This window comes from Coregonus lavaretus, assembly GCF_964263955.1.
Source record: "Coregonus lavaretus genome assembly, chromosome: 13".
Classification (NCBI taxonomy): domain Eukaryota; kingdom Metazoa; phylum Chordata; class Actinopteri; order Salmoniformes; family Salmonidae; genus Coregonus; species Coregonus lavaretus.
The window spans coordinates 18,738,667-18,882,845 of record NC_140000.1 but is presented as its reverse complement, the minus strand read 5'-3'; the positions used below and the strand labels follow the sequence as shown (position 1 = coordinate 18,882,845).

Genomic DNA, 144,179 nt, shown 5'->3' with positions numbered 1-144,179 from the left:
GCATCTGTTGGTCACAGATACCTTAAAAAAAAGTGTAGTTCTGTGCATTCGGATTGCCATCGATAAAATGCAATTGTGTTCATTGTCCGTAGCTTATGCCTGCCCATTCCATAACCCCACCGCCACCATGGGCACTCTGTTCACAACGTTGACGTCAGAAAACCGCTCGCCCATACGACGCCATTCACATGGTCTGCGGTTATGAAGCCAGTTGGACGTACTTCCAAATTCTGTAAAACGACGTTGGAGGCGGCTTATGGTAGAGAAATTAACATTAAATTCTCTGGCAACAACTCTGGTCGACATTCCTGCAATCAGCATGCCAATTGCATGCTCCCTCAAAACTTCTGTGGCATTATGTTGTGTGACAAAACGGTACGTTTTAGAGTGGCCTTTTATTGTCCCCAGCACAAGGTGCACCTGTGTAATGATCATGCTGTTTAATCAGCTTCTTGATATGCCACACCTGTCAGGTGGATGGATTATCTTGGCAGAGGAGAAATTCTCATTAACAGGGATATACATTTGAGAGAAATAAGCTTTTTGTGCATATGGAAAATATTTTATTTCAGATCATGAAACATGGGACAAACACTTTACATGTTGCGTTTATATATCTGTTCAGTGTACATATGTTAAAACTATTAAATAACGTACACAGAATTTGAAAGATATGGTAATTCTCTGGTGAGGAAAATTATTTTAAAAAACAAACATTTTTTTAAACATAGTATAAGCTAGGGCTGGGAATTGCCAGGGACCTCACGATAAGATATTATCACTATACTTAGGTGCCGATACGATATGTATTGCGTTTCTCACGATTCTATATGCATTTGCGATTCGATACTGCGATTTTATTGCGATTTGATGTTCCAAACATATTGCTCACTATATGTCTGCTGCAGAGAGAAAAGAGAGAGCATGAGAAAATGAGTTTTGATCAGTCATGGAAATAAATGTGCTGAAAACATGTTGGCTCACTATATAAAAAGAAGATGGAGAACAGGCAATAGGATGTTCAAAAAAAATAACAATTTCGATTTTTGGAGTCAAAGTATCGATATAATATCATATAATATCTTCCAAAATAATATGTACCTGTATACATTTCTTCCCATATCACTAATATAAATCACTACGATGACAACGTTAGCAATGTTAGCATTCCTATAGACTTCGCTAGCTAGCTATGTGGCACAACAGATTGCAAATATCCTAATGTTTTCTACATAAAAACATCTTGGCATTGTTTCTGTCCTTCGTCAATGGTATTCTGTTTGTAACAACATCGTCTTTCAAGTATTGATCTTTGATTGAAAAGGGAAATAGCCTGTGTGGACAACGACAATAAGATATAGTTTAAATACGCCAGCTAGCTAACCGTCCATGTTAAGTCTATGGGAATGCTAACATCGGCGTCATCGTGCTTATAGTACATTAATACAAACGCAAAAAATAAATCAATAATTTTCCTCAACAGATAATTAACACATCTATCAAATAATGTGCATGTTATTTAATAGTTTTGAAAAATGTAATTCATAGTTAACGACATCTCCACCCTGGGTTTGTTTGTGTGTCAATGCGCAGGAAATTGAAAGACAAATGTGTTCAAAATGGCTCGGGTCAAATAGGCGAGGCTACATAAGGTGAATACAGTATCACTACAGCAAGCAGACCATGCAGAAGGGAGGTTTTCAGTAAGGACAGTTACAAACTACCCTCTAATGGAACTAAACTGCAAAATAATTAAAACGTAGGCATATATGACAAAGTAAATACAACTTCATAAACAAGCATATAGACTCGCCAAGTACATTTACCCGAAATTTGATTTGGTGAAATAGTGCTGCCACAGTAAACAGACAGTATATAGACGATAAACATAATATACAGACAGAATACACTCAGTTGGCAGTTTATTAGGTACGCCAGAACAGCCTGAATTCTTCGGGGCATGGATTCTACACAAGGTGTCGGAAAACGTTCGTTGCTCAATTGGTATCAAGCAACCTGTACCAGGCAGGATGAGTCCATCATGCCAGGATTTTTGCTTACGCCAAATTCTGACTCTTACGCCAAATCTTGACACCGCTGTTGTACTGAGCCGTTATTTGCTTGTTTGTGGCCCGCCTGTTAGCTTGCCAATCTCCTTTGACCGCTCTCATCAACAAGCTTTTTTAATTTGCAAAAATTTATAAAAACCTTTTTTCACTTTGTCGTTATGGGGTATTGTGTGTAGATTGATGAGGAAAACAAGTAATTTAATCCATTTTAGAATAAGGCTGTAATGTAACAAAATGTGTAAAAGGTCAACGGGTCTGAATACTTTCCGAATGCACTAAATGTGCACATATAGTACAATGAGCAAAGTACAGTTCTAGGACGTTAGTGCAGGGTGTGTTGTCCGTGAATGTGTAGTGCCGGTTGGTGAGGGCCACAACGCGGGGGAAGAAGCTGTTCAGGTGGTGGGAGGTTTTTGTTGTGATTGACCTGAACCATTTGCCAGAAGGGAATGTCTTTCTAACAGGGGGTGTCCAGGGTGGGACGGATCGGCTATGATCTTTCCTGCACGCTTTGCCCTGGAGTCGAGCAGGTCCTCGATCGAGGGCAGTTAGCAGCCGATGACTCTCCCGGACAATCCACTGCAGTTTGCCCTTGAAGCAAGGCAGACGCATTCCCGAACCAGACAGTGATCGAGGAGGTGAGGATGGACTCGATGATGGCCATGTAGAACAGAATCAGTATGGTCGTTGAGAAGTTCAATTTCTTCAGCTGATGCAAGAAGTATATTTGCTGGTGAAGATGGCTGCCGTTTTACAGCCCTCTAACCAATTGTACTATTATGTGTGTTTTTCCGCGTTATTTGTAATTTATTTTGTACATAATGTTTCTGCCATCGTCTCTTATAACCAAAAAGAGCTTCTGGATATCAGGACAGCGATTACTCACCTCGTATTGGACAAAGATTTTTTCTTCAACGAGGCGGCCGCGAAGGATATCATACAGACACCCGACAAGGCCCAAATCCCCGTCATTCGCGTGAGGAAGAGACGGAGATATCGTGGACGTAGATCGGGGTGCCTTGTAAGGATCCGACGGCGAGCGAGTAAACTGCCTCTTCCATCAATCCTATTAGCCAACGTTCAATCTTTTGAAAATAAATTGGACGACTTAAGATTACGGTTATCCTACCAACGGGACATTAAAAACTGTAATATCTTGTGTTTCACCGAGTCGTGGCTGAACGACGACAATGATAACATTCAGCTAGCAGGCTATACGCTACATCGGCAGGACAGAACGGCTGACTCCGGTAAGACAAGGGGTGGCGGTCTGTGTATATTTGTAAACAACAGCTGGTGCACAAAATCAAATACTAAGGAAGTCTCGAGGTTTTGCTCGCCTGAGGTAGAGTATCTTATGATAAGCTGTAGACCACACTATTTACCAAGAGAGTTTTCATCTATATTTTTCATAGCTGTCTATTTACCACAACAAACCAATGCTGGCATTAAGATTGCACTGAATGAGTTGTACAAGGCCATTAATCAACAGGAAAACGCTCATCCAGATGCAGTGCTCCTAGTGGCCGGGGACTTTAATGCAGGGAAACTTAAATCCGTTCTACCTAATTTCTACCAGCATGTTAAATGTGCAACCAGAGGGAAAAAAACTCTAGACCACCTTTACTCCACACACAGAGACGCATACAAAGCTCTCCCTCGCCCTCCATTTGGCAAATCTGACCATAACTCTATCCTCCTGATTCCTGCTTATAAGCAAAAACTAAAGCAGGAAGCACCAGTGACTCGGTTAATAAAAAAGTGGTCAGATGACGCAGATGCTAAGCTACAGGACTGTTTTGCTAGCACAGACTGGAACATGTTCCGGGACTCTTCAGACAGCATTGAGGAGTACACCACATCAGTCACTTGCTTCATCAATAAGTGCATCGATGATGTCGTCCCCACAGTGACCGTACGTACATACCCCAACCAGAAGCCATGGATTACAGGAAACATCCGCACTGAGCTAAAGGGTAGAGCTGCCGCTTTCAAGGAACGGGACTCTAACCCGGACGCTTATAAGAAATCCCGCTATGACCTCCGACGAACCATCAAACAGGCAAAGAGTCAATACAGGACTAAGATTGAATCGTACTACACTGGCTCTGACGCTCGTCGGATGTGGCAGGGCTTGAAAACTATTACAGACTACAAAGGGAAGCACAGCCGCGAGCTGCCCAGTGACACAAGCCTACCAGACGAGCTAAACCACTTCTATGCTCGCTTCGAGGCAAGCAACACTGAAGCATGCATGAGAGCACCAGCTGTTCCGGATGACTATGTGATCACGCTCTCCGTAGCCGATGTGAGTAAGACTTTTAAGCAGGTCAACATTCACAAGGCCGCAGGGCCAGACGGATTACCAGGACGTGTACTCCGAGCATGTGCTGACCAACTGGCAAGTGTCTTCACTGACATTTTCAACATGTCCCTGACTGAGTCTGTAATACCAACATGTTTCAAGCAGACCACCATAGTCCCCGTGCCCAAGGACTCTAAGATAACCTGCCTAAATGACTACCGACCCGTAGCACTGACGTCTGTAGCCATGAAGTGCTTTGAAAGGCTGGTCATGGCTCACATCAACAGCATTATCCCAGAAACCCTAGATCCACTCCAATTTGCATACCGCCCCAACAGATCCACAGATGATGCAATCTCTATTGCACTCCACACTGCCCTTTCCCACCTGGACAAGAGGAACACCTACGTGAGAATGCTATTCATTGACTACAGCTCAGCATTCAACACCATAGTGCCCTCTAAGCTCATCACTAAGCTAAGGATCCTGGGACTAAACACCTCCCTCTGCAACTGGATCCTGGACTTCCTGACGGGCTGCCCCCAGGTGGTAAGGGTAGGTAACAACACATCTGCCACACTGATCCTCAACACGGGGGCCCCTCAGGGGTGCATGCTCAGTCCCCTCCTGTACTCTCTGTTCACCCATGACTGCATGGCCAGGCACGAGTCCAACACCATCATTAATTTTGCCGACGACACAACAGTGGTAGGCCTGATCACCGACAACGATGAGACAGCCTATAGGGAGGAGGTCAGAGATCTGGCCGTGTGGTGCCAGGACAACAACCTCTCCCTCAACGTGACCAAGACAAAGGAGATGATTGTGGACTACAGGAAAAAAAAGAGGACTGAGCACGCCCCCATTCTCATCGACGGGGCTGTAGTGGAACAGGTTGAGAGCTTCAAGTTCCTTGGTGTCCACATCACCAACAAACTATCATGGTCCAAACACACCAAGATAGTCGTGAAGAGGGCACGACAAAGCCTATTCCCCCTCAGGAGACTAAAAAGATTTGGCATGGGTCCTCAGATCCTCAAAAAATTCTACAGCTGCACCATCGAGAGCATCCTGACTGGTTGCATCACCGCCTGGTATGGCAACTGCTTGGCCTCTGACCGCAAGGCACTACAGAGGGTAGTGCGTACGGCCCAGTACATCACTGGGGCAAAGCTTTCTGCCATCCAGGACCTCTATACCAGGCGGTGTCAGAGGAAGGCCCTCAAAATTGTCAAAGACTCCAGCCACCCTAGTCATAGACTGTTCTCTCTGCTACCGCACGGCAAGCGGTACCGGAGTGCCAAGTCTAGGTCCAAAAGACTTCTCAACAGCTTCTACCCCCAAGCCATAAGACTCCTGAACAGCTAATCATGGCTACCCGGACTATTTGCACTGCCCCCCCACCCCATCCTTTTTACGCTGCTGCTACTCTGTTAAGTATTTATGCATAGTCACTTTAACTCTACCCACATGTACATATTACCTCAACTACCTCAACTAGCCGGTGCCCCCGCACATTGACTCTGCAACGGTACCCCCCTGTATATATAGCCTCCCTACTGTCACTTTATTTAATTTCTGCTCTTTTATTTTTAATTTTTTGTCTTTTTTTTTGTTTTGTTTTTTATGTTTTAAAAAATATATATATTTTTTTTTTTTTTCTCAACACTTTTTTTTGTTGTTGTTTTATTTTTACTTTTTTTGTTTAAAATAAATGCACTGTTGGTTAAGGGCTGTAAGTAAGCATTTCACTGTAATGTCTGCACCTGTTGTATTCGGCGCATGTGACCAATAAAATTTGATTTGATTTGATTGCTGTGATGTCTTCCCACTTGAGGTTCTGGGAGATGATGGTCCCGTGCTTACAGCTGAGCCATTGATTTCAAGGGGGAGAGGTGGTGAGGACTGTTTCCTGATGTCCATCTCCACGGTTTTGAGAGTGTTCAACTCCAGGCCATCATTCGGTCAACCTTTCTCCGGTACATGGACTCATCACCATTGGAGATAAGGCCCACCAGGGTGGTGTCATCTTCAAACTTGAGTAGCTTGACAGACGCATCGTTGGAGGTGCAGTCATTGGTGTAGAGTGAGTAAAGGAGACGCAACCATGCGATGGTCCCTTGCTGAGGGATAGAGAGTCCGAGAGGTGTTTCCCCAGGTTCACGTATTGTGTCCTGTTGGTCAGGAAATCGGTGATCCACCGACAGCTGGAGTCAGATACGTTCAGCTGTTGAGTTTGTCCTGCAACCACTCTGGGATGATGATGTTAAGGCCTCATAGAAGTGAGAGAAATCCAAATGAAGTGTTTTGGTGGTGGGGGGGTGGGACCTGGAGAAGAATGCCTTGCCGGGCCTAGCCCAACCCCTCCCTGGGCCTGCCATGTCTGGATCACAACAACCCTGCAGAAGAGGGGCCCCTGAGATTCAGCCTATAGCTATGTCCTCCAGATTCAGTCCCAAATGGCTCCCTATTCCCTTAATAGTGCACTACTTTTGACCAGAGCCCTATAGTGCATTACATTGGGAATAGTGTGTCATTTGGGACCCCAGCCTCCTCCAGTCCACCATGACTTATCTCCTTATGCAATAACTGAAGGCTGCATCGAGATTCTCCACACTTCTCCCAAAGTGTGAACATGCACAATCCTCGTCATGGATTTAAAAGCATTGCATTGGTGTAAAGAATGTCTGGAGAGGGAGTGCCCACCATTGTTCAATCCATGACGGGGAGTGGGGAGTGAGCAAGTTGGTGGAGAATGAGGATGAGATCCTGCTGCTCACAAACAGCCTAGCCAGGGGAGCAGCAGCAGTATATGCGTCCCAAATGACACCCTATCCTTATAGTGCACTACTTTTGACCAGAGCAGTGCCCATAAGGCTCCGGTCAAAAGAAGTGCACTAAATAGGAAATAGGTTCCATTTGGGATGCAGGCAGCAGTGTTTATCTGATCTCTCCTGCTAATCTCTCTCCCACCTGCCCAGCCCATCTCATGGGAATGTATGGGAGCAAGAGGAGGAACCAATCATTTTGAAGAAAGGGGAGCGTCCCATGGGGTTTCTTTAAGAATGGAGCCCAAACACATTATTCACTGCATACCACAGTCCTGTATGATAAACATCTCTTATTAACCCTTCACCGACCAGACCACACCTGGCCTTCAGTGTAGCATATGTATGAACATAGCAAATAGTAAGTCAATAGTTAAAGCAACAACACTGAACTAAAGGCAGACTTGCAAAGGCTGTGAAAGGCTGCAAAGGCGATGAATACTAGACTACTACTGGACTGGTAAATAGGACTTAAGAAATGATGGCAAAACTACCACACCAGAGACTTAAAACCTTTGGTCCCATTAACAGCACAACACAACACCATGCTCCCCATACACAGCAACAGCGCAAAACCCAAATAATCTTTCACCTCATTTCGGCCTAGTACTAATTCTCGCTACTGACGTACTTAATTATCTGAAAAATTATAATCTGCAACAGGATTTAGCCATGTCAACAAAACTGCACCTTGACAACAATACATTTCTTAACACAACAATGTTATAAAATCTTATAATAACATGTCATAACATACCCGGGTCAGTTTGTACAGTACATTTGTGTGTGTTGACAAATTATATCAGTCCTTTTCAAAGTAAACCTACAATAAACTGCTTCAATCCCCGATGTATCAAATTATTCAGGGTGCCGTTTCAACAAAAGCCTGTTGTTCTTTCTGCCTAAGCACCAATGAGGTTTATGACAAACACACAAAGTAGGTCTTAGCCCTCAGCTCTATTAAAATCCTATAAGCACAAGTGTGGGTTTTGGGGAAAAGGAGTTCCGAACTTCACAGAGGATTATAGCACTGCAACAATACCATAACACCAGAAATATGTTCCAGAAATATGTATGAGCTTCTGATATCATAAACATTGTGCTATGGATTTAGGGATGGCTATGAGTAATTGAGTACTCGAATACTCAAACTGATGTCAAAACTTGATCTTTAACCAGAGGCAAAAAAAAAATCAAATGCTGTGTGGCGACAAAGCGTCTTCTGCCAAGTTGTGCTATTTCATTGATTTCATGGTGTGAATTGTTTGTCAATGTCAATGAATTCCCTGCTATATATCAAAATTATAACCAGTAGTAAATGTAGGCTACCGTTAATCATTGCAGATTTCATTTTTTTGGGCCCGCGCTACAGATGACTTTATCAGTCCGCTAATAAAGGACTAATAAAGGCCCAGTGCACTACTATATATTTTTAAAAATTATATACATTATTAAAATTTTTCAGGGGGTGCTGCAGCACCTTCAGCACCCCTATATCCCGCGGCTACGCATGTCTGTCTGGTTTCTCCATCTTGTCACTATTGTGTGAACACCCACGCTTGAGTGCGCACAGATGTAGGCTATACCAGGATAGGCGTCGGCGTTAGAGTTCAGAAATCTGCATTTTCAAAATGCTGCGTTTTATGTTGAAAGTCAGTGTTTTTTTTATTCAGTAGTGATCAGGGGCGTGCAACTATAGTTTTCCTTCACAGAAATTCCATTAGTGCAACACATTCGTCAGAAAATAGCTTAATTTTCATCAATGACAACAGAAGTGCAACGCTAATTGGTTAGCAGCCACACAATTAAATGAGCTTACAATGAAAAAGAACAGTTTTTTTGGCAAAAAACGATGCATGGCCATCATACTGTATTTCTAATGTTTATCATAGAAAGAAAGTAGCCAGCCATTTCCTAATCTAATGTTTTGCTTGAAGTTAATCTTGCATTTTACCAGAGAAAAGGAGGCTACACCGAGTCCGTGTCAGAGCACTGTCTGCAGATAGAATCCCAGTTAGTGAATTCTCATCAGAGTGCAAAAGTGCAACTGAAGCACAAAATTAGTCTGACGCAGAGCAGAAATTACAATAATATACATTTTGGATCTGCGTTTAAAAAATGCAGCAAGATATTTCTTATGCGTTTTACCCTTTTTTAATTTTTTTCGTAAAAAAACGGGGGGAAAGCAGCAGCAGCAATCTCGCATCACATATTTTGCCGCAGCTGTGAGTGACCCCACCAGAGCCGAGCAGATAACACAGCTCTATGGTTTCAATGAATGATTCTCAAATGGCACTTGTTTTTTATTGACTGAATATACAGTGGGGAGAACAAGTATTTGATACACTGCTGATTTTGCAGGTTTTCCTACTTACAAAGCATGTAGAGGTCTGTAATTTTTATCATAGGTACACTTCAACAAAAATCCAGAAAATCACATTGTATGATTTTTAAGTAATTAATTTGCATTTTATTGTATGACATAAGTATTTGATACATCAGAAAAGCAGAACTTAATATTTGGTACAGAAACCTTTGTTTGCAATTACAGAGATCATACGTTTCCTGTAGGTCTTGACCAGGTTTGCACACACTGCAGCAGGGATTTTGGCCCACTCCTCCATACAGACCTTCTCCAGATCCTTCAGGTTTCGGGGCTGTCGCTGGGCAATACGGACTTTCAGCTCCCTCCAAAGATTTTCTATTGGGTTCAGGTCTGGAGACTGGCTAGGCCACTCCAGGACCTTGAGATGCTTCTTACGGAGCCACTCCTTAGTTACTCTGGCAGTGTGTTTCGGGTCGTTGTCATGCTGGAAGACCCAGCCACGACCCATCTTCAATGCTCTTACTGAGGGAAGGAGGTTGTTGGCCAAGATCTCGCGATACATGGCCCCATCCATCCTCCTCTCAATACGGTGCAGTCTTCCTGTCCCCTTTGCAGAAAAGCATCCCCAAAGAATGATGTTTCCACCTCCATGCTTCACGGTTGGGATGGTGTTCTTGGTGTTGAGCCCCAGACCGAGGGTGATTGACCGTCATCTTGAACTTCTTCCATTTTCTAATAATTGCGCCAACAGTTGTTGCCTTCTCACCAAGCTGCTTGCCTATTGTCCTGTAGCCCATCCCAGCCTTGTGCAGGTCTACAATTTTATCCCTGATGTCCTTAAACAGCTCTCTGGTCTTGGCCATTGTGGAGAGGTTGGAGTCTGTTTGATTGAGTGTGTGGACAGGTGTCTTTTATACAGGTAACGAGTTCAAACAGGTGCAGTTAATACAGGTAATGAGTGGAGAACAGGAGGGCTTCTTAAAGAAAAACTAACAGGTCTGTGAGAGCCGGAATTCTTACTGGTTGGTAGGTGATCAAATACTTATGTCATGCCATAAAATGCAAATTAATTACTTAGAAATCATACAATGTGATTTTCTGGATTTTTGTTTTAGATTCCGTCTCTCACAGTTGAAGTGTACCTATGATAAAAATTACAGACCTCTACATGCTTTGTAAGTAGGAAAACCTGCAAAATCGGCAGTGTATCAAATACTTGTTCTCCCCACTGTATATGGGGCAATTTAGCAATTAGAACTTATCTGTAATGGTTATGATAAATTAGACATTGTTGCATGCTGTTGGCATACAGATAAATGCGCACATATATTTTTTCCCAGTCTGGGCCTTGTGTACAAAAAATATTGTTAGTTTTTTATTTGAGTACTCGAACAGTAAAAAAATAAGTAAAATGCCCATCCCTACATGGATAACAGACAATGCGTTATCAAAGGGTCTATATTAATAATAATGACCAATGTTGAAATGTATAGTTTCAACGGTCTAAACAATGAACAGTTGCCTTTTATGGTATATTAAACATTTTTTGGCCATTCTTAATTTTTATTTTTTATTTTACAAAGCGTTCTCTCATATTACTATATATAATTTGTAATGGAACTATACAAACTTTCACTGTGAAAATTATTTTATATTTTTCCCCATTCATACGTTGTTCTTCATCCTAGATTCCAGTGCAGTGCTCTCCCTTGACAGTGAAAAATGTATAATGTAATTTCTGCTCCATTTATTTCCATGACAGCACCAAGCTTTCTCATCCACTACCAGACAGTTCAAAAACCTTCAAGCTTTACCTCCCATGCTGGGGCAATATTGTGCGTAAATCTCATGCTCCGATTATCATGGATGAAATTTGTATAGCACAATTAGATTGAAAGCTTAATTATAATGGCACCCCATGTCTTTACAAATCACCCTTTGAACTGCTGAAATGTTTACAGCGGAAGAGCCCCCGAATATATATCCTAATCTGAATTTAATGAGCGACGGAGCCCTCTGCAATAAAATGCATCAACAGTAACCCCCTAACCCATATCAAAGCGCGTGCATGCACACACAAACACTGAAAAGACACACACACACACCTTAAAAACCACAAACACAATTGTTGATTAAACTGGAATACAGAAAATTTGATTGCAAATCTCAGATCTGGGAATTAACAATGTGATACGGATTGTCTGATGCTGCAATTCCAATACAAATAGGCCAAATTTCAGAAAATAATATTGTTAGTGATGTTAGTATTCTCAGAGAAAAAAACAGTGATTATTATATATATATTAAACAGTTGTCTTTATTTTCTGAGGTCAATTATGCAGCCTAAAATATGTTGCATCCTACTCCTGGAAATGTACTGACAGACCATCAATACTTACACCATATACATATACCATCTACATCTGTCAAATAATTTGAGCAGTGACACAATAATCTAATGAATATTTCCATGCCAATTTCTAAGTACTGACATTCTAAGAACACCAACCTTGATGGTTAGGAGAGTTCCGATTGGTTGACTTCTGGAAACTCGGCCCAATTAGATCTGCTGGTCTGTGATTGGAGGCTCGGTCTACATTGTCCTGCTGAGAAAAAAGCCAACAGAGCAGTCATGCCAAAAGCGTTATTCACAACTTCAGCATCACATCATAACACTGGGTTTGTCCTTGTCTATCTAGTCTAACACTCAGAGGAACATTCATTTGGTTAAGACCTTACTGTATGTAGTATCAATCTGGGAAATCATGAGGTTGAGAAAACAACACAATCTCATTGTACAGTGCCTTGCAAAAGTATTCATCCACCTTGCCGTTATTCCTATTGTGTTGCATTACAACCTGTAATTTAAATTGATTTTTATTTGGATTTCATGTAATGGACATAGACAAAATAGTCCAAATTGGTGAAGTGAAATGAAAAAAATAACTTGTTTCGAAAAATTCTACAAAATAAATAACGGAAAAGTGGTGCGTGCATATGTATTCACCCCCTTTGCTATGATGCCCCTAAATAAGATCTGGTGCAGCCAATTACCTTCAGAAGTCACATAATTAGTTAAATAAAGTCCACCTGTGTGCAATCTAAGTGTCACATGATCTCAGTATATATACACCTGTTCTGAAAGGCCCCAGAGTCTGCAACACCACTAAGCAAGGGGCACCACCAAGCAAGTGGCACCATGAAGACCAAGGAGCTCTCCAAACAGGGCAGGGACAAAGTTGTGGAGTTACAGATCAGGGTTGGATTATAAAAAAATATCTGAAAATTTGAACCTCCCACGGAGCACCATAAAATCCATTATTAAAAAATGTAAAGAATATGGCACCACAACAAACCTGCCAAGAGAGGGCCGCCCACCAAAACTCACGGACCAGGCAAGGAGGGCATTAATCAGAGAGGCAACAAAGACACCAAAGATAACCCTGAAGGAGCTGCAAAGCTCCACAGCGGAGATTGGAGTATCTGTCTATAGGACCACTTTAAGCCGTACACTCCACAGAGCTGGGCTTTACGGAAGAGTGGCCAGAAAAAAGCCATTGCTTAATGAAAAAAATAATGGTGTTCGCCTAAAGGCATGTGGGAGACTCCCCAAACATATGGAAGAAGGTACTCTGGTCAGATGAGACTAAAATTGAGCTTTCTGGCCATCAAGGAAAACGCTATGTCTGGCGCAAATCCAACACCTCTCATCACCCCGAGATGTTTTTCATCAGCAGGGACTGGGAAACTGGTCAGAATTGAAGGAATGATGGATGGCGCTAAATACAGGGAAATTCTTGAGGGAAACCTGTTTCAGTCTTCCAGAGATTTGAGACTGGGACGGAGGTTCACCTTCCAGCAGGACAATGACCCTAAGTATACTGCTAAAACAACACTCGAGTGGTTTAAGGGGAAACATTTAAATGTCTTGGAATGGCCTAGTCAAAGCCCAGACCTCAATCCAATTGAGAATCTGTGGTATGACTTAAAGATTGCTGTACACCAGCGGAACCCATCCAACTTGAAGGAGCTGGAGCAGTTTTGCCTTGAAGAATGGGCAAAAATCCCAGTGGCTAGATGTGCCAAGCTTATAGAGACATACCCCAAGAGACTTGCAGCTGTAATTGCTGCAAAAGGTGGCTCTACAAAGTATCGACTTTGAGGGGGGGTGAATAGTTATGCACGCTCAAGTTTTCTGTTTTTTTTGGTCTTATTTCTTGTTTGTTTCACAATAAAAAATATTTTGCATCTTCAAAGTGGTAGGTATGTTGTGTAAATGAAATGATACAAACCCCCCAAAAAATCCATTTTAATTCCAGGTTGTAAGTCATCAAAATAGGAGAAATGCCAAGGGGGGGTGAATACCTTCGCAAGCCACTGTATGTAGTCCACAGCAGAAGGACTAGTTTTTCAGTCTATAGGATATTAATCCGGGCATAGATTGTGTTCAGAAGAACGGTGCCCAGAGGAGATAGTACAGGTGTGAAAAGCGATCCACAGGGAGAACCACAGTGTTGAGAGCCAATGTTCAGAGTTCTCCCCCGTGTTTATGCTCGTTGTTCGGTAGATAGGCTAGTTGTTTTCTTTAAAGCAACTTTGCTTTGTTCTGCCTCAGAGGTAGGCCTAAACAGCGAGTAGCGGAGAACTTAATACGATTACAGGGCTTCCCACAGAAACACATGCTCCCAGAGAACACTGTCTTCTTGTACAAAAAAAATCCATACAAAACAAGTGTGGGAGATCCATAATGTCAGCACTGATTGGAGTACTCACAGCATGCCCCAGGAACAGAATGTACTGTGGTCTACTATTGAGTTTGGCTTGCTAGGGTGCTCACACACACACACACACACGTCAACACTAAGACCTCTTTTGATATGGCAGAAAAAGCTGTAGCTCTTGTAATGCCTCAGTGAGAGAGGTAATATGATTTATGAAATGGTTTTGTTGTGAAATTGAAGAGGGTTGAACATTCTTTCGTAATTTTGTACACTGGTTTTCATGGTCGACCCTTGGTAAGTATGATTCACAACTTGAAGGAGCCCACTTCAATAAACAAACACTACACAATCTTAGTTAGGCCTCTGGCCACATAGCCTACTATCACAAAATGTGTAATAATAACTCTTCTAACCAAAAAAGTAGCATCTACGCCATCTAAATCCCAACATTTAAGTTCCGTTTTTAATATGATCTAAATCAACTCACTGAGAAAAAGCAGCAGCAGTATAGTGGCCCTCTACACTCTCGTCCTCCTGACTCCAAGCTAATCCCAGTGCAAAGTGTCTGGACATAGTCGACACCACCAGACTAGACAGGGCTAAAGGTCCAGCTACCAGAGTGTGACTGATCCCTCCAGCCCAGCCCCGACCGACTCCCCCCACCCAAACGGCTGCAGCCAGTGACATGCTTGCTGGGACGGGGCCAGCCATGTATGCCAGTCCCAGCGAGCCCAGGGTTCAGCTCCAGTGAGCCCCAGCCCCCCGGCACCAAACGCACCTCAGCCTTTAACGCTGGTGCTCTATACGGCTCTCTGGGACTGGGACTGGTCTGGTTAGAGCGCTAGACCCTCATCTGCTGGGGACTGAGGCATTGTCTTCCCCTTCCTCTGTTTAGAAAACATCCCCCTCCCTAACCCTTCCCGGGAATTAGCAGACCTTTAAAGCATACGTTGGGTTGGTCTGGACTGTCAACAAAAAGCCCAACGATCATACATCCTTTGACACCCTCTTGGCAATTGACTGAATGTTAACCTTGGAGATTTGGGAGCCAAAAAATAGGACTCTCTGTTTTTGCATAATTCTCAGCCATGTTTAGAGGGGTGGTATGCGCACATCCATGAAAAAACTTTTCCTAGGTGCTGGATCCGAGAAGACAACATAGAACAAAAAGTAAATCTGCACGCTGGTATAATGCTCCCAAAGATTTTAATAGGACTACGACAATGTTTTGTTCGCTTCGACAGGATAATTCTTCTCAGCCATGCCAACTCTTACAACAATATTACTACTCTATATTAACATGGGGTTGGAAATTAACTGCTCAATTCAGACACTCTGAGAAGAAGCTATTGACCTAACCACTACATGTTGGGTTTAGAGTGGTAAATAAAGTACAGCGACCAACCCACTACAACACTTTGTTCTGGTAATGCTATCTAAAAACATGGCAACCTACATTCCACTCCATAGAAATAGAATTAATAGAAGAATTCTATATTTTTCTATGATCTACTCTGCCACAAACTCAAACGTACGGTTAGTACGTAGAGAGGGGTCATAGTAAAGTTGGGGTAAGATTTATGAAAAGGGGCAGATATAAGGCAGATATGGGACCAGGACTAAGGTAGGGGCCAAGACAAGGTCAGGGTTAAGGGTTTAGAACAGGGACAGTGCAAAGGTTCAGGCTGAGGTTGGGGGTTTGAACAAGGTCAAGACAAGGCCAATGTTAGGTTTGTGGTGTTGAAAGGGGAGTGTCTGACACAATAATCACACATGGGTCCTTCATGGAGCTTTGCTAAGAAGAAGCACTATGCTTTGGGATTAAAAATTAACTTGTGTTGTGTGCGATAAGTGGAATTCAAAGACTATTGATTTGCTGACAGTCCTCGTAAGGGCTAGTCTGTTAGAATATAATATTCTTAAATCCCCTGAGAGCAATTTGAGTTCCTTATTAGCCTACATAATTAACTAAGAAGATCTAGTTCAATTTGGACTTTCTTCACTATGCTGTCTCTTTGGAGGATGAGAATGAGAGTAAGTGTGGCCTATTATTTGTTTCCACAGTAATGGGAGTATATAGGATAGCCTAACAGCTGTTAGGTACAGTAGGCTACTGTCATTCCTGTATTGCTATCGTCCGGCACTAACACACCCAGTACAATATAAAATAAACATAGCCCCTTTCCATATGCAGGGCTACCTCACTGAACAAGTAGGGACCTATTCATGTTTAGGCCTAGGTTCTATTATGGTAGGCATATTCATGATACTCAACACTGACTCACTTTCCTTAATAACTGACGTTATGGTTTTGCATAGTGCATTAATAACTTTTATGAGGCATTTCCTAAATGTTAGCTCTCTATAAAACCAGCATAAAGATAATTTACATTTCTCCCACCTTCAACTTCCATTGGTCATGCTATTATGTTCAAAAGTCACATTGTTTAACTCTCTTGAATAAAAACAATAACAACATGTGGTCCAATTGTCATAGTTACATTTCATTGCATGGTAACCTAACTACATGGAGATGTATTGTGGACTAGAGGCTAGGGTGAAATAGCCTACTCTACTGCTAGATGATGTCAAACTCCTAGTCTAGTAGCCTAATTCAGTAGGATACTTAGTCCTCCAACATCATGGTAAAGTCACATTTCAATTTAAATAGCAAATGTTATTGCAGTATGTTTATATAGATACGCCTACTGTTTCCTCTGAGATTTCTCTGGTAGAGAGAGAGAGGCTTTGAAACACTGAACTTGTTTTTTATTTTACAAGTCAGGGCACATTTGTAAAGTAACCCACTAGATGCCTAAAATTCATCCTGATTCAACAAACGCAGCTCAACCCAAACCTTTCCTGTCGGTCTGTGCCACAAAAATAAAGCAAAATAACCCGATTTTTGAATCTCCCAATTTGCTTCCAAGAAAAACCAAAACAAGAAAGCTTGACTTCCAGGAACAGGAAACCATATGTGTCTGCCAGAATAATCCCCACATCATTCACTCTAAAAACATCTATAAAACTCAAGGCAAAAAATTTACTGCTCTGCAAAGACCGATGTGTTTCAGAAAATAAGATCGGCTTTAACGGCTACAGCAGTGTGAAGCCAGAACCTCTGTCCCAAATGGCACGATATTTGCTACATAGTGCACTTATTTTAACCAGAGCCCTATGGACCTTGGTCAAAAGTAGTACACTACATGGGGGATAGGATGCCATTCGGGACACAAACAGAGTCAACATGGCAGCCGACCAGATGATAAACCTATAGCTAACCTATATATTTCTCTGCAGAACTTTGACTCATGCTTATATGAGAAATGTTAAAATGTGCTGCTTCACATTGCCAAATTTGCATTTCACCTCTGTCATTTCCATTGAGATTGTCCTTGTAATCGTATTCTTGTGAGTTCAATTCTTTGAATCGTTTAAAGCTGCAATACAGTGCATTCGGAAAGTATTCAGACCCCTTGAGTTTTTCCACATTTTGTTACGTTACAGCCTTATTCTAAAATGGATTAAATTGTTTTTCCCCCTCATCAATCTACACACAATACTCCATAATGACAAAGCAAAAACAGGTTTGCAGAATTATTTTGCAAATGTATTACAAATAAAAAACGGAAATATCACATTTACATAAGTAGTCAGACCCTTTACTCAGTACTTTGTAGAAGCACCTTTGGCAGTGATTACAGCCTTGAGTCTTCTTGGGTATGACGCTACAAGCTTGGCACACCTATATTTGGGGAGTTTCTGCAGATCCTCTCAAGCTGTCAGGTTTGATGGGGAATGTCGCTGCATTGTTATTTTCAGGTCTCTCCAGAGATGTTCGATTGGGTTCAAGTCTGGGCTCTGGCTGGACCACTCAAGGACATTCAGAGACTTGCCCTGAAGCCACTCCTACGTTATCTTGGCTGTGTGCTTAGGGTCTTTGTCCTGTTGTAAGGTGAACCTTCGCCCCAGTCTGAGGTCCTGAGCACTCTGGAGCAGGTTTTCATCAAGGATCTCTCTGTACTTTGTTTCGTTTATCTTTTCCTCGATCCTGACTAGTCTCCCAGTCCCTGCCGCTGAAAAACATCCCCACAGCATGATGCTGCCACCACCATGCTTCAACGTAGGAAGGGTGACAAGTTTCCTCCAGATGTGACGCTTGGCATTCAGGCCAAAGAGTTCAATCTTTGTTTCATCAGACCAGAGAATCTTGTTTCTCATGGTCTGAGAGTCTTTAGGTGTCTTTTGGCAAACTCCAAGCGGGCTGTCATGTTCCTTTTACTGAGGTGTGGCTTCCGTCTGGCCACTCAACCATAAAGGCCTGATTGGTGGAGTGCTGCAGAGTTGGTTGTCCTTCTGGAAGGTTCTCCCATCTCCACCGAGGAACTCTGGAGCTCTGTCAGAGTGACCTTCGGGTTCTTGGTCACCTCCCTGACCAATGCCCTTCTCCCCTGATTGCTCAGTTTGGCCAGGTGGCCAGCTCTAGGAAGAGTCTTGGTGGTTCCAAACTTCTTCCATTTAAGAATAATGGAGGCCACTGTGTTCTTGGGGATCTTCAATGCTGAATACGTATGTAAATAGGTTATTTCAGTTTGTATTTTTTTTTATACATATGCAAAAATGTCTAAAAACCTGTTTTCGCTTTGTCATTATGGGGTATTGTGTGTAGATTGCTGTAACATAACAAAATGTGGAAAAAGTCAAGGAGTCTGAATACTTTCCGTATGTCACTTTTTGGGCGACCCGACAAAATTCACATAGAAATGTGAGTTTTAGATCTATCATTCTCATTGAAAACAAGTCTAAGAAGCGGCAGATCTGTTCTATGTGCACTATTTCTATGCTTCCCTTGCTTTACTTTAGTTTTGTACACATTTTCCATTTTAGTCATTACCAGATGCTCTTATCCAGAGCGACTTACAGTCATACTGTGCATAATGTGGAAGTGCATACATTTTCATATTTTCGTGCACCAGCTTCAAATAGCTAAAAATACAATATGTTTGGTTATGGAAAATATATTTCACAGCAGTTTAGATGGTACAATGATTCTTTACACTATACTTGCTTGTTTTGTCACATAAACTGAAATTAGGCAAACTATTACCATTTTGGTAATACTTTACTTGACACCCAGTGTCATAGCCTGTCATAACACTGCCATGACCTATTTATTTACACCTGTTTTGACATATATTGCATTATTTTATGGCTGGTTATGACACCTACATAAGAATTCGTTTTTTCCCTGCCAAGAAGTTTCCTTTCGTTTGAGTTCTTAAGTTCTTAAATATTTTGTTGTTGTTGTAATGAATTCTTTACAGTCATGATTTTTGCATCATATTTTAAATAACACTGTCATGAAGCATTATGACCATCCTGTGTCTCTTTAGTTTGACTAAGAAAATACACTTTATGACACTGTCGGGAAGCATTATGACCGTCATAATGCCAGATAGGCCTATTACGTACAGTACATGCCCTTATATCCGTCATCAGTCAAAAAGAGGGTGGCTTGTCCTGCTCCTGCATTCATCCCAGTCAACTGCAACAGAGCATTGCGGTAGGTGCATGTCTGACATCAATGTGTGCGCAATTACCTGCTAATTTAACATGGTCAATAAAAATAAATATATATATAAACATACTGTTGACACGTAGGTTATGGTGTAATGGAATGTTTTGCCTTGTGTGGTATGTTTTTACACTCTTATGTAGGTATCATAACCAGCCATAAAATAACACAATATATATCACAACAAGTCTAAATATATGTGTCATGACAGTGTTATGACCATATTATAACAAGTTATGTCAGCTGTTATGACATATTATGACACGGTTATGACCGTGTCATAACATGTTATGATGCTGGGTGCCAAGTAAAGTGTTACCCTTTGTAGCAACCAGGAAATGGCTGAGCGATTTCTGCATAGTGCATCTTTAAATGTCACTTATTTTCTTTAGAGTTTAGGCCTTCACGGAATCATATTTATATTTTACAGTCAGTATAAATTGAAACAGTTAACCATCTTGACAAATAGAAACTACTTTAGCAAGTAGGCCAACCCCTATTTCCAAGAAATATGCCTAGTCTATTCAGTATACTAAAACATTAAACTAACCACAATACTATTTAACACAGACTCTTGAGCTCAATACTAAGTCCACATTATTACATATTTACGAACCTCATTGCATTGGCTGTTTTCGAGTTGCGAACATCCTGTATGTTACAATAGTCAGAGCGACTCTGTAGCACCATTAACGGTGAGAAGCACCATCAAAGCGCCTCATGCACAGGAGATGGTTTGAGTTTAGATTCCTGGAAGGCTGGATTAGGCTGTGACGGACCTATGATCTTGTTTCTACTATCATATTAAGCTCCTCAACCTGTAAAAGCATTGTAAAAGCATTTCACCTTTTGAGAGAGCAGGTAGGGCTGTTCACTAGGACAGAGGTTACAGGCGGACAAGAGCAGAGAGATTACCATGGAGAACTAATGACCAACAGACACAGACAGTTTCAAAATTGTTGCACTTGACTTGTTGCAAAATTGTAAAAATTAGCTAGTAGCTAGCAAGGCAGCCTTGCTACAATAATAGTAGGCTATGGAATGTATACCCTCATATGGAGGATGTTCTCAGGTAACATTATGAACGTTTTTGAGGATGTATTGAAGTCAAGTGTATTTTGCTTGTGTAACAGGGTTGGTTATGTTTCCACTTGACACTGCAGAAGTATGTATTCAATGTTTATGTATTCCTATTGGTTGGCTGAATGTACATATCAATAACGTGCTATACCATTGATTACGCTTGCAGATAGGGGGAGATTGCGAACGTCAATTCTTCCCAGTCTGATATTGACATGCAAGCGGTAGGTCACGTTCTGAAATACTGTATTCTATTTTCATATTTACAATGTGTACGAGTTCACTATGTCCATGTTTTGATGTATAAATATTTGTACGGTGCCTGTTAGATATTGGGGCATCCTGGGATGTGCTTTTGTATGTTATTGCTGTAAGAGCGAGTTAGCTAGCATGCTCTAATTGTAATGGTCGCATTATCTCCCTGCTAATTCAGTTATTTCCATGCTAACAGACGAATCACGAATCTACAGCCATCAACATACTGTTTTCCTGCACATCATGTGCTTCCTTGTGTTTATCGTCAGAATAAAGACCTATCAACTGGGATCGCTGGCTGGACAGTCCTTTCTTTAAAAAGCTACACCAGTGAAAAATGGCTTGCACCGCCAGTGAACCTTCACGTAACTGTCTCACAGTCTTTGTATGTCTGCCACTGGTGGCAAACCCAGTTACCCCTCTGGGGATCAATAAAGTTAATTCGACAGACACTGTGACCCAAAGACCCATTAGAAGCAAACCAAGAGCGAGAACGCAATCCATGTGTCCATTAACTACTAAAGATACAAATTAAACTTAACCCTACACGTAGGCCTACAACAATTACAGTGGGGTCTGAAATGATTGACACCCTTGATAAAGATGAGCAAAAATGACTGTATAAAATAAATAATTAAAATACTGAGCTACATTGTACGCTAAAACAAATGGGGACATTTTACTATTTTATACTAATTCAATTGCTCAGAGAAAGAGATTTTGTTTAAGAAGTAATCTATTTTTTTTTAAGGTAGGGGGCAAAATTATTGACACTGCTAAAGATTCTGAGAAATAATGTAGTCAAAAGTTTAGTATTTGGTCCCATATTCCAAGCACGCAATGACTACATCAAGCTTGTGATTTTTGACCCTCTGTAACTTTCTCACTCAATTCAGGGCACAATTCATTCAGGGCTATCCGTAATCATGGTAGCTCCACATTAATGTAGAAGTGTTTAGAAACATATTATATTCTTATTTACAATAAAAGTGACTCCAAAATGAAACAATACATTACTTATCATTAATTTGTATTGGCCACAAAATAATCTGAAACACAACCAAAACAAACTGCAAATGCATCCAACAAGTTTGTAAAGAGACAAGCTTGATGTAGTCATTGCACGCTAGGAATATGGGACCAAATAATAAACTTTTAACTACATTATTTATAAGAATATTTAGGGGTGTCAATAATTTTGACCCCTACCTATTTGAGAAAAAAATATTATTACTTGCTAAACAAAATCTCGTTATTTGAGCAATTGTATTAGTATAAAATAATTTCCCCATACAATATAGTTCAGTATTTGAATTATTTATTTTATACAGTCATTTTTGCTCATCTTTATCAAGGGTGTCAATCATTTCAGACCCCACTGTATGTACTGCACTATTATATACTGTACCATATTTGATGACAGAAGTCTATCGATCCATCACTGACTGACCCAACACGGAAACATGATGCGACCTTCCAGATCTACCAAACAAAGAAAAACCAGACTTCTATTCATTAGGGCACGCAACGTAAAATGCTTAAAAACCTTTTGAAACAAAACATTTAAAGTTTGTGTCAAGACCCTCCCTGTTTCAGACATTTTCTTCTGTTTGGTGACTAATGAACACGACTCAGAAGATACAATTCACCTTCACTGGCACCCCACCGGCATCCCAGACCATAAGCACAAACTCATAACAGGACTACAAACACCTGACCTTTCACACAGTGTTTAATTGAAAGTAGAGCTGGGACGATAAACCGAAAATTATCGATCACTTTTGCTGATATCGTTCATTACTATAAGTAGCCTAAAGTAGAGAAATGTAAAGTTTGAAATTAAATACATTTGCTAATATGGGTGATTGTTAATGGGACAACTGCCATCAAACTAGTAGTAGTAGTTTAAAGGATCATAAAACAATTTTTATAAACATATAGTTCTATTTATCATTATCGCATCAATTCAGGCAATTTATTGCGATATGGATTTTGGTCCATATCCCCCAGCTCTAATTGAAAGTACAAAGAAACTGAGACATTTCCATCCATATAAAATCCAGTTCAATAGTCCTACTCAATACAGTAATTAAGTTGGTAAGCTTTCCTTGGAGTGCTGTGGCAAAACTTCAGTCAGCTTACCCAGCTCTCTCTCACTCCCTCTCCAACACCGCCTTGGAGCTGAGCCCAGAATCCCATAACATTTACTAGTTATATAACCCCAGGATAAAGAGGCTGTTTCTGCCCATTATTTACCAATTAAAAAACGGACAATGTGAATGAGCCCGTCGAGGAAGAGATCAGATGCATAGGCTAGCTACTTCTAGGAACTGTTGAACTAGTTGAGATACTTTGTGTTCAGCAGTTTAGCTGCATGACTAAACGAGTGTGTCTTATACTAGAAAAGTGGACATAGCCTATTCATATCCTATTCTTTAGCCTTAACCACAGTGGAAGCCCAAGGGGGTGGTGGATGACATGCTAAAATCCCCACAGCACAGGCTTCCTAAATAGCCCTTTAGGGCTGGATGGGTCGAACTCTCCCCTACAGGGCGAGTGACCAGGCTGATTGATAGCCTATTTCCCACTGAACTGTTGCATGTGGAAACAAACAACGTAAAATAAAATAAAAAAAAGCCCCTCAAAACAATCCGGTTAATCCGTTGATTGAGGCCACCGCTGACGGTCTTACGTCGAGTCCAGATTCCCCATGCTGGGCCATGCACCATGTGAATCACCATCAATGTATTCAGCCCAACGGAATGTGCATCCATGCCACTGCCATTCATTGGCTCTTCTGTTTTCATTCATGCTCTGCCCCTAAATCTATTGGCCATGACAGGTACATTCACAGCAAGTTTTTTTTTGCTACAGCCCAGCTGAGAGAGTGGGGCTCTGGTTTTTACCTCTCTCTGCCCGTCTTCCCTCAGCTCTGGCTCTGGGGTGAGGGAGGGCTTATAGCAGGGGTACTGGGAGTGTTTAAACAGTATTTTCCTAACCACTCCATGTATAGTTTTATAAACAGTTCCATATGTTAGATGCATATAGAGTGTTTTCTTTTCTTTTTTTCACGTTTATGACCTGTGTAAATATGAGTTCCAAATCCCAAATGGTGCCGCTTCAGCAAACACTATAATATTACCACAGCTAATAAAGGGCTTATAAAACATGGCAGACCTGGGTTCAGATAGTATTTGAAATCCTTTTAACACTTTAGCTATGCTTGCTTGAACTTGCCTTGTGAAAAAGTACCAATGGAATACTCACAAAGGTGAAAACCCCGCCCAACTGGCACAGCAGCTAGGCTCAAGCAAACACTCAAAGTTACTGAAAGAAAGCAAATCATATTTGAAACTAGGTCTGATAGATGGTGAGGTTAGCTATGGTTTAAGCCAATAGTTTTAACATAAAACATCACCGTAGTAAATGAGAGTAATCGTAACATTCGTAATTGCTATTCCAAATTAATTGATATCTCTGACATATTAAAACATTTGAAATCTACAAATGAACACTCAAGACCAAAGAAAAAAAGGTCAATGTACTGAAATATAGATGGTACAAAACATCTAGTAAAAGATATGTATTATTTACCTGATAATTTGGATGGTGTAGAAAATAATCTGGACATCCGGCTACAGCCATGTTATGGAGCTATTTCTCAATCTCTGTTCTTTGGGTTTTCACATTCACTTTTGATAGATGATGCAATAACCTGTAGAAGAAAACAGGAGAGATTAATTAAACTAGATATGCAAAAATGTTGCTAACGGGTTCGCAATAAAACATTTGTTGCATAAAGCTTACTTCAGTTTTTGATAATTTTTTACAACTATTTTTACTGCATCAAGGATAGCATACACAGATGTTTCGGGTTAACATCCTTCTTCAGTGTGTATCTTCATGATGGACGTTAATTAAACTAAAATGCTTCAGAAGGAAAAGGAAGTCTCAAACAGTGGAGACTAATATAGCACAGAGCACATCTTAACCCACATAGATCTACAAGTCAGTAAACACTAGCCTAAACAGTAAACAGCTTCTAGCAGCTAACAACTCTCAGGTCTTAGTTAAAGGCTATGGTATGGTTGGTCAAAAGTTCTAAGTTGAAACCACTGTACTCATGTGGATAGAAATTAAACCTATAGTGAACGTACGCACTCCAAAATAAAGGTTTTATATGTTGCTTTTTTAATCATTCTTAAGAGGTTTATAGACTACAACTGACCACCTTTATCACCCGGCCTAGCTGGTGGTGTTGATCGTTCCAACCCAGTTGAAAACAGATACAAAAGGAAAAAGGAGGTGCAGATCAGATCATGTAGTATTTTGTTGCAACCACTCTGACAGTCAGACAAGGTCACATTTCAAAACTTATGAGAAACAGAAACAGCAACTGACACAACGATGCTGTTATTCCAAGCCCTTCAGCCAGTACTTTGCTGGTGCTTCCTGTGGGTGTTGACATGTAGCTAAAGCCTCATCCAATCCCTGGGTCAAGACAGGAGAAAGTTCAACAACAAGTTGGACCTTTGGTCTATTTGAACATCTTAAAGTCAGTATCCTATTAACCTCTTGGTAGCCTACACCTACAAATACAAACACTTGTAAACATTTCCCCCGAAATAAAGGCCCTATACATGACAGAGTCGTCTGCAGGCTTAGGCCTAGCACACTTTCTCACTGAATGAAGCTGAATGCCTTTTTGGAGTTTCCCCCCCCCCAACTCAAACCACAATTACCTTACAATACTTTTGTATACATGTACAGTAAGACCAGAACCATAGATTTAGCGAGTTTGGACATATACACTGAGTGGACAAAACATTAGGAACACCTTCCTAATATTGAGTTGCACCCCCTTTTGCCCTCAGAACAGCCTCAATTCGTCGGGGTATGGACTACAAGGTGTTGAAAGCATTCCACAGGGATGCTGGCCCATGTTGACGCCAATGCTTCCCACAGTTGTGTCAAGCTGGCTGGATGTCCTTTGGGTGGTGGGCCATTCTTGATACACAAAGGAAACTGTTGAGCATGAAAAACCCAACAGCATTGCATTTCTTGACACACTCCAACCTGTGCGCCTGGCACCAACTACCATACTGCCCTACCAAGCAAAAAGGCAGTAAGTGCTCATTTGGTCAAAAATGAGTTAATGTCATTTTTGCTACATTAAATACATGCTTAATCATGTGGACAAGTATCCTGCCTCTATTGTATTATGTTTTGGAGAACATGGGGGTAATGTTAGCAGTAACATAAGGTTACTGTGAAACCAAGGTAAATAAAAGCCATTTTTCTCAGTTCCACGCTATGAGCAGTTACTGCCTTTTTGCTTGGTAGGGCAGCATACCCCGGTCAAAGGCACTTAAATCTGTTAGCTGTTAAATCCATGTCTCAATTGTCGCAAGGCTTAAAAATCCTTCTTTAACCTGTCTCCTCCCCTTCATCTACACTGATTGAAGTGGATTTAACAAGTGACATCAATAAGGGATCATAGCTTTCACCTGGATTCTCCTGGTCAGTCTGTCTTGGAAAGAGCAGTGAATGTTTTGTACACTCAATGTAGATGGCGCTGACTGAGACCCTCTTGATGACATTTCAGAAATACAAGTCTTTGGAGTTGCAGTAAGTCTAGACTGTCCCATGCCATGTAGTCATGGACTATTTTCAGGAATTCTAAGGATTTTCAGGCTGCCTGGCACTTTTACAGTGCTATTTACCGTCCCCCTCACCCTGCCTGATTACATAAGAAAGTAGAAGCTGGCTGCAAGTGTCACAGGCAGCAGCAACACCACTCCTACTCTTTCCTGCTCCACAACAAAAGAAGAGGCAGCCCCCTGAATGATGTCATGGTGGCCATAGATCATGTGGACCATCGTCAGAGCCACGAGAGAGAGAGATAGAGAGAGAGAGCCCTCCTTTTGTTAGTAGGTATCTGCTGTCAATTTATCAACAGGGGAAATACAGTAGCACAGCATTTTCATTCAGCACCAGTGCTGCCTTCCACTCTCATCAGATAGAGAACTAGAGCCAGGCAGGCCCAGGCCTTGATGCTGAGTGGAACTGACTGAACAGTTTGAGTTCCTCTGAAAAGATGCCTGTTCCACTGGGTCGTGGAGGCCCTCGCCACTAGCTTCAACAGAAAAGTAGTGGGTAGATTCCATTAGCTTTTTTCCTCATGCTGCCTCTCTCTGTGATTGAAAAACAAAGGAAGCAAAATCTTCTCCTGGGGTTCTGACTTACATAGAAAAACCCTAGTGAAACAGACTTGGTAGGGTGAGGTGAGGTAGCAGAGATAAGGCCTGATGTGAGAAAGTACAGAGCGTTTTCTTGGACATTCTTCACCGCCATCTTGAGTAGTCAAGCAAACTTCAGCTAGGCAAACATTTCAATTAAAATATTGTTGTAGCCCAAACAATGATTTTATAGTTTACAACAGTTCCTCCAAGTTAAACAACTGTCTTTTCAGCATTACAGCCCGCCAGACCTGATAATAAAATATGAATTATCCCCAAAATAGAAACAGCTGATTGGACATAAATGACATTCAAAGTCCTGAGCAACTGTCATCGTTTCCAATTTGTTGAGAAAGCACAGCATAATGATCCACTCATGAATATATCTACAATAAAGAGCTTGGCACTTGGATCAATAGAACCACTGAATGGGCTCACTTGTAATTAGTGTGTGTGTGTGCGGTGTGTGTCCTCTGTGTGTACACACCGCGCTTTGTACTGCTATGTGTGTCTCAGTCCCGGTCTGTGTGTGTTGCCCCACCGATGTAAGAGCCAAGGTTAATATACTGTCACATTGTGAGTGCTTGTTATAAACAATTCATTCTGTACTGTACGGGTGATCTTGAGAACACAAGACACATTGAACTCTTGCCCCTCGCCTATGACACTTAACAGTAAAGCCCTCATTATAGAGCTGGTCTGAGAGGAGAGGCACAAAAGGCATACCTATGTGTGATAAACACTCTTTGCTGTGAGATATGGCTGGAAGGGCTTCCCTCCATGAATAAAATCAGAACATTCTAGTGTGGAACTCAAGTTCTTATGTTCTTATGTCACGTGCCTTGGGGGTGACTTGGCATAATTGGACATATTGACAAAAAACATATACCTATGTTTAACCATTCCTTTTCAGAATCAAAGTCATTCCATGAAGGGGGGGGGGGATTAAAAGGGCCTTTGATTTGACTCATTCCACTTGAACAGAATAGTGAAATATGATTACCTGTGACCTTAACGGAGCAATTAGCAAACCAAAGCATAGATCAACTAGAAAGGCTGGGGACTTCAGAACACTGTGTGCCACTGGTACTGTACCATCTGTACTAATTAGAGAGATTGTTGCTCAAGCTTGCATGAACGAAGAATGTAACTTCAAACAGAGCCTTAACAATAGACATCTTAATCACAGCTAGGCCTAATTATTACAGCCGTGTGAGAGCGGAGAGAGAGAGCATGCTAACTTTTAGCCTTAACTATTAAAGTAAGGGGTTCTCCTTCTCCGCTGGGCTCTTATTCAACAAGACAAATTCCCTCTGTCTGCTTGTGGGATTTCAAGTCTATATTTCTCCATGCCAGGGAGGGAGGGAGGGTTGCAGTCAGAGGTTTGAGGTCTAATCCTCGGGCTATGCTCAAGTTTCTCTTGCAGTTAACTCGTTCTGTTGTCTTTACTTGTCTAGTCACACTGAGCGAGAGAACAACGGTAGGTCTATACTGTACGTGACGGTCACACTGAGCGAGAGAACAACGGTAGGTCTATACTGTACGTGACGGTCACACTGAGCGAGAGAACAACGGTAGGTCTATACTGTACGTGACGGTCACACTGAGCGAGAGAACAACGGTAGGTCTATACTGTACGTGACGGTCACACTGAGCGAGAGAACAACGGTAGGTCTATACTGTACGTGACGGTCACACTGAGCGAGAGAACAACGGTAGGTCTATACTGTACGTGACGGTCACACTGAGCGAGAGAACAACGGTAGGTCTATACTGTACGTGACGGTCACACTGAGCGAGAGAACAACGGTAGGTCTATACTGTACGTGACGGTCACACTGAGCGAGAGAACAACGGTAGGTCTATACTGTACGTGACGGTCACACTGAGCGAGAGAACAACGGTAGGTCTATACTGTACGTGACGGTCACACTGAGCGAGAGAACAACGGTAGGTCTATACTGTACGTGACGGTCACACTGAGCGAGAGAACAACGGTAGGTCTATACTGTACGTGACGGTCACACTGAGCGAGAGAACAACGGTAGGTCTATACTGTACGTGACGGTCACACTGAGCTAGAGAACAACGGTAGGTCTATACTGTACGTGACGGTCACACTGAGCGAGAGAACAACGGTCTACTGTACGTGACGGTCACACTGAGCGAGAGAACAACGGTAGGTCTATACTGTACGTGACGGTCACACTGAGCGAGAGAACAACGGTAGGTCTATACTGTACGTGACGGTCACACTGAGCGAGAGAACAACGGTAGGTCTATACTGTACGTGACGGTCACACTGAGCGAGAGAACAACGGTAGGTCTATACTGTACGTGACGGTCACACTGAGCGAGAGAACAACGGTAGGTCTATACTGTACGTGACGGTCACACTGAGCGAGAGAACAACGGTAGGTCTATACTGTACGTGACGGTCACACTGAGCGAGAGAACAACGGTAGGTCTATACTGTACGTGACGGTCACACTGAGCGAGAGAACAACGGTAGGTCTATACTGTACGTGACGGTCACACTGAGCGAGAGAACAACGGTAGGTCTATACTGTACGTGACGGTCACACTGAGCGAGAGAACAACGGTAGGTCTATACTGTACGTGACGGTCACACTGAGCGAGAGAACAACGGTAGGTCTATACTGTACGTGACGGTCACACTGAGCGAGAGAACAACGGTAGGTCTATACTGTACGTGACGGTCACACTGAGCGAGAGAACAACGGTAGATCTATACTGTACGTGACGGTCACACTGAGCGAGAGAACAACGGTAGGTCTATACTGTACGTGACGGTCACACTGAGCTAGAGAACAACGGTAGGTCTATACTGTACGTGACGGTCACACTGAGCTAGAGAACAACGGTAGGTCTATACTGTACGTGACGGTCACACTGAGCGAGAGAACAACGGTAGGTCTATACTGTACGTGACGGTCACACTGAGCGAGAGAACAACGGTAGGTCTATACTGTACGTGACGGTCACACTGAGCGAGAGAACAACGGTAGGTCTATACTGTACGTGACGGTCACACTGAGCGAGAGAACAACGGTAGGTCTATACTGTACGTGACGGTCACACTGAGCGAGAGAACAACGGTAGGTCTATACTGTACGTGACGGTCACACTGAGCGAGAGAACAACGGTAGGTCTATACTGTACGTGACGGTCACACTGAGCGAGAGAACAACGGTAGGTCTATACTGTACGTGACGGTCACACTGAGCGAGAGAACAACGGTAGGTCTATACTGTACGTGACGGTCACACTGAGCGAGAGAACAACGGTAGGTCTATACTGTACGTGACGGTCACACTGAGCGAGAGAACAACGGTAGATCTATACTGTACGTGACGGTCACACTGAGCGAGAGAACAACGGTAGGTCTATACTGTACGTGACGGTCACACTGAGCTAGAGAACAACGGTAGGTCTATACTGTACGTGACGGTCACACTGAGCTAGAGAACAACGGTAGGTCTATACTGTACGTGACGGTCACACTGAGCGAGAGAACAACGGTAGGTCTATACTGTACGTGACGGTCACACTGAGCGAGAGAACAACGGTAGGTCTATACTGTACGTGACGGTCACACTGAGCGAGAGAACAACGGTAGGTCTATACTGTACGTGACGGTCACACTGAGCGAGAGAACAACGGTAGGTCTATACTGTACGTGACGGTCACACTGAGCGAGAGAACAACGGTAGGTCTATACTGTACGTGACGGTCACACTGAGCGAGAGAACAACGGTAGGTCTATACTGTACGTGACGGTCACACTGAGCGAGAGAACAACGGTAGGTCTATACTGTACGTGACGGTCACACTGAGCGAGAGAACAACGGTAGGTCTATACTGTACGTGACGGTCACACTGAGCGAGAGAACAACGGTAGGTCTATACTGTACGTGACGGTCACACTGAGCGAGAGAACAACGGTAGGTCTATACTGTACGTGACGGTCACACTGAGCGAGAGAACAACGGTAGGTCTATACTGTACGTGACGGTCACACTGAGCTAGAGAACAACGGTAGGTCTATACTGTACGTGACGGTCACACTGAGCGAGAGAACAACGGTAGGTCTATACTGTACGTGACGGTCACACTGAGCGAGAGAACAACGGTAGGTCTATACTGTACGTGACGGTCACACTGAGCGAGAGAACAACGGTAGGTCTATACTGTACGTGACGGTCACACTATGTTGTGACGGTATAACAATCAATGTCATCTTAACACATGGTGGAAATGGAGTGACTAACAACAACAAAGCTACTGGACTGTACTTGGTCCGTGACATTATGATGAGAGCTGACTGCGTGCATTTCATTGGGATTCATTCTTCACATGTTATATTGGAACTATGCAGTAGTCCTACTGTGGCAGGCTCTGGGATTGCTTGCTTGGTCATTGTGGTACAGTAACAAGTCCAAGTGTGCTGATTCTTTACGTTCTAGATTTCAACCACACATTGACAGTCATAATGTGGTGGGATGGCTTGCTTTGCTTGGTCATTGTCGTACAGTAAGAACTTCATGTATGCTTACACTGGGAGGGGAAAGTTTTAATATCCTGCAGTGATTAGCACCAGAACAGAGGCAAAGCCCAGGCTTGGGATCACCATGAGCACTGGCTATTTAAAGTAAAGCCTCATTGAAACTGAACCAACATTTCTTTTGCATGTCGCTGCCGGGTTTAAGGCCCAGGCTGGGACCAGAGTGTAAGGGTTGGGGTGAGGTGTGACCCAGGTGCGGTGCAGGATATACAGTAGGCAGTAGGCAGAGATGGATCTTTACTGGTGGTCCCGAAGCCAAAATACAAAATAACGGACTTATCACAATAAAAGAAAGGCGGAGCAAATAAGTCTCCAAAAACCGGCTGACAGCCAAAATACGAAATACTACCTAAGACTGAAACAAATAACAAAACAGGGAGAACACTTCTCAAGTACCTGTACATAGGTCTCCGATCAGACACTGAGTAGTACTGCTGGACATAGAGAAACTAGCAGAGAAAACTGAGCAAGGGAACACAGGGAAGTGAGGGCATAAATACATAGGTGAACCGATAGACACAGGATGATGATTAGTCCCGACTGTGAGTGAGGAGGTGCCTAAGGTTGTCGGAGGATGACACCTAGTGGGTCGCTCCGGAACTGCGACCCCCTCCTGTAACACCAGAGATGGGTGTTAAGGAGTACTTAGCAGACACACTGACTGCTTGGTCAGTGGCTGTGATTCCATTCAAGATCGAATCTCTCTTGGTTTACAAGCTTCTTAATCTAGCACAGATTTACAAACGGTGTCGTCAACTTCATTGCTTCCATTAACGCGGACTGAATGAAGGAATGGAACACCAAATAATTTCATTAAGGCCTACACTGATATCAAATGGCCTATAGGCCTCAAATCTCTTGGTCAAAAATCTATACAAATGCCTCCATCAACTACAAACACCCTAATGATATGCATAACATAAACAGAACAGTTTAAAATAGATACTTGAGCAAATTGAACGTTAAAAATAAAATGTGGTCCTAAACAAGTGCCTAAACTTCAGGGAAGTAGAAAACTGCTAACACGTTCTCTTGAATAGGCCTACATCCCAGTGTGAGTGGGAAATGGGGAAATATTCAACTTTTCACCTCATCTTTCTGGGCCAAGTAATTGAAGTAAAGCAGAAATCTATACTTTTCTTATGGCTCAGGTTGCCAAATATTGCCTTGTAAACAGAGTTGGTGGGTTGGGTTCTCTGGGACCTATCTGTGTTCCCTCCTCTCCTCACACTGCCCAACTGCATAGCATTCACAGGGCTATACATTCCCCTCCCTTCCAAATTGGGGCACACTTCAAAATAGTAGGGCTATTTATAGTTCTGGGCGTCCAGAATCATAATAGCAAGCTGTGCAGCAGACTGGTACACAAGTCAGTCTAGTCATTACTACCCAGTAAGTTTACAGCACTATGCTTTCAGGCCTGAGATCTGTGACGTAGGCCTGTGGGATGTTGGGGAAAACTTTGAAATGGGCATATAGCCTGGATGTGTAATCTTGAAATACAAGCAACTGACACCTCACAGGTGTCTCCTACAGTCTGAGCCTTCGGCCAAAAATAGTGTGACTAAGATCAAACTGAAGGTCAATTGAAGTTGAATTGCTTCCATGTCTTCTTTTTTAAAGAAACATATATACGAAATAGCCTAACTCTGTCCTTCCATCTTGGTTCTCAAATGCAAAGAATAATGGTGACCTCAAAGTCCATCAAAGATAAAGGATTAGTACTACCATGCATTGAAAGCCACTTGTTGGGTGGTAACCCTCAAGAGTGTGGCAATCTTCTAGTGGCATTGTTTCTCCAAGCAAAACAAAAAGCTTCACTGTATGTTGAACAAACAGTAAACTATGCGACCCTGCATTCTGGCCCACCTTAAAGCCACAATCTGTGTTTCAGCTCATTGAATGAACAGCAGGAAATATCCCAGATTGTGCCTTAAAGAGCATACGTAGGCCAGCTTCCATCTGAGCAGGTGAGGCCCGGCCTCGCAGCCTGTTACGTTGCCTGCATGCCTTACTGTCTTGCCTACCAACCTACTACACTGCCTGCCTGCTACACTGCCTGCCTGCGGATCATCCCCTCCATACCACACCACATGATTGCTGGACGAAGCTCACTGCAGTCCTCTTTGGAATGATGGGAGCAAATTCTTTCCACATAGGGTATTGGGTAAAAAAAAAAGGAGCAAGGCCCTGAATGGCATGCACTGATTTGAAGGCCAAAGAGTGGTGATGAGAGAAGGCCCTCTGGCAGTGTGCGGGCCGGGGCACTGGAATGTGCAGCCCTGGCCTGTTCAGCTGTGGTGCTGAGCTGCTTGGGCTATGAGGGAAACGGGAGCTGGAGCTGAGCTGGAGGGGAGCTGGGGCTGGGGAGCTGAGCTGCCTGGGAGGGGAACTGGGCTGAAGCTGCAGGGAAGCTGGGGCTTGAGAGGTTGGGCTGGGCTGGGACTGGGACTAGGCTGGAGACGCTGGGGCTGGGGAGGGGAGCTGGGACTGCTGCTGGAGGGGCTAGGAAGGAGGGGTTGGGGCTGGAAGGGGAGCTGGGGCAGCCAAGAAGTGAATAACAAGCATATTTATGGGCAGTTCCCTTCCCAGAGAGAGACTCCCTTGCCAGACACCACCACCGTCCGACTGTAAGCCTGCTAGCTACTGAATCAGAATGGGCCTTTCTTCTGTTTCTCACAGTCATGGATGAAGTCAGATGGGGACCTCTATGTGGTCACAGGGCAGAGACATCTACCTGGAGTAACTGATTTGACGCCACTTATTATGGTTATGTCAATTGCTCCAAGATAAGTAAATTAATCAATGTAAACAAAACAAGGATGTGTAATAGTAGGCCTATAGGAAGATCACAGAGTCGTTATGTGCTTTGTATTCAGTCAGTCTTTTGAAATAGACTGGCTAGTGTGACTGGATAGTCAGTGTAATCGCAATGGTCTATAAAAAGGCCAGTTGAATTAGGACTGGAAGGCCTAGTGGCATGACTTATGGCGTAGCGCTGCCTGACATGACAGCGATGGCCCTTCCCTAGTCCCTTGGAGAAGGGAGTAGCTTCCAGAAGGACAACCAACTTATGGCGTAGTGCTGCCTGACATGACAGCGATGGCCCTCCCCTAGTCCCTTGGAGAAGGGAGTAGCTTCCAGAAGGACAACCAACTTATGGCGTAGTGCTGCCTGACATGACAGCGATGGCCCTCCCCTAGTCCCTTTTCCCGTCCCCCAGCATCAACTGATGCTGCATTCATATGCTCCTTTGAGATAGGAGACCCGGAACTATCGAACTTGGAGTACAATGATGTTTCTAGAGTTTTCCACTCGCATTTCCCACTTGAAAGCTCATTATGAACCGTTTTGGACATTGGAAACTCTGGGCGTCACGGCGCTCTCCGGGAGTTTCTCAGTCCCAACTGGAGGTCAATTGTACACCTCTATGACTCGCAGGCAACCATTCTATGGAGCGATTTCAGTGCCAACAGAACTTTAATTCCATAATTTTCCATTTTTATTAGGTTATTGAATTTTAATTTAATATGTTTTAATTTGTAATGCATAAATTGAATCATTGAATTCATAACGTCAACTAAATCCTAAGATTTTGGATCTAATGTGGGGTGGCAGGTAGCTTAGTGGTTAAGAGCGTTGTGCCAGTAACCGAAAGGTCGCTGGTTGTAATCCCCGAGCCGACAAGGTGAAAAATCTGTCGATGTGCCCTTGAGCAAGGCACTTAACCCTAATTGCTCCTGTAAGTCGCTCTGGATAAGAGCGTCTGCTAAATTACTAAGAAAATAAATAATGTTTGAACCATTTTGGCTATAAGCTATTAGGGCACCTTAGAAATGAGTGTCACAAAAATTGCAATTTGGCACTGAAATCGCTCCATACCATTCATCCTGACAGTAACATACCAACACAGTCTGTGACACCGTAGAAGAAAGGTAGTGAAGGTCTCAGGCACTATGGTACTTCACAACACTCAACAAGAGTAGGTTATGAGCTGCATGGGAGGGGAGAAACAAGAAAGGGAGGGGAGAAACAAGAAAGACAAGTAGATCTAATTGAGTGACCTTTGAGGTTGGTTTCTCAAGCAATATTAGTCCCTCTCATTGCAGCCTCAGCCTGCATGGCTTACCAGCATTAGCATGAGAGGCTGAAGCTCTAGCTGCACAATGACCCCAGGAAGCTAAAGGACAGATAAGTAATTCATCAATGTAAACAAGCCAGGTAATTCTTCAAAGGTTCTGGAGAAAATCCAGACATGCCACAGGTGTTGTGTTGCTCATGTGAATCATTTCAGGTATTTGGTACAGGCTTACATTCACCAAAGACTGCCAGAAATGGAGAGCCTTTGTTGCTGCCCTACGCGCCAGCCGGCACAACAGGGAAGTATTTTTTTATTTATTATACAGTGCATTCGGAAAGTATTCAGACAGCTTGACTTTTTCCACATTTTATTACGTTACAGCCTTATTCTAAAATGGATACAATTATTGATTTTTCATCAATCTAAACACAATACTCCATAATGGCAAAGCGAAAACAGGTTTTTAGAAATTTCAGACACAGACCACTTTGCTATGAGACTCGAAATTGAGCTCAGGTGCATCCTGTTTCCATTGGTCAACCTTGAGATGTTTCTACAACTTGATTGGAGTCCACCTGTGGTCTATTCAATTGATTGGACATGATTTGGAAAGGCACACACCAGTCTATATAAAGGTTGACAATGCATGTCCGAGCAAAAACCAAGCCATGAGGTCAAAGGAATTGTCCGTAGAGCTCCAAGACAGGATTGTGTCGAGGCACAGATCTGGGGAAGGGTACCAAAACATTTCTGCAGCATTGAAGGTCCCCAAGAACAGTGGCCTCCATCATTCCCCTGCCAAACTAAGCAATCGGGGGAGATGGGCCTTGGTCAGGGAAGTGACCAAACCAAATGAAATAACATTTTATTTGTCACATGCGCCGAATACAACAGTGAAATGCTGTAAGAACCCGATGGTCACTCTGAAAGAGCTCTAGAGTTTCTATGTGGAGAAGGGAGTAGCTTCCAGAAGGACAACCATCTCTGCATTACTCCACCAATCACACCTTTTTGGTAGAGTGGCCAGACAGAAGCCACTCCTTAGTAAAAGGCACATGACAGCCCGCTTGGAGTTTGCCAAAAGGCACCTAAAGGACTCAGACCATGAGAAACAAGATTCTCTGGTCTGATGAAACCAAGATTTAACTCTTTGGCTTGAATGCCAAGCGTCACACCTGAAGGAAACCTGGCACCATCCCTACAGTGAAGCATGGTGGTGGCAGCATCATGCTGTGGGGATGTTTTTCAGCGGCAGGTACTGGGAGACTAGTCAGGATCGAAAGAAAGATGAAAGAAACAAAGTACAGAGAGAACCTTGATGAAAACCTGCTCCAGAGCACTCAGAACCTCAGACTGGGGCGAAGGTTCACCTTCCAATAGGAGAACGACCCTAATCACACACCCAAGACAACGCAGGAGTGGCTTTGGGACAAGTCTCAATGTCCTTGAGTGGCCCAGCCAGAGCCCAGACTTGAACCTGAAAATAGCTGTGCAGCGACACTCCCCATCCAACCTGACAGAGCTTGAGAGGATCTGCAGAGAAGAATGGGAGAAACTCCCCAAATTTAGTTGTGCCAAGCTTGTAGCGTCATACCCAGGAAGACTCAAGCCTGTAATCGCTGCCAAAGGTGCTTCAACAAAGTACTGAGTAAAGGGTCTGAATACTTATATAAATGTGATATTTCCGTTTTTTATTTTCAATACATTTGCATAAATGTCTAAAAACCTGTTTTTGCTTTGTCATTATGGGGTATTGTGTGTAGGTTGATGAGGGAAAAAAACAATTTAATCAATTTTAGAATAAGGCCATAACGTAACAAAATGTGGAAAAAGTAAAGGGGTCTGAATACTTTCCGAATGTACAGTAATAATAATAATAATAATAATAATGTAAACGGTTATGACGATTATTTTATTTCCGTGACGGTCTTCATCCATAACCGTCGGTTACACGATTATATGGTAATTGTGCCAGCCCTATTAAGGGCCACATTATGACCCACCCAAACGCCAACAAGAGCTCACACAGTTTTAAAAAATGTCCCGCCTCCAAGCAGTGACGGTTGCAAAAGCAGCGTGTGAAACTCAACTGAACATACCTCCTCCCTCCCAAGACCCCATTGTTTCATTCTTACACCTAAATGACATATGTAACATCCAACTGACACTCACATGCACAGACTACGGATTGAGGAGACTGCTGCAATGGTAGGAAGTGCCAGACAGTGTACAAGATGCTGTTCTTTAGGGTTCATGGGCATCTCTGTCTTATCACTAACCTACATCATCATGTCCACATTGATCAGGGCAAATGACAAGAGGTTTAGGCTCAAACAACTGAAGAGATGTAGCCTTGTATCTTCCAGCAGTATTTCAAGCTGTATGTGGAACACCATTTAAAAATCTGAAGTCAAGCAAGAACAGAGCAGCCCAATGTTGCTGAAAGATGCACCGTCATGCAAAATTCATCATTTAAGGAAGATTTTGGTTTGTGACTGCCTGCCTCTCTACAGTAAGGTGACAGTGTAACCTATTTTTAAGGTAGAAGCACTCAAAGGATATGTCAAATGAATCAAGAAAACAGTTTGCAGTTTGCTGAGAGACATGTCTTGAAGGGATGATAACTACTGGAATGCCAGAAGTTTTGCAACTATTTTTCTTTAAAGAAAAGAGGCAACGTTTCATTTGTTGTGCATGGTAGGCTAGATAAGAAAACCTAGCCAGATTCCACAACTTCATTAGATAAGGGTCCTGAGTGGAGTAAATCATCACTTTAAATCTGTGAAATTGCACAATACACAGTAATCTAATAGCAATTACACAGTAATCCATAGACAACACAAGCATTTAAGCATAGTTGAAGAATGTAACCTCAGTTTGCAGTAATTAGACATTCAATAAGCAAATGAATGCATATGAAAAGACTGAAGAGAATAAATAAACACCTACTTCTCCAATAAGGTTCTTCTGACCGTCTGTAGTACAGTACAGCCTTTAATTTACTGGACTGCGTTCCAAATGAACACTGCTATCTCTGTCATGACTGACTATTTTATCAGTGGATGGTTAAGATTGTGGTCGCACCTCAGTAGATGTGCTTGTTGCACATGTTGATTCTTCATTAATTGGCAGCGTCATTATTTTGGGGCAGCAGCGTAAAGAAGGTTATAAGAGAGAGCCTGATGTCATCGTGGAGGGCTGAATAGCAGAAGTGTCTGAGAAAAGCTTTGGGAGACATGGACAATCGCTAATTGGATGAGGATTTCATTGGGCCGGCTGGGAGAAATGACCTTATGCAATGTGCATAATGAATGACTTGGACGGGAGGGAGATGTTATGCTTGTGCACAAGCCTGCTGCCAGGGTGGGTTATGCCTAGGCTATTTTAGTTTTTATTCAACTAAGAATTCAAGCTTTTATCTATTGGACGTGTTATTCAAAAAGTTTAAATAACATCAAGAAGTGTAAATATAATACATTATTATTTAGGCTACTGTACAATGGATCAAACATTCATGAGACTGATCATATGGACATATGAGAGTTTATAACTAACATTGAATAGCTTACATTGAGTTATGAGTTAACATTGAGTTATGTAATAAACATGGCATAAACAATAGGGAATTTAGGCAAAGACAGCAAAAAGGATGAAGAGGCTTGCTGTATTTATGGTCTTTGGAATGTTCAACACAAACTTAATATTACCAGAAACACCCTATCCCTATGGTAGTACGGCCTTATAAAATCGGTTGTATTTCTTGCCCGATTCCATTTAGTTTTTCCCCCAATTTCTGTTTTCTCCATTTAGTTTTTCCAGGTTTCGTTTCCCCCCCCCCCCCAAAAGAAAATCAGTTTTTCTCTCTCAAAATCACAACAAAATAGGATATAGGAAATAGTCCACAACAATGCTTAACCCTTTACACTCGTGGGAATTGGCCTATATGGATAGGGCTAAATTGAAATGTTTGTTACAGAAGAAATATGAAAAGCATATGCATAACCATGGAAGCAATTGAAAGGGAACAGTTTGGAGATTATGTGTAGAATTGCAACAAACCATTGACATCATGTATAGCATGTTACTGTACAGCCATTGCATTACAATTTAGGCGTTTATCAGTGCCCAAATCTTCAATTTTTTACCTGTATACGGGTACGAGAGTACAGGGCTACACCACATCAGGAGACCACTTTTGAGGTCTGTGAAAAATCTAAGAAATGTTGAATTTTGGGTGTAGTTACCCTTTAATGCAAGTGGCACCAGCCAGAGACCATTGTTTGGTTAGCGGTGTTTCTGTAGCGTTCATGTGATTTAGATTTTACAAAACAAAGCAGAGCAGAGTTTGCAAAACAAATGGCCGCTGGATTGATGCAAATAATCATTATATCATTCTGCCAGGTCGGCAAAGGCTACTTTGTAGTTAACAAAGCCTTTCCATCTACCAGCAAACTGTTATCATTAGCATTATCACTAACGGCTACACAAAGTGTAAACTAGACATACGGACATACCGCACACACACAGACAGGGGCATTCCTGTCCCATTTCAGAAAGTTGCAGGAAAGAACAAATCACTAACCAGGTCTCCATCCAACCTTTTTATGCGAGTAAAGTACATGTCAGATAAACAGGCCTGATGGAAAAAGCACATTTGTTGGTAAACTTTCCAAATGTCGGCAAAACAAAATACACTAGACAATGTGGGATCTTTTTGTGTCTGTAAAATTAATTATGCGAGAAATGGCAGTGGAACCGCCTTTATGCGCAAATATTGATATAATAACCATCATATCGAAGAAAACTTGGAGTCACGTGATGATATGTTGTGTGGTCCTCCCACTATGACTTGGGAAAGCATGCAGTTTGTTAGGCTACAAATTAAATAAATGATTATGAACTTCAGAGGGTGGTGAAAGTGCATGGTGATGAGGTTGATGCTCCTTTCCAATAAATATCGAGGGTCTTATTCTGTTGACATGATGATCGATGCTTGGTTGCCGTTTGACAAATAAAAAAACGTCTTGCTCTTTTGCCCTAAATTTCATTATATAGATAACCTACCTACCCACACTGTATCTGCAAGCTATTGGCTAGAGCGCACGTACCAAGACCAGACAGGGCACATTCGCTATATAACACAATTTATTTTGTGACAAAACGGTCAGTATAGTTGAAAATGTGATGAAACCCCATTTAACTTCTATTTTTTTATTCAGTACATGGACATTTTACTGCAAAAGTAATTTTTATGTGCACTACGTCATCATGCACAGCCTTTTGGAAACACATCTCTGGTGGGAAAATGAGCATATTGTTTTTATTTTAGAATATTTGCTTGAAAATATGTCCCAATTGGATGGAAACCTTGCTACTTATGCATTTTGTTCATGTCTTATGATTAACTTGGGCAAATTAATGCCTTTTCTAATAATTTCAATACATTTAGTTGATTTCCTACGAAATTTAATAAAAAAAATTGTATTGTTGAATTCCGTTTTCATGTCTGGATTCCGTGATTCCATTCGCATTGTCCGCAACCCCGATTTTATAGGACCCTACCTACTGTATGTTATAAATCATTGAAATTCCTTTCTCCAAGTTCTCATCACTTATAGGTTTGGTGAAATATGTACTGATAATATGAGAAACGATGTACAGATAAAGCCAAATGATCCATTCAACTCTGAGAAGAGAATACTAATGATGTCCAGGCACAGCGATAAAATTCAAGAGCACAAAATGCCTCTATTGTTCTGAAGTTGCACCGGGGAAGAATGTCACTCAAAACCCTTTTGTTTTCATGAATACATCTCGCCAAGCCCACTAACCCTGGTTTGTTTTAGATTTTACAGCACAGATTCCAGCTCATAGTGGCTGAGTGACATTTTCTGGAACATTGCCATCGTTCTGCACCACTCTCCCTGTTCTTCCTGCACACAAACATACTAGCAGGGGTGTTCAGTTATCTGCTTTAGAAAATAAAGCATTCCTGCTTCTCAGGTTTCAGACAGATTTGGACCGGCTCCTTACATTGAGAAATTGAATCCACCATGCTGTGGTTGGTTGGTTAGACAGTCATTGCATCATTCTGCCTTCTGGGTAATCATGGCGGGTGAGAGTACATGTCCATATTTATAGGACCAGTAGGCTAAATATATTAAATTGCCCTTCTGTAAATCAATTACAGACTACTTTAGCAACCAGAATGTAATTACTTAGCTATAACTGAGGTAGCTAGATAAAATAATAATTACATTGAAATGAAAGGTAAGTGACCCTGACAAACTAAGGCTTCTCTAGCTGCCCGCAAAGCTTTCTCATCTTGTCCTGCTGCCATGTAATCTAATAAAGGCATTACAACTTTTTTCATCCACAAGCCTTGGGGTTCTTTGGAAGTAGTTTTATACTTTGTACAATCTTTGACGCCTACCTACACAAGAAAAGTAGGCCTAGCCTATAACATCCCGGTTTGTTTTATGATTCAGCTACCCGTTTCCAAACAGCACCTACCACCACACCCACACATTCTGTTTCAAATTAGTTACTAGAATTGATTAGACAGAATACGGGAGGTGTGTCAACATCAGCTGTGCTCATAACTGATGAGAGAAATAACTTAGGCAGGAATAGGACACATCTATACCCTGATGAAGACAGCTTGTCTGTCGAAATGTTGGTTATTAAATGATTGCATCTGAGCTCCTAGAGTGTGCGGCTCTTCTTTTCTTTTTCAGAAATAGGACAGAACCTAGTAATTGGTGTCATTGAATTAGGCCTAAACTCTGACTCTGCATCCCAGACTTCAGAAAAAGCGTCATGACCAACCATCAATAATAGCGAGTGTTATATGACTGCAAACTGACGCAAGGCCGAATGGAATGCTACTTAGAGCTCACCACTATGACAAAGAACATAATAATAATATAAAATGTATGTGGAAATACAATTGATATGTCTGCAAGGCCTCTTCAGATTGAACATTTGGTGAGCTCTCAACAAGGGAATTTGTAATTTGAGTGAACTAGGCCTATCCCTTTCACTTTCCATCCCCCGATAATAAACGAAACCAACAAGCTAATAGGCTTGCCTACATTCACTGAATGAACTGCTTGTATGATGAATGGAATAGATTGGTAGAACAAATTAAATGCCAATAGGATATGATCCAACAAAGCCATTTGTTAGTCAGACTCATCCAGAGAAGAGACTTGAACCGCCATGGCCAGACAGGTTGCTTATGTAAAATATGGGAGCTCAGCAGCTCTGAGCTAGCTGTCTGTCTTCGGCCTCCTAAACTCATGCCCCATCATGTCAGTCGCTTACAGAATATGTACTTGAAATAGCTAGATTGTAACAGAGGGTGTGAATTTAAAACTAGTTGGTAACACTTTATATTGGTAAAAATGTCTATTAAGTTGCTGTTATACTGGTGTAGTGACGCTGTAATTATACTAGTAACAATTTTGTATTAACATGTTACATAGCAGGCCTACATTAGTAACAGTACAAATGTAGTTCAGTGGAAAGGGATAGGGACTATTCCAAAAACGTACTATGCCATTATGATCCATCTATATATTTGATGGTTCTAACCAAGTACATTTCTTAGATGAGCTGCACAGTACACTGCTGGGCGTTTCTTCTGAATCAGCATTAAGTCAAACAAATCTGCTGTTTTTGGATAACTAATACGATCACATCTACAGCATAACGTTTTATTTTATAAAATCCTTGCAAAATCCATCCCTGATGTCCCATCCAGTTAGATTTGAAATACTTAGCCTCTGAATAAGCCTACTTATAAGCATACTGTATATCCGCTGCGCGTTTTGAGAGGGGTTGTAGAAGCCAACCACCATCCATGGTTCAGTACACGAGTAGCTAGCTGCCTGGAAAAACGCCTTTCACCCCACCCCCAAAGCAAATGAAGCCATGGGATAAGACTGACCGGACCGGTGAAAGGGTAGGGCGGTTAGGCTACTGAGGGTAGGACAGGCAGGGACTTCACCAGGGGCTGCGCCTGGCTGGTAGTTGGATAGTAAGCAGTTATGCAATATCTGTAAACAAGCCAGCACAGTAAACAGTCAGAAAGTCGTAACGACACGCAAAATCTTGTTTATATATTGAGGCCTATCAGAGGGGTATACTACAAAACAGGATCAATTAGTTACCTAGCTAACTTGCCTAAATATTCTGAAAATAACTTCTTATTTTTTTGAACGATAAGCTTGAAATGGGCATGGTCTATTTGACTCAGCAATCAAAAACACATCTAAATTTAGCTTTCTTAATGAACCAGAAAATCAATAGTTAGCCAGCTAACTTTTATAAAAGAGTAAACTAACTCATTGATACCCCTCTGGATTGGTACTTGTAACTACCTAACTATAGTAGTTTAGTAAGCTTTAGTTGCCCCAATACAGGAGATCTTGCTTCTCCCAACCTTGTCCCTACGAGCACGCAGCTTATCTGCCTGCACGCAGTCCCGACAGCGCTGGGTATACATGTGTCTATATTAAGCTTTGGTTATTTAGTAACTGTCACATTTGTGATTCACAATGTTAACCTGTTTTAGACTACAAATTACACTGATTTGCAAAACAAGTTCTAACAGCTATCCACATCCAAACCCTCCTCACACTTTCGTGAAAGATAGAGCCTCATTCTACTAGCCACGCTGCGCTGTGTTCGTCTCACCAGACAGTACTTTACATCCCGAGGCTCTAGCTAGCTAGATAGCGACACTAAACTTCGCTTGCTGTGCTCTAGAAAGTCAAGAAAGATGCATACAATTACACCATATTCCAAATAACACAAGACTCCCTTGATCTTGGAATAATACACTCACCATATTGACAGGTCTCTGTAGAAATTCAAACAAGAGCAATCAGACAGCCTTGCTCTTGGGAGGGGAAGACTCCGTAGCTAGCGCAACAGCGTTGCTTTTCTTGCTCAAGACGCTCCAGTGGTCAACATTCCGGATGAGGACAAGCAGCTAGCGCAGTTTATTTCTCAGCTGACTCTTCAACACACACGAAACAACTCCTCCCTCTCGGCTGACTCCGCCCACATCGCCTCATGTCTCTTAGCTCTGGGTTCCAGAGGAATATTCAGTAGACCAATCAGCTGAACAGAGAGAGAGAGAGAGAGAGAGAGACCTGTTGCCACAAGAAAAGGGCAACCAGTGAAGAACAAACACCATTGTAAATACAACCCATATTTATGTTTATTTATTATCCCTTTTTGACTTTAACTATTTGCACATCGTTACAACACTGTATATAGACATAATATGACATTTGAAATGTCTTTATTCTTTTGGAACTTTTGTGAGTGTAATGTTTACTGTTCATTTTTATTGTTTATTTCACTTTTATCTATTTCACTTGCTTTGGCAATGTAAACATATGTTTCCCATGCCAATAAAGCCCCTTGAACTAAATTGAGAGAGAGAGAGAGAGATTTTTTATTTGATTTATTAGGATCCCCATTAGCCGACGCCAATGGCGACAGCTAGTCTTACTGGGGTCCGACACATAATGAAAAATACATTATAGACAAAAGACTTTACAATTGACATACATTTAAAAACATTAACATGTAGTGTGTACAGGGGGGGGAACGGGGACAGAGACATGCCGAGACTGCAGCCATAGCACACTGCTGCAAAAATAGACACTTCTATACACAGCAAACTTTTCCCAAATCAGTAGATACAGCCTCCCCCATGCTCGTTCTCATGTAAATAGGGGACTGGGGTCTCAGGTCTCAGCCTGGAGTAAGTCTGTGTGTGATAAGAAGTATAGAGGGGGCCCTGGAAAGTTCAAAGTATTGCTCAGGTTTTATTTCAGTTCCAGCCCTTACCTAACCTTATTTCGGTCAATTGTGTCACTATTTTATAGCTTTTCAAACTGTAAATCTATATGATACTCACATAGTGGTCCTGTATGGCGCAGTTGGTAGAGTGTGGCGCTTGCACCAACAGGGTTGTGGGTTTGATTCCCAGAACCACCCATACGTAAAAATGTATGCACTCATGACTGTAAGTCTCTTTGGATAAAATGGCATATATTATTATTATTATTAATACATAGAGTTACTGTAAATCAGTGAGTCGGAAGTAAGCGTACACCATAGAATTACATATAAAATCATATGGAATTGTAGGATTTGGTGTACACTACAAAATGTACAGTTGTTTTTCAATTTCATAATCTCCTATTGGCCCTGTTGCATAAAAGTCAAATCAAGAGATCAATGCTCTGGAGTTACCTTTCCCTACTCCTATGCAGTGTTTTGGTATTTTCCCCCTCCAAGCAGTGTTGCAATAGGCCTACGGGGGTTACATGCCCCACACTAACCTTGGTGGTGAGTATAATTTCCTTCATATAATTGTGCAAATGTAGCCATTGTGCTATTAATATGCCACAGTATGTGACTTATCTGATTATTCTAGTAAGACACCTCAAATATGATTAACTCCATGAACACAACCATGGGGAAAAAATTATAATAGTCTGTAGTGCAAAAGGTCGTAAGTCTGGAACTTTCCCCAAAAGACTCAAAAAAACTGGCAGACAGCCAAAAATACAAAATACTAACTATGACTGAAATAATAAAGAAACAGGGAGAACACTTCTCACGTACCTGTTCATACTTCCCGCGATCAGACACTGATTAGTACTGCTTGGCATAGTGAAACTAGCAGAGAAAACTGAGCAAGGGAACACAGGGAAGTGATGGCATAAATACATAGGTGAATCAGATAGACACAGGTGACACCAATAGGAAGATTATTAGTCCCGACTGTGAGTGAGGATGTTCCCTCACTCCTGTAACAGCATTAGGTCCATGTGAACATAGCCTCTGTCACAGCCTTTCACTTCGGCCAAGCCTGGGAGCCAAGGCTAACGTGAAAATGGTTGCATTGACATGCAGCATTGGGTGTAAATTGCACAAATATGGTGATTTCCCTCAGATATTCAAGGGGGGACCAGCACATTGTTGATGTAAATTGATGGGTGAGTGATTGTCTAACATTATCAAATATAGTCAATATAGACTATATTATCTAACAGTCAATGTAGTCTACAACATAGTCAATAACGACATACTGTACATCCTGTTAGTGGAGGTGGTGTGTGAAGAAAAGCTGCATTTGCTCTTCCCATGTTTTTCATTACAAGGATGTTCAAGCATTTCACTGCAACTTCTATACCTGCTGTAAACTGTGTACGTGACAAATAACATTTGATTTGATATTGTAGGAATCTTACTTACAAAAGCAACACATGGAAATGGTGTTAAGACCAAAAATTATTGATAGCTATCATCCTTCTCAACCATGAATGCTATGAGTTACCCACTACCTTCTTCTATGTTGTGTCATGAGCTGCCAGTAATTCTTGATTTAGAAAGAGATTTGTTTTTCTGCATTAACGGTTGTGGCGGCAGTTGGCTTGGAACCAACCAAGCACTCTGTCTTGCTGCAGTTAGTTTCGTAACACAGAGCATGGCCACAAATGATCAGGAATTCTGACCGACATAGGGCCTGTGGGCCAGCAAGAATGTACAGACCTACAGTGTGGAGAGGATTACCCTCTCTTGTTGCGTCCCAAATGGCACCCTATTCCCTTTATAGAGCAATACTTTTAACCAGGGCCCATAGGGCTCTGGTCAAAAGTAGTTCACTATACAGGCCCATAGGGCTCTGGTCAAAAGTAGTTCACTATACAGGGAATAGGGTGCCATTTGGGACGCATACTTCCTCTCTCTGTAGATGATATAATAATAATATGCCATTTAGCAGACGCTTTTATCCAAAGCGACTTACAGTCATGGGTGTATGGGTGGTCCCGGGGATCGAACCCACTACCTTGGCGTTACAAGCGGCGTGCTCTACCAGCTGAGCTACAGAGGACAACCATAAAATCCGGCTCGAACTGCAGACAACAGACACATACCCAGAAACCCAATCCCCAGATCACTTACTTTTTGTAGGCCTGCCCGGCCTTTGAGAGAGGCAGATCAGGCAAAGCAGAGCAGGGAGCCTGTGAGGCTGAAGCGAGGGGACATTGTGCTTCCACTGCCGGTCTCAGTTCTCTCACTAACCCCTTCCCCTTGGCCCTAACGGTGTTTGTAGATCTGTAAGATGGAATCAATATAGTGTAATAAACCACCACTACCCTGATTATACCTATACAGACCGTTCAGATCTGCAAACGTTGAAAGGTTAGGGCCCAGGAGGCCATGTATAGGATTTCTGGGGAAACCTAAACCAGTATGGTCTGGAAATACAGTTTAGGTAAAGTTACATGAGAATTATGACCACATGATGAGTCACGGTTCAGAGTGGCTTGGAATAGTTGGGAGAGCTTAGATGTGGCAATCCTCTCAAAACAACATGTAAGCCTGGTGGCATCATAAGAAAGAGGTCTGTTTGGCTTCCAGATTTCATAAGGACAACAATAACCACAGCCAACAACCAAATGAGAAACACATCTACTGCAGGTTAGATTACCCGCTCCATGACTCAAGAGCTTGCTACACTACCAAACGATCAATAAATAAATATACATACATACTTTTGATTTTCCCCTGTAGAGTTAGAAGCTCATTGTTACATTGTACTTACACTGTATTTAGGATTTGGGTGAGGGATATGGTTAGGATTAGGATTACTGCAAGTAGTTACACTGTACTTACATTATAGCTACACTGTAATTTAAAGTGCACATCCAGACAGTATAGAATGTGGAAAATCTAAGATCAATGTACAGAAGAAAAAACTGTTACAAGGTTACAAAATGCATTTAATTAAATAAATACAAAAATGTGGGCGGACAAAATAAAACGTGAAATTGTTCCAAAAATAATGTGCACTTAACATCAAAAAGCAATAGCTTATAAAACTCACAATTTTATTGGATTCATATTTTTCTATTTATTTCCAATTTTAACAACAGTTTATTACTGTAATAATCTGTAGTTTACAAAACATACAACTTTTTACTCTCAAACTCAACTCTGGACCTCAAAGTCAGTTCCTTTGCTTTTGTTCATTGTTCCCCTCTAATCAGGGACTTATTTAGACCTGGCACACCAGGTGGGTGCAATTAATTATCAGGTAAAACAGAAAACCAGCAGGCTCCGGACCTCGTAGGTTAAGAGTTGAATACCCCTGATCTAGAACATAAGTAAACATCTAAACTGAATTTTAAGAACTGGACAACCTATGAATCCATCTTTTCACTGACCAGTCTAGAATCTTGTGGCCCCTATTTTAATGCTTTACACTGGGGGGTCCTTCCAATCCTATCATTCAGTCCTTCCAATCAATATTGATACTACTTCATTTATAAAATATATTATAATATTCACTTTTGCTTTCTTTCAACTACCATAGTAATGCCTTAAAATGTCTAGAGAGGAACAAGCTCAAGTACAGTACTGCACATCAGCTACTGTTTAATACAATAACAAAAAGCTGTGCAGTGCAGCCCCATGCAAACAGCATAGAACACTTTGTGATTAAATAAACAACAAAATCATAACAAATAGTAATCAGACTTTTTTTCTGAAAATTGAGTAACAGCCCATACCTCTTGTTCATTACTCATATATCTATTGATTAGTAAACTATTTTACTAAGTCATGGTGATATTATTCACCAATAGTTACACATAAACAGAAATGCTTCAAAAATGATTTTGTGATGTCAAGAAAGGATATGTTGGTCATCTTTTCTCTGAAGATGAAAATAAATATATTAAGAGGCATTATAAATCAAAGAATCATCACATGTAAAGGTTGAACAACAGCATAGAGGAGATCTAAAAACCCAGAGCTTTGCAAAATAAACTAGAATACGTTCCAAATGGCACCCTATTCCCTATATAGTGCACTACTTTTGTCCAGGGCCCATAGGCACTATTTAGGGAACAGGGTGCCATTTGGGATACATCCTAATCACCACCTGGAGCCAAATTCTGTCATGCTTGGCCGGTGTTACTCATTGCACTATATCAAGCAGTCTGATCAATTGCATCCTATTACATGGAATATATACAGTAAATATGTAATAATCAAACATAACACTGACAGTAAGACAGCATGAGGCATCAATTTCATGTGGACGAGTATTAAACAGTAAAATAAAAAAGACAAATAATAAAATAACTAAAATCATCTCCTAAGATTATTATTATTATCAGCAAGAGCACCTAATAAATATTCCAAAGCAACAAAAATTATTGGCACATGCTTTTGTACAGCGATTCCTCTTTCCAGTTATTCAAGTACACATAACTAGATACATATACAGAAGGACAGTGATAAATTAAGGTAAAAGATAACATATATTATTTGGCTGCCTATGACGATTCTAATCAGATGGTTTGCAAGACGCTCTGGAATCATTCTGGAAGATTCTTTATTGTCCTTGTTGTGAGAGGGATGATGCTGCTTGTATAGTACCAAGTCTACCGTTCACTTGAACTGTTTTTGTGGGGGCATTGACCTGAATAAAATAGATTAAACATGAAAACCAGCGTTATTTTTTGCTCTGTACCAATAAAAAAAAAGCCTGACATTGAGTTAACAGAGTTCAGATCATGCAAGAAGTAGAATCTTTTGTGAAGACTGAAAGTGTTTTTATTTTATTTTTCTCATTGCTTAATCTAATGGAACAATACATTGCTCAAGCAGCACAGCCCCACAGACTGTGGAACTATGTGACGGAATCTTGGTCTCCAGCTATCACAGAATGTTTCCCAGGAGTTGTTTGTTCCGTCACAGACATGTTGCAACAAAAGACAAGGTAATACTACATGAGAAATTGTGGGTAGTCGCCTGGCTGGTGAGTTCCCATGTGAGTGCATGCACAACAGGTAATTTATGAACACCTCCATTTGCTCTATCTGAGAACATTGAATTTACAACCTGTAACTTGATGACTAAACTCGCTCCCAATAACTGTCTCTTTTGTGGTATTGCTATTGTATTGTTAGTGTGGCTGCCTGCAGTATAGAACATATTGTACCTTCTTTAGGCGCTCAGCTGCAGAGCCAGAGCGGATGGCCTCCAGCATTGCATCCCGGGCCAGAGCGGGGTTCCCCACAGCCCCCAGGGGCACCCCCACCATAGGGCACTTGGGCTGGGTGGAGGGAGGGGCAGGAGGAGGAGGAGGAGGAGGAGGAGGGAGGAGCATAGAGGGGGGTGGAGGCGGCAGAGGCACAAATGAAGGAGGGGGAGGCATGGCAGGGAAGGCATCACACTGAGTTCTGTTGTCCTCCTCAGTCTTCCTGAACTTGTCAAGATCCTCTGCAGCCTGGGATTTGGTCTGTGGAGTGTAGAGAGGGGAACAATGGCAGTCCAGACACATAGACCCACATGACGGCTGCTTACACACACACACACACACACACACACACACACACACACACACACACACACACACACACACACACACACACTACAACTTCTCTCATATACCTTGTTTACACACCTACATCTTCCCTCATATACCTAGTGGTTTACTAGGCAGCAAAACAAAGGTTTGAAGCCATTTCAAACAGCTTTGCAACTCTAAGTTAAGATGTCACTAGCCTGGATCTACTTTAGCTTCAGCTCCAACTAAATTCAACAGGTAGCTAAGGAATAGAATCAAGAACACTCATTAAACATTCCATTCTTTTTTTATCAAACCTAAATTCCATGTTATTGCCCTGAGAACCTGATTTAGTAATGCACATTTCTGAGATTCCTGCTGGTGAGCTGGGCAGGAACATTCTAGAGCTCACCACATCGGGCCTCCATCACAACTACAACTGCACATTTCCTCCTCTCATTTCACCATGGTCCTTACATGAAAACAAACCACATCACATTCAAGGGGAATGTAAATAGACTCATTTATAGTAAACATAGTGCTGATTGTTCTCCTGAAATGAGCTATTCACTGACATGCAACAGATCATCTGTGCTACAGCAAGACATTGCAAAACCAACGCATTGCACACCACCCTGTCTGACTCTTTGCTATAGCTTACCTTCTTTAGCCCTGCAGAGTTACTTTGGCCTCTAATGGCTGCCAGTAGCGCACATCGCTCATTTTCTTCCTCAACAAAAGACGATTTCTTCAAAGTGCTGCTTGCACTTGAGTCCGATATCTAGTCCGACAGGGAAAATCAGGGAAATTAGAAACCAAGCCCCTACATTACACCCATTTTAAGTGGCTGTAGACTTGTAAACAGTGATCTTTGTGAAGTTAGCATGACGGTCTCTCTATCTCTCTCACCTTTCTGAGCCTCTCCTTCCCGTCCCCACACTGGATGGCCGACATCAGGGTGGTGTGTAATGACGTGTCCATCTGGACCGACTTCATGACCACAGGTTTGAACTTCTTCACTGGTCCAAACAGACGGACCTGCTGGGGCTCTGGGAGGTCGTTGCTTGCAGCAGCTGCAGCCGCTCCCGGTGGTTCAGGCTTCTTTGCCAGGGCTGGACGACCTTTGGGACCTACTGTCTCTGATCTGCTCTGTGGTGGTTGACCCTGCGAGGGCTTGGAGAGGGAAGGTACCTGTTCAGTGGGGGATTGTGGTGCTGGTGGTGGGGGTGGTGGGGGTGTCATCTGTGTCTGCTGTCTGGGACTGGGACTGTTGGGCCCGTGCTGCTTAGTGTTATTGGCCACCGTATCAGAGTCCAGTGACTTTGAGCTCCTTCCTCCACCTCGCAGGGTAGAACTGCTCCCATAACCACTCCGGTTCACTCCTTGCGTCGACTCACCGGAGACTACCCGTTTCTCTGCTGATAGGTAGTCAGGGTAACATTTAGCACCGGCGTGATAGGACCCAGACCCAGAGCTGCTCTCCTTCTTCACTGGTACATTAGTAGATGTACCAGAGGACCGCTGTGGATTTACATGAAAGGATCTACCCTCTTTCTGATAGCCGTAACTGCCAGGTGGCTTTCTCACGGGGCCAGACAAATCTGCTGGTACTTCTTGAATGTTGTCAGCTTTGGCCGTGGTGGGCTTCACAGCATATTTAGCAATGGCAGAAGCTACGTACTGACTGGATGTTCTCCTGGATGGCTTGAGGAAGGAAAGGTCTCTCTTCTGATCTTGGAGAATACCAGGGTTCAGTTTCATAGGCTGCTGCTGCTGCTGCACAGGCGTCTCTGAAACTGGAACTGGGGCCTTGCCCTCTGCTTCCTGTGAGACGTCCTTTGTTACCTCAACAACATCTTTGCATGTTTCCTTAGGTGTCATCTTGGCTACAAGTTCAGAGGCCTTAGGTGTTGCCTTGGCTGCAGGTGGGTTAGAGGCTACGACCAGAGGGGTAGTTTTGGGAACCTCAGGCTCTGGGCTCTGGGTTTTTGTGAAAGCGACAGGCCCTCTACTAGCAGGGACCGAAGGTGCAGAAGTGTCCTGCTTGTCCTGCTTCTCCGTGGAGCTCCAGAAGGCTTTGGCTTTCCCCAGGAATGGTGAGACGGAGTCATCTTTGTTGATCCCCGACTCAGAGGAACCACCAAACTTGTTTTGGGCGATGGCCACTTTGACCATGTTACCCTGATCGTCAATTCTAATGGCACCTGTTGTCAGTGTGGCCAGGGCCTCTGCTTGCTTCTGAGGCTGGGTTGCAACTGCGGGCTTGGGAGGGACGATGGTGAATGTCTTCATACCGAATCGGGAGACTGGGCTACAGGTGATTTTGGTTTGTGCCTGGGGGGCAGCGTGGCCTCTATAGGCGGGAACCTCTTTTTCAGGGGACTTGGAATGGCTCTCTGAGACAGCGAGAGAGCTGTTGACAGGTGAGGCTTTCCTCTCAGCTCCCTCATTGGACTCCCGTCTTTGAACTTCCAGTTTAGCTTTAGTCTTAGAGACTGCTGCTGTGCGGTCTTTCCCCGTGGCGCCATTGGCAAGCTTCTTCCCTGGTAATTTGAGGCGCTGCGCGGGCTGTGGTTGACCAGAGCTGACTTTGCTGGAGCCGTCAGACGTACAGGCGCTGTTGTTTTTGTTCTGTATGCTACCAACACTTGAATGATGATGACTGTGGTTCAGGTCTTTATTGTCCGTTGTTTGAGAGCTACTCATTAGGGTGGCTTGGTAATCCGTCATGTTCTGGGTCTCGTAGTCCTCCAGGACTACATCTATGTCTGTGACTGGGACCTCCATATCCACCACAGACACTGGGATGTCATTGCTCTCAGTGGACATCACGTAGGGGTACTCTTGCACTGAAACAGCATCTATGTGACTTATATCTAGTGGACAGGGACAAACAAAAAATACATGTGTTAGCCGGCCTGCTTATTGACTATACAACAAATATTTGTTTTAGTCCTGTGCATCCATTGTGGTTTCCAGTATGTCTCCAGTATGTAATTCATGTGCATTTGATGGACAATACATTTGTGTTCTACTAAAAGCTCACCTGCTAGATCAGCCTCCAGATCAGCCAGAGTCTGGTTGAGCTGAGCGGTGAGCTCTGGGTCCTCTTCATAGATGTCCTTTGTTTTGCCTGCTTTGTCGTTGTGGCTGATATCACTGCTGTGTCTAAGGGAGGAGGGGGTAATACAAGTTACGTTTTGAGCTGTTTTGCAGGTAGCATAAAAGTATAACTCTCAAGTTAACTAAAAAGTTTGAAAGTTATATTTAGATCCTGGTGGAGTCTGCTGCCCTTGAAATATTTATTCATAAAAACGTAGTACTGTTTTCAAGTTTATTTTCTTTCACACTTAGTTCAAGGTGTCCACTGAGCGTTCCTATGTTTTATTAATGTGTTTCTTTTCTAAACTAAAACTAAAAAGGCATGGGGGTTATATTCTTGCTCTTCTTGGCCAAGCCAAAGAGAACTTCCTCCTGCATACTAGGTTGAGCCTATTTTCCTTGTTAAAAGATGACTGAGAAAAACCCCAGAGCCCTTAATTTAGAGCCCAGCAGATTTAAGTGACGCTGCAGGCTTTGGCAGGTAGCCCCTTAGCTCCAACACATGTGGACTGCAGTGACTCAGTCAGGAAGCACTGTTGGCGCCGTAAAACAGGCCTTTAAAAACCAGCCGGTGCAGAGACGTGAGATTGCTGACTAAATAGTGAGAAACGTAAGGCAGACTGAGAACTGGGAGCAAGGAGGTAGTTGGTAAATCATAGGAAGACTAGGTACCCTTCCAATGAGAAAAGAAGGGTTAGCTAGGGTCTGCAACAAGGTTAGTAGTAGTAAGTGCATAAGGGTAGGATAACTAAGAAGTAATAATTGAAAAGCATTGTGAGTTTGACTTTGCTAAGTATCCAACCTGAACATTGCTATGATAATGCAGTGAGCAGAGCAGGTGAGTGGTAGTACAGCTATAGTACCTGTGTCTGGAGCCCCACGTGGCACAGCCCTCGTCACTATCACTAGAACAGTCCTTGGTGAGGGGATAGATCATGGGGTGAGAGGAGCCAGAAGAGCCCAGGGAGAGGCTCCCGTTTGGGGAGGTAGGGTGAGTGGTGTCGGAGGCAGAGGGGGAGCTGACCAGGCCAGAGTCCTCAGCCTCAGCCATGCCCTCGGAGGCTGCATAGCCCTGGTCCTGGAAGCTGCCACTGCCACTGCTGCCCATGGATAAAGTCTCCTCCGCCTCTGTGTCTGGGGTCTGGGGTCCTGCCACAGAGAGCCGCCGAGAGTGCAGCCAAGCTGGGGTCCGGGCAAAGGGGTGGTATACATGATCATCATTATCATGGTCCTCTGTAGCTCAATTGGTAGAGCATGGCGCTTTTAACGCCAGGGTAGTGGGTTAGATCCCCGGGACCACCCATACGTAAAAATGTATGCACACATGACTGTAAGTCGCTTTGGATAAAAGCGTCTGCTAAATGGCATATTATTATTATATTATATTATATTATCATCAACATAGTCATTATCATCATCATTAACAACATAATCCTTAGTATTATTATCAGTATTATCAACTGACAGAAGAAAGCTGTATAATGATGCAAAATGAGCTAATCTAGTTACAATGTTATCTGTGGTCTATTGAGAACAACAGTTCACAGCAACAGAAAAATAGAGGTTACACAAGCATGTGCATTAAAGAGAAAGGAGGGAAGCAGACAGAGGGGAAGAGTGAGATAAATGTTATTATACAATGTTAGCTATACATTCTGAGACACACACACACTCAATGAAACTGCTACCTTGATGTGGGCATGCTTAAACAAACCTTATGATCCTGTACTCAACATTTCCCATGAACGATATTGACATGTTACATCATATACCGTAGTCCTCTGGTCTCCCACTTGGCATTGGGGCAAAACATTTAGATTGTATAATGTCTCACTCATCTCACTGGTAATCAAGCCAAAAGCAGGAGTATTAATGTACAGTACCAGTCAAAAGTTTGGACACACCTACTCATTCAAGGGTTTTTCTTTATTTGTACTATTTTCTACATTGTAGAATAATAGTGAAGACATCAAAACTATGAAATAACACATATGGAATCATGTAGTAACCCAAAAAGTGTTAAACAAATCCTAATATATTTGATATTTGATATTCTTCAAAGTAGCCACCCTTTGCCTTGATGACAGCTTTGTACACTCTTGGCATTCTCTCAACCAGCTTCATGAGGTAGTCACCTGGAATGCATTTCAATTAACAGGTGTGCCTTCTTAAAAATGAATTTGTGGAATTTCTTTCCTTCTTCATAAGTTTGAGTAAATCAGTTGTGTTGTGACAAGGTAGGGTTGGTATACAGAAGATAGCCCTATTTGGTAAAAGAGCAAGTCCATATTATGGCAAGAACAGCTCAAATAAGCAAAGAGAAACGACAGTCCATCATTACTTCAAGACATGAAGGTCAATCAATCCAGAACATTTCAACAACTTTGAACATTTCTTCAAGTGCAGATGAAACTGGCTCTCATGAGGACCGCCACAGGAAAGGAAGACCCAGAGTTACCTCTGCTGCAGAGGATAAATTCATTAGAGTTACCAGCCTCAGAAATTGCAGGCCAAATAAATGCTTTACAGAGTTCAAGTAACAGACACATTTCAACATCAACTGTTCAGAGGAGACTGAGTGAATCAGGCCTTCATGGTCGAATTGCTGCAAAGAAACCACTACTAAGGGACACCAATAATAAGAAGAGACTTGCTTGGGCCAAGAAACACGAGCAATTGACATTAGACCGGTGGAAATCTGTCCTTTGGTCTGATGAGTCCAAATTTGAGATTCTTGGTTTCAACCGCCGTGTCTTTGTGAGACACAGAGTAGGTGAACGGATGATCTCCGCATGTGTGTGTTCCCACCGTGAAGCATGGAGGATGAGGTGTGGGGGTGCTTTGCTGATGACACTGTCAGTGATTTATTTAGAATTCAAGGCACACTTAACTAGCATGGCTACCAGAGCATTCTGCAGCGATACGCCATCCCACCTGGTTTGGGCTTAATGGGACTATCATTTGTTTTTCAACAAGACAATGACCTAACACACCTCCAGGCTGTGTAAGGGCTATTTGACCAAGGAGAGTGGTGGAGTGCTGCATCAGATGACCTGGCCTCCACAATCACCCGACCTCAACCCAATTAAGATGGTTTGGGATGAGTTGGACCGCAGAGTGAAGGAAAAGCAGCCAACAAGTGCTCAGCATATGTTGGAACTCCTTCAAGACCGTTGGAAAAGCATTCCTCATGAAAGCTGGTTGAGAGAATGCCAAGAGTGTGCAAAGCTGTCATCAAGGCAAAGGGTGGCTACTTTGAAGAATCTCAAATATAAAATATATTTTGATTTGTTTAAAACTTTTTTGGTTACTACATGATTCCACATGTGTTATTTCATAGTTTTGATGTCTTCACTATTATTCTACAATGTACAAAATAGTCAAAATAAAGAAAAACCCTGGAATAAGTAGGTGTGTCCAAACTTTTGACTGGTACTGTATGTGTTCCATTTATTAGGTTTACAGTATTATCCAGCCAGCATGTAGAGCACATCACTGAGAAGTCATTAAGAGAGATGCTTTAAAGCCTCCTCTGTAGCTCAGCTGATAGAGCACGGTGTTTGTAACGCCAGGGTAGTGGGTTCGATCCCAGGGACCACCCATACACAAAAAAATGTATGCACGCATGACTGTAAGTCGCTTTGGATAAAAGCGTCTGCTAAATGGCATATTATACACTGCTCAAAAAAATAAAGGGAACACTTAAACAACACAATGTAACTCAATCACACTTCTGTGAAATCAAACTGTCCACTTAGGAAGCAACACTGATTGACATTAAATTTCACATGCTGTTGTGCAAATGGAATAGACAACAGGTGGAAATTATAGGCAATTAGCAAGACACCCCCAATAAAGGAGTGGTTCTGCAGGTGGTGACCACAGACCACTTCTCAGTTCCTATGCTTCCTGGCTGATGTTTTGGTCACTTTTGAATGCTGGCGGTGCTTTCACTCTAGTGGTAGCATGAGACGGAGTCTACAACCCACACAAGTGGCTCAGGTAGTGCAGCTCATCCAGGATGGCACATCAATGCGAGCTGTGGCAAGAAGGTTTGCTGTGTCTGTCAGCGTAGTGTCCAGAGCATGGAGGCACTACCAGGAGACAGGCCAGTACATCAGGAGACGTGGAGGATGCCGTAGGAGGGCAACAACCCAGCAGCAGGACCGCTACCTCCGCCTTTGTGCAAGGAGGAGCAGGAGGAGCACTGCCAGAGCCCTGCAAAATGACCTCCAGCAGGCCACAAATGTGCATGTGTCTGCTCAAACGGTCAGAAACAGACTCCATGAGGGTGGTATGAGGGCCCGACGTCCACAGGTGGGGGTTGTGCTTACAGCCCAACACCGTGCAGGACGTTTGGCATTTGCCAGAGAACACCAAGATTGGAAAATTCGCCACTGGCGCCCTGTGCTCTTCACAGATGAAAGCAGGTTCACACTGAGCACATGTGACAGACGTGACAGAGTCTGGAGACACCGTGGAGAACGTTCTGCTGCCTGCAACATCCTCCAGCATGACCGGTTTGGCGGTGGGTCAGTCATGGTGTGGAGTGGCATTTCTTTGGGGGGCCGTAAAGCCCTCCATGTGCTCGCCAGAGGTAGCCTGACTGCCATTAGGTACCGAGATGAGATCCTCAGACCCCTTGTGAGACCATATGCTGGTGCGGTTGGCCCTGGGTTCCTCCTAATGCAAGACAATGCTAGACCTCATGTGGCTGGAGTGTGTCAGCAGTTCCTGCAAGAGGAAGGCATTGATGCTATGGACTGGCCTGCCCGTTCCCCAGACCTGAATCCAATTGAGCACATCTGGGACATCATGTCTCGCTCCATCCACCAACGCCACGTTGCACCACAGACTGTCCAGGAGTTGGCGGATGCTTTAGTCCAGGTCTGGGAGGAGATCCCTCAGGAGACCATCCGCCACCTCATCAGGAGCATGCCCAGGCGTTGTAGGGAGGTCATACAGGCACGTGGAGGCCAAACACACTACTGAGCCTCATTTTGACTTGTTTTAAGGACATTACATCAAAGTTGGATCAGCCTGTAGTGTGGTTTTCCACTTTAATTTTGAGTGTGACTCCAAATCCAGACCTCCATGGGTTGATACATTTGATTTCCATTGATAATTTTTGTGTGATTTTGTTGTCAGCACATTCAATTATGTAAAGAAAAAAGTATTTAATAAGATTATTTCATTCATTCAGATCTAGGATGTGTTGTTTAAGTGTTCCCTTTCTTTTTTTGAGCAGTGTATTATAACCCATGAGTGACCTTGGCCCCAGTGTGTCTCTGGTGTGTCTCCAGTGTGTGTGTGTGTGTGTGTGTGTGTATGTGTGTGTGTGTGTGTGCTGGGCCTGTCAACTTCGGGCAGAGCTGTAATGGTGAAGAGAGCCTGTTCCTGGAGATCCAGTGACTCACACAGAGTGGCCCTCCCAAACCTTTCCAAGCACTGCCTTAGTCATGCCAGCTGCAACCACAGCCAGCACACACTCTCCCTAATCACCAGACACACTCTGGCTATACCCAAAACAGCCAAAAACACTCTCACAAACAACCTCAAGCACATGCACAGTATATTCCTATCCAAAACAAAATCTTACACAAACATGAACTCATGCTTGCTCCCATCACATAAACCCAAACTATGCACAAACCAAGTCAAGACACTCAGGCAGTAACTCTCTCTCTATGCCAGTAACACTCTCTCACAAACATCCAGTCAGATCCAGACATCTATCATCTCTCTATCCACAGCATACTAAAACACACTAAGCCACATTACCAGCACACACAGACCAAAATCCCAATCACAAATAATTTCCTCATGGCCTCAATCAACAAGTGGTCTTTAAAGTCTTTAATGTAAAATGAAATGATAAAATATTAATGTTTTTATGCTTGTCCATTTCAAGGAAATCCTTGATCTCAATTATCTGTCTTGGACACCATGCTAATCTTGCACTTAAAAGTGCTTTTTTGTATTGATTTATTGGTCACTCCTTAATGGAGTCAACCAACCAGCATGCAGAGAAACAACAGCCTTGTTTCTAGTTACTAACCATTACAAACACTAAGCAATAATACAGAAACCTATACCACCACCATCAAATCATTGATTTGTGGATATCATATGACTTTCCTTATACCCTCATTTCAAAATGTCTTCATCAATCACTCCACACTCAATACATGTATGGGTATCTCATCTGCACTTAAATAGCCTACTGATCACACACATCCCTGTCCCCATCAGCCCTCACACATCACACTCTGTCCTCTTAGTTCTCTACTGTACCAACCACTGTATAACTAGCTGAAATACAAAACGGCTTATAGTTTATACTGTATATACAGACATTTATAAAAACAAGCCACAAACACAAGGAAAAGGAAGCCACATTCCACAACTGAGGGATTTGAAAGTGTAGAGTTGGGAAAGAAAGGCAGTTCTAGGTACAGTTCTAGGAACAGGAGGAGGAGGATGGAAGGAGTAGAGGTCCAGCAGGAAGAGATGAAGGTGTAGAAGAAGCGAGGGAGGAGAGGAGGTGGGAGAAGAAGACAGTGAGAGGACGGCAGGCCAGAGAAGTCTGTCTGTCTGTCTGTCTGTTCACCGAGGCTTGGAGAATGGGAAACGGACAGGGGCACAGCAGTAGACTGTGGAAGGGAGAAAATAAGAAGACATGAGAAAGTTGATAGAAAGAGGACAGGGTAGATAAAGGTGTTCTGGAGCCCTGGAGAAAGAAGTTGCAGCTATCGCAGCCTGATAACAGACAGCAGGAGATCAAAAAAACATTGGATGAAAGCCTCACAGGTTGATTAACGTTGCGTCCTAAATGGCACACTATTTCCTATATAGTGCACTACTTTTGAACAGAGCCCTATAGGCCCTGGTCAAAAGAAGAGCACTATATAGAGAATAGGGTACCATTTGGGATACAAGCAACTTCACCGTCACAGCTGACCTTCAGTATTGGGCTCAGCTGGCCTATCAGCCTGTCTGTTATAAAGGAGGTCTCATAACTGTTTAACTGACTGCAAAGGAGATTAACCATGTGGCAAGCCTGGATAGAATGTCCACATGAGCCGGACTACACATTAAGAGGGAAAACTGTGATACACACACAGAGATTGATTTCAACATTTTTACATTTGAGTCATTTAGCAGAAGCTCTTATCCAGAGCAACTTACAGTAGTTAGTGCATATATTTTCACACTTTATTTTTTTCGTACTGGTCCCCCGTGGGACTCAAACCCACAACCTTGGCATTGCAAGCACCATGCTCTACCAACTGAGCCACACGGGACATTCAACATTCAACAACAACTATGAAGTTCAGGGAGGGAAGCAGCACTGAAAAAGGAGAGGAGTTAGAGGAAGACATGAAGGTTAGAAGGAGAGCGGCTAGCTGCAGGAGGAGAAGGCAGCCCAATAGTAGTGGAGGTCAGCTGGGATGAGAGACCTACACTGAGGGGCCTCCTCCATGTGGCTCTCTGGTGAGGCATCGGGGGAGTCTGGGTCTGAGGGAGGGGGAGGGTACGGCGGTGGTGGGGGGATGACTAACTGGGGGGGCTCTCGTACTGGGGTTCGCCGAGGTTTGAGTGGCACTGGATGCTCAGCACCTAAAGAAAAGGAAGGATGCAGCAAGCACTGGGTGTTAGAATGGGGGAAGTCAATAGGCTTGAGAAAGTTGCATTGAAAAACACAAATTCTGTATCATCATTAAAAGAAAAACCCAGGAAATACAACTGTTACATTATTTTTTTTGCCTTTGTTCATCATACTGTGCAGAAAGAAATTACAATTTTAAAAAACATTAAACAAAAGACACAAGGCAATCAATGAATAGATATATTAACAAATAACTGAAAGCTGCTTATAACTGCTTAATGTACGTGGAGAAAGTACATTAAAGCTCCTCTCTTGAATGGAAGCTTCTCATTGGCAATTGTGTTGCTTGCTGATCAGACCTACTCTATGCCCCAGACCCCAGCTGGGGAAGATAGAAAAGGAGCTTCACAAAACACTCCAGGCAAGGGCCGGACTACCGCATCACAGAGAGACTGATGGCACTGTGTGGACTGGAGCTGAATGGCCTGCCACTGGGGTGTAACTGTGTTGGTCCTAAATAACACCCTATTACCTATATAGTGCACTACTTTTGACCTGGGACCTGGGTCATAAATAGTGCACTATAAGGGAATAGGGTGACATTTGGGATACACCCAGTAACAGGCTGATGTAAAGGCAGCCAGTGCTGAGCGATGTGAGCAATATGTCAACATATGCCTCACACATCCCTTACTCAGCAGCTGATGGACTGCATGGAGTAGAGCTGGCCGTGGGAGTGACTGGCTAACTCTGCGCCTCAGCCCCTTCAGATGATGGACTACGTTACAGGTGTGACAGCTAGCGCCACAAAAAGATGTACCTAGCTACGGGACTTAACCGCACACAGCAGATTAAGATGAGAGCTTCCCTATTGTCAACACAGGACATAGGGTAAGAAACACACCCTGCAGAGGCTAACAGATGACCTACAGGCCCTTTCAAAACAATGAGGGGGACACAAGCACGAGCACGCACACACACAGACAATGGGTGGGTGGAATTATTGAAAAAGCCCCAATTGAGTGTGTTGAAATCTCAGTATTTTTCAGACAGAAAATGTCTCTTAAGATGAGAATCAACGATCCAAAAACCACCCATTAGAGATGGAGCCTCTGTGCCTGAGCCAAACATGATGGTGTGAGAGAGAGAGAGAGAGAGAGAGAGAGAGAGAGAGAGAGAGAGAGAGAGAGAGAGAGAGAGAGAGAGAGAGAGAGAGAGAGAGAGAGAGAGAGAGAGAGAGAGAGAGAGAGAGAGAGAGAGAGAGAGAGAGATAGAGAGAGAGAGAGAGAGAGAGAAAACAGGTGAAAAAATGAAAAGAGAGCACATAGAAGCAGTGTGCCATGTGAGAGAGGAGAGATGTCTGGGTTGCACTGTTCCTGCTAACAGAGCCAATATAGGATCTTAGTCTCCACACAGCTGGAGAGGTAGGAAACAACTGCGCTCACATACATTATAGAACGTAAACAATGATTATCTTTAGCCCACAGGGGTTAAATAAGGGGAAGCATCTAAAATCCCTGTCGTAAATCATCCCTAATTGATGCATGTCATCTATTTATTTTACAGACTGTACAACTGATGATGTACAACCACAAATATCCACAAATATACAACTTCAGATCAGATCATAATGATTTGTTTTGTTATGTTTTGGGGAAGTCTAGTTGTTCTGCCTTGTGAGCAATAGATAGGTCTGTCGGTCTGACAGGGTCTTCCCAGCAGAAGTCTATTTGTTCTGCACAGTGCCTTGGGAGTAGTGGAGGGGAGGGAGGCACACCCAGGTCTATAAATCAACACCCCAGCGCTGTCTGCTTTAAGTGCGTCCACTGCACTAAACACTTCATCCCTCAACCTCTCTCATTCTCTCCAAGCTAAATAAATATTGTCCGCTTCAACCCGTTTCAAGAAAAGACATGAAGAGTAAAGCAATCGATATAACTCTAGTCTTGTGCATGTTGTGCATATTCTACACTACAGTGCATCAATAGGAATAGCAAGGCTAATAGCAATGCTATTTCACCTGGTTTCCTGAGGACAGATTGTACAAAACGTAAGGCATTCAATCAAATCTGCAGCGCTGAAATACCAGCCCACTCCTGTCCTGTGACGTAGGGGTTATTTAGTTTATGCTACCTTGGGCCCCTACTGGCTAAATGACTGGTACAGGTATCATATCTACCACCAGCAACTCAGTTCAGGTTGAGGGGAACCTGTTATAGTAAAAAAAGCGGTAGTAGTGCAACAATCGTTGCGGGTGTTCTCCAATTGGGTTAACCCATTTGGGGGAGATCATTAAGGAGCCAACCTAGGCAAGGGTTGTTACACTGTTATATGACAAACATTTAGGGAGTTAGTGCTCAACGTGGTGGTCATCTGCTGCTGAACACTGGGACTGGAACAGCCTGTGGGTTGACAGGAGAGAAACCTTGATCGGCCACTTTACATTGACTAGATGTGTTACTGATGATACTGACCCATGGCGCTGTGTCTGTTGTTCTCTGTCTCGTCTAGTTTCAGGCCGAGAGCAGACTCTCCTCTGGTCTCCTCCGGTGTGGTGCTGCGGGACGAGTCGGGGGTGGGCTTGGCCTTGTCAACGCTGCTGCTGGGCGTGGAGTCAACCTTTTCAACTTTGCTGGTAAGGGCGGAGTCAGGGGCAGCCTTCACCATATCAGTCTTGCTTCTGGGGCCGGTGTCAACCTTGCTAGGGGCGGAGTCTCGGGAGGAGTCAGCCATGGCAGCACTGCTGCTGGGGGTGGAATCAGGGCCGGGCTTGCACACATCAGCCCTGCTGGAGGCGGAGTCAGAGTCGGCCATTGAGGTGTCAGCGACAGAGGTGCCGGCGGCCACCCCACTACTGCTACTGCTGCTGCTGTAGACAGACCCATTGCTCAGCTCAGAGCCAGAGTCCTCTTCTGCAGGCAGGCTTGGGGTAGGAGAGCTAGGGGCTGGAGAGGGAGAGGGGGCTATCTGGACAGAGGTGCGAGGCACTGGGGTGCTAGGAACTGGGGTGACAGAGGCAGCAGGGCTAGGAGGGGGTGCCGGGGCCTTCCTCTTCCTCAGTGTACTCTCTGAGTCAGGAGCCACCTGAGAGAGAGAGAGAGAGAGAGAGATACCCTATAAACCATTTATTCTTGGACATCATCACTGCCCATTATCATTATTATTAGGTGCACTACGCAGAAATCGCTGCACCATTTCCTGGTTGCTAAAATTCGGATAGTTCGCCTAATTTCAATTTATGTTACAAAACTAGCAATCATTGTGTAGAAAATAATTCTACCATCTAAACCGCTGTGAAATATATTTTCTATAATCAAAAATATTGTATTTCCAGCAGTTTGAAGATGGTGTGCAAAACCAAAAGACGCAAAAACATAACTTAAGAACGGGAAGCATAGAAACAGATCTACTGCTTGTTAGACTTGCTTTCAATGAGAATAACAGATCTATAACTAAAATTTCTATGTGAATTTGGTCAGGTCGCCCAAAAAGTTACATATTGTAGCTTTAAGACATTAATACCTTTTTAAGATGAAATGTATTGTATGGATTATTGAATTTTGCTGTCAGTCAGACTATCAGTAATAATACCTACAGTGAGGGAAAAAAGTATTTGATCCCCTGCTGATTTTGTACGTTTGCCCACTGACAAAGACATGATCAGTCTATAATTTTAAAGGTAGGTTTATTTGAACAGTGAGAGACAGAATAACAACAAAAAAATCCAGAAAAACGCATGTCAAAAATGTTATAAATTGATTTGCATTTTAATGAGGGAAATAAGTATTTGACCCCTCTGCAAAACATGACTTAGTACTTGGTGGCAAAACCCTTGTTGGCAATCACAGAGGTCAGACGTTTCTTGTAGTTGGCCACCAGGTTTGCACACATCTCAGGAGGGATTTTGTCCCACTCCTCTTTGCAGATCTTCTCCAAGTCATTAAGGTTTAGAGGCTGACGTTTGGCAACTCGAACCTTCAGCTCCCTCCACAGATTTTCTATGGGATTAAGGTCTGGAGACTGGCTAGGCCACTCCAGGACCTTAATGTGCTTCTTCTTGAGCCACTCCTTTGTTGCCTTGGCCGTGTGTTTTGGGTCATTGTCATGCTGGAATACCCATCCACGACCCATTTTCAATGCACTGGCTGAGGGAAGGAGGTTCTCACCCAAGATTTGACGGTACATGGCGCCGTCCATCGTCCCTTTGATGCGGTGAAGTTGTCCTGTCCCCTTAGCAGAAAAACACCCCTAAAGCATAATGTTTCCACCTCCATGTTTGACGGTGGGGATGGTGGTCATAGGCAGCATTCCTCCTCCTCTAAACACGGCAAGTTGAGTTGATGCCAAAGAGCTCGATTTTGGTCTCATCTGACCACAACACTTTCACCCAGTTCTCCTCTGAATCATTCAGATGTTCATTGGCAAACTTTAGACGGGCCTGTATATGTGCTTTCTTGAGCAGGGGGACCTTGCGGGCGCTGCAGGATTTCAGTCCTTCACGGCGTAGTGTGTTACCAATTGTTTTCTTGGTGACTATGGTCCCAGCTGCCTTGAGATCATTGACAAGATCCTCCCGTGTAGTTCTGGGCTGATTCTTCACCGTTCTCATGATCATTGCAACTCCACGAGGTGAGATCGTGCATGGAGCCCCAGGCCGAGGGAGATTGACAGTTATTTTGTGTTTCTTCCTATAACTGTTGTCACCTTCTCACCAAGCTGCTTGGCGATGGTCTTGTAGCCCATTCCAGCCTTGTGTAGGTCTACAATTTTGTCCCTGACATCCTTGGAGAGCTCTTTGGTCTTGGCCATGGGGGAGAGTTTGGAATCTGATTGATTGATTGCTTCTGTGGACAGGTGTCTTTTATACAGGTAACAAACTGAGATTAGGAGCACTCCCTTTAAGAGTGTGCTCCTAATCTCTACTTGTTACCTGTATAAAAGACACCTGGGAGACAGAAATCTTTCTGATTGAGAGGGGGTCAAATACTTATTTCCCTCATTAAAATGCAAATCAATTTATAACATTTTTGACATGCGTTTTTCTGGATTTTTTTGTTTTTATTCTGTCTCTCACTGTTGAAATAAACCTACCATTAAAATTATAGACTGATAATTTCTTTGTCAGTGGGCAAACGTACAAAATCAGCAGGGGATCAAATACTTTTTTCCCTCACTGTAAGTGTTCCATGTTTCTTTGTACACTGTTACTGAAAGGGGTATTATTACTTCCTTATACAACAAAACAATGTGTGACCCATTTAATCTCAACATGTCCTCTGATCCTGGAGGCATGGACATAAAAACACTTTCAAACGTGTTTGGCCACCTCAGATTCTCTGGCAGGCTATTCCAGAGGCTGGGGCCATAGTAACTAAAGGCTACCTCTCCATGCCTCTTGGTCCTAGGCTTTGGGATAGTTAAAAGGCCAGTGCCAGAGGACCTGAGGGACCTACTGGGTACATAACTCAAAAGCATGTCTGACATGTATTGGGGTGCACAATCGTGGATTGATTTAAAAACCAATAGAAGAATATTAAAATTAATTCTAAATCTCACAGGCAGTCATTGCAGAGACTTTAAAACCGGTGTAATGTGTGCTCTCCGTCATTCTGTATGTTTTGCAGTTGACCAATGACCTTCTTGGGTAGACAGGAGAGCATTACAGTAGTCAAGGCTGCTTGTAATAAAAGCATGGATGAGTCTCTCTGTATCAGCCTGAGATAGAAACGTCCGCACCTTGGCAAAGTTCCTCAGGTGGTAAAAAGTTATTTTGGTCACATTCCTAATGTGTGATTCGAAATTGAGATCAGAATCTAAAATGACACATAGGTTTTTTAACTGGTGTTTTCTTTATTACCCGTGAATCCTATTTGACCGTAATGTTGTGTGTGACCTAAAGCTGTACATTGATCAAAAAAGGTGTTGTGTGAGTTGGGGCGCATCAGCCTCATCTCAAAATGGCTGTGATAGGAGAAAACTGAGGATGGATCAACAACCTTGTAATTACTCCACAATACAAATCTAATTGACAGAGTGAAAAGGAAGTCTGTACAGAATAAAACATTTCAAAACATGCATCCTGTTTGCAACAAGGCAATAAAGTAATACTTCAAAAAAATTGGAAAAGCAACTTTAAAACGTACATTTTAAAGTAGTCATTAACTTTTTGCCCTGAATACAAAGTGTTATGTTTGGGACAAATCCAATACAACACATTACTGAGTACCACTCTCCATATTTTTAAGCGGTGGCTGCATCATGTTATGGGTATGAAAATGTATGCACTCACTAACTGTAAGTCGCTCTGGATAGGAGCGTCTGCTAAATGACTAAAATGTAAAATGTAAAATGTATGCTTGTAATCGTTAAGGACTGGGGAGTTTTTCAGGATAAAAAAGAAATGGAATGGAGCTGAGCACAGGCAAAATCCTAGAGGAAAACCTGGTTCAGTCTGCTTTCCACCAGACACTGAATTGACCTTTCAGCAGGACAATAACCTAAAACACAAGGATAGATCTACACTGGAGTTGCTTACCAAGAAGAGTGAATGTTCCTGAGTGGCCGAGTTACAGTTTTGACTTAAATCTGCTTGAAAATCTATGGCAAGACCTGAAAATGGTTGTCTAGCAATGATCAACAACCAATTTGACCGGAGGTTTAAGAATTTTGAAAATAATAATTTTGCACAATCCAGGTGTAGAAAGCGCTTATAGACTTACACAGAAAGACTCACAGATGTAATTGCTGCCAAAGGTGATTCTAACATAAATTGACTCAGGGGGTTGAATACTTGTATTTTTCATATTTATTTTACAAATGTAATAATTTTTCTCACACTTTGACATTACAGAGTATTTTGTGTAGATCATTGACAAAATAAATTACAGTTAAATCAATTTCAATCCCACTTTGTAACACAACATAATATGGAATAAATCAAGGGGTGTGAATACTTTCTGAATATACTGTATATATTTTTGCTAGGTAGCGTTAGCTTGCGCTAGTCGGCTATACCTGCGCAAAAACTCCGGTATAGCTTGTTCTCCATCTTCTTTTTAAATAGTGAGCCAACATGTTATCACCACTTATTTCCATGACTGATCAAAACTCGTTTTCTCATGCTCTCTCTTGTCTCTCTGCAGCAGACATATGTTTGGAACATCAAATCGCAATATCGAATCGTGATGTTGTGGAAAATTCTGTCACCACAGTGAGAATCGCAATACATATCGTATCGGCACCCAAGTATCGTGATAATATCTTATCGTGAGGTCCCTGGCAATTCCCAGCCCTGATTAAAATGGGTCAACACTTCCTTCTATCTTTGACTCATTTTCCCCCAGCTACAAGCTGTCTGTAATACTACTGTCGTCTGGCTGCATGTCATCTGGTGAGCTGTTTATGAACTCAATGATCCAGGCCTCCAGTACAGAGACCATAGATATGGAAAGATAGCACAGCATGGGCAGCCCCATTGCTTCGTATGCTCTTACTGAAAGGGATATTATTGCTTCCTCCAACAAAACAATGTGTGATCCCTTTAACCTCAACATGTCCTCTGATCCTGGAGGCATGGACATAAAAACACTTTCAAACGTGTTTGGCAGGTACTTCAAATCTTTGCATGGGAATCCTATTTGAACGTAATGTGTGTGACCTAAAGCCTTACATTCACCAAAAAGGTGTTGCGTGAGTTGGGGGAGGGGGTGCATAAACCTCTTCTCGAAGGCGTCCCTCGCCTTTTCTATGGTTGCACATATCATCTCTGCAAGGGTGAACTTTGATGTCAAAATATTGAATGTGTGTGACAGCACCGGTCAAGTTTGTAAAGAACAAAATGACCATATATTTGCATCAGCCTCAACTCTATTTGTGTGTGTGCAACGCGTGCAAATCTGGTACAAAGGTGAAGAAAAAAATTGACCTCAAATGTGAAGACAATGTATTAAAATGGGTCAATGCTTCCTTCCATCTTCAACAAATTTTCCCCCTGCTACAAACTGTCTGTTCTACTACTGTCGTCTCTTCCCATGTCAACTGGTGAGCTGTTTATGAACTCAATGACCCAGGCCTCCAGTGCAGAGACCATAGATATGGAAAGATAGCACACGTTCTATCCTTGCAAATGGCATCCTCTGTGACAGCATGGGCAGCGCCATTGAGGGCAATCTCTATTTTAAAGTAGTCATCCAGAGCCCTCTTTCTTTCTTTATGGCAGAGACAAACAGCCATTACCCTGGTATTACTATTCACTCTACCACTGACAGACTTGAACTCCCCCTCCCCTGCTCCATCGTCTTACATGCTCCATTAGATCCACAAAGTTGACCTGACACAACTCACTGTCTCAAAACAATCCAGTAAACGTATGGTCCAATGTGCCAATGAGTAATATGAATCACTCTCTAAAGTGTGCGTGCAAATGGTTTATATTGCTGTTGTTATCCTTCCAACATATCTATCAGATTTTGACGGGAGCTAATCCATTGCCATGCAGGGGAATTGATTGTGTTGCTCAGCTTTGGTCTCCGTTTGGCCAATCTTCTGTACATGTTCCCCAGATTTAAGTAGGCTCCTCTAAATCCCAGAGCGCACCACTCAGTCACTTTAAACCGTAATCCATAGCTGAGCAACACAATCAATTCCCCTAGAATGTTTACACTCCAGTACAACAGTAGTATGGAGCATTCATAGAGAATGGCCTGATTACAGTCTGTGAGATGACGCCGTCGCTTCGTTCTGCTGCACTGGGCTGCACAGTATTGTGTTTCACTCTCAGAGCAGCCAATCAGTCACACACACACACACACACGTGCTCATGCACACATACACACACACACACATCCATCTTCATATCCCAGTCAGTCCTCCATTACAGCTTCAACTTTGCCCCACATGCTATGGTATGCCAGAGACCGACAAGTATGAACGGTGGTGCGATGGTGAAGTTGGTGGACGTGCATACACAGTTCAGGGAGTTTACGCAACTCTACCTGTGTAAAGAATTGCAAGGTGCCGGTAAGTAACACACCGCCCTAACCACAATGACTCAATCTCAGAGAAACACCACAAGTCTTTTCTTAGAATAAAAATAATAAAACAAGGACATTCTGACTTACTTCAACCACATTCAAGGTATAAAAAATAAAAAGTTTTTGACAAATCATTTGTTATGGCTTGTTGCTACTTCCATCGCAATTTCAAGCCTGAGGTGATTTTCCATGAGCCATGCCCAAACTGCTGCTCTCTTTCTCACTCTCTCTGTCTCTCTCTCTCTCTCTCTCACCCAGTCAGACTTGCATACCTACCACTTGCACAACCCATCTCCTGCAGCGCTCTACTAACTCTACATCACAAACTGCATCAAATCACATTTACTATACACTGATGTGCTGCCACTCAATGCTATCATTCAGTCAAATATTTATATACCTTTTCTACCCCCTAATCCTGCAGGAATGCTAGATCACTCCTTAATGGTTTTGACTTGGTCTATGTCCCAAATGGCACTCATAGTGCACTACTTTTGACTAGAGCTCTATGGGCCCTGGTCAAAAGTAGTGCACTATTAAGTGAATAGGGCGCTAATTGGGGATGCAAGCTCAGTCCCCTGGCTGCCAAAGCTCCAGCTTTTTAATTACTCAACACAGCACACCGCTCCAGAGCTGGCACAGTGAATTTACAGGCTCTTTATGGTCTGACCACACAGACACACAGAAAAACATGCACGCTTACACACACACACACACGCGCGTGCTCACTTCTGTAGGTAAGCGCACACAAGCACATGCACACACACATACAGATTTCTAAGTAAAAGTATATCAGTGCTAATGGCATAAATCCACTTCAAATAGTGAACCAATGAACCACTGTAGATGAAGTGTGGACTACTCTGTGCCAACTGTAGTGAAAATAGGTCAATTATATAATCTTTATTAGTGCTCGATATTACTTTGTCAGCGAAGGTTAAGATTACATTCCAACATAAAACCACAACAAGGCCTAGGTTTTTTGTCATTCTTTGAGGTACAAAACAATTATTTTAAAAACGTAACTGGGAGACTGTGATTTGGAAATAATAATGATTTAAAAAATGAACATAAACACAAAACACAGCTCCAAACAAACCCCATTATCTCCAACAGGAGGAGAGAAGCCCAATAGAGCCAACATAACATGGTGAAAAAACAACATTCCCCACAACAACGCCATGAGAAGACGCCAATACTACTTCATTAGATTGACACACACACACACATACACACACACACACACACACACACACACACACAAACACACACACCACAGAGAGAGAGACAGTAGACTACACAGTTCTAGTGGGATGTTTGTTTTGGCATTAGGGGCCCCTTCCTTTGTTCCTGAGAACACAATGTTTTCTTCCTTAGGAAAGAGGAAAGGAGCATGATAGAGAGAGTGAGACTCCCAAATGGCACCCTATCCCCTATATCAGTGTTTCCCAACCCTGGTCCTCCAGTACCCCCAACAGTACACATTTACGTTGTAGCCCTGGACAAACACACCTCATTCAACTCATTGAGGGCTTGATGATTAGTTGACAAGTTGAATCAGGTGTGCTTGTCCAGGGTTACAATAAAAAGGTGTACTGTTGGGGGTACTCAAGGACTAGGGTTGGGAAACACTGCCCTATATAGTGCACTACTTTTGACAAGGGCTCTGGTCAAAAGTAGTGTACTATTTAGGGAATGGGGTGCCATTTGGGACACATCCTAAGTCTGCATTCAAAACCATTAGAGCTGCCTATGCTTCCTTTTCCCACTTATTTTAAATCACACTGTTCCACAGCAGAGCCTGTCACACTGAAACATCCACAGTGTTGCCTAATCACTCATACCTTAAATAAACTGCATGCCTTTAGTGATAGAATATTATTTACAGAGGGTGTTGATTAAAGGAAATTGAGGTTTTGCCAGCAAATGGGCTGAAAAACCAAGGCAGGCCACTTGAATAGTCCAATTCAGAGAGGCGTTGTGTAAGTTAAGGCTTCCGCACCAACCATTCTCACTCTAACTCAAAGTGTTATGCAGCCACATGGTTTACTTGCATAGCAATCATGTAGGCCTAACTGAGGGATTGCAAACATATGACTCAGATCACAAGCTTCCTCTTAAAGGCATCATTTACTTTGTGGAAATGTGACCTTACAGAATGTGGAACATTTTAAAACACTACTGATCAAAACTGAGGTTTCCCACGAATTCGAGTATTTTAAATAAAAGGACCACAACTATTACTGAGAATGGTATCATCAGCCCAATGTAGAAATATCCAAACCTCGCAAGATTGTAAACAGATTGTAAACAGACAACCTGTATCTTGCTAAAACAGATTAAAACGGTAGCCTACATTAAAGTGGATTAAAAGCGCTGCATTACAAAAAGCAAATGACGGATTGCTATGAAAGACTAAACCCCTCTTGGTTCAGATTATGACATCTCCCTAAGGAATGGTTTATGCAGGTAATGCTAGCCATCTCAATCAATCACACTTAGCCTGTGCTACCCCCTGATGGGATGGAGTCTGAGGTTGCATCCCAAATGGCACCCTATTCCTTATATAGTGCACTACTTTTGACCAGGACCCATAGGGATGCTGCCTCAGACTGTACTGCTCAGGGGCAGCTTGGCAGGTCCACCCTGAAAGCAGAGCCAGGAGTCGATATATCAACATCACTAAGAGCCATGCTGCAGAGAAAAACAGAGGATATTCAGTAGGCTCCATGACATGTGTCCTGTTGATTTAAATACTTGAGAATAGATCAGGACAACTACTGAAATTCAGAGAAGAATAACACTCCTTAGAGTAGGATTGCAAAATTCTGGTAACTTTCCTAAGATTCCCAGGTTTTCCCAAAAAAAGGAGCAAGGAATCTGGAATTCTCCAACTAGGATTTCTGGAAAACCTGGCAATTTTGGGAAAGTTACTGTAATTTTGCAACCCTACCCTGGAGTAAGCAGATTGAACCCCCAAAAAAGGGAACCATAGAGGACTTAGTACTCAATGTCCATAACAAATGTATTGAGCGTGCACCGACTATGATGATCATGCACAACACTGTGTTCCTACAGTAGGCTCTAAGTCTCTTAGACCAATCACTATTCTAACCTAACCTACCTAACCATCTTCCCTTTCAGTGGTCTTCTGAGTTCATTAATGCGATCTCATCCAAGAGATACTTGTTGAAATGATTCAAACGTTTCTTACAGCAAACTTTTGTCTCGTTTGTTGAACCCTCAACCTCACCTGTCCTCTGCTCTGACTATGTCCAGTAACATTGGCATAAAGAGCCTGTCAAGCTGATTTCATGCCTGTCTGCCTCTGAAAACATGACACCCCACTTATACATACTTGATGTTGTGCCACCAAAACACACCTCATCCACTGCTGCATTACTACTGCAATCTCAGAACCAAATCTGGCATTTATGTTAACAGTCTGTCCGTCACTAGAGACTACTGTTGCATAAGCCTGAGCCTGATGTTACCTTTCCAGCATGCCAAACAGGCTTACACAAGTGTGCCTGCCTATTACTGAACACTGAAGTGGAAAGATCAGGATGACAGGCAATGTCACAAAAGGGATTCTAAACATGACCTCTGGTTTGGACAGCCTACTCCTATTTCCCTAATGAAAGCTTTAAACACTCTTTCAGCACAAGATGTCGAATGAGTCCCAAATGGCATTGTTTTGTCTTGACCCCAGATAAACCCAGTTGGCTATTTGATTGAATAAGGCCTTGGGCTTGCCGATTGATTGTAAATTGATACTGTACTGAGATCAATAGAGGGACATAACTAGTGATGGGGGGAAAAAATCGATACAGTTACCTATCGAGATATTATTTTTGACGATATATCGTATCGTATCGTATTTGCACTAGTTGGCTGTACCTACACAGAAACTCTAGTATTTTCCTGCATAGCTTGTTCTCCATCTTCTTTTTAAATAGGGATCCAATTTGATTTCAGCACTTTTATTTCCATGACTGATCAAAACTTGTTTTCTCATGGCTCTCTCTTGTCCCTCTGCAGCAGACATATGGTGAGCAATATGTTTGAAACATTGAATCGCAATATATATACAGTTGAAGTCGGAAGTTTACTTAAACCTTAGCCAAATACATTTAAACTCAGTTTTTTTACAATTCCTGACATTTAATCCTAGTAAAAATGCCCTGTCTTAGGTCAGTTAGGATCAACACTTTATTTTAAGAATGTGAAATGTCAGAATAATAGTAGAGAGAATGATTTATTTCAGCTTTTATTTATTTCATCACATTCCCAGTGGGTCAGAAGTTTACATACACTCAATTAGTATTTGGTAGCATTGCCTTTAAATTGTTTAACTTGGGTCAAACGTTTCGGGTAGCCTTCCACAAGCTTCCCACAATAAGTTGGGTGAATTTTGGCCCATTCCTCCTGACAGAGCTGGTGTAACTGAGTCAGGTTTGTAGGCCTCCTTGCTCGTACACACTTTAACAGTTCTGCCCACACATTTTCTATAGGATTGAGGTCAGGGCTTTGTGATGGCCACTCCAATACCTTGACTTTGTTGTCCTTAAGCCATTTTGCCACAACTTTGGAAGTATGCTTGGGGTCATTGTCCATTTGGAAGACCCATTTGCGACCAAGCTTTAATTTCCTGACTGATGTCTTGAGATGTTGCTTCAATATATCCACATAATTTTCCTTCCTCATGATGCCATCTATTTTGTGAAGTGCACCAGTCCCTCCTGCAGCAATGCTGCCACCCCCGTGCTTCACGGTTGGGATGGTGTTCTTCGGCTTGCAAGCCTTCCCCTTTTTCCTCCAAACATAACGATGGTCATTATGGCCAAACAGTTATATTTTTGTTTCATCAGACCAGAGGACATTTCTCCAAAAAGTACCATCTTTGTCACCATGTGCAGTTGCAAACCGTAGTCTGGCTTTTTTATGGCGGTTTTGGAGCAGTGGAGGTCTATAATTTTTTTTCTGAGGTCTTGGCTGATTTCTTTTGATTTTCCCATGATGTCAAGCAAAGAGGCACTGAGTTTCAAGGTAGGCCTTGAAATACATCCACAGGTACACCTCCAATTGACTCAAATGATGTCAATTAGCCTATCAGAAGCTTCTAAAGCCATGACATCATTTTCTGAAATTTTCCAAGCTGTTTAAAGGCACAGTCAACTTAGTGTATGTAAGCTTCTGACCCACTGGAATTGTGATACAGTGAATTATAAGTGAAATAATCTTTCTGTAAACAATTTTTGGAAAAATTACTAGTGTCATGCACAAAGTAGATGTCCTAACCGACTTGCCAAAACGATAGTTTGTTAACAAGACATTTGTGGAGTGGTTGAAAAACGAGTTTTAATGACTCCAACCTAAGTTTATGTAAACTTCCGATTTCAACTGTAGAATTGTGAGAATTATAATACATATCGTATCGGCACCAAAGTATTGTGATAATCTCACGAGGTCCCTGTCAATTACCAGCTTCACACTCTTAGAAAAAAGGGTTCCAAAAGTGTTATTCGACTGTCCCCATAGGCAAACCCTTTTTGGTTCCTGGGAGAACCCTTTTTGGTTCCACATAGAACCCTTTTGGGTTCCATGTAGAACCATCTGTGGAAAAGATCCTACATGGAACCAAAAAGGGTTCATGAAAGGATTCTCCTATGGGGACAGTCGGAAAACCCTTTTAGGTTCTAGATAGCACCTTTTTGTCTAAGAGTGTAGTCATACCCCAGGGGAACAGTTTGTCATCACTACAACACTAGTCATCCTTCCAGTAGCTCAGGCTCATGTAAAGGAGACCTAAGAGCAGCCATTCCATCCCTCAGGCACTCTGTCCTCATCTGATCTCTCTGTCCTTGTCTAACCCTCACAAAGGTTACATCAGGCCCATGTGCCATGTGTCTCAACATGCAGCCAGCCATCTTCCAAACACAACGCTTTGTCTCATCCGTGCTAGCGAGTCACGGCACAGCTAGTGTTGCTTATCTCTGGGTGAACGGAATGATAAAGACGTCATAAGTGTCGTGTTTCTGAACAGTGTCTAATACCCTTTTCAGAGATATGGAATGTGCCGCCTTGAAAGTGCCTCGGCTACTGCATGTTTGTTTGTCTGTAAGGGTACACTACGGCTTTTTAAATGCCGACACAAAACCTTCTCTGGAGATAGCTACGAAGCACCACTGAACAGGCATTTTACTTGTCAATCAAATAATCTCAAACAGCTTGCGCGCAACCTGCCTGCCTGCTGCCTGCGCGCAGACCACTCTCTCCTAAAAAAGTATGTTAAAGTTAATTAAATAGCATGATTTACCAAGACATTTAGTTTTTAAAAAAATCTAGCTACTCTACCATAAAAACAACACAGCAGCACATCAATCAGCAACGTTTATATTCATCAGGGAAACAGTACCGAACGCTTTTGATGCAGCACTTTATTTAATTGTCTGAAAGGTTATCAATTGTCGCTATCGACACATTACTGTAGAGGTGTTCTATGTCTGTAAAGGGTATAATAACAACAGACAGAGGAGAGGTAAAAACTGGGAGCCACGACAACATAAACTCAAATGAAATCCTGATTGGAAGAACAGCGTGAGTTGTACATAGAATACTGTGTGGACACCTTGTGCTTTTCTACAGAGGGTATGTCCAAATGGCACCCTATTCCCTACATAGTGCACTAGTTTTAACCAGAGCACTATAGACCCTGGTCAAAAGTAGTACACTATATAGGGAATAGGGTGCCATTTAGGATGTAAGCCATTTCACAGATTAACTAGTGTGTTCCTGTTAGTAACGGTCACTATGACCACAACACACAGTTCCAGACAAACCCCATTCTCTCTAACAGACCATTAGAGCCAACATAACATGGTGAAAAAACAACATTTCCCACAACAACGCCATGAGAAGAGAAAGAACAACACTACTACTATTGCTATTAGATCCAGAAACAACACAAGGAGATTAGAGGAAATGTTTATCCAATGCTGCAATAGTTGATCTAAACACAGGTCACCATGACCTGAAGCATGTGTGTGTGTATATGTGTGTGTGTTTGTTGCCCTCTTACCTGGTAGGCCTCCAGTATGTAGCGGCCCTGGCAGGGTGTGGGGGCCGGGGCCGGGGGGGCCTGCCTCTTCTTAGGCTCTATCCTGGGGGACATCCTTGAGATGTTCATGACGGACTGGGACTGGCCCAGGGTGCTGGGCCGCGCCTCCACACAGGGCACGATGGATACTGTGGACAGGCCCTGGAGGAGGAGGGAAAGACAACATAAAAATAATGACACACAGACAGATAATGTGACACATTCACACAAACAGATGTGTGAGTACACACACACACATACCTGCATGTACACACACACAATTATAAACACACGGAACAGAGCTACATATTGACTGAGTGGCATTTAAAGGTCAGGTAATTCTAAATCGTCTCAGAAACCCAAAATCAGAGGTTGATATGGTGGACAGTGGAAATGTCAAGGGCCAGTCCTGAAGGGTGAGCATGGGTCATGCCCTTTATTCACTAACGCTATGTCCCAAGTGGCACCCTATTCCCTATGTTGTGCACTACTTTTGACAAGGACCCATAACACTATATAGAGAATAGGGTGCCATTTGGGACTCTGACTAACAAGGGCCCAGGACTGAATCCAAAATATCAGCATATCCTCATCATGGCCTGTTACTGCAGTGGTAAATTAAGACATTGCAAAGCTTAGGGTTGAGTATGTCTCCAAGGCACAACAGTCTAGTCTGCAAGAGGAGGCTCTCAGATCCCTGCTGAATCAGGATGCTTTGTGACAGTTGTGACAGCTGCAGTCAGCTTTATTACCATTCTGTAGCTAGGCCGCCTCGCTAATACACTGTCTGTCTATCTGAGAGGGATGCTGCTAAGCAATGGGGAATGATCAAAGGCTTTTCTAAGCATCTGAAACTTAGCCTGGTCCCATATCTGTTTGAGCTGCCTTTCCAACTCCTATGGTCATTGTTGTGCCAAGTGATCATTAAAAGGAGTTGGCAAGACAGCACAAACAGATCTGGGTCCTAGGCTTCTGTCTCTCTGTACTGTAGCACAACTAGGAACAAAGATATGCAGCTTTAAACGATAGTGGGGGGGGGTTTAAAGAAAATAAAGGAAAACGTATATTAAGTCAAAATGACACAGCATTTCAGACCATTCCTGGGCAGAGGATCAAAGTAGTCATGTAAAAAAGTCATGTTCTAGTCATTAGAGGTAATCAGTGAACCAAGCACTTCTCACAGTAGGGAGAATGAATGGAACCTGAATGGAAAATGTGCAGGAGGGCCTTGTGTTCGGGTCTGAGAGAAAGCACTCAAAGGTATTCAGACCTGGGCTTAAATAGTATTTGTTTTCTTTCAAATACTTTTGATCATTTGATTGAGCCTGCCTGGACTGCCATGTGGGCAGGGCTTGAACTTTGGGGAGTATTTCATTGGTTCCATTACACCAGGGAAGCTCAATCAAACTAGTCTAGTCTACTAAGGAGAGTCAGTGTGGCTTTGAGGGAGATGTGAGTATGCCAAATGCTTGCATATTGCATAAGCTTGGAAAAGCAGACCGCGCTACTATACAGTAATGCAGAGCAAAGAGAAAAAGATGTATGTAACAAAAACCCAGCTGGAGTCTTATAGTCCTGCAGTAGATTTACTGCTGCCCACCTCTAAGAACAGAGCCTAGATCAACTAAGTCGACATCATTCATCTTTATGACACTTATATCATGTTTAACTTTGATATTCTCTTATCTTACTCAAGACACGTACGTGACTCTCCCACCTACTAGATCTTCCGGACCCAAATAATATATAACATTTAGCAGACGCTTTTATCCAAAGAGACTTACAGTCATGCGTGCATACATTTTACGTATGGCTGGTCCCGGGAAAAGAACCCACTATCCTGGCGTTGCAAGCGCCATGCTCTACAGAGGACCACATGATTTATACATGGGCATAATTGCATCCAAAGGATAGATGACATGGCATAGTTTACACAGTGCATTAGTCAGCTTTAATCTATTCCCTTCTATCGGATGCTGCCTATATATAGGCAACTGTACATATAAATGTACATATACAGTGAGGAAAAAAAGTATTTGATCCCCTGCTGATTTTGTACGTTTGCCCACTGACAAAGACATGATCAGTCTATAATTTTAATGGTAGGTTTATTTGAACATCCAGAAAAACGCATGTCAAAAATGTTATAAATTGATTTGCATTTTAATGAGGGAAGTAAGTATTTGACCCCTCTGCAAAACATGACTTAGTACTTGGTGGCAAAACCCTTGTTGGCAATCACAGAGGTCAGACGTTTCTTGTAGTTGGCCACCAGGTTTGCACACATCTCAGGAGGGATTTTGTCCCACTCCTCTTTGCAGATCTTCTCCAAGTCATTAAGGTTTCGAGCCTGACGTTTGGCAACTCGAACCTTCAGCTCCCTCCACAGATTTTCTATGGGATTAAGGTCTGGAGACTGGCTAGGCCACTCCAGGACCTTAATGTGCTTCTTCTTGAGCCACTCCTTTGTTGCCTTGGCCGTGTGTTTTGGGTCATTGTCATGCTGGAATACCCATCCACGACCCATTTTCAATGCCCTGGCTGAGGGAAGGAGGTTCTCACCCAAGATTTGACGGTACATGGCCCCGTCCATCGTCCCTTTGATGCAGTGAAGTTGTCCTGTCCCCTTAGAAAAAAAACACACCCAAAGCATAATGTTTCCACCTCCATGTTTGACATTGGGGATGGTGTTCTTGGGGTCATAGGCAGCATTCCTCCTCCTCCAAACACGGCGAGTTGAGTTGATGCCAAAGAGCTCGATTTTGGTCTCATCTGACCACAACACTTTCACCCAGTTCTCCTCTGAATCATTCAGATGTTCATTGGCAAACTTCAGACGGCCCTGTATATGTGCTTTCTTGAGCAGGGGGACCTTGCGGGCGCTGCAGGATTTCAGTCCTTCACGGCGTAGTGTGTTACCAATTGTTTTCTTGGTGACTATGGTCCCAGCTGCCTTGAGATCATTGAAAAGATCCTCCCGTATAGTTCTGGGCTGATTCCTCATCATTCTCATGATCATTGCAACTCCATGAGGTGAGATCTTGCATGGAGCCCCAGGCCGAGGGAGATTGACAGTTATTTTGTGTTTCTTCCATTTGCGAATAATCGCACCAACTGTTGTCACCTTCTCACCAAGCTGCTTGGCGATGGTCTTGTAGCCCATTCCAGCCTTGTGTAGGTCTACAATCTTGTCCCTGACATCCTTGGAGAGCTCTTTGGTCTTGGCCATGGTGGAGAGTTTGGAATCTGATTGATTGATTGCTTCTGTGGACAGGTGTCTTTTATACAGGTAACAAGCTGAGATTAGGAGCACTCCCTTTAAGAGTGTGCTCCTAATCTCAGCTCGTTACCTGTATAAAAGACACCTGGGAGCCAGAAATCTTTCTGATTGAGAGGGGGTCAAATACTTATTTCCCTCATTAAAATGCAAATCAATTTATAACATTTTTGGCATGCGTTTTTCTGGATTTTTTTGTTGTTATTCTGTCTCTCACTGTTCAAATAAACCTACCATTAAAATTATAGACTGATCATTTCTTTGTCAGTGGGCAAACGTACAAAATCAGCAGGGGATCAAATACATTTTTCCCTCACTGTAAATGTACAGTATGTACAGTACCAGTCAAAAGTTTGGACATACCAACTCATTCAAGGGTTTTCCTTTATTTGTAAAAAAAAAAATGTACATTGTAGAATAATAGTGAAGACATCAAAACTATGAAATAACTCATATGGAATCATGTAGTAACCAAGAGATTCTTCAAATAGGCACCTTTGCCTTGATGACAGCTTTGCACACTCTTGGCAACCAGCTTCACCTGGAATGCTTTTACAACAATCTTGAAGGCGTTCTCACATATGCTGAGCACTTGTTGGCTGCTCTTCCTTCATTCTGCCGTCCGACTCATCCCAAGCCATCTCAATTGGGTTAAGGTCGGGGGATTGTGGCGGCCAGGTCATCGGATGCAGCACTCCATCACTCTCCTTCTTGGTAAAATAGCCCTTACACAGCCTGGAGGTGTGTTGGGTCATTGTCCTGTTGAAAAACAAATGATATTCCCACTTAGCCCAAACCAGATGGGATGGCGTATCGCTGCAGAATGCTGTGGTAGCCATGCTGGTTAAGTGTGCATTGAATTCTAAATAAATCACAGACAGTGTCACCAGCAAAGCACCCCCACACCATAACACCTCCTCCTCCATGCTTTACGGTGGGAAATACACATGCAGAGATAATCCGTTCACCCACACCGTGTCTCACAAAGACACGGAGGTTTGAATTAAAAATCTACAATTTGGACTCCAAACCAAAGGACACATTTCCACCGGTCTAATGTCCATTGCTCGTGTTTCTTGGCCCAAGCAATTCTCTTTTTCTTATTGGTGTCCTTTAGTAGTGGTTTCTTTGCAGCAATTCGACCATGAAGGCCTGATTATTGTGTGGGGGTGCTTTCCCCTCTGAACAGTTGATGTTGTGATGTGTCTGTGACTTGAACTCTGTAAAGCATTTATTTGGGCTGCAATTTCTGAGGCTGGTAACTTTAATGAACTTATCCTCTGCAGCAGAGGTAAGTCTGGGTCTTCCATTCCTGTGGCGGTCCTCATGAGAGCCAGTTTCATCATAGCGCTTGATGGTTTTTGCGACTGCACTTGAAGAAACTTTCAAAGTTCTTGAAATGTTCCGTATTGTCTTAAAGTAATGATGGACTGTCGTTTCTCTTCGCTTATTTGAGCTGTTCTTGCCATAATATGGACTTGGTCTTTTACCAAACAGGGCTATCTTCTGTATACCCCCATACCTTGTCACAAGACAACTGATTTGCTCAAACACATTAAGAAGGAAATAAGTTAAAATAAAATTAACTTTTAAGAAGGCACACCTGTGAAATGCATTCCAGGTGACTACCTCATAAAGCTGGTTGAGAGAATGCCAAGAGCGTGCAAAGCTGTCATCAAGGCAAAGGGTGGCTATTTGAAGAATCTCAAATATAAAATATATTTTGATGTGTTTAACACTTTTTTGGTTACTACATGATTCCATATGTGTTATTTCAAAGTTTTGATGTCTTCACTATTATTCTACAAGGTAAAAACATGTACAAATAAAGAAAAACCCTTGAATGAGTAGGGGTGTCGAAAGTTTTGACTGGTAGTTTATATGTAAATATTCCAGTAAATCTAAAAGCCTCAGTCTTCTGCCAGTTGGTCCCATGCCACGAGAGAGGGCTGAGAGAGAAAACCTGAACTGCATTTATAGAAATCAGACAGCCTTCAGCAGGGACTGGGGAGAGATTCTTGGCCAGCGGCCAACCTTTTCCTCCCCTGATGAACTTTTCACACTGCGCTCATGTGTTCATGGCGACCTTCTCACATGAAAGTGGGTGTGGGTAAACCGTTAATATTTCAGCTCTCTGAGAGTCTGCATGTTCAATTTTGAAAGACCAACACAAACACACGTTCCAAATTTAGGGAGGGACCATGCTAACTTTCAATTGGGATCCATGCTGTTGTTGTACTCAGCTGTTGGAACAGAATGTTCCATGCAGGGAATTGCCATGAATGCGTAGCATACGTTATATAATCTTAAATCAGTTACAGACCAGAGCCCCAAAAAGCTTTTGGGTCTTTCTTTGTTATTAAAGTTTGGGAAAAGTTCACCTGAACATCTGTAATTACAGTTGAAGTCGGAAGACTACAAACACTTAGGTTGGAGTCATTAAAACTCGTTTTTTCAACCACTCCACAAATGTCTTGTTAACAAACTATCGTTTTGGCAAGTTGGATAGGACATCTACTTTGTGCATGACACAAGTAATTTTTCCAACAATTGTTTACAGACAGATTATCTCACTTATAATTCACTGTATCACAATTCCAGTGGGTCAGAAGTTTACATACATTAAGTTGACTGTGCCTTTAAACAGCTTGGACAATTCCAGAAAATGATGTCATGGCTTTAGAAGCTTCTGATAGGCTAATTGACATCATTTGAGTCAATTGGAGGTGTACCTGTGGATGTATTTCAAGGCCTACCTTCAAACTCAGTGCCTCTTTGCTTGACATCATGGGACAATCAAAAGAAATCAGCCAAGACCTCAGAAGAAAATTGTAGACCTCCACAAGTCTGGTTCATCCTTGGGAGCAATTTCCAAACGCCTGAAGGTACCACGTTCATCTGTACAAACAATAGTACGCAAGTATAAACACCATGGGACCACGCAGCCGTCATACCTCTCAGGAAGGAGACGCGTTCTGTCTCCTAGAGATGAACGTACTTTGGTGCGAAAAGTGCAAATCAATCCCAGAACAACAGCAAAGGACCTTGTGAAGATGCTGGAGGAAACAGGTACAAAACTATCTATATCCACAGTAAAACGAGTCCTATATCGACATAACCTGAAAGGCCGCTCAGCAAGGAAGAAGCCACTGCTCCAAAACCGCCATAAAAAAGACAGACTACGGTTTGCAACTCCACATGGGGATAAAGATCGTACTTTTTGGAGAAATGTCCTCTGGTCTGATGAAACAAAAATATAACTGTTTGGCCATAATGACCATCGTTATGTTTGGAGGAAAAAGGGGAACGCTTGCAAGCCGAAGAACACCATCCCAACCGTGAAGCATCATGCTGTGGGGGTGCATTGCTGCAGTAGGGACTGATGCACTTCACAAAATAGATGGCATCATGAGGAAGGAAAATGATGTGGATATATTGAAGCAACATCTCAAGACATCAGTCTGGAAGTTAAAGCTTGGTCAATGACCCCAAGCATACTTCCAAAGTTGTGGCAAAATGGCTTAAGGACAACAAAGTCAAGGTATTAGAGTGGCGATCACAAAGCCCTGACCTCAATCCTATAGAACATTTGTGGGCAGAACTGAAAAAGCGTGTGCGAGCAAGTAGGCCTACAAACCTGACTCAGTTACACCAGCTCTGTCAGGAGGAATGGGCCAAAATTCACCCAACTTATTGTGGGAAGCTTGTGGAAGGCTACCCGAAACGTTTGACCCAAGTTAAACAATTTAAAGACAATGCTACCAAATACTAATTGAGTGTATGTAAACTTCTGACCCACTGGGAATGTGATGAAATAAATAAAAGCTGAAATATATCATTCTCTCTACTATTATTATAACATTTCACATTCTTAAAATAAAGTGGTGATCCTAACTGACCTAAGACAGGGAATTTTTACTAGGATGAAATGTCAGGAATTGTGAAAAACTGAGTTTAAATGTATTTGTCTAAGGTGTATGTAAACTTCCGACTTCAACTGTACATGCTGGATGAACTCTGAGAGCTAAGCACAATGCCTATCACCCATGCATATCCAAGGTGGAAATGCATTGTAAGTGGAGTACTCACTGCCAAGACTAGAGACAGATAGAACAGAACATGGCCATCTTTGATGATTTAGAGGCAGCAACACGCCCTTATAGTCCTCTCCAAGGACAAAATGTGATCTGAAATAGTTTCATTCTGTACAATAAAAAAAACTCTGGGAAAACAGACAGCATCATTTCTGGCATGCCATAGCATCAATATAACTGTCTCATAAGCAAAGCAATATAGTTTTCAGATATCCATTTCTCATTCCTTTAGATCATACATGATGTACACAGTCCTCAACATATTGGTCCATGAGTTTGTCCAATGTAGGACACTGTACATTGTGTATCATAGATGCAATACTCTTCTATTTCAGTCTATGCTATGAACAGTCCTCAACATATCTTCCCATCTGTTTGGCCCATAATGGTATCCAGATATGAGAGTAAATGTAGCCAGGTATAGTATGATGATGTAACATGATTGCTAAGGACACAGAGGGTGTGTGTGTGTGTATGTGTGTGTATGTGATCCACCAAGGTCTTATGGGAAATCCAATAAAATACCCATATTGATTTGAGGTGTATCCCAGATGGCTGCCTGCAATAGATTCCTCTGTAATTGTATAAAATGGATTAAATTACCTTCCGAACAGGTAGCCTGTTCAATGTTTGCTCTAATATAATCATGTTTTAGCACACACGCACACCACATACAAAGAACTCCACGATGGAGTGGAGACTGGCCCTACTGCTGTAACTACTACTGTATTACAAACTAACTATAACATACATTATACGTGTCACTGAGTAAAGCTGATAAAAGAATAAGAAATAATTCAAGGCTTTAATTTATTTCAGGCTGACTTGCTGCAGAAATTTAAATCAGTCAAGGTACAGTAATTGACTGAGGGGAATCATAAGATGTGGGATCAGCTTGTCAAGTCTGCCCTCTAGTGGTACATGAGCAGAACAACCGTCGCAATCAACTATATCGAGAGGAGGCACACTAAGGCTGAAAAGTAGGGTTGCAAAATTCCAGTAGCCTTCCCAAAATTGCCAGGTTTTCCAGAAATCCGTGTTGGAGTTTTCTGGATTTCCTGCTTATTCACTTCTGATTCCTGGAATTCTACAACCAGGATTTCTGGAAAACCTGGGAATTTTGGGAATGTTACCGGAATTTTGCAACCCTACTAAAAAGAAAACCAAAGTTGAACTCATGTGTTTTCATGTTTTCTTTGTGTGCATAAAATGCAATCTGTTACAAGGTGAATGAGATTGCACTTTAAAAAAAGGTAACAGCTTGAGAGATTTGAGTATTGAAAGAAAATATAATGTAAGATGTCAATTACCACACCCAGACATTTCAGAGGAGGGTTAGTAGTACTTACATTGTAGTGTTTTTCAGTATTTTGAATAATATTATTATCAAGACCATCCATGTCCATAGCAGGCGACTGTTCTTCAGTCTGAAATGGAATGTACAGCTAACATGCAATACAGCAGAATGCAACTACAATACAAGCATGACATGCAGTTATTTCAGTTATTTGACAGATGATAGCAGTACTCCTACAGCACTAGGGTTAAAAAGCCCTTTCCACTGGGATAGTAAAAACTATAAGACTGATTATTTTCATGGAAAGCCATCATATGTTGAGCTCAAGAATAACAGTAGCTATTTAAGTAGCAGATTTTATAAGTATCTAATTATTCCACTCAAACAGAAGAAATATGCTTCCTTTTCCTGCATTTCAACATACAGTAGTAGTAAGTCAACAGTATAAAGTCAGCTTGACCTGCAGACACACACTCTCTTAATGAGTAGCCTATGCACAGTGACTAGTAGTATTTTCTAGACTGTATTTTGGTGCTAAGTTAGCCAAGCCAATGGGCTAGTGTCACTCTGTTGGAACATAAGTGAACTGTGTCTTGTCTTACCTTTGATTTCCTTCTGTTGAACTTAAAGAATCCCAGCAGGCCTTTCTTCTCGACCCCACCGACACTTGAGGTGTGGGAACGGAAGAATTCTAACAATGAATGGACAGACAATAGGTTTCAGTTCACTCCTAAATGAAAGGGTTGGCTCACTGAGCTAAAAATATAGGTTTTCATTCATGCAGTTAATTCATTGACCAATGGGATTAAATAAACCACAGCTAACAGCTAGAACTATACTACAACACTACATTATGCAAGTCATGTCAGTTATCAAAGGTTTAACCCATGCATACAACAAAAAGTATTCTCCCTAAACAACACACACACTCAAGCTTCTATCTACAAGCAGGAAGTTTCAACAGTAGATGGCACTACAACTAAACTTTTCCAATATGACAGTGCATCTATTCTTCAACCTCTGAAAATAAATCTAACAAACAGTCATACCACACTGTAAGCCAGAAGGAAAGGGAAATAACATTGACTGTATCTTATATTTGATCTAAGATATGTAAAACAAACAAGCGTGTCCCATAAGAGGAAAATGAATGGCAAAGCAGGGTTAATGTGACTGTACAAGTGACTGCTAAGCTTCGGGTTGTCACTACAGTATGGTGGACGGGAACACTAAGTAGCATACAGACAGTAATACCTGAGTAATTCAGAGCAGGTGCAGAAGCCATTTTAGGTTGACGAACTGGAAACAATCACAGGAACATTAAGAGCCCTTGTTGCAATGCAGACCATCCTTAACTATACTAGATACTTTCTTTATCAAAACTGCAGCATGTCCCATGTCATTGGCTACCCAATCCCCCACCCCACCCACCCCTGCCTAGAGAAAAGGGGGAAACAGTGAAACTACCAACAACACTGACTATGGTATTTGACAACTGCCTCTAGTTTAACTCAAGCATCACTACATCTCACTAGGATTGTAGCTAGTGTTCTAATGACTAACCGTCTATATTGCCTCTCTAAGGGCAGAGTCATATAGGGCAGAGTACACACCCTGGAAGGCATGTGCTTATCAAAGCTCATTTCAACAAATATGTAAACACAAGCTCACTTTCTATTTATTCTGCAGCGCCACCCTGATAAAATGAACTAGCCCAGACTGAATTACACCCCATGTAAACATTACAGGCACAGATGCGGCAGGTAGCTTAGTGGGTAAGAGCGTTGTGCCAGTAACCGAAAGGTCGCTGGTTCTAATCCCCGAGCCGACTAGGTGAAAAATCTGTCGATGTGCCCTTAAGCAAGGCACTTAACCCTAATTGCTCATGTAAGTCGCTCTGGATAAGAGCGTCTGCTAAATGACTAAAATGTAAATGTAATGTAGCTAGCTGCAGTAAGAAAGTCATTCATTTTACTTTGATTCAAAACAATCTCACGTGTGGTGTGAGTGCTGATTATAATTTAGTTACAATCATGGTGTAAAAGTGTGACGGAAAACAATGGAGGGAGCTCAAATCAAATATACGATGAAACAGGTTGAGAAGAATAAGAGGAACAGTAACAGTTTGTTAACAGAGATAGGTCGGTACAGTTAGCCTGGTCTCAGATCTGTTTGTGCTACAATATCAACTCCTTAACATTCCAAACTTGATTTGATCTGGGACCAGGCTAACATACTGTAGGTTTCACGTGAGGAGGTGGAGGTGGAGTAGCCTGGTCCCAGATCTGTTTGTGCTGTCTTGTTAACTCCTATAATCATTGTCATACCACTGACCATAGGATGACCATATGAGTTGGCAAGAAATGTGTCACCATTCTATAGGAAGAGGTGGAGGGAGATGGGGGTATAAGGTGGTTTATTTACCAAGAGTCTGGTCCAGTACGTAGAGCTCTCTAATGCCTAGCTCGCTCAGAGACTTGTCCAGCTCCAGCTCGTGGTTGCTGACATTGTCCTTCAGCAGCAGGACGTGGGCCGGGTCAAACTCACACTTCTCACAGATGGCTGGGACCAGGCTCTCCAGGGGCGCCAGGGGACTCACCCTCACCACCGCCTTCTGGCTCCTGTGGTAGTTCACCACCAGACGCACCGTTTTCTTTACAGGGAGAGGAGGAAAGACAGAGTGACTTTCGTGCCAATGGATGGATACAGTATTAGAGAACCTGCTAGGTTCAAATAGTATTTGTTTGACCTTGAGCTTGCTTGCAATCATGCTGATCTGGCACTTCAGGCAGACTCAATCAAACGCTCAAAGTATTTTAAATAAACATACAATTTGAACCCAGGTCTAAGTTCAGTAATTAAATGGGACTTGAAAGTAAAGATCTCAGCAGTACACATCCAATGGGAAAAACTAGGGTGGAAAATATTGAGAGAGAGAGAGAGCGAGAGAGAAAGAGCAAAACAGAGAGAGAAAAGAAAGTGGGTGTCAGACTTGTGGGAAAAACCATGATTAACTAAAAACTTCACTCCACCTCACTTAAAAGAGGTTATGCTTTACTTTCAGCTTTTCCCTTAGAACGTAGATATTTGTTGACAGGCCTGGGGGAGGAGGGGGGGTGAGACTGGGGGTCATTCAAGACTAGCACACTGAGGAAACTGAGGCTCGGAGCCAAGTCAAGGCCTGACAGAGAGGGCCTGTGTGTGGGCAGCCAATGCCCGGTCAGTCCCAGGGTGTTTGGTGTACCCATAGAGAGGGTCCATAACAACAGTGCCAGCAGCACTAAGAGGTTTGAAGTGGTTGTTATGAAGAACACAGTCTGCATCCCAAATGGCACAGTTTGCATCCCAAATGGCACACTATTCCCTATATAGTGCACTACTTTTGACAAGGTCCCATAGGGCTCTGGTCAAAAGTATTGCACTATATTGTAAGTAGGATGCCATTTGGGACACAGCCACAAAGATACCAGTACCACTCTGTTCTGCTACTGTTATCACGGAGGCCATGACGGTCACACATCAGTACACGATGTACAGGCTTCAAGACTCCCCTTCTGAAAACATAATGTCAACTACTTACCAATCAAGGGTGTGTAACAATCACAAGCACAACTGTTTTTGTGTGTGGCTCTTTGCTAATACTTACTGAGGCAACTTATAAAAAATAAGCAAAGCATATTTTTAGGCAACAACTTATACAGTATTGTACATGCTTATTACAAGTCATAAAATGCATTACAACCACATCATAATGCATTATACCGGTTCACTTTAAGTAAAGTGTTACCCACAACTTCGATGAATCAGAGTGAAACAGTGTCAGACTACAGCCATCAGCCAAAGGGAGGTCAAAGGGAGATAGGGGAGCAGGGCCACCAGGGCCAGTCAGGCCTGAGAGTAGAGTAGAAATAATGCATGGTAACTAAAGGTAAGGCACTCATGAAAAATTCATATCTAGGTAGGTAGGAGGAGAGCAGGAGACACTGGAGACAGAGAGAGAAGACACTCAATCAGCCACCGATAGCCGGTAATAATCCCACTGGTTTAGAGACTGGCTCTACAACACCTGCTGCCTACCTTAGCATGAGCCCTTTTGGGTTTTTGTGGCCTTTCCTGCTGCAACGATTTAGTGTCAAAAGGTAAAGAAGGGCGATCGCACGGTTACATAGAGAATCATATATCACATTTCCCAGGTGACAAAGGTTAGGTTCAATGCATGCAAAAAAAACGTCTTATTCATCATATCTCAAAAACACTCAACGATACCCGTCCCGTGCACTACAACAACAGCAAAAGGCCCAGACCAGAACAATAACTTCATGAAGTGCAACATACATGTGCATTCATGGAAGACTAAACAGAGGATAACTATTAATCCTCAAGTTACAATAAGCACAGCTAATTGCTTATTCACAATCACAATGCAGCTACATATCCTCAATCAGTACGACAGTATCAAACAAACACACACACTGAGATCTCTAGATCAGGATCACTAGGCACTCACCTCTGGCACTTTAGGCAGAGGTTTCCGCACCACCTTCTCCTGCAACACTTTCTCCCTGATGCTGATGGCAACAACGTCCAGGGACCCCAGCAGGCTGTTGGGCTTGAAGGCTAGGGGAAGGCCCTTGCTGGACAGCAACTCCAGGGTGTGATAGGCTGGGTTCAGGTGGTATTGGCTGCACAGATCCACCAACAGGTCCATGAGCGCCTTGCTGCACAGAGAGAGGAGAAAGCAGCACAGGAAGCCAGGCTGAGTCACAGACAGGAAGCCAGGTAGAGGTAGAGTCACAGGCTCGTCAGAGCAGAGCGGAGCGGGACAGAGTAGACCTAGGTATGTCCCAAATGGTACCCTATTCCCTAGATAGCGCACTTCTTTGACCAGGGACCACTACTTTTGACAGGACCACTATAGGCTCTGGTCAAAAGTAATGCACTATATAGGGAATAGGGTGTTGTTTGGGACGTGACCTGACTGATAGATAGGGTTACCTCCTTTAGCGCCAATAGGAATACCTTTAATTACACTGGGTGATGCACAGGCAGACACTCATGCCGCTCAGCTTACAGCATTAGATAAGCCTGCAAATTGGTACATAAAAGCCTGATTTAATGATCCGAACAGTGAAATGTTAGAAAGTTAAATGGATTGCAGATAGGAAATCTAGCCTTAGTCAATTGACAATAAATTACCTGTCTGGTCTACTTATAATAATTTATATGTATGTAGGGATGGAAATGAAGCTAGCCTGAGGCTAGTACTTTGCAGATAGAGCTAGTAGAAAATGTGCCAAACTAGCCTGTCAGGCAACTGAAATGTTGTATTTTCAAATATCGCATGGCTAGAAGAATGTCACCTGGGCTAGTAGAAATTGCAGTCTACTACCCTGGCTGGCCAGTGCCCTAAATCCTTCATTTGAGATGGTAGAATGTCTTAATAAATCCTGATACAATGTTCTGTTTTTGAGTGTCATATAAAGTCCCATGTCATGTAATACAGAACATCAACTGACGAGGTGTCAAAGGGTAACCCAAGGATGCTTTCTACTGCCTGCTGGGAGAAGACAGTATATATGACAAAACTGCTAAAGGTCTGCTCAATAGTCTGAACAACCAACACGTAATGACCAGAGGAAAGTTTGCTCATCACAAGTCTTACAACTGCATCATAATGCATTATACATTAGCTGTAGGATGGAAGAGTTTCATTAGAAAATAACAATATGTTAACTTTCTTCTTAGAATAACATATCTAGCTATCAAATGAGGCTTTGACAAGACATTGGAAATACAACACATTGATCTGTACTTCACTATCACTTTCCTATCATAATGAAAACAGCAGGTACATTTTTATTATAGTGTGACAATGTCTGCCAAACCCTTCCACACCATAATGGAGAGGGTGTTGTCTGACTGCTTCCTGCACACATGAATCAGGTGATTACAAGACATTTATGACACCTGGATGAAACTCCCTTGGGCTTTATCATGCACTGAGACTGCAAAACTAATTTCCTATAAATCAAATTACGGTCACACTTAATTTGGATAGTCCAGATTTTTCATCTGTAGATGCCCTACAGATGGTCATACTATCAACAAACTACCTGTTGATAAGCAACTGTATGCTAAGGTTACGGTTAGGGTCAGGTTTAGAATAAGGGTTAAGGTTAGGGAGGGTTAGGTTTAGAATAAGGGTTAAGGTTAGGGAGGGTCAGGTTTAGAATAAGGGTTAAGGTTAGGGTAATGGTAAGGGTTAAGTTCTGGGTTAAGATAAGGTTTAAGGTTAGGGCTAGAGATGTGATTTGTGCTCAGTAACGTGTGAATCTATACTGAACAAAAATATAAATGCAACATGAAACAATTTCAAAGATTTTACTGAGTTTCAGTTCATATAAGGAAATGGATGTGGATCAGAAAACCAGTCAGTATCTGGTGTGACCACCATTTGCCTCATGCAGCGCGACACATCTCCTTCGCATAGAGTTGATCAGGCTGTTGATTGTGACCTGTGGAATGTTGTCCCACTCCTCTTCAATGGCTGTGCGAAGTTGCTGGATATTTTAATGGGAACTGGAACACGCTGTCCTACACCTCGATCCAGAGCATCCCAAACAATGGGTGACATGTCTGGTGAGGCCATGAAAGAACTGGGACATTTTCAGCTTCCAGGAATTGTGTACAGATTCTTGCGACATGGGGCCGTGCATTATCATGCTGAAAAATTAGGTGATGGCGGCGGATGAATGGCATGACAATGTGCCTCAGGATCTCGTCACGGTATCTCTGTGCATTCAAATTGCCATCGATAAAATGCAATTGTGTTCGTTGTCCGTAGCTTATGCCTGCCCATACCATAACCCCACCGCCACCATGGGGCACTCTGTTCACAACGTTGACATATGAAAACCGCTCGCCCACACGACGTCATACACGCTGTCTGCCATCTGCCTGGTATAGTTGAAACCGGGATTCATCCGTGAAGAGCACACTTCTCCAGCGTGCCAGTGGCCATCGAAAGTGAGCATTTGCCCAGTGAAGTCGGTTACGACGCCGAACTGCAGTCAGGTCAAGACCCTGGTGAGGACGACGAGCACGCAGATGAGCTTCCCTGATACGGTTTCTTACAGTTTGTGCAGAAATTCTGTGGAGGTCCTGGACTGGCGTGGTTACATGTGGTCTGCGGTTGTGAGGCCGGTTGGACGTACTGCCAAATTCTCTAAAACGACATGGAGGCGGCTTATGGTAGAGAAAATAACATTACATTCTCTGGCAACAGCTCTGATGGACATTCCTGCAGTCAGTATGCCAATTGCATGGTCCCTCAAAACTTGAGACATCTGTGGCATTGTGTTGTGTGACAAAACTGCACATTTTAGAGTGGCCTTTTATTTTCCCCAGCATCAGCTTCTTCATTTGCCACACCTGTCAGGTGGATGGATTATCTTGGCAAAGGAGAAATGCTCACTAACAGGGATGTAAACAAATTTGTGTACCAAATTTGACAGAAATACACTTTATTTTCGTATTAAAAATGTCTCTGATCTTTTATTTCAGCTCATGAAACCAACACTTTACATTTTTATATTTTTGTTTAGTATAGCTAGTTAGTTGAAATGTTACTGATAGTCTAAAGATGGACTATCCAAATGAAGTGTTACCCAAATTACTTGGCAAAGAGCATCACTCAAGTGAGAGAGATGACGACCACTGTCCGAGCCTGATCCCAAATCTGTCCCAGATCTGTTTTTGCTGTCCAGAGCAGTTGGCAAGACTTCACAGACAGATCTGGGACCACTGTCCTATATTGGTTCACTAAAAATACTGTTAGAAGCTCTCCACCGTGAGAGACGCGTTGTCTTCACATGCCACTCATTAACAGTATTAACAGAGGCCCTTGTCTTGTTTTCTGCATGAGGGGTTGGAGTCCTGGATGGCCTGGTCTGATTCACTCACTGCTCCAGCAGAAAGAGAGAGAGACACTCATTAAGGCCAGAGAGGTGCTGGCAGGTCAGCTTCTCACAACAAGTGGACACACGCACACACAAATTCACAGACGCACTGACGCACCGACGCGCACACACACACACACACACACACACACACACACACACATAACAGTCTGTGAATTGAGGGTCGAAAGGGGTCATGTGTACGTGTGCATATGCATATGTGACGTGTGTGTGCGTGTGTTGCCTCTCACCTGCCGTCCACTGTGCTGCTGGTCTGATAGCCTTGAGGCAGAGTGATGTGGAGGTCTACGCTGGTCCTCATCATGTTCTCCTTGGTGTCCATCACCATGCTGCCCATACTGCCCTGAGCTGAGCCTCCCCCGTCTGGCACGGCGTTACGGAAGATTCTCCTGGGGGCGGGCTCGGGGGCCGGGGGCGGAGGGGGGGCTCGGGACTTCATCCTCTTCCTGAGGGACAGACAGAGGTTAGGGATAGGCATAAGGTTAGGGGTATGGCTAAGTTTTGGCTTGATAGTGGCAACCTAGAGAAATTAATTATGTTGTTTTGTTTCCGCCCAGAAAAGGCAGTCAGGTCGTCATCGTGATTCAAAGAGGGGGGGAATAGAATAGACAAGATTTTGCACTACTTTGCTGTTTTGCGCTGTGATTTCTGGCTGGGATAGGTGACAACAAACATAACAGAGGCAACTTGAATGGCAATGACTTTCTGTCTTTCAGAGAGATTAAATAAGCGAGTCTGTCTCCAGATAGGCAAAGGTTGTTTATTGGTTGTCAGGGTCACAGTGGTTCGTGTTGATGTGATGTTCCATTCAAATCTGACACCAAGGACTTTCCTTATCATGATTTGTTCATTATTATAAAAACTTAATGTGGTTGGTTATCTTGTTTTATAAATATTTTTAAAAGGGGAGGTGCCTTACAAGCCTCTCTGGGATTTTTACCCCCCCTGTACATGCTCTTTTCATTTGCCATTTAAACTTTCATCATATTGTTTTGTATTTTCTTGTGTGCAAATATTTTTTTCAAAATTAAAAATCTAAATCTTTATACATATTCTTTATACAGAATAGAGATGATGTAACCATCTAAACACACAAGGATAAAGATAACCAGCATGCATTGCAATTCATCCAAACTCATGTCTGTCGCATTACAATGTTTTTCTATTGTCTGTCATTATGTAATTCTTCATGCTTCAATATATGAATGAATAAATAGGCATAAAATAACTTTTCAACTCTCTTTTTTGAACGCAGACGGAAGCTCTACACTGCACCGAAATACATGGCGCTAACTGCACTGATGGCAGGACTTTGAGAGAAGATTATGTAAATCATTAGTGGTCCTAACTTTCACTACACCTGACTCTGTATGTATTTGACACGTGTCAGAGGAACAAATTGTAGCTTTGTCTCAGCATACACCATTATCTTGACTATAATATACAGTTTACAATGATTAATGCCTTTTCCCTTCTAGGTATGTTCAATAGCTACACACTTTCTCCCCACTGAACAAACAACAGTATGAGATAAATCTGCGCCACTCACGTCAAGTTGGTCCTTGGGTTTTTGATGAAGCGTTCTGTATATTAATCCGTGTTAATGTTTATAAATCCTTCCCAAGGACTGGGGCTACAGGGAAAAGGTATCTTCTAGGAGCCTTGAAGACACCTTGTTCTGTGAAGGTGGGAGTAGGCATGCACGTGAACATTCAACATACCAAAGTGCTTGGACTCTAACCTCACCTAAGTTAATTATTGATAACTAAGTCCGGCATCCATCCACCACCACAGAGCAATTGAACCATTGAACCACAATTGTTCAAAACAAAACACTACAGAGAGGGCGATTAAATGAAAATAACTTCATGATCAAAACCAGTGTACTGTAGTATACCACTATGAATGGGTCAGAGAGACACTGCACTGTAGCTGTAGCTACAGTAGCTGTGTGTTTGATATTGGGACAACAGATCGTACACCTCCGCTAGAGACTGAGATCTTAGTGTGCCCTTGTCTCCAGCACAGGACCCATTGAGTCAGCCAGTACACACATACACACACACACACACACACACACACACACACACACACAAAGAGCCTTTTGGGGCAGAGAGAGAGTCTCCCAAAGAGAGAAGGAAACTCCATTACTGAGCTGGGCAGTAAGTGCAGCTTCCACAGTGACTGGGTTACAAATGAACCACTCAGTCTGCTATCTCTACTTCATTGGCCAGTTGTGAACGGAATCAACCGAAGATATTCTTTTTTAATTGAACACACAATCCAATGGAAACACATACAAGATTTTGTTGAACGACTGTGAGAAGGTCACTTCTGGTGACTTTTTTTTAAAGGACATTCTATTCCAAAATGCATGAAAATGTCATTATGTTCTCCTCCTTTGAAAGTAATCTGTAAATCGAGGACAGTTTCATTTTATCTCGAGCTCAGTGACATCACCAGCCAATTCTATATTAACCCCCCAAATAATTTAGCTAGCGTAACGTTACTGTATTTTAGCTAACAATTATAATAGGGTTGGCTACACTTCCAGGATTACAAGCTAGCTAGCTAGTTACCTTGGAGGTTTCTTGGGCGATATGATGAGAATCTGAGGAAGATTTAGAACTTGTTCTAACTTCCCACTGGGCACAGACGTCAATTCAGCGTCTATTCCACGATGGTTCAACGTCATTTTATTTAAATGATGTGGAAACAACGTTGATTCAACCAGTGTGTGCCCAGTGGGTTGTCACTCTGATCTTAAAAGCGCGTCTCGGCAAAATAAAACAAATACTAATAATAATCAAATAAAGGTAAAAAATGTTTTTGGGGGCCTCCCGAGTGGCGCAGCGGTCTAAGGCACTGCATCGCAGTGCTAGAGTCATTACTACAGACCTGGGTTCATCCCAGGCTGTGCCACAACCAGCCGTGGCCGGGAGTCCCATAGGACGGCGCACAATTGGCCCAGCGTCGTCCGGGTTAGGGGAGGGTTTGGCCGGGGGGGCTTTACTTGGCTCATCGCGCCCTAGCGACTCCTTGTGGCGGGCCGGGTGCCTGCATGCTGACCCCGGTCGCCAGTTGAATGGTGTTTCCTCCGACACATTGGTGCGGCTGGCTGGCGGTTTAGATTTTTAAAAATTAAATTCAGTCTGGTATGAGAACAGTAGCAAAAGTAGGGTGTCTGCGGAAAGCTGAGTATCTTGGCTATTGATCGGTGCCTTCAAATCTTCGGTGTGACTTACTACCATATAAGGCATATGTATTTATTAAGGCAGGCCGAGCCGATGACCTCATTTCAAGATGGCTGCTACCAACATTCCGATTAGCATTGTGAAGCATAAACTAAATAAACACGGAATTCGTTGATACACACCGAAAGCCAGGACTCCACAAATCATGAGGATATCTTATTTGTCTGCATGTGACCTACCGTTATTGATCACCAGCACCGAGAGTCAAAATGTTTATTTTAGACAATGTTTTCACCATACAGCAAACATCTTACAAGGTAAGCTCAATTTGGTCTGTGTTTGAGCTATACAGTGCTTTGCAAAAGTATTCATCCCCGTTGGCCTTTTTCCTATTTTGTTGCATTACAACCTGTAATTTAAATGGATTTTTATTTGGATTTCATGTAATGGACATACACAAAATAGTCCAAATTGGTGAAGTGAAACGAAAATAATTACTTGTTTCAAAAAATTCTAAAAAAAAATTACGGAAAAGTGGTGGTTGCATATGTATTCACCCTCTTTGCTATGAAGCCCCTAAATAAGATCTGGTGCAACCAATTACCTTCAGAAGTCACATAATTAGTTCAATAAAGTCCACCTATGGCACCGCAACAAACCTGCCAAGAGAGGGCTGCCCACCGAAACTCACGGACCAGAGAGGAAACAAAGAGACCAAAGATAACCCTGAAGGAGCTGCAAAGCTCCACAGCAGCGATTGGAGTATCTGTCCATAGGTCCACTTTAAGCCATACACTCCACAGAGCTGGGCTTTACGGAAGAGTGGCCATTGCAAACACGTTTGGTGTTCGCCAAAAGCCATGTGGGAGACTCCCCAAACATATGGAAGAAGGTACTCTGGTCAGATGAAACTAAAATTGAGCTTTTATGGCCATCAAGGAAAACGCTATGTCTGGCGCAAACCCAACACCTCTCATCACCCCGAGTACACCATCCCCACAGGGAAGCATGGTGGTGGCAGCATCATGCTGTGGGGATGTTTTTCATCGGCAGGGACTGGGAAACTGGTCAGAATTGAAGGAATGATGGATGGCGCTAAATACAGGGAAATTCTTGAGGGAAATCTGTTTCAGTCTTCCAGAGATTTGAGACTGGGACGGAGGTTCACCTTCCAGCAGGACAATGACCCTAAGCATACTGCTAAAGCAACACTTGAGTGGTTTAAGGGGAAACATTTAAATGTCTTGGAATGGCCTAGTCAAAGCCCAGACCTCAATCCAATTGAGAATCTGTGGTATGACTTACAGATTGCTGTACACCAGCGGAACCCATCCAACTTGAAGGAGCTGGAGCAGTTTTGCCTTGAAGAATGGGCAAAAATCCCAGTGGCTAGATGTGCCAAGCTTATAGAGACATACCCCAAGAGACTTGCAGCTGTAATTGCTGCAAAAGGTGGCTCTACAAAGTATTGACTTTGGGGGGGGGGGTGAATAGTTATGCACACTCAAGTTTTCAGTTTTTTTAGTCTTATTTCTTGTTTGTTTCACAATAAAAAATATTTTGCATCTTCAAAGTGGTAGGCTTGTTGTGTAAATCAAATGATACAAACCCCCAAAAAATATATTTTAATTCCAGGTTGTAAGGCTACAAAATAGGAAAAATGCCAAGGGGGTGAATACTTTCGCAAGCCACTGTAGCTACATAGGAGGTATCAAATGAATCCTTAGGTTGGTAGGAACAAATCTAGCATATTGCCAATGTTATCTGATGATGTATGACTTAATGGCAACATCGAATGTCCGCCGAGTGACTACGTTGAAAAAACACTTGGATATCCCCTGTATGTACCCCGACACCACCACAATGTTTGAGAGAGGTTGGTGTTATAGAAATTGTGTTTTTATAGTGAACAATAACTTTTAGGCACATCCATTGTGCAAAAACCACATTCGGACACTTTGGAGAGGTTGAAAGGACACTTGAATGTATCCTGGATACCCCATAACACCACCACAATGTTTGAGTGAGGTTGATATGGTAGAAATTGTGTTTTTATACTGAACAAATAGCATTTAGGGATTGCAAATATGTAATAGCACTGGAATTATCTGATTTTCAGACATATGCCACTTTGGAGAGGTTTAGGGACACTTGGAAATGTCCCATGACCACGTCTGACACCACTTACTAAAACATCTGCCCATTTCTAGTTGTTAGGTCTATCAATCCCTTTTTTTCTGATATTGTTCATATGTTGTGGAAGCCATCTGATGTGTTTCAAGCTCTAGTCATCAATAATTAACTTATAGCTAGTCAATGAAAGATGACTTTCAAAATAAAGAAACTGTTATTTTGTGTGTGCTTGATTTTGTGTATTCTGAACTATGTAACTCCTATCTATCTTCTGATCATTTCCCCATAATCTCCCAGATGTCTTCTTTCCAAATATACCATGTTTTTGCATGTCAGAATCATGTAATTACACACGAAGAGAGTTACTTTTGGGTATGTCTATTTAGGCGGAAATCTACATTTTGCCATTAAATTTAAGAGGTTTTAAGGAGCGCGGTTAGGCGGGTCATGTTTCAGAAGACGCATGACTCCGCCTTCGCCTCTCCCGAGCCCGTTGGGGAGTTGCAGCGGTGAGACAAGATCGAAATTGGGGAGAAAATACAAAATACAAATTATATATATATATATATATATATATGTGTGTGTGTTTTTGGAGTAGTGGCAACGATTTAGTAAATACAGTGCCTTCAGAAAGTATTCACACCCCTTTAGTTTTTCCACATTTTGTTGTGTTATAGCCCGGATTTTAAATTGATTAAATTGAGATCTTGTGTCTACACACAATACCCCATAAATGTCAAAGTGGAAGTTTGTTTGTAGAACAATTAATAAAAAAATGTACAGCTGAAATGTCTTGAGTCAATAAGTATTCAACCCCTTTGTTATGGCATGCCTAAATAAGTTCAGGAGTAAAAATGTGCTTAACAAATCGCATTATAAATGTTGCATGGACTCATTCCGTGTTCAATAATAGTGGTTCACATTATTTTTTAATGACTACCCAATCTCTGTACCCCACACATACAATTATCTGTAAGGTCCCTCAATCGAGTAGTGAATTTAAAGCACAGATTCAACCACAAAGACCCGGGAGGTTTTTCAATGCCTAGCAAAGAAGGGCACTGATTGGTAGAGGTGTAAAAAAGTTTAATATCAGTCACAACAAAGACACAGGCGTCTTTCCTAACTCAGTTGCCGGAGAGGAAGGAAACTTCTCAGGGATTTAACCATGAGGCCAGTGGTGATTTTAAATTAGTTAGAGTTTAATGGTTGTGATGTGAGAAAACTGAGGATGGATCAACTACATTGTAGTTACTCCACAATACTAACCTAAATGATAGAGTGAAAAGAAGGATGCCTGTAAAGAATAAAAAATGTAGCTCAATTGGTAGAGCATGGCGCTTGTAACACCAGGGTAGTGGGTTCGATCCCCGGGACCACCCATACGTAAAAATGTATGCACACATGACTGTAAGTCGCTTTGGATAAAAGCATCTGCTAAATGGCATATTATATTATTATATTATAAACATACATCTGGTTTGCAACAAGGCACTTAAGTATTGCTGCAAGAAGTGTGGCAAAGAAATTAACTTTTTGTCCTGAATACAAAGCCTAATGTTTGGTGCAAATCCAACACATCACTCTTCATATTTTCAAGCACGGTGGTGGCTGCATCATGTTATGGGTTTGTCATCGGCAAGGAGTAGCCCAAATCTACACTGGAGTTGCATACCACGAAGACATTATAATGTTCCTGAGTGATCCCGGTTACAGTTTTGACTTAAATCAGCTTGGAAATCTATAGAAAGACTTGAAAATGGCTGTTTAGCAATGATCAACAATCAATTTGAATACTTTTTTAAAGAATAAAAGGCAAATATTGTACAGTCCATGTGTGCAAAGCTCTTAAAGACTTACCCAAAAAGACTCACAGCTGTAATCATTGCAGGATTACATTGCAGTAGGGCTCGTCAGAGATAGTTACACTATGGTTACACTATGATATGGTCAACAACATCACCCCACAGTACAGGACAGGGGACTACAGTAAGGAGTAGCCAGTGACTAACTAACCAGCTAGGTGTTGAGAGGAGTGGCCTATTACTGCTATAAACCTAACCTAGCTGTTTAGGCCCAGTGGGGGGGTGTAAGCGTAACACAAGCCCCACAGCACAGGAACCGCAGTAGCAGTAGGGTTTCTATCTAACCAGTGAATAGGTACTACTTTTATAACCTGACCTAGCAGTTTGTTACCCTGGTGTTGTGTTAGACTGATTACGAGATTAGTCTCTGTGTGCATGGGGCTGTTCATATTCCATGGCCCAAATAAGATTCTGCTCCCCTATAGGCAACTATCCAGTTAGAAAAAGTCAACCCCTCTGTGCTCTTTCTGCCACAAGGCTCAAGTTCATATCAATAATGCTCTCTGTTGTAGTGGAGGAAACCCAAGAGGATTGGACAACAATAAAGGAAGCAGTGAGTCAGTGAGTGATACAACTCAAAAGCTAACAGAGAGAGAGAAGAACTGGCTAACTCTGCAAGGAAAGACTAATGAGCGATTGTACTGTATGAGGTTAATCAGTTATCCTGCCAAAATAGTTATGGAAATATAAATATTCCTTCCTTCCCTGGGTCTTATTAAAATAGTGGAATATGTTAGTAGAGTTTGGGACTGTAGTGTAGTATATTAGAAGCAGGGAAGCAGGAGCCAGTTTAGACCTGATGAAGAGAGACGTGCACAATGACGACCTGTCATTTTAGAAGTTGAAGGTAGGGGAAACACTAGCTCCATCCCAAATGGCACCCTAATCTTTATATGGTGCATCACTTTTGAGCAGAGCCCTATGGGCCCTGGTCAATCTAAAGTAGTGCACTATAAAGTGAATAGAGTGCATTTGGGACACAGACACTTTGGTGAGAGACACCTGTCATGGCCCGTTCTACGCAACACAATGGGATTAGACCCAAACAATGGGAGCACTATCCTTTAAAAGTAGGCACTGTGCATTTAGGCATACTAAGGAGCAATAAATAAAAAACTGTGACCTACTTCACTCCAACAGACATTTATTTTACTGACCCCAATTAGCATATGGAATACCTGCATATTATTAGTAACTACATACTATACTACATAGGAACTAGGATCCTATTGGAACATGAATAAACAAGTAAATATCAGGAAATAAAATACTTATTTGAATAATTATATAGTCCACCCATTGTGCCTATTTTCTGCTAAAGCAGCTTGATCTGGTTTTAGAAATCTTTGGCCATCTCATGTGGGATCTTTTAATACCACAACAGACTAGCTATTGATTAAGGACTGCGGAAGGAAAAATAATCTGCCTTAATTTGGAGGGTGTCCAAGTGCTGAGAGAGAGAGAGACTGTCAGCACACATCAAAGAGAGACTGTGGATTGCTACTAGTGTTCCCATAGACTTCACTTCTAGTAATTGAGCCAACGACTATCTACATGTATTTAAAAGTGCATCTTGGCAGAAATATATATTTACAAAAATACAATTGTCACTTGAGTTTCCCCCCTATTGAGCAGAGGACAGACCATGAATGCCCTCACCCTCAGCCACTCCACAGAGCAACAATGGTAGAATGATCTCTGGGAGCCATGGTGTTCTCATAGCAACCTATATTTACACCACAAGGAGAGAGAGACTTGCTCTCTATTTGGTCGCAGCTGTGTATTTACGACAGATAGATAGAAGTACGCTGCAAAAAGTGAAGGACCCACATGCATCTAGGGGACATTTGAGCTCCACAGAGGCATTGTTTGCAGTTGCTAAGAGCATTCAGCTTATTCAGCATATGCCCCCACTCTCAAATTACAAACCACTCGACGGGTAGACTAAAGCCCACCCTGTTTTATTGCTGAGATGGCAAGGTTTTCATTGGCTTTCTGATGATAACCCCCTGGCCTGTGCTCTCTGAAGTGTCCATTTAAAACTGTCTTTGGCTCTACTACAACACAGTACATAGTTCTCTGAGCACAGTAACACGGAAAACACCAACAGGTAGCCTATAGTCAAATCAGTGTAATCAAATAATGTACCAAGAAACAGATTATGAAGGTTGCGTTGGTTTTTAAATGAAAACATCATATATTTGCCTTGTGGTTTTCGTTATGTTTAGGTTTTGGTTTGTGGTGTCTCTGAAGTTTATTTGGGTGTATTATTTTTGTTCGTATAGATTTAAAATGTTTACCCTTTTAGATAATGATAGCGGGAAAGTCAAAATGGAGTGTAACAGGGTTTATTCCGTTCCAGTCCAGAGTACTCCAACATCAGACACTCCTCGCCCCGCCCCCCCCATGGCCTCTTCCCAAATGCCACGCTCTAGCATTACACACCCACACATGCCACACCATGCTCAGAATACTCCAACTCTGCTAGCCTCGGACCATTCCAAAGCTGCTGGTTCTGGGAGGGACAGGACTGTACTGACTGTAACCACATCTCTGGGGGAACAAGTGAACACAGCTCCTCTGGCTCGAACATAGGTGCCTTCTGGGATCAATTACTCATTAGCAGCAAGAGAGAGATAAATGAATAAGAGAAGAGCATCTCTGGGCTGGCCTTCTCTCTGACACCCACCTAAGAGTATGCAGAGGCACCACTTGTCTTACTGTAACAAACTAGACACCACCCACCTTCCCTTCACAGTATTCAGAGACATACATGTAAGCTAGGTACCTAGGCCTGGTCATCTGCTCCTGGCTGGTTGGTGACTCAGGGCTGCCATGTCTAAGTTTGACTGGTGGTGAGACATCGCATAAGTAATTACAGCCACAGGAAAAAACAGCCAACATATTCATTTCAATTACACACTCTTAGAAAACAGGGTTCCAAAAGGATTCTTCGGCTGTCCCCATAGGAGAACCCTTTTTGGTTCCAGGTAGAACCCTCTGTGGATTGGGTTTTACGTGGACCCAAAAGGGTTCTACCTGGAACCAAAAAGGGTTCTTCAAAGGGTAATCCTATGGGGACAGCCAAAGAGCCCTTTTAGGTTCTAGATAGCACAGTTTTTTCTAAGAGTGTATGCATGCCGCCTACCTAGCAAACCAATAATGACAAAGCATCCTCACTTCAAAGTACCTCAGGAATGTCTTAATACAACAATTAAATAGAGCAAACACCACAGAGTTCTGAAGTCATTTCAGAAGTAGGCTATTTACACAACAAATACAGTTTACATTTTAGTCATTTAGCAAACGATCTTATCCAGAGCAACTTACAGTAGTGAGTTCATACATTTTCATACTGGGCCCCCATGGGAATCGAACCCACAACCCTGCCGTTGCAAGCGCCATGCTCTACCAACTGAGCCACACTTATTAGACACATGGGTGACTGGACCCAAACAAAGCCTCTGAAGCCAGATGGTGCAGTGCTGAGTTAATAGGGTAATTCCTTTAGCATCCCATATTACTGCAGATATGTCTATGTCCCAAATGGCACCAAAGGCTTTGGTCAAAATTAGTGAACTTTATAGGGAATAGGGTGCCATTTGGGTAGCAGACGTATCTGAAGTAATATGGGATAAGTAATAAGTCTCTGCTCTGATCCACTGACTGCTTCAGACCACGGTCTTACACCAACAACTCTCACTTAGCCATGAGCCATGTCATGATAAGACCTGTCCCCTTTAATAGAGACAGTGTTCCAAGTGTGTCTGGACAGAACCTAAATCTTCAAGGAATGCACATGCCAGTGTAAACAAGAGAAGCCTATACTCTATGTCCTGCCCTATACACCAGGTCTACACTACCAGTCAAAAGTTTTAGAACACCTTGTCACGCCCTGACTCTGGGGACTCTTATTTGTTGAGTCAGGGTGTGTATTTTCTTTGTGGTATTTTTCTATGTTGTATTTTCTATGTTTAGATCTAGGATGTCTAGATCTATGTTGGCCGGTGTGGTTCCCAATCAGAGGCAGCTGTCGCTCATTGTCTCTGATTGGGGACCATACTTAGGTAGCCTATTGGCACTAGTGGGTTGTGGGATCTTGTTCCGTGTGAGGTATGTTGTTTGTCTACCTTGGACTTCACGTTTCGTTTCATTTGTTGTTTTATCGTGGTGTTTATTCAATATACATAAACATGTATGCATATCACGCTGCGCCTTGGTCCGTCCCGTCTATAAACTATCGTGACACACCTACCCATTCAAGGGTTTTTCTTTATTTTTACTATTTTCTACATTGTAGAATAATAGTGAAGACAACGAAAATATGAAATAACACATATGAAGTAACCAAAGAAGTGTTAAACAAATCAAAATATATTTTATATTTGAGATTCTTCAAATAGCCACCCTTTGCCTTGATGACTGCTTTGCACACTCTTGGTATTCTCTCAACCAGCTTCACCTGGAATGCTTTTCCAACCGTCTTGAGGGAGTTCCCACATATACTGAGCACTTGTTGACTGATTTTCCTTCACTCTGCGGTCCGACTCCTCCCAAACCATCTCAATTTGGTTGAGGTCGGGGGATTGTGGAGGCCAGGTCAGCACTCCATCACTCTCCTTCTTGGTCAAATAGCCCTTACACAGCCTGGAGGTGTGTCGGGTCATTGTCCTGTTGAAAAACAAATGATAATCCTACTAAGCCCAAACCAGATGGGATGGAGTATCGCTGCAGAATGCTGTGGTATCCATGCTGGTTAAGTGTGCCTTGAATTCTAAATAAATCACAGACCGTGTCAACAGCAAAGCACCCTCACACCATAACACCTCCTCCTCAATGCTTTACGGTGGGAACTACACATGCAGAGATCATCCGTTCATCCACACCGCGTCTCAGAAAGACACGGTGGTTGGAACCAAAAATCTCAAATTTGGACTCCAGACCAAAGGACAAATTTCCACCGGTCTAATGTCCATTGCTCGTGTTTCTTGGCCCAAGCAGGTCTCTTCTTATTATTTAGTAGTGGTTTCTTTGCAGCAATTCGACCATGAAGGCCTGATTCACACAGTCTCCTCTGAACAGTTGATGTTGAGATGTGTCTGTTACTTGAACTCTATGAAGCATTTATTTGGGCTGCAACTCTAATGAACTTATCCTCTGCAGCAGAGGTAACTCTGGGTCTTCCATTCCTGTGGCGGTCCTCATGAGAGCCAGTTTCATCGTAGCGCTTGATGGTTTTTGCGACTGCACTTGAAGAAACTTTCAAAGTTCTTGAAATTGTCCATATTGACTGACCTTCATGTCTTAAAGTAATGATGGACTGTCGTTTCTCTTTGCTTATTTGAGCTGTTTTTGCCATAATATGGACTTGGTCTTTTCCCAAATAGGGCTATCTTTTGTATATCCCCCCTACCTTGTCACAACACAACTGATTGGCTCAAACGCATTAACAAGAAAAGACATTCCACAAATTAACATTTAAGAAGGCACACCTGTTAATTGAAATGCATTCCAGGTGACTATCTCATGAAACTGGTTGAGAGAATGCCAAGAGCGTGCAAAGCTGTCATCAAGGCAAAGGGTGGCTATTTGAAGAATCTCAAATATAAAATATATATTGATTTGTTTAACACGTCTTTGGTTACTACATGATTCCATATGTGTTATTTTATAGTTTTGATGTCTTCACTATTATTCTACAATGTAGAAAATAGTAAAAATAAAGAAAAACACATGAATGAGTAAGTGTTCTAAAACTTTTGACCGGTAGTGTACGTCCCTATATAGTGCACTACCTTTGACCAGAGCCCTATGGGCCATGGTCAAAAGTAGTGCAATATATAGGGAGTAGTGTGCCATTTGAGATGCAGATCAGGACTATGCTGTATAACCTGGCCCTCTAGACCAGCTGCTCTGTATGTGAAACCATCCCTGGTGGAGGGTAATATCCCACAGGACATGGAGTAGAGCACTGAGCAGTGGAGACTGGGGAGGGAGGGAACAGAACAGCAGGAAATAACAATTAGCTTGTTATATACTCCCTAAGCAGCTCCCTCAATTAACAAAGCTCTGCTGTAGGGAAGGACTCAGAGAAACACGTACTATACCAGTCCTCTTTTAGCCATACAGACTTCCAGTCACAGAATGAGACTAAAAGATGATTATGCAATTTGTTAATTAAGGGGAGGCTACTGCAGTAAAGGTGTGAAAAAAGAAATAGCTGTAAACGGTGGTAAACTAGTGTCTGTACTAGCATCACTGTATGGTAACCTAAAGCATCACTAGAATCAACAGCTGCTCTTCCTCTTACTCAGAGTCTGCCATCCACAGTGTGACGGTGCAGGTGAAATAACTATCACAACCATCCAAACCAACCAATGTAAGAACATGGCCATTAATGAACTCAAAATTACTACCACAACTAGCCTAATATTTGGGGCTCGTCTCAACTGTACTGTACACAGATCTGTCTTCACCACAAACCCACCTTCCACACAATCCTCAGACTACACAGTCTGACAGTGGCCCAAAATAAGTCCTGTAGCTTAGCAATGTTTTCAAACAGCCCCTCATATCCACCATGCAGGAGAGGACACTGAAACAAGTCAACAGATTGCTGTAGAGTAATGACTCACTTAAAACGTGATCATGTTGCCCTCTTGACTACAATAAATTACACAACATTTAAAAGCAATCAATTCCCTGAAATGGTATGCATGTGTGTGTACATGATTATGATGTAACCTACCAATAAGTTGAAATGTATTCTCTTCAAAACTATTCTTACTTGAGTTGTTACTGTGTAAACAATAGTAAAACTAGATAGGCCAGGTCCCAACACATGTAGAGCATTTACACTGAAGAGTCCATGGAAGTAATTCATCTGCTGCATGTGGTGGCAGTCAGATAACTATTTATAAAGACTAGTGCCAGGCAGTCAGGTCATTTTAAACCCGATGGCCAGTACAACAGGAGTAGTTATTTCCAACCATATACCACCGCCAACAATACATCACTTGTCTCTCATCTTGCAAAAGGCTTAAAATGATATTCTCTTGAAAAACAAATAGAAATGCCTGCTCTCAATCCATCTCAATAGAAACTTCAAGGTTATAGTTTTAGGGCTAAACCTATTAATGTAGGCTCTTAATTTGAGCCAGTTTGCTACAGCAGCAAAATAATCCTGCAGCAACAGGAAATGTGAGTCATTATGTGGATTATAATTCATGGACATTTTTGTAGGGGTTGATACACTTTTCGTGAGGGAAAATCAAGTCTGAAATTTCAAAGTGAAAATTACAAACTTCAGAAGCCTTTTTAAACCTCAAATACACTACAATGTTTAAATGTTTTCTGCTTAGTGAGAAAAATGTTCACGGACAACAAGCATTTAGACTTGAACCTGACCAAAAATACAACACACTGCTAGGGTGTGTCTCTGAAGCTGGCCTGAGGCCCGTCTGGTCTGGGGAGACAAGCAGGAGTGGAGCTGGTGCTTAGGGATAATACTATCTACTGCTAATGGGAAGTGTATTTTAGGTAACATTACCAGGGAACAGACACAGAGAAGCATGGACAACATAATGATAAGACAATAAATGGTTGACAGTCGAAGTGTGAAATCAAAGTGAAGATGCATAGTGGCTCATTATTGCAGATGATCATTGGTCCATTTAATTGACTGTAAACTCAAAACACAAGGCACTGCGAGTAGTCACTCTGCCACAACAAAAAGCCACTAAAGCGTTTGAGCAAAAGGACATGTTAAAATACAGACTGTAATATACTTCATACAGTAAAATATGAACATCCAGTTAAAAATCAAATGTAAAATGTTTACAAGTAATAATAGATAGTTAATTGGGTAATACAGATGCACGCAACTGAGGAATTCTGCATTTACATTTTACATTTTAGTCATTTAGCAGACGCTCTTATCCAGAGCGACTTACAGGAGCAATTAGGGTTACCTCCTGCTGACATGTTGTCGGGAGAGGTCGTGTTTTTCTCTAGCTGGAGGTAAGCAGGAGGTAAGCTTCTCATATGGTGTTGAGTAAAGCTTAACCATGTATTAGATCGTAGGTAGGTAGTTAGCCGTAGTTAGGTATTGTATTTATTATAGGTTAGTATTGTTGTTTTTGTAGGTTTCCGTAGGTAATTGTAGGTTAGTATCGAAGCACGAGGCTAGCTAGCTAGCGGGTAGCTACTGGTAACGATTAGCAACGCTGGAGAGCTGGTTCCAATGTTAATGTAGTGCTAGCCAACGTTTAATTTTTTGCTTAACCATGTATTAGATCGTAGGTAGGTAGTTAGCCGTAGTTAGGTATTGTATTTATTATAGGTTAGTATTGTTGTTATTGTAGGTTTCCGTAGGTAATTGTAGGTTAGTATCGAAGCACGAGGCTAGCTAGCTAGCGGGTAGCTACTGGTAACGACTAGCAACGCTAGAGAGCTGGTCCCAATGTTAATGTAGTGCTAGCCAACGTTTGATTTTTGCTTAACCATGTATTAGATCGTAGGTAGGTAGTTAGCCGTAGTTAGGTATTGTATTTATTATAGGTTAGTATTGTTGTTATTGTAGGTTTCCGTAGGTAATTGTAGGTTAGTATCGAAGCACGAGGCTAGCTAGCTAGCGGGTAGCTACTGGTAACGATTAGCAACGCTGGAGAGCTGGTTCCAATGTTAATGTAGTGCTAGCCAACGTTTAATCTTTTTGCTGCGTTATGCGTTATGAAAGGAACTAGACACGGACTTGAATTATCTGTTTAGTGTGCTAACACACTCTTGGCAGTTTGTTGTAACCAAGTATTGATGCTAAATTGTGTGTTAATGGATGCTAGCTTGCAAGTTAGCTACGGCGTCATAGCTAGGCATCGTGGGTTGTTGTGTGTAGTTACTGTGTCTTGGCAGTGCCGGCTGTAGCACGAAGCGGGCTACCTAGCCGTTTTTTCGAACAGAGTCAGAGTCAACACAATAGCCATTGTGTGCCGGGTGTAGCACGAAGCTAGCTAGCTAGCCGTTCTTCAAACAAAGTCAACACAGTGGCCATTGCTAGCTACCCAACACGACCAGCTAACTGTACGGTAGTAGCTAAATACAATATACTTGTCCTAGCTAGCCAATGTCTAATCATTGCTGCGTCATGAAAGGAACTTGACACAGACACGAATGATCTGTTTAGTGTGTTATCACACTATTGGTGGTTTGTTGTGACCAAGTGTTGGTGCTAAACGGTGTGTTATTGTTATTGGATGCTAGCTTGCTAGTTAGCTATGGTGTCATAGTTGGCTAGCTGAATAAAGTGGGTTGAGTCTATTCCTTTAAACATTGAACCGCTGTGGTTCACAACAATTCTGATTTCTAAAGGCGGAAGTTGGGAGAGTTTTTGTTCGGGTGGTTCAGTGAAACAATTTTAGTTTCTGAGGTAGACGTTTTTGGTGAGGGAGGCCCTGCTCTCTCCGCTCCCAGATGCTTAGCTCATTTCATTCCGATCTCCTCTGCATTTTTGTAGCCATTTGCTACAGCCTGTCAACTATGTCTCTGCCTATCCCTGTTCTCTCCTCTCTGCACAGGCTACACAAACGCACCACACCGCGTGGCTGCTGCCTCTCTAACCTGGTGGTCCCTGCACGCACCACCCACGTGGAGTTCCAGGTCGCAGGCAGCCTCTGGAACTGCCGTTCTGCTGCCAACAAAGCTGACTTCATCCCAGCCTATGCCAACCTCCAGTCCCTCGACTTCCTGGCGCTGACGGAAACATGGATCACCACTGAAAACACTGCTACTCCTACTGCTCTCTCCTCGTCTGACCATGTGTTCTCGCATACCCCGAGAGCATCTGGTCAGAGGGGTGGTGGTACAGGAATCCTCATCTCTCCCAAGTGGACATTCTCAATTTTTCCCCTAACCCATCTGTCTATCTCCTCATTTGAATTCCATGCTGTCACAGTCACTAGCCCATTTAAGCTTAATATCCTTGTCATCTATCGCCCTCCAGGTTCCCTTGGAGAGTTCATCAATGAGCTTGACGCCTTGATAAGTTCCTTCCCTGAGGATGGCTCACCCCTCACAGTTTTGGGGGATTTCAACCTCCCTATGTCCACATTTGACTCATTTCTCTCTGCCTCCTTCTTTCCACTCCTCTCCTCTTTTGACCTCACCCTCTCACCGTCCCCCCCTACTCACAAGGCAGGCAATACGCTTGACCTCATCTTCACTAGATACTGCTCCTCTACTAATCTCACTGCAACTCCCCTCCATGTCTCCGACCACTACTTTGTTTCCTTTTCTCTCTCGCTCTCCTCCCACACTACTCACTCTGCCCCTACACAGATGGTAATGCACCGCCGCAACCTTCGCTCTCTCTCTCCCACTACTCTCTCCTCTTCCATCCTATCATCTCTTCCCTCTGCTCAATCCTTCTCCCTCCAATCTCCTGATTCTGCCTCCTCAACCCTCCTCTCCTCCCTTTCTGCATCCTTTGACTCTCTGTGTCCCCTATCCTCCCGGCCGGCTCGGTCCTCCCCTCCAGCTCCGTGGCTTGATGACTCATTGCGAGCTCACAGAACAGAGCTCCGGGCAGCGGAGCGGAAATGGAAGAAAACTAAACTCCCTGCCGACCTGGCATCTTTTCACTCCCTCCTCTCTACATTTTCTTCATCTGTTTCTGCTGCTAAGGCCACCTTCTACCACTCTAAATTCCAAGCATCTGCCTCTAACCCTAGGAAGCTCTTTGCCACATTTTCCTCCCTCCTGAATCCCCCCCCCTCCTCTCTCTCTGTAGATGACTTCGTCAACCACTTTGAAAAGAAGGTTGACGACATCCGATCCTCGTTTGTTAAGTCTAATGACACTGCTGGTCCTGCTCACACTGCCCTACCCTATGCTTTGACTTCTTTCTCCCCTCTCTCTCCAGATAAAATCCTGCGACTTGTGACTGCAGGCCGCCCAACAACCTGCCCGCTTGACCCCATCCCCTCCTCCCTTCTCCAGACCATCTCCGGTGACCTTCTCCCCTACCTCACCTCGCTGATCAACTCATCCTTGACCGCTGGCCATGTCCCTTCCGTCTTCAAGAGAGCGAGAGTTGCTCCCCTTCTCAAAAAACCAACACTCGACCCCACTGATGTCAACAACTACAGACCAGTATCCCTTCTTTCTTTTCTTTCCAAAACTATTGAGCGTGCCGTCTTTAGCCAACTCTCTTGCTATCTCTCTCAGAATGACCTTCTTGATCCAAACCAATCAGGTTTCAGGACTGGTCATTCAACTGAGACTGCTCTTCTCTGTGTCACGGAGACTCTCCGCACTGCTAAAGCTAACTCTCTCTCCTCTGCTCTTGTCCTTCTAGACCTGTCTGCTGCCTTTGATACTGTGAACCATCAGATCCTCCTCTCCACCCTCTCCGAGCTGGGCATCTCCGGCGCGGCTCACTCCTGGATTGCGTCCTACCTGACCGGTCGCTCCTACCAAGTGGCGTGGCGAGAAGCTGTCTCCGCACCACGTGCTCTCACCACTGGTGTCCCCCAGGGCTCAGTTCTAGGCCCTCTCCTTTTCTCCCTATACACCAAGTCACTTGGCTCTGTCATATCCTCACATGGCCTTTCCTATCATTGCTACGCTGACGATACACAACTAATCTTCTCCTTTCCCCCTTCTGATAACCAGGTGGCGAATCGCATCTCTGCATGTCTGGCAGACATATCAGTATGGATGACGGATCACCACCTCAAGCTGAACCCTGGCAAGACGGAGCTGCTCTTCCTCCCGGGGAAGGACTGCCCGTTCCATGATCTCGCCATCACGGTTGACAACTCCGCTGTGTCCTCCTCCCAGAGTGCGAAGAGCCTAGGCGTGACCCTGGACAACACCCTGTCGTTCTCCGCCAACATCAAGGCGGTGACCCGCTCCTGCAGGTTCATGCTCTACAACATTCGGAGAGTACGACCCTGCCTTACACAGGAAGCGGCACAGGTCCTAATCCAGGCACTTGTCATCTCCCGTCTGGACTACTGCAACTCGCTGTTGGCTGGCCTCCCTGCCTGTGCCATTAAACCCCTACAACTCATCCAGAATGCCGCAGCCCGTCTGGTGTTCGACCTTCCCAAGTTCTCTCACGTCACCCCCCTCCTCCGCACACTCCACTGGCTTCCAGTTGAAGCTCGCATCCGCTACAAGACCATGGTGCTTGCCTATGGAGCAGTGAGGGGAACGGCACCTCTGTACCTTCAGGCTCTGATCAGTCCCTACACCCAAACGAGGGCATTGCGTTCATCCACCTCTGGCCTGCTGGCTCCCCTTCCTCTGCGGAAGTACAGTTCCCGCTCAGCCCAGTCAAAACTGTTCGCTGCTCTGGCACCCCAATGGTGGAACAAGCTCCCTCACGACGCCAGGACAGCGGAGTCACTCACCACCTTCCGGAGACATTTGAAACCCCACCTCTTTAAGGAATACCTGGGATAGGATAAAGTGTTCCTTCTAACCCCCCCCCCCCCCCCCCCCCCCCACAAATTGTAAAGTGGTTATCCCACTGGCTATAGGGTGAACGCACCAATTTGAGAGTCGCTCTGGCTAAGAGCGTCTGCTAAATGACGTTAATGTGCCCTTGAGCAAGGCACTTAACCCTAATTGCTCCTGTAAGTCGCTCTGGATAAGAGCGTCTGCTAAATGACTAAAATGTAATGTAAATGTAAGTGTCTTGCTCAAAGCTAGGCTATATTGCACCAAACTCTTTTGTGAGGCAGGTAAATGAAACTGAAAGCCCTAAACTAAACCCCACATCAATCAGGAGACAATTTGGGCTGAGATCCATTACTACACCCTTATAGATGGTCCTTTAGCTCAGACACAACAACAACACCAGGCCCAGGCATTTACAGTAATAAACACACACACACACACACGCTGCTAATTAAGACTGTTAGGATTAGGTCTATACACTTTAGGCTTTTAGACCTGGGACTGGAACTGCTCATAGCACCTAAAACACACACAATGCTCCAATTCACACAAAAGAGCACAAACAGATAGACTCAAGCCAACTCCAGAGCAGTTATACTGTAACTGTATGTCACAATATACAGTGAGTATCCACATGGTCAGTATGAGAACAGTTGAAAGGCACCGAAATAGTAAGCGGGACTATTTTGCAATTGTGTCATCTTCTATATGACAATGTGCAAAATAACATACAAATAAAATTAAACACATACTGTTGTGATCAGGATTGGACTCCCTATAACTTCCTATAGCACAGTAAGGCAGAGCAGGGTTAGGAGGAGCAGGGCTCTCTGGGCTAGCTAAGCAAAAAAGGCTGGCTGGTGTCTCAGGATGTCTGAAATCTTTGTCCCAAATGGCACCCTAATCCCTATGTAGTGCACTACTTTTGACCAGGGTCCATACACAGCTTCAGACATTAATTATAGACTGCCAGTTATCCGCCTGTCTGGCCTTTACAGGGCTTCATTTGTATGAAAATGTATGCACTCACTAACTGTAAGTCGCTCTGGATAAGAGCGTCTGCTAAATGACTAAAATGTAAATGTAAAATGTAGTCCTTTATCACTTTGAAACCACATACTGCTTTAGTAGCCTCCACTGAAATTGCCTGCTCAGATTTCAAAAGCTAGTCACCCAGGTACCAAACGTGAGCATTTTATCTCCTCAGAAGTGGACCGTGTCCCAAATAGATCCCTAATCCCTTGACAGGGACCATAGAACTCTGGTCAAAAGTAGTGCACTATACTATATAGGGAATAGGGTGCCATTTGGGACACAGACCATCTCCTCAGAAGTGGACATTCTTCCCTCCTTGTGAGTGTTTTACGGGCTCCGTTTCACTTTAAACCTCCCTTCTTGTTCTTGCCATGTCAAATAAAGCTGCTAACGTTAGCTGACTTACTGACAAAAGGAGAACACCCTAACAAATGGCAGTTGTCATAGTAATCTAAAGAGAACCATTTTACCAACTGGTAAAGGTGCTACCTATGACATGTTCCGTTGGGAAACAAATATTATTATCAATCTAATAACTGAGTCGTTCCACGAAATGAGTGCCTTTTGGGTCCCTTTGATATTTTAAGAAGAAATTGTGCACAAATATTGAATTTAAAAAGCCTGTTATATTTAAATGAAGTGCCCTTTAATATAGACCTCATGGAAATTCAATAAATCAGATTTTTTATATGACTAAAAACTTACTAAAGCATAAAAATTCTGCATTTTGACATGTCCCTCTGTGCATCCTCTGTGACTTCCAGGAAGATTTTAACCCACTTAACCCCAACATTTCTCCAAGTTTTCACCATCACTGTTAAGCCCTAGTTTGGTTGTTTTGACAAAGTCATTTCTGAAGACTATTATTTATTTCATGTGATTAGTGATTCATTTTTTTGGGGGGGGGGGGGGGGGTCAACCCTGTTATGTAAACTGAACTATTTTTATCTTAAAAAACATTGATCATCTAATAGTCAAATTATAGTCTAAAAGCAGGTGAGCTGGTTCTACCCTTTTTGACCATTTTCTGGTGTTTTGTGGTGGAAAACTGAGCGGATCGAGCATAACACATCAACCCTGTTACCCAAACTAGAAATATTTTAACAATTGTGTTTTTTTTGGGAAGCTTGAATTCAATTGTCCCTCCCTGTTGCACACACCAAGCTTCCATTCCCCCGCTCACAGTGGGATTTATGGCTGAATTAATATAAAGTCCTCAACCCTGTTACAGTCAACCCTGTTAATAGGCACTTACTATAGTATTTCTTGAGATGGGAAACATGTTTTTTATTAAGTTGAACAAGTGCTCTTAATGACAGAAAATACATTTTGTGAAATAACAAATAAATAAAAATCACCAAGTTACACTACTCTAAAGGCACCTAATCGATGGAACGACCCAACTACTGCTTTTCTTGGCCAGGGCTCACTTGAAAAATAAATTTGAAAAATGTTCAGTCAATGGGAACAACCAAGGAAATGACACCTAAATGGCACCACTGGTCTCCAGAGGGACAGGCAGAGCAGATGGGCATGTTCAGCAACTGCTGTCTTTAAATAACCACTATTCGTCATGTGCTTTCTGCAGCATGTCATAGGAGGTGATTATATAAAAGCCTTCAGCAGGGAGGAGGAGATGCAGGGCCATGGGTGCAAAATACAAAGGATCTTGTTTACTTTCAGGTAATAAGGGTTGTGGACTTCAGCCTCCCACAACAACACCAGTAAATAGATGATACCACATTATGACACCTGAAGGATAGGACGTGTTTCTGCACAAAAAGATACAGAATAATAACTATAAAACCATCCCATACAATACTGAACTGTCCAATTTACATCTGTAAGAAGATTTGCATTACACTGTATGATGTCATTGTTTAGATTAGAATAGATTTAAAGTGCCTAAACAGTGTAACCCAGCAGTTTTAGAGCTGATGTTTTGTGTTGCTATTGCCAATGGGAAGGAGCAGCAGCATATTGAGTCAACAACAACAGCGGTGACAAAAGAACTACAGAGACAGTACAAATTCAGTAACTGCCACTGCACAAAAGCTTCTGTTGTGGGCTGGCCAACAGTAGTTTTCCAATCAGCGGTCATGCATGTATTTTCCATAGAATTAAACTACACTGGAATTCTCTGCCTGTCAATACATACATTACTGTATGTTATGGCTTTTGAAGTGTCTGCTGACAACTACATCAACTACAGAGAGCGAAAGACTGTTTTTGATGCTTACAACAATTCATGAAGTGATCTTTTTTTTAAAAGAATATAGCCTCATATATATATATAAATATATTATATATATATATATATATATATATATATATATATATATATATATATATACACACACTGAACCAAAACATAAACGCAACATGCAAATTGTTGAAATAAAATAAAAGATCCCAGAAATGTTCCATACACACAAGCAGCTTATTTCTCTAAAATGTTGCGCACAAATTTGTTTACAACCCTGTTAGTGAGCATTTCCCCTTTACCAAGATAATCCATCCACCTGACAGGTGTGGCATATCAAGAATCTGATTAAATAGCATGATCATTACACAGGTGCACCTTGTGTTGGGGACAATAAAAGGCCCCAGCACAAGCTTTTTTTTGTCACACAACACAATGCCACATATGTCTCAAGTTTTAAGGGAGCGTGCAATTGGCCAGAGAACTGTTGCCAGATAATTTAATGTTAATTTCTCTACCATAAGCCGCCTCCAACGTCATTTTAGAGAATTTGGCAGTACATCCAAACAGCCTCACAATCGCAGACCACGTTTAACCATGTCAGCGCAGGACCTCCACATCTGGCTTCTTCACCTGCGGGATCGTCTGAGACCAGCCACCTGGACAGCTGATGAAACTGAGGAGTATTTCTGTCTGTAATAAAGCCCTTTTGTGGGGAAAGACTCATTCTGATTGGCTGGACCTTGCTCCCCAGTAGCTGGGCCAGTCTCCCATGTGGGTGGGCCTATCCCCTCCCAGGCCCCCCCCATGGCTGCGCCCCTGCCCAGTCACATGTGAAATCCATAGATTAGGGCCTAATGAATTTATTTAAATTGAGTGATTTCCTTATAAGAACTGTAACTCAGTAAAATCGTTGAAATATTTTTGTTCAGTATATATTTGACAGAGCTACAGTAAGACTGACTGTCCAATCATGAATGAGCTTCATGCAATGCAAAGGCCTGCCAGGTGGCAAATAGGCACTCTCCATGTTTCTCTTGTATCAAGTCACCTTATGACCAAGTCTGTCTCCATCCCCATTCCTCAATATTATGATAATTGGATTGTTTGAACAGTTATTACAACATAATACTTATGCATATACACATTTGGAGTGGGAAAGACAAACAACAGTTATTAGAGACCTCAAATTCCCCACACTTACCCTATTGGAGGTTTTGTGGCTGTGTTGACTTCTCCAAAGTCCATCTTCTGCATGTGGCACTGACTGTTTTTGCTAATATCCAACTTCAATGGTAAATGTTCGGCTATCCTCAATATTTTCCTTTTGTCCTGTCATCAAGGACACCAAAGCTCTATAGATATCTAAACCCATTGATATCCAAATAACCGATAGAAGGACAAAAAAATAGAAAAAAAAGTGTTATTGTATCATATGTTTGATCATTTATAATTCTTAAACAAAATATGGGTGCTATTCTTCTAATGAAACAATAGTTGAGAATTTTGTTTGGTTTTGCAGTCAACAAAATGTCAGTAGGCTAGGTTATTTTAAAATGTTGTTTTACACATTGGTTTCACATGAATTGCAAAATAGGATTTACAGGTCCATACAAAAGTGACTGCTCAAATTTGACAGTCATTTGCAAACTAAAGTCCTGCAACATAGTAACAGTTGGCTACACAACAAAAAATCGCAGCGCAGAAATACAAAGTAACCGCATAAACATTCACGGTGTGATAGGTAGAATAGTGTACTTACGTCGACTCAAACATTGTTTCAATTCATTTTCATATTCTCATAGCAGGTAATTGCAAAGCGATTTCGGAATAATCCGTGTATATGCCTGTTGTTCCTGTTGAAGTCCGAGCCCGCCTTCGTCAGCACTTTAATGTCAATCATGCTCATTGGGAATTCACTGTCACTTGTTGCCAGCTCCAGAAGGCGAGCGAGCGGTAGGATTGGGACCCACACAAGGCGACAGTTTTCATACCAGGCTAAAAAAATGTTTTACTGAGACCCACATTTAACTTAAAACACACTCACGTTTTGATAGCTGTTTATAAATTAATTTGATAAAACTATGCAATTAAAAACGTGTAATATGGGAATAGTTTAATGTAGCCCTGTGTATAGAAAGAGCCAATTTCATAGGCAGGCTGTAAAAAGATACTATCTGGGAATGATGAGCATATTAATTAAAACGTTATATGTATTGAGTTAAACGAACCCATCGATCATGAAGAACTCTCAGCTGCCAATTCCATAAATCATTGCTTCATCCTACTGAAAATCCTACTATTTGAATTTAAACCCTGGATCCTAGCATCCCTTGCTATAATTTATTCACTTAAACCCCGCCCCTTTCTTTGCACGCAACAACAGCCATTGCTGATCGTCCAAGAATATCTTGAGAACGTTGATATTTCACTGTTCAAATAAAAAACTGAAATGAACAGAAACTCAACAATTATTTCTAACTTTATAATAATGTAATTCTAGTGTTATATACTTATCATTGCACAAAGGTCATACAGGACTTACTGCAAAGATGATGGAATGATTTTAGTCTTCAGATCAGATATGGATCGATCTGTTTGAGGATTGCAGGAAGTCACGTTCAATTTTAACAATATGTAGGGTGTAATTATCATACTGTTATTAATGAATAGTGATGAAGTTACATCTTTGTCACATAAACTCTGCCCACAGGAGGTCACTGTGTGACTTCAAATCACAAATGCTGTAGCCTACCCCCTTTCCACTGGGATAATACTGTAGTAAAGAGGAGAGAAACAAAATGTGTGTGTAAAATACTTGATTTACATGAATTCCTGTAGTGGGCTAAATCAGGGTCACACCGAGTGTTTATTGGTAGTCTTAAACAAATCTACTTTGAAACAAAAGCATATACCTCACACACATGGTTATGGGCTTAAAAAAAAAGAAGAAACCTGTACCATGTCAGATAAAGAGTTGAAACGTCTTTAATTTTGAGTTTGCATGGAAACCAAAAAGGTTCTACCTGGAACCAAAAGGGTTCTACCTGGAATCAAAAAGGGTTCTTCAAAGGGTTCTCCTATGGGGACAGCCGAATAACCGTTTTAGGTTCTAGATAGCACCTTTTTGTTCTAAGAGTGTACAACCAAATGTCAGAGTCTAAAAATACCAGTGTGAAACAAACCAAACTTCATTATAATAAGTTCACAGTACCTCCTTCTAAGGGAGGTGGAGGAAACTGCAGCAGCAGTCCTATAGGCTACTGTACAACAGGATGAATGCACAAATCTTCAAGAGACTCAGAGAAGAAACACCAAAGAGCTAATTGATCATTAATCATGTCAGGTGAGTACTTTTTGTCAACATCCAGAAACCTATTGAAGATACAAAATCTATATCTATTTTTAAGAGGTAACACAACAATTATTGATGCTAGTGAAATAGTTTGCATTAAAAAATTAACAAAAATTACATAATTATTTGAAGTGATGAATAGAGTTGAAAAAGATAGCTGTTGGATTACCGTACTCAATTTGTGACCTAATTTAAACTTTTGCTAATAATATAGTATAAACTTCTAGTATGAACTTATGTGCACTCTCTAGTATAGACTACTTACAGGGCTCTCCAACCCTGTTCCTGGAGAGCTACCCTCCTTTAGGTTTTCAATCCAACCCCAGTTGTAACTAACCTGATTCAGTTTATCAACCAGCTAATTATTAGAATCAGGTGTGCTAGATTAGGGTTGGAGCGGAAAAAAAACTAAGAGACGGTAGCTCTCCAGGAACAGGGTTGGAGAGCCCTGGCTATGACTTTCTAGATTTCTTTGACTGTGCAGTAAACACATGTAAGCACCTGAAGGTGTCAGAGCAGCGCCATAATCTGTATAATCAGCCTGTATAAAAAACAAAATATGCTTTTCTGCTGAAATCTGTGTAAAAGACTGAAAGGAATGTGAGTCTTATTTACTACATTTAGTTATTGCTTGCTTTTCTAAAGTCTACCAACCTTGCCAGCAGGCATGCCAGCTAATATAGTTCAACAAGTTAGCTACTCTAACTTGATTGATAGCCTGAAATGGCTTCTTGGTAGCTAGTTATGAGGTTGGGACATAAGGAACTATCTGGACTAGCTAAAGCCAACTTCATAAAATTGCTAGGTAGCTAGTAGTATTACAGAGAAACAAACAAACAAATTTAACATTTAAAAAATAAATAAAACATGACAAATCTGAGGGGGCATGTGCCCCTGTGGTGCCTATAGGCATGACGACTGTGTTTGTGTGTTTACTTGTTTGTTTGTTTGTTTGTTTTGATGAATATTCATTACAATGATAATATTTCAAAGGAACAACTTAAAGGGGAAATTTGTGATTGACACATCCATTTTTTTACTTTAAGTTAATTATATATAACCATTGATTTGTAGAGAGTATAATTTATTATTCAGTTAAACTGTTGTACTCCAACAGAAATCTAAAATGTAAGATTGTTTCACTCCATTGTTTGTAAACAATGTAATTGTAAACAAACATTGTATAGCTTAAAAACATGTTCAAAACTTTAATGTTGATCTCATGGATGGTCAGTCCTTGAATGATTCCATAGCTACAGTATGTACAGTGCATTTGGAAAGTATTCAGACTTCTTGACTTTTTCCACATTTTGTTACGTTACAGCCTTATTCTAAAATTGATTGTTTTTTAAATAATCCTCATCAATCTAAACACAATACCCCATAATGACAAAGGGAAAACAGGTTTAAAGTGTTTGCAAATTTATGCAAATGTATTACAATGTTTGCAAATTTATTACAAATAAAAAACAGAAATACCTTATTTACATAAGTATTCAGACCCTTTGCTATGAAACTTGAAATTGAGCTCAGGTGCATCCTGTTTCCATTGATCATCCTTGAGATGTTTGTACAACTTGATTGGAGTCCACCTGTGGTAAATTCAATTGATTGGACATGATTTGGAAAGGCACACACCTGTCTATATAAGGTCCCACAGTTGACAGTGCATGTCAGAGCAAAAACCAAGCCATGAGGTCTAAGGAATTGTCCCTAGAGCTCAGAGACAGGATTGTTTCGAGGCACAGATCTGGGGAAGAGTATCAAAACAAATTCTGCAGCATTGAAGGTTCCCAAGATAAGAGTGGCCTCCATCATTCTTAAATGAAAGATGTTTAGAACCACCAAAACTCTTCCTAGAGCTGGCCGCCCGGCCAAACTGAGCAATTGGGGGAGAAGGGCCTTGGTCAGGGAGGTGACCAAGAACCCGATGGTCACTCTGACAGAGCTCCAGTGTTTCTCTGTGGAGATGGGAGAACCTCCAGAAGGACAACCATCTCTGCAGCACTCCACCAATCAGGCCATTATGGTAGAGTGGCCAGACGGAAGCCACTCCTCAGTAAAAGGCACATGACAGACTGCTTGGAGTTTGCCAAAAGGACTCTCAGACCATGAGAAACAAGATTATCTGGTCTGATGAAACCAAGATTGAACTCTTTCGCCTGAGTGCCAAGCGTCATTTCTGGAGGAAACCTGGCACCATCCCTACTGTGAAGCATGGTGGAGGCAGCATCATGCTGTGGGGATGTTTTTCAGAGGCAGGGACTGGGAGACTAGTCAGGATTGAGGGGAAGATGAACGGAGCAAAGTACAGAGAGATCATTGATGAAAACCTGATCCAGAGAACTCAGGACCTCAGACTGGGGTGAAGGTTCACCTTCCAACAGGACAACGACATCTCTGGAGAGACCTGAAAATAACTGTGCAGCGACGCTCCCCATCCAGCCTGACAGAGCTTGAGAGGATCCCCAAATACAGGTTTGCCAAGCTTGTAGCATCATACCCAAGAAGACTTGAGGCTGTAATCGCTGCCAAAGGTGCTTCATAAAGTACTATGTAAAGGGTCTGAATACTTATGTAAATGTGATATTTCCGTTTTTTTATTTTTTATATATTTGCAAACATTTCTAAAAACCTATTTTTGCTTTGTCGTTATGGGGTATTGTGTGTAAATCATTTAATCAATTTTATAATAAGGCTGTAACGTAACAAAATGTGGAAAAAGTCAAGGGGTCTGAATACTTTCCGAATGCACTGTATATGAATATGGAGCCAACAAGGTTAAAAATCTGTCGCAGTGCCCTTGAGCAAGGCACTTAACCCCAATTGCTCCAGGGGCGTTGGACAATGTTGACCCTGGCCATGACCCACTCCCTGCGGGTGTCTTAGGGGGAGTTGGGATATGCAAGAAACACATTTCCATTACAAACTTGAACAAGTAAACACCCACAAGTGTGTAACAGGACTAATATAAGAACCTCCCCCCAAAATTATTATTACAATTGGTGGTTACATTTCTCCAGCCCCATCACTCAGCTGTTTACCCAAACAGTGGTGGGGTGCACCCTTTTTTATTGTTTGAACTGCAGATTGCCACTTTGACTATTCAGGTTGATTTTGAGTGAAAGCACACCACCTTGACCAATAACAATACTATTTCTGTCTTTCTACAGACGAGGATATTGAGCAAACAGGATTAGACTATTCAGACTACTACAATGGCACACAAGAGTTATATACATCAGAGGGTCAGCCATGCAACAATGGCAATGTGAAGGCGTTTGGACGGATGTTTCTGCCTACACTCTACAGCCTGGTTTTCATCGTGGGCTTCATCGGTAACGGCCTGGTGGTCTGTGTCCTGGTGAAGTTCAGGAGGGCCAGCAGCTTGACAGACCTCTGTCTCTTCAACTTGGCTCTGTCCGACCTTCTCTTCGTCACCTCCCTGCCTTTCTGGTCCCACTACGCCACCGCAGCCGAGTGGCTCCTGGGGGACTTTATGTGCCGACTGGTAACCGGACTGTACATGCTGGGGTTTTATGGCAGCATCTTCTTCATGTTGATCTTGACAGTGGATCGCTATGTGGTCATAGTCCGCGCTCATACCATGGCCAGGTACAGATCAGTCAGAGTAGGGGTCGCTCTGTCTCTGTTCATGTGGGCTCTCAGTCTCTGTGCCTCTTTGCCTACAATCATCTTCACAAAAGTAAATAATGAGTCCGGGTTTACAACATGTAAACCAGAGTATCCAGAGGGTAGCATGTGGCGTCAGGTTTCTTATTTAGAGATGAATGTCTTGGGTCTACTTCTCCCCCTCTTTGTCATGGTGATCTGCTATTCTAGGATCGTTCTGATGTTAGTTAAAATCAAAAGCACTAAAAAGCACAAAGCCATCAAACTGATATTCATCATAGTAGTGGTCTTTTTCTGCTTTTGGACCCCATACAATGTTGTAATTCTCCTGCGTTATCTGGAGACACAGAACTATTTTGGGGACTGTACAATTCACAAGAACATAGATCTGGCAATGCAGTGGACAGAGGTGATAGCGTTCACACACTGTTGTTTGAATCCGATCATCTACGCCTTTGTAGGGCAGAAATTCATGAGCAATGTCCTGAAGTTACTAAGAAAATGGATGCCAATGTGCTTCGCCAGGCCTTATGCTAGTGAGTTGTCTGAACGAAGAAGCTCAGTCTATTCCAAGTCTTCTGAAATAACATCTACAAGATTGCTGTAGTTTGACTTGTATACAGGCACAATTCAAATATAAAAACTCTGAGAAGAGAAAAGGTAGTAAAAGATGTAAGGAAAAACTACAAACAAATGAAAGGGGGATTTCTTGACACTTTGAAAGTGTGGCACTCAGCCACCCTAGCTGTGAATCTATGCTGACAGTAGATACAGTAGTTATCAGCTGCTCTTTTGTATCTTTACATGCCTTTGTTGATAGATCCCATTAAAGAGTGTTAGTTGAGTCCTCATGTGGCATTGTGTGAAGTGTGAAAAAAGTATGTACAGTGCATTCGGAAAGTATTCAGACCCCTTCCCTTTTTCCATATTTTACAGCCTTATTCTAAAATGGATTCCCTCATCAATCTACACACAATACTCCATAATGACAAAATGAAAACAGGTTTTTAGAAATTTTTAAAACAGAAATACCTTATTTACATAAGTATTCAGACCCTTTGCTATGAGACTCGAAATTGAGCTCAGGTGCATCCTGTTTCCATTGCTCATCCTTCAGATGTTTCTACAACTTGATTGAAGTCCACCTGTGGTAAATTCAATTGATTGGACATGATTTGGAAAGGCACACACCTGTCTATATAAGGTCCCACAGTTGACAGTGCATGTCAGAGCAAAAACCAAGCCATAAGGTCGAAGGAATTGTCCATAGAGCTCCGAGGCATTATTGTGTCGAGGCACAGATCTGCGGAAGGGTAGCAAAACATTTCTGCAGCATTGAAGGACCCCAAGAACACAGTGGCCTCCATAATTCTTAAATAGAAGAACTTTGGAACACCAAGATTCTTCCTAGAGCTGGCCGCTCGGCCAAACTGAGCAATCGGGGGAGAAGGGCCTTGGTCAGGGAGGTGACCAAGAACCTGATGGTCACTCTGACAGAGCTCCAGAGTTCCTCTGTGGAGATGGAAGAACCTTCCAGAAGGACAACCATCTCTGCAGCACTCCATCAATCAGGCCTTTATGGTAGAGTGGCCAGACGGAAGCCACTCCTCAGTAAAAGGCACATGACAGCCCACTTGGAGTTTGCCAAAAGGCACCTAAAGGACTCTCAGTCCATGAGAAACAAGATTCTCTGGTCTGATTAAACAAAAATGGAACTCTTTGGCCTGAATGCCAAGCGCCACGTCTGGACGAAACCTGGCACCATCCCTACAGTGAAGCATGGTGGTGGCAGCATCATGCTGTGGAGATGTTTTTCAGCGGCAGGGACTGGGAGACTAGTCAGGATCGAGGGAAAAATGAACGGAGCAAAGTACAGAGAGATCCTTGATGAAAACCTGCTCCAGATCGCTCAGGACCTCAGACTGGGACGAAGGTTCACCTTCCAACAGGACTACAACCTTCGGGACAAGTCTCTGAATGTCCTTGAGTGGCACAGCCAGAGCCCGGACTTGAACCTGATCGAACATCTCTGGAGAGACCTGAAAATAGCTGTGCAGCGACGCTCCCCATCCAACCTGACAGAGTTTCAGAGGATCTGCAGAGAAGAATGGGAGAAACTCCCCAAATACAGGTGTGCCAAGCTTGTACCCAAGAATACTCAAGGCTGTAATCGCTGCCAAAGGTGCATCAACAAACTACTGAGTAAAGAGTCTGAATACTTATGGAAATGTGATATTTCATTTTTCAATTCTTAATAAATTTGCAATAAAAACCAGTTTTTGCTTTGTCATTATGGGGTATTGTGTGTAGATTGATGAGGGGAAAAAATAATTGAATCAATTTTAGAATAAGGCTGTAACGTAAATTTTTTTGGAAAAAGTCAAGGGGTCTGAATACCTTCCGAATGCACTGTAAATATGGTTATATTTGTTCAAAAATGTAACGATTGATTCACTTTTTTCTTCCATTTTTGAGTTTGTATATTACAGCTTTTTTCATCTAAGAATGTGACAGAAACCTGACTGGGGCTTCTGCTTTTTAACAAGCTAACCACAAAGCTACGCTGTGTTTTCTGGGGTGCGAACTAAAAAGTGTCACAACACTGCTGTCTGTTTAAAAAAAAACACAAATAAAAAAGCTGAAACTTCTGGTTTGTAAACAGACAACACCATTTTTTTTTTTTAACCACACTTTTGATAGTTTGTTCATGGTATACTATATTCTGTATGTAATGGGCATTTAGAAAATCTCAATAAAGAGTTTTGTTCAGTGACATTTCCCCCCTGTACCTTTACTTGATGACTTATTCAGCTTGGTCTACATGCACAGAGAGACATCACTTCACACCAAAACAACTAAAACAACACGGGAACATAGCCTTGAAATAGCTTACATGGAATAAGGAAGTGAGACTTTTCATTAATAGCTTTGTAGAACTAATCTTCCAGGAAACGTATATTGTCAAACCTCATCTAATATGGAAGCAATCCATTGTAAGATAAGCACAAGAGGCTGGAAAAAGCCCAGAGCAGTGCCCCTAAATCATGTAAAATATTAAGTGCCTTGCTCAAGGGCACAGCGGCAGCAGGCAGCACATGAGGTTCTGATGCCAGCAACTCTGTGGTTGCCGGCACACTCCCCTTCGGTTACCGGCCTACCTCTCTAACCTCAACCCCCTTCTACTACTACAGACATAACCCACACAAGGACTACTTCCATGTATGAATGTTACGGAATGCACCTTTTAAAATGTTATGTACTCTATTCATTTTTCATTTGTATCTTTCCATCTGAATAGCAGTTCAAAGCAGCATCTACATGCGTGAAAGATATCTGTATGTTTGATGATGTTTCCCTCACCCACACTCATTCCCAGTCAGTCAGTATCTTGTTATAGGGCCATTACAGGAAACCCATATTCACACCTCAGCCTGCTCAACGCAGCAATGCAAAGAAAAGAGTTATCTAGAGCACACCTTAGTAGAAAAAAGTTATAGTCATTGGTACAAAAGAATAGAGTAGAGAACCTAAAAGTAGTTTCCCGGCCACACTGTTTCAACCAACACGTTATCACCAGAGGGAAGGTTACTGCGTTCAATCTGTACATCAGAAAAGAAGAGATTGGGGTAAATAACTTGTATTTTCACTTCATCATAGCCTGCATATAGACATACAGCCTACAAATATACACGCAGGCACAGACACTCTGTGAATGGGTGTTAGCCTCACAGGAACTACAAAATGGGGTCTGTCAGCAAGGGGTGTCAGTATTTAGCAAGTGATGGTGGGTGATGTGTGAGATCATCTGGGTTGTGGTTTGATTCTGGTTAGGATTAAAGAGGATGTAGAAATAGTCTTTAGATACAATTACAGTTCTGTGGTTGATTTTTTTTGTGCATCTATCAATACATACATTCTACATTTACATTTTACATTTTAGTCATTTAGCAGACACTCTTATCCAGAGCAACTTACAGTTAGTGAGTGCATACATTTTTCATACTGATGGGACAAAAATCGTTTTGAAAAGGTTGTTTAATTTGAAGACATTCTTTTTAAAAGAAGACATTGTGTTAGTACATTAATATGGCCCTACGGGGCAACAGCTTTTAAAATAAACAATGAGCGTCTCAAGGCTTTTTAGCTGTTGTTCTTTGAACAAAATAAATATCAGTCTTCACCTTACATAACCTTGACAACGACAGTAATAAATGCCTTGTTGTTAGACATAAGATTTCCGAAAATGTATTATAAGGGGCTGTTTCTTTGTTATCTCCATCAAGTATGTAAATTGGGTTAATTCCCACAGGTTGTTTCGAATTACACATTTATCTTCATATCAGTCATCATCATGTTTTAAAGTTCATCATTACACTCTGTGATTCATTTGAAAGCATTGTAATTAATTTGAAAGAATCATTACCCAAGTTAAAACACAGTTACCATGGAAACTGATATATTACATGTTGATAAAGTAGTAAGTAATACAAATATGATGCCATAATGGTGTACACAGGAGGATGAGTGACAAATAATAGCGTTAACATATGATTTTATCATCTCTGGCAGTGTGCAGGTAACCATTCAGAACAATAGGCATAGAATTAGGAATTAGAATACTAGAATGGATATGAATCTTCTTATGATGGGATAAAAGTCAGCCATTTTGGTCATGGAGTGATAAGATATTGTGTAAAATAATGGATTTGAAGAATGTTTCTGCACTGTATGTTTGTTAGCTAGCTAGCCAGACAGTTTTCGAAGGAATGATTCCATTCTTTTTTCAAATTCCATTCAAACAATACAGTCAATACACATCCATACACTGTCTGAAATCAGTTGATGATAGGACTTAGACAAGTTGTAAATGCAACGAGTACTGATATTGTATCATAGCGTTCCAAGAAACAAAAACGGTTTCAAGTTTCAAGTTTTATTGTCACGTGCACAAGTACAGTGAAATGCCTTTCTTGCAAGCTCTACCAGTAGTACTATAAAATGAAGTCAAGTAAGACAAAAACACATGAGAAATAGAAATAAGAAGAACATGAGAAAGTAAGTAAGCTATGTACAGGGTCAGAGCCAATACCATATACAGAATACAATGTGCAAGGATACTGGAGTGGTAGGGGTAGATATGTATAGGGGTAAGGTGGCTAGCCATCAGGATATATGATAAACAGAGTAGCAGCAGTGTACAGTCGTGGTCAAAAGTTTTGAGAATGACATGAGTATTGGTCTTCACAAAGTTTGCTGCTTCAGTGTTTTTAGATATTTTTGTCAGATGTTACTATGGTTGTCACGGTCGTTTACAGACGGGACGGACCAAGGCGCAGCGTGATATGCATACATGTTTATTTATACTGAATAAACACCACGACAAAACAACAAATGAAACGAAACATGAAGTCCAAGGTAGAAAAACAACATACCTCACACAGAACAAGATCCCACAACTAACTAGTGCCAAAAGGCTGCCTAAGTATGATCCCCAATCAGAGACAACGAGCGACAGCTGCCTCTGATTGGGAACCACACCGGCCAACATAGAAATAGACATACTAGAACACCAACATAGAAATATACAACATAGAACATACACACCCTGACTCAACATATACGAGTCCCCTGAGTCAGGGTGTGACAATGGTATACTGAAGTATAATTACAAGCATTCCATAAGTGTCAAAGGCTTTTATTGACAATTACATTTTTACGCAAAGAGTCAATATTTGCAGTGTTGACCCTTCTTTTTCAAGACCTCTGCAATCCGCCCTGGCATGCTGTCAATTAACTTCTGGGCCACATCCTGACTGATGGCAGCCCATTCTTGCATAATCAATGCTTGGAGTTTGTCAGAATTTGTGGGTTTTTGTTTTTCCACCCGCCTCTTGAGGATTGACCACAAGTTCTCAATGGGATTAAGGTCTGGGGAGTTTCCTGGCCATGGACCCAAAATGTTGATGTTTTGGTCCCCGAGCCACTTAGTTATCACTTTTGCCTTATGGCAAGGTGCTCCATCATGCTGGAAAAGGCATTGTTCGTCACTAAACTGTTCTTGGATGGTTGGGAGAAGTTGCTCTCAGAGGATGTGTTGGTACCATTCTTTATTCATGGATGTGTTCTTAGGCAAAATTGTGAGTGAGCCCACTCCCTTGGCTGAGAAGCAACCCCACACATGAATGGTCTCAGGATGCTTTACTGTTGGCATGACACAGGACTGATGGTAGTGCTCACCTTGACTTCTCCGGACAAGCTTTCTTCTGGATGCCCCAAACAATCTGACTTTACCCCAGTCCTCAGCAGTCCAATCCCTGTACCTTTTGCAGAACATCAGTCTGTCCCTGATGTTTTTCCTGTAGAGAAGTGGCTTCCTCGCTGCCCTTCTTGACACCAGGCCATCCTCCAAAAGTCTTCGCCTCAATGTGTGTGCAAATGCACTCACACCTGCCTGCTGCCATTCCTGTGCAAGCTCTGCACTGGTGGTGCCCCGATCCTGCAGCTGAATCAACTTTAGGAGACGGTCCTGGCACTTGCTGGACTTTCTTGGGCGCCCTGAAGCCTTCTTCACAACAATTGAACCTCTCTCCTTTAAGTTATTGATGATCCGATAAATGGTTGATTTAGGTGCAATTTTACTAGCAGCAATATCCTTGCCTGTGAAGCCCTTTTTGTGCAAAGCAATGATGACAGCATGTGTTTCTTCCATCAATCCTATTAGCCAATCTTCAATCATTGGATAACAAATTGGATGACCTAAGATTACGGTTATCCTACCAACGGGACATTAAAAACTGTAATATCCTATGTTTCACCGAGTCGTGGCTGAACGACGACAATGATAACATACAGCTAGCGGGCTATACGCTACATCGGCAGGATAGAACGGCTGACTCCGGTAAGACAAGGGGTGGCGGTCTGTGTATATTTGTAAACAACAGCTGGTGCACAAAATCAAATACTAAGGAAGTCTCGAGGTTTTGCTCGCCTGAGGTAGAGTATCTTATGATAAGCTGTAGACCACACTATCTACCAAGAGAGTTTTCATCTATATTTTTCATAGCTGTCTATTTACCACCACAAACCAATGCTGGCATTAAGATTGCACTGAATGAGTTGTACAAGGCCATACATCAACAGGAAAACGCTCATCCAGATGCAGCGCTCCTAGTGGCCGGGGACTTTAATGCAGGGAAACTTAAATCCGTTCTACCTAATTTCTACCAGCATGTTAAATGTGCAACCAGAGGAAAAAAAACTCTAGATCACCTTTACTCCACACACAGAGACGCATACAAAGCTCTCCCTCGCCCTCCATTTGGCAAATCTGACCATAACTCTATCCTCCTGATTCCTGCTTATAAGCAAAAACTAAAGCAGGAAGCACCAGTGACTCGGTTAATAAAAAAGTGGTCAGATGACGCAGATGCTAAGCTACAGGACTGTTTTGCTAGCACAGACTGGAACATGTTCCGGGATTCTTCAGACAGCATTGAGGAGTACACCACATCAGTCACTGGCTTCATCAATAAGTGCATCGATGATGTCGTCCCCACAGTGACCGTACGTACATACCCCAACCAGAAGCCATGGATTACAGGAAACATCCGCACTGAGCTAAAGGGTAGAGCTGCCGCTTTCAAGGAACGGGACTCTAACCCGGACGCTTATAAGAAATCCCGCTATGCCCTCCGACGAACCATCAAACAGGCAAAGAGTCAATACAGGGCTAAGATTGAATCGTACTACACTGGCTCTGATGCTCGTCGGATGTGGCAGGGCTTGAAAACTATTACAGACTACAAAGGGAAGCACAGCCGCGAGCTGCCCAGTGACACAAGCCTACCAGACGAGCTAAACCACTTCTATGCTCGCTTCGAGGCAAACAACACTGAAGCATGCATGAGAGCACCAGCTGTTCCGGATGACTATGTGATCACGCTCTCCGTAGCCGATGTGAGTAAGACTTTTAAGCAGGTCAACATTCACAAGGCCGCAGGGCCAGACGGATTACCAGGACGTGTACTCCGAGCATGTGCTGACCAACTGGCAAGTGTCTTCACTGACATTTTCAACATGTCCCTGACTGAGTCTGTAATACCAACATCTTTCAAGCAGACCACCATAGTCCCCGTGCCCAAGGACTCTAAGATAACCTGCCTAAATGACTACCGACCCGTAGCACTGACGTCTGTAGCCATGAAGTGCTTAGAAAGGCTGGTCATGGCTCACATCAACAGCATTATCCCAGAAACCCTAGACCCACTCCAATTTGCATACCGCCCCAACAGATCCACAGATGATGCAATCTCTATTGCACTCCACACTGCCCTTTCCCACCTGGACAAGAGGAACACCTACGTGAGAATGCTATTCATTGACTACAGCTCAGCATTCAACACCATAGTGCCCTCTAAGCTCATCACTAAGCTAAGGATCCTGGGACTAAACACCTCCCTCTGCAACTGGATCCTGGACTTCCTGACGGGCCGCCCCCAGGTGGTAAGGGTAGGTAACAACACATCTGCCACACTGATCCTCAACACGGGGGCCCCTCAGGGGTGCGTGCTCAGTCCCCTCCTGTACTCTCTGTTCACCCATGACTGCATGGTCAGGCACGACTCCAACACCATCATTAAGTTTGCCGACGACACAACAGTGGTAGGCCTGATCACCGACAACGATGAGACAGCCTATAGAGAGGAGGTCAGAGACCTGGCCGTGTGGTGCCAGGACAACAACCTCTCCCTCAACGTGACCAAGACAAAGGAGACGATTGTGGACTACAGGAAAAAAAAGAGGACTGAGCACGCCCCCATTCTCATCGACGGGGCTGTAGTGGAACAGGTTGAGAGCTTCAAGTTCCTTGGTGTCCACATCACCAACGAACTATCATGGTCCAAACACACCAAGACAGTCGTGAAGAGGGCACGACAAAGCCTATTCCCCCTCAGGAGACTGAAAAGATTTGGCATGGGTCCTCAGATCCTAAAAAAATTATACAGCTGCACCATCGAGAGCATCCTGACTGGTTGCATCACCGCCTGGTATGGCAACTGCTTGGCCTCCGACCGCAAGGCACTACAGAGGGTAGTGCGTACGGCCCAGTACATCACTGGGGCCAAGCTTCCTGCCATCCAGGACCTCTATACCAGGCGGTGTCAGAGGAAGGCCCTCAAAATTGTCAAAGACTCCAGCCACCCTAGTCATAGACTGTTCTCTCTGCTACCGCATGGCAAGCGGTACCGGAGTGCCAAGTCGAGGTCCAAAATACTTCTCAACAGCTTCTACCCCCAAGCCATAAGACTCCTGAACAGCTAATCATGGCTACCCGGACTATTTGCACTGCCCCCCCACCCCATCCTTTTTACGCTGCTGCTACTCTGTTAATTATTTATGCATAGTCACTTTAACTCTACCCACATGTACATATTACTTCAACTACCTCAACTAGCCGGTGCCCCCGCACATTGACTCTGCACCGGTACCCCCCTGTATATATAGCCTCCCTACTGTTATTTTATTTTACTTCTGCTCTTTTTTTCTCAACACTTTTTTTGTTGTTGTTTTATTTTTACTTTCTTTGTTAAAAATAAATGCACTGTTGGTTAAGGGCTGTAAGTAAGCATTTCACTGTAATGTCTGCACCTGTTGTATTCAGCGCATGTGACCAATAAAATTTGATTTGATTTGATTTGATTTAACCCTCCTTTTAAAGCTTCCAGTCTGTTATTCTATCTCAATCAGCATGACAGAGTGATCTCCAGCCTTGTCCTCGTCAACACTCTCACCTGTGTTAACGAGAGAATCACTGACATGATGTCAGCTGGTCCTTTTGTGGCAGGGCTGAAATGCAGTGGAAATGTTTTTTTGGGGATTAAGTTCATTTTCATGGCAAAGAGGGACTTTGCAATTAATTGCAATTCATCTGATCACTCTTCATAACATTCTGGAGTATATGCAAATTGCCATCATAAAAACTGAGGCAGCAGACTTTATGAAAATTAGGATTTGTGTAATTCTCAAAACGTTTGACCACGACTGTATATGATGATTTTATGTGAGTGTGTGTGGGTGTGTGTAGAATCAGTATGAATGTGTGTGCGTGTTACATGTGCGTGTGAGCAAATGGTGTGTGTGTGTGTGTGTGTGAGTGAGTGTGTAGAGTCAGTGCAAAAATGTAAATTAAATAAAAGGGTCAATGCTAATAGTCTGTGTAGCCATTTTGTTAGCTAATTAGCAGTCTTATGGCTTGGGGGATAGAAGCTGTTCCGGAGCCTGTTGGTGTCAGCTCCGGTACCGCTTGCCGTGCAAAAGCAGAGAGAAGAGTCTATGGCTTGGGTGGCTAGAGACTAACACTTTTCTGGGCCTTCCTTTCACACTGCTTGATATTGAACTCCTGGATGGCATGGAGCTCGGCCCCAGTGATGTACTGGGCTGTCCGCATCACCCTCTGCAGAGACATGGTCTGTTTACATTTACAGTGCCTTCAGAAAGTATTCAGACCCCTTGACATTCTGTTAGTTTACAGCCTAATTCTAAAATTGTTTTTGTTTATTTTTTTATTCCTCATCAATCTACACACAATACCCCATAATGACAAAGCAAAAACAGGTTTTTAGAAATGTTTGCTAATTTATTAAACATAAAAAATGAAAATATCACATTTACATAAGTATTCAGACCCTTTACTCAGTACTTTGTTGAAGAACCTTTGGCAGTGATTACAGCCTCGAGTCTTCTTGGGTATGACGCTACAGGCTTGGCACACCTGTATTTGGGGAGTTTCTCCCATTCTTCTCTGCAGATCCTCTCAAGCTCTGTCAGGTTGGATGGGGAGCGTCGCCGCACAGCTATTTTCAGGTCTCTCCAGAGATGTTAGATCAGGTTCAAGTCCGGGCTCTGGCTGGGCCACTCAAGGACATTCAGAGACTTGTCCCGAAGCCACTCCTGCGTTGTCTTAGCTGTGTGCTTAGGGTCGTTGTCCTGTTGGAAGGGGAACCTTGGCCCCAGTCTGAGCGCTCTGGAGCAGGTTTTCATTAAGGATCTTTCTGTACTTTGCTCTGTTCATCTTTGCCTCGATCCTGACTAGTCTCCCCATCCCTGCCGCTGAAAAACATCCCCACAGTAGGGATGGTGCCAGGTTTCCTCCAGACATGACGCTTGGCATACAGGCCAAAGAGTTCAATCTTGGTTTCACCAGACTAGAAAATCTTTTTTCTCATGGACTGAGAGTCCTTTAGGTGCCTTTTGGCAAACTCCAAGCGGGCTGTCATGTGCCTTTCACTGAGGAGTGGCTTCCGTCTGGCCACTCTACAATAAAGGCCTGATTGGTGGTGCTGCAGAGATGGTTGTCCTTCTGGAAGGTTCTCCCATCTCCACAGAGGAACTCTGGAGCTCTGTCAGAGTGACATTCGGGTTCTTGGTCACCTCCCTGACCAAGGCCTTTCTCCCCCGATTGCTCAGTTTGGCCGGGCAGCCAGCACTAGGAAGAGTCTTAGTGGTTCCAAACTTCTTCCATTTAAGAATGATGGAGGCCACTGTGTTCTTGGGGACCTTCAATGCTGCAGAAATTTTTTGGTACCCAGAAATGTTTTGGTACCCTTCCCCAGATCTGTGTCTCGACACAATCCTGTCTCGGAGCTTATGTAAATAAGGTATTTCTTTTTTATTTGTAATACGTTTGCAAACATTTTTCTAAAATTTCTAAAAACCTATTTTTGCTTTGTCATTATGGGGTATTGTGTGTACATTGCTGAGGATTTTTATTTAATTAATCAATTTTAGAATAAGGCTGTAATGCAACAAAATGTGGAAAAAGTCAAGGGGTCTGAATACTTTCCGAATGCACTGTATACTGAATATAAATATAAACGCAACATGAAACAACTTCAACGATTTTACTGAGTTACTGTTCATATAAGGATATCAGTCAATTGAAATACATTTGTTAGGCCCTAATCTATGGATTTCACATGACTGGGCAGGGGCGCAGCCATGGGTGGGCCTGGGAGGGCATAGGCCAACACACTTTGGAGCCAGGACCACCCACTGGGGAGCCAGGCCCAGCCAATCAGAATGAGCTTTATTACAGACAGGAATACTCCTCAATTTCATCAGCTGTCTGGGTGGCTGGTCTCAGTGTATTTTAGAGGCTATTTCTACAGAAACATGGCATAAAACCCGTATAAACTGTATATATATTTACAGTTGAAGTCGGAAGTTTACATACACCTTAGCCAAATACATTTAAACTCAGTTTTTCACAATTCTTGACATTTAATCCTAGTAAAAATTCCCTGTCTTAGGTAAGTTAGGATCACCACTTTATTTTAAGAATGTGAAATATCAGAATAATAGTAGAGATAATGATTTATTTCAGCTTTCATTTCTTTCATCACATTCCCAGTGGGTCAGAAGTTTACATACACTCAATTAGTATTTGGTAGCATTGCCTTTAAATTGTTTAACTTGGGTCAAACGTTTCGGGTAGCCTTCCACAAGCTTCCCACAATAAGTTGGGTGAATTTTGGCCCATTCCTCCTGACAGAGCTGGTGTAACTGAGTCAGGTTTGTAGGCCTCCTTGCTCGCACAAGCTTTTTCAGTTCTGCCCACAAATGTTCTATAGGATTGAGATCAGGGCTTTGTGTTGGCCACTCTAATACCTTGACTTTGTTGTCCTTAAGCCATTTTGCCACAACGTTGGAAGTATGCTTGGGGTCATTGTCCATTTGGAAGACCCATTTGTGACCAAGCTTTAACTTCCTTACTGATGTCTTGAGATGTTGCTTCAATATATCCACATAATTTTCCTTCCTCATGATGCCATCAATTTTGTGAAGTGCACCAGTCCCTCTTGCAGCAAAGCACCCACACAGCATGATGCTGCCACCCCCGTGCTTCACGTTTGGGATGGTGTTCTTCAGCTTGCAAGCGTTCCCCTTTTTCCTCCAAACATAACGATGGTCATTATGGCCAAACAGTTCTATTTTTGTTTCATCAGACCAGAGGACATTTCTCCAAAAAGTACGATCTTTGTCCCCATGTGCAGTTGCAAACCGTAGTCTGTCTTTTTTATGGCGGTTTTGGAGTAGTGGCTACTTCATTGTTGAGTGGCCTTTCAGGTTATGTCGATATAGGACTTGTTTTACTGTGGATATAGATACTTTTGTACATGTTTCCTCCAGCATCTTCACAAGGTCCTTTGCTGTTGTTCTGGGATTGATTTGCACTTTTCGCACCAAAGTACATTCATCTCTAGGAGACAGAATGCTTCTCCTTCCTGAGCGGTATGACGGCTGCGTGGTCCCATGGTGTTTATACTTGTGTACTATTGTTTGTACAGATGAATGTGGTACCTTCAGGCATTTGGAAACTGCTCCCAAGGATGAACCAGACTTGTGGAGGCCTACAATTGCTTTTCTGAGGTCTTGGCTGATTTATTTTGATTTTCCCATGTCAAGCAAAGAGGCACTGAGTTTGAAGGTAGGCCTTGAAATACATCCACAGGTACACCTCCAATTGACTCAAATGATGTCAATTATCCTATCAGAAGCTTCTAAAGCCATGACATCATTTTCTGGAATTTTCCAAGCTGTTTAAAGGCACAGTCAACTTAGTTAATGTAAACTTCTGACCCACTGGAATTGTGATGCAGTGAATTATAAGTGAAATAATCTGTCTGTAAACAATTGTTGGAAAAATTACTTGTGTCATGCACAAAGTAGATGTCCTAACCGACTTGCCAAAACTATAGTTTGTTAACAAGAAATTTGTGGAGTGGTTGAAAAACGAGTTTTAATGACTCCAACCTAAGTGTATGTAAACTTCCGACTTCAACTGTATATGTTCATATTTTAAGTTGACAATAATTATATTACACAATTTCTAATATCACATGCCTATAACATGCCTTTCTGATATCACATTTCCGCATATGTAAAATCATGATTATGCCTCTACTGCCATTCATTCCAATTAGACTGGTTTGGGGTTTCTCCTTGACCAATATGGCTGCCATTTTAACCCCATTCTGGAACTTTGAGGGTTTATGACATAGCCCCTCTACTAATTTAATAGGATCTCTATGACAATAGGTTTCACACAATACAGCATTGATTGTTAACTAACAATTCACACCATCCTTTTTTCCTCAGCAAGATGAACACAACCGAGGCCACCAGCAAAGACTATTACGATTACTATTATGGCAACCCCTGTAGCACTGGCACCAGTCTAACCCGAGGGACCAACTACCAGCCCATTCTCTTCTACCTGGTGTTCACCCTGGGTCTGACAGGCAACAGTCTGGTGCTCTGGGTCCTCCTCAAGTACATGAAACTGAAGACCATGACAGACATCTGTCTGCTGAACCTAGCCCTATCTGACCTGCTCCTCGCCCTCTCTCTGCCTCTCTGGGCCTACAACGCCCAGGGTCATGAGTTTGAAGGGGACAGTCCGTGTAAGATCATGGCTGGTGTCTACCAGGTGGGCTTCTACAGCAGCATCCTGTTTGTGACCCTGATGAGTGTGGATCGCTACCTGGCCATCGTTCACGCCGTGGCCGCCATGAGGGCCAGGACGCTGCGTTATGGAGCGCTAGCGAGCGTCATCGTCTGGGTAGCGTCCATCGCCGCTGCTCTCCCTGAGGTCATCTTCGCAGCGGTGGTGAAGGAGAATGATGAGGACAGTGGTTCAAGTTGCCAGCGGATTTACCCAGAGGACACAGAGAAGACATGGAAGTTGTTCCGGAACTTTGGTGAAAACGGAGTGGGGATTATCCTATGTCTGCCCATAATGGTATTTTGTTACATCAGTATTCTCACTGTACTACAGAGGTTAAGGAACTCCAAAAAAGACAGGGCCATGAAACTGATATTCGCCATCGTGGTTGTGTTTATAGTCTCCTGGGTCCCTTACAACGTTGTGGTTTTCCTCCGGACCCTTCAGATGTTTGACATTGGGAATAGCTGTGAGGCTTCAACACAGGTTGATACAGCTATGGAGGTGACAGAGACCATAGCGCTGGCTCACTGCTGTGTCAACCCAGTCATCTACGCTTTTGTAGGAGAGAAATTCAGAAAGTGTTTGGGCACTGTGCTCTCTAGATATCCATTGTGTAAAAAGCTCAGCAAACATGCAATGGGAAGCAGCAGAGCTTCAGAAAACGAGACTTCTAACACACCTGTGTGATTCTACTGCTGAAAGACGATACTTCCACTGCTGAAAACCTGTTTGATGCATTTTCACTGACAAAAACACTTCAGTTGGAAAGCAGCAGGTCGAGCAGAAGACCAATTTCTGTGTCGTTTGGAATAATGAAGTATTCCTCTTCTTCTTCTGAACACAAACCTGCATATAAATTAAGTGTAACTGTATAATATTTGACTGTAAATGTATTTTGATGAGCTCTGACTATTTGATTGAGCGTGATGGGCTGTTTATGTTTTGATTACCCATGTACTTATTTCATGTACAGTATAGGCCAGCACACATTTTTGATATAGCATAATATTAATATGTTTTGCATAGAGATTATCTCAACTTTTGTTCTTATTGTATGCACACATTTTTCTTATAACATCAAAGTACAACCAGGGGCAGTGTTGTGGCCAGAGGACTGCTGCTGGATGGCCAGTGGTTATCTGGCTACTCATTGGCTACATTTGCAGGCCAAATATTATTTTGGTTGAATTTTGACCCTCCTTTGGATGAGGACCTGTTTTGGTATTAACTTGAACCTGGACATCCAGTCCAGAATTTGACCTTTCTGGGGGGTTTTCTTAATAAATAAGCCTGAGAATTTTGTTGTGCTCAAACATATTTGTTCTGCATTGTGTTTTCATTTTATGATGCTGCTATAGACCCCTATACTCCAGTCTGCTCCACAATATATTTTATTCAGTTGAAGATGCTAAATTCAAAGATGAGACAGACAACAATCCTGCTCAATCTGTCAATAGGTTCAAATGTTATTTACAGTAGTTTTACTTAGAAATAGTTTTCACCCAGAAAACTCACACATCAATCTAGTCAACATAGAATGTATTTCAATTGTTCTAAGACAGGAATTATATCAGCAGTCACCATATTTTCAAAATGGAAGCTAGCAATGATGCTAGAACCAATGCATCCCTCAGTCATGACACAAAAGTATTTCAAAGTGTTCAGCTAACCACTTCTCAGTAAAGTTAGTTGCCTAAGCAACCCTATGAGTATGCGTCATCCACAGGATATCCTGCTTTGTGGTGAACATGTCTGCAGTGCAGATCAAGCCTTTGGGAATAGTGACACTGTTCAAATAAGATAATACATTATTGATCTCGAAAAAGGGTCCACAGTGTTCAATAAACTAAACCTGCAACATGGATTGCTCCAGGTTCCTGTAGTGAATATTGCATTCATGATGCACAGGGGATGTGCAGGTACAAATGCATGCCATTTGGACTTAAATCTGCACCCATCTATGCAGTATGGTTTGGCCACATCTACCCCCGCCCCACCCCCCACCCCCCCAGACCTAAGATAGAGAAGAAAAACCTGCAGACATAGGGTCCCTGCAGCTCCCAGAACTACTGTCATTAGTGTATAACCCCCAAAGAGAGAACTCAACCCAGTTTGACAGTGAGTATATGGTGCTTACTATATGTGAGGGTTGGTTTCAGGATGCTTTGCAAAAGTTACTTTGCTGTGCATAGTGTTGTACAGTATCTTGAATTTCCCACATAGTGTCTCTGCAGGCTTCAGCTTTATACCATTCAAGTAATTTTTTTCACGTTATTTTTGTAACTTAATTTTATTAGCAACTTTCATAAATTGATTTGCAGTCCTGTAATTAGCAATGAATAAAAAAAAACATTTATGTGGTCATTTTTTACATTTTATTTCAGGGATGAATATCACTGGATATCCTGTTCACACCATGGCAAGGTGGAACTTTATATTTTTTATTTTACAAATAGCTCTATTTGAATATTAATAGTATCATCAATTAATACATTTATCATAATAACTTATAATAATTACATAATTGCTGTAAATAATGTAATGTCTTATGTTATACTGTATAAAATGGGCCATTGATACGTTCGCCTGTAATTGAGAAGCTCAAATCATGAATTCCAGGGTGAACACCACAACCATTACCTTCAGCGCTGTGAGTGTTAAGAATGGGAATTCATCCTGTTGTACATTTGATAATTCATTCAGCTACTCATTTGAGAACTCATCCAGTTATGCATATGGGTAAGTTAAGGTCTAGAATGTCTTGACTTTAAGAAACACACATTTTGAGGAAAGAGTGCAATTGGTGTTACAGAATTTCTGCCCAATCTTCCAATCATGTTTTAAAAAATGAAATGTTGCTCATAGAAATAAAGTACTATTTGCATTTACACCATTGTACTGTATATATTGTTGTTGGTGGACCCTATTCTGATAATAAGCACATCTTTCAGACTGTGGCTTTAAGAATGTGCATTCTTATCATTGCTGCTTGGTTAATTCTCCTCTTCTGATCTTTTACAGCACACATTTTGCAGACGCATCTGAAGAAACCCCATTTAACTATGATGACGACTATAACAATGACTATGGCCCTTGCAAGTACAAGGCACACGGAGCCAGCTTCCTGCCAGTGCTGTACTCCCTCTTCTTCATCCTGGGGTTTCTGGGGAACGCTCTGGTCCTGTGGGTCATCCTGCTGGGGGCGAGACTACGCAGCATGACCGACGTGTGTCTCCTGAACCTGGCCTTGGCTGACCTGCTCCTGGTCTGCTCCTTGCCTTTCCTGGCCCACCACGCTAGAGACCAGTGGGTGTTTGGTGACGTCATGTGCAAAGTGGTCCTCAGCGCCTACCACATTGGCTTCTACAGTGGCATCTTCTTCATCACCCTGATGAGTGTGGACAGGTACCTGGCCATAGTCCATGCAGTGTACGCCATGAGAGCCAGAACACGGAAGTACGGGGCCATCGCTGCCGTCGTGACCTGGTTGGCTGGATTCCTGGCCTCGTTTCCTGAGGCACTGTTTATTAAAGTGGAGAAACACAACGAGAAAGAAAATTGTCGCCCCGTCTATGATAGACACACTTGGGGAATTTTTTGCCTTTTCAAAATGAACACACTTGGTCTGCTAATCCCCCTCGTCATCATGGGGTTCTGCTACACACAGATAGTGAGAAAGCTGCTCAGTTCTCCATCATCCAAAAAGCAGGCCATCAGACTTGTTCTCATTGTGGTTGTGGTGTTTTTCTGCTGCTGGACTCCGTACAACATGGCATCATTTTTCAAGGCCTTGGAGCTAAGTAGTGACAACCAAAATTGTGAGAGTAGCAAAGCCCTCAGACTCACTCTACAGATCACAGAGGCCATGGCCTACTCCCATAGCTGCCTGAATCCCATCCTCTATGTGTTTGTGGGGCAGAAGTTTAGAAGGCATCTCATAAGACTGATGAGCAAGGCTCCCTGCAGGATGTGTCAGTTCATGAAGAACTACCTGACCAGGGACTTGAGCGCCTTGAGGACAGGATCTGTCTACTCACAAACCACCAGCGTGGATGAGAGATCTACTGCAGTGTGAACTGCAACTTAAATGCAAAGACAAATACATCTGACATCACATGTACATTCCAATACATACAGTGCATTCGGAAAGTATTCAGACCCCTTAACTTTTTCCATATTTTATTATGTTACAGCCTTATTCTAAAGTGGATTAAAAGGTTAATACCAAATCCAGTGTCAAATACAATCATCAGAAAATAATAGGCTCTGATCCAGGTGCATGGCGAAGTCTCAGAGGTTCGCACCAGGGGGTTGAGTTTTACAGAAATCAACCCAATCACTATAAACTCCACAAACCATTTAATTTCCCTTTGTACAGCATTTTGTCTAGTACAGTATGTCTATTTGAAGTTTTTGGCACATTTTGCAAAGTCATCATTTTCTTTTAAAATGTATTGTAAATCTGCTAGCACACGCTTACTATGTAAATACAGTAATCATTTTTGATTCTATGCAAATAAATGTATTACAGTAACTTCATCCCCTCTTGCATGTAGCAAATTATTCAAATTAAAGTACTGCCAAGATAAGGTAATAAAGATATACTCAATGACCTGGATGTTTTCTCTATGTTCCCCTGTGTCAGTGCTAGAGAATATGTGAGTGATGGTGCCACCGCAGACCAGTATCTCTTACTCCCGTTAGCAACCTATCTCACCACAAAGAGTGAGAGACACTGCTTGTGCCTTACAATGTGTACACAAAAAATAACCCTAATGTTATTCACTGCAGTATTGTAACATATTTTATATTAAACATTAAGGCCCGAGAAGGTGTGGTATACGGCCAATAT

At 42.6% G+C, this 144,179-nt stretch overlaps 4 protein-coding genes and 1 pseudogene across 13 annotated transcripts in view; 3 read left to right on the top strand and 2 right to left on the bottom strand.

The window, feature by feature from the left end:
* LOC311140792 (growth factor receptor-bound protein 10-like) overlaps window positions 1-45,069 on the bottom strand; it is a 76,913-nt gene extending 31,844 nt beyond the window's left edge. Inside the window, exons 1-4 of one of the 6 annotated variants that reach the window (XM_084176019.1) lie at window positions 44,916-45,053; window positions 35,889-35,977; window positions 24,754-24,874; window positions 12,038-12,134 (exon numbers count right to left, since the gene is read on the bottom strand). In XM_084176019.1, the coding sequence (XP_084032145.1) occupies window positions 12,038-12,134; window positions 24,754-24,804 (148 nt within the window). In that variant the 5' untranslated portion in view covers window positions 24,805-24,874; window positions 35,889-35,977; window positions 44,916-45,053. Of the gene's footprint in view, window positions 1-12,037; window positions 12,135-22,567; window positions 22,642-24,753; window positions 24,875-35,888; window positions 35,978-44,915 lie in introns of those variants that run through there. The other 5 variants (XM_084176021.1, XM_084176022.1, XM_084176018.1 and 2 more) reach the window with 5 other exon arrangements.
* A 3,789-nt stretch (window positions 45,070-48,858) lies between these two features.
* On the bottom strand, window positions 48,859-119,695 carry LOC311140790 (protein cordon-bleu-like). 4 transcript variants are annotated; one of them, XM_084176014.1, is made up of 17 exons: window positions 119,596-119,695; window positions 119,038-119,198; window positions 96,494-96,622; window positions 95,175-95,390; window positions 91,473-91,683; window positions 89,390-89,618; window positions 87,568-87,656; window positions 87,018-87,095; window positions 78,280-78,459; window positions 64,641-65,250; window positions 62,022-62,177; window positions 55,421-55,739; window positions 54,502-54,623; window positions 52,365-54,331; window positions 52,117-52,236; window positions 51,108-51,407; window positions 48,859-50,585 (listed from the first exon to the last, which is right to left on the bottom strand). In XM_084176014.1, the coding sequence occupies exons 4-17, from the start codon at window positions 95,381-95,383 to the stop codon at window positions 50,499-50,501; spliced, it is 4,677 nt and encodes a 1,558-aa protein (XP_084032140.1). In that variant the 5' UTR covers window positions 95,384-95,390; window positions 96,494-96,622; window positions 119,038-119,198; window positions 119,596-119,695; the 3' UTR covers window positions 48,859-50,498. The 4 variants fall into 4 exon arrangements, with proteins under 4 accessions (XP_084032140.1, XP_084032139.1, XP_084032141.1 ...); XM_084176013.1 differs by lacking the exon at window positions 96,494-96,622; XM_084176015.1 differs by lacking the exons at window positions 62,022-62,177; window positions 96,494-96,622.
* A 4,723-nt stretch (window positions 119,696-124,418) lies between these two features.
* Window positions 124,419-125,820, top strand: LOC311139094 (C-C chemokine receptor type 5-like). Its single transcript, XM_084173977.1, has one exon. The coding sequence runs from the start codon at window positions 124,478-124,480 to the stop codon at window positions 125,426-125,428; it is 951 nt and encodes a 316-aa protein (XP_084030103.1). The 5' UTR covers window positions 124,419-124,477; the 3' UTR covers window positions 125,429-125,820.
* A 2,348-nt stretch (window positions 125,821-128,168) lies between these two features.
* LOC311140128 (C-C chemokine receptor type 5-like) lies at window positions 128,169-140,014 on the top strand (annotated as a pseudogene). Its single transcript has 2 exons — window positions 128,169-128,447; window positions 138,979-140,014. The product of its transcript is annotated as a C-C chemokine receptor type 5-like (transcript).
* A 1,319-nt stretch (window positions 140,015-141,333) lies between these two features.
* On the top strand, window positions 141,334-143,940 carry LOC311139477 (C-C chemokine receptor type 5-like). Its single transcript, XM_084174360.1, has 4 exons — window positions 141,334-141,445; window positions 141,712-141,751; window positions 141,947-142,066; window positions 142,349-143,940. The coding sequence occupies exons 2-4, from the start codon at window positions 141,714-141,716 to the stop codon at window positions 143,400-143,402; spliced, it is 1,212 nt and encodes a 403-aa protein (XP_084030486.1). The 5' UTR covers window positions 141,334-141,445; window positions 141,712-141,713; the 3' UTR covers window positions 143,403-143,940.
* The last annotated feature ends 239 nt before the right edge of the window (window positions 143,941-144,179 follow it).

What these genes read in the sequence shown, in the direction of transcription:
- LOC311139094 (XM_084173977.1), top strand. Translation starts at nt 124,478, where the DNA reads ATGTTTCTGCCTACACTCTACAGCCTGGTTTTCATCGTGGGCTTCATC.
- LOC311140790 (XM_084176013.1), bottom strand. Translation starts at nt 119,090, where the DNA reads ATGCAGAAGATGGACTTTGGAGAAGTCAACACAGCCACAAAACCTCCA. An exon ending in CGTACTGGACCAGACTCTTG is followed by an intron (nt 87,657 to 89,389) that starts GTAAATAAACCA and finishes ATTCATTGTTAG; the next exon opens with AATTCTTCCGTTCCCACACC. An exon ending in ATACTGAAAAACACTACAAT is followed by an intron (nt 78,460 to 87,017) that starts GTAAGTACTACT and finishes CTCCTCCTCCAG; the next exon opens with GGCCTGTCCACAGTATCCAT.
- LOC311139477 (XM_084174360.1), top strand. Translation starts at nt 141,714, where the DNA reads ATGAATATCACTGGATATCCTGTTCACACCATGGCAAG. An exon ending in CCTGTTCACACCATGGCAAG is followed by an intron (nt 141,752 to 141,946) that starts GTGGAACTTTAT and finishes CATGAATTCCAG; the next exon opens with GGTGAACACCACAACCATTA. An exon ending in TCATCCAGTTATGCATATGG is followed by an intron (nt 142,067 to 142,348) that starts GTAAGTTAAGGT and finishes GATCTTTTACAG; the next exon opens with CACACATTTTGCAGACGCAT.